Source organism: Trematomus bernacchii, unplaced genomic scaffold (genome assembly GCF_902827165.1).
Source record: "Trematomus bernacchii unplaced genomic scaffold, fTreBer1.1, whole genome shotgun sequence".
In the NCBI taxonomy this organism is placed as follows: Eukaryota; Metazoa; Chordata; class Actinopteri; order Perciformes; family Nototheniidae; genus Trematomus; species Trematomus bernacchii.
Genome location: NW_022987821.1, coordinates 3037445 through 3141019, shown reverse-complemented (window position 1 = coordinate 3141019; position 103575 = coordinate 3037445). Strand labels below are relative to the sequence as shown.

Here is a 103575-nt window from a genome sequence, read left to right as displayed (position 1 = left end):
AAGGGATCTTTGTTCTCTGTGAAGACAAGACAGAGTGTATTTCAATCTCAGCGTTGTTTTATAGGAAGATAAATGAAAGAAGAGATTTTCTCTCTGCTGTATGTCACTGTCCTTCTGCCCTCTCTTTCCTTTCCTTCCTCATTTCCTCCTTTCCTTGTTTCCTTCCCTCTCCTTTGTCTTCTCTTCTTGAAAAAGTCTCATTTCCCCTACTTCTCCTTTTAACTTAAATGTTCTCTCCTTCCTTCTGATCTCTCCTCTCCCCCACCTCAGCCCATAAAGTGTCCCATATAAAGCTCCTCTCCCCAGGGGGTCTGCTGGTGCATTAGGCTTCAGGTGATTTCTCCCTTTAGTCTCTATTCCAGCGGACAACTCCCCCCCCGCCCCTCCCCAGGGACGCTCACTTTAGAGTCTCCGGGAGGCCACAGGAACAGGCTTTTTACTGTCTCAGAGTTTAATGTCTCCTCACGGGAAATACAAAATGTGCTTTAAATCACTTTGAATTCTTATTTCTCATCCGTTCTAGGAGGAGGGTTTCGCCGGTGGTGATCAGGTTTTGTAAAAGGGGAGGTTGGGGGGGCATCAGGAGTTTGGTAACTTCCCAACTGCCTCGTCAGCAAATTTGTTCAAGCGGAGGGCGCACGAGTTATGTGTCTGCAGGCCGGAGAGGAGCACACACACATCATTTAGTCCTCCACGAAGATAAACAGCGGCTCCATTACTTCCTGTGAATATGTTTGATGTCAGGCGGGGGGGGGGCTCCAGCAGGTGGTGGGCGCCAACAACTGGAGGGGCCGCGCAAATATGGGGGATATTTAAGGCCCGAGCACCGAGAAAAGTCAGGTGGAAGGACCCTACTGAACCTGCGTGAATCATTGTTATTATCGCATGTTTGTGAGGGCGTGAACATGCACCAACAGTGGATTATATGTGGCTCTATAAAGAAGGCCCATCATGTGGCGATAAGTCGTCCGCTATGAAACAGGAAGTTACTCTTTAGGGCTTTTTAAACGTTTAAAGCCAAGAAATCCATCACATTAACCTATTTCCCTGTCACTGTATTTAATTGACTTAGTTAATTATTCAGTTATCTCCAAACAACAAACTGAATATTTGATGTTGAGTTTTAGATCATCTGTTCTTCAGGGACTGCATATGCCCCCTTCTAGGGATGATTGAGACACAACATAAATCTTCTCCATTTCCTGAGCCGCCGGAGAAACCAAACGGATCACTGAATATGAAATGTTTGACTGACAGACGGAGATGAACACACTTGGAAGCCTGGTTACACTTCAGGGTGAGACCAGGCCAGCGGAACACATCTGAACTACGAGGCAACCAACCTGTTGTGGCATGAAAAGAAACCAAAGTCAAACCTGTGTGACCTGAAAACAGGACGAGATACAGGAAGATACAAAATATGGAGTGACACCTGAGTAGATGGAAATGGATGTAAAGGAGGCTGTGCGAGAACAAAAAGAGAATAAGGGGAACCTACATAAATAGATTGTTTCACTGTGATTTATTATGAAGGGGCACTTTTCTGACAACAAGCCTTAGAGTATGGCAGAACCAACATCATGGAGCAGACCCTCCTCCCTCTCCACCTCCCTCCGTCACACGCAGAGCCTCATCTCTCCCCCCCGTCTCCCCCTCTCTGCTTCATTTACTCCCCGTGGCTCACCTGAGATTGATGATCCTCTCCTCTGATTGTGCTAATTACCCCAGTCCTGCTGCTGCAATGCATTATGCACAACACACTCACAAAGCAGAGGAAGGAGAGAGGGGGGGGGGGGGGGGGGGGGAAGGCCAGATTGCTGTTCATTGGCCTCTTGATACACGCTGCGAGACGTTTACCTGGAGCCTCGTCAAGGACCGGTGCTGAGAGTTCAGCCCACCAGCAGACGATTGATGTGTCAAGATGGAGATGGAGATGTTGATGACACCCCGTGACGCCTTGTTGTTCTCCGGGTGAAGTCTGATGCAGATGAAGCCCCCCCCGCTTCAATATGAAGAAGTGAGACCTTCGTCGCTGACATGTGTCAAGCTGACGTTTGATCTACAGTCGTGTCAGTTTAGTTAAACATACGTTAGCTTGAGCGAATGCAATGCTTTGAGCAGCTCTTGTCAAACCCGTGATGTCATGATGGAGTCTGCCACCGATTTACACACCCCAGAAACTTTTTAATCTGCATTATATTCCCAAAGAAACTTTTGCAATCCTTCCCAAAATAATTCAGGTGTCAGAAAAATTGTCAATGTACCCATGGGTGTGATTGTGGGAACAACTAAGAGTGGAGTAGACCCGAGGCTCAGAAAATGTCATTTTGAGATTTTGTCTCACATAAAAAGACACAAATCAGTGCTACTAAATAACTGCTTATCCGAAATTGGGTCTTTCCAAATCTTTCCAAATCAAAAGCTGCATTATTATAGTGATTCAGTTTATAATTGACGTGAGAACAACCAGCTGTTATGGCTATAAAAACCCTTGTCACTGGTAAACAACATTTACATGTTTGTATTTGATCAAACTTTAAGCATCGTTATTTAGTACAGCTTGTTTTTAATCGGGAGAGCTGGAATTCCTCATCCCTCCTCTTGAAGTACTGTGCCACAAGAGTACTAATCAATTGAATGTATTTTATTCATTGTAATTTGTTTTTGATGTATTTCCCTTTCTTACGAGACGTCGTGGAGCTAAAGAATGCTCATCGTACCCACAAAGGAACAGATCACAAAGCTAACATAGATGAAGTGACACACAGGTATATGCTCAGAACCAATCAGAGGAACAAGACACAGCCTGGAGAGGGTCGGGAGAAAACACAAGAGCAACAGGGTAAGTGGACACAGGTGGATCTAATCAGAGAGGGGGAAATGCTAACAAAAAAGGCGGGAAAACACAAAGACAGGAAGTAGAAGCAGACAAAGTTTTTACAAAATAAAACAGAAACACGAAAAAGCAGGAGTGAGAGATAGGAAAATGCTTTACAGGTATATCTTTTATTATAATCATCCATAGTTCATTCAACAGTGTAGCTACTGTATGTGTTCTTATGTGTATTTCTTCTGTGTTTGACCCCATCAATAAAGTCCGTTTATAAGGGTAAAGCATATACGATTCAGTCAATTCAACGCCGTACAGGTTAACAATGTCACGGTGACTTCATAGAACTCACTGAAAACTTTTTATTAGGAAATAAAATATCCACGAAGGTCAGACTGCAGCGTCTCCTTTAAATGTAGGGATTGTTTAATAAGGATTTTGAGATGTATATATATGTGATTTTGGTTAAGCCTGAGCAGTGGAAAACACATACATGCACTTTTAGATGTAAAACAGAGAGTTATGATAATACATTCAACATTTGGCCAGTGCTACATAACCGTCTTGAACCTTATGTAAGGACATTAGGAGTCAAACAAACAGATCTGATGGACAGAAGGACAACATGATGATGAAAAACTGAACATCAAAGGAATCTAATTTATTGAAATGGGTTCCTTGAAAATAATCAGGATGCTCTTATCAAGCACTCAAGCAGCTAAGATGATGAGTATACAGTGGGGGGATTAGGAAACGTAAACAGCTTATATTGAACGGACATACAGTAAGAAAGATATTTGTTTCGACAGCGTACAGACGTTATCTCAACATGATGTCCACATTTCCTGCAGCTCCAGACTCATCCACAGCCCTTTCTCTCAGTAAAGCAACAAAGAGTGGAAGTGATGATAATGAGAGGCCTCCAGCTCTCGCCCCAGAGATGAATGCATGCATTCGTTGTTTTAAATGTGCTGATAATGATCTTTGTAAAGTGCAATGCAGCAGAATGTGACCACGGAGGAGCCACAATGAGGGGGCTTCTGCACAAACTGTTCCAGGGTCAGGTCCTACATTATACACGCATGCGCCTCATGTCTCTGATGTGCCTCTCCACAGCAATTTGAAAGGTCTGACATTGAAGTCAAGGACATAAAACATGTTGACCTCCAAACTACATGAAGACATTTTGTGAGTGAGTTAATCCAAAGAGAGACATTCTCTTACTTCATCATACAAACATATTTTACAAGCATGTATATTTATGTCAACCTAAAACAAACCAAAGTGGAACACTTCATTAGAAATGCATTCTCATTGGCATCTCCATAGTTAACGCACTGTTTGGTCCTAACTGAAATAAATGGACACAACAACCGGTAACTTCATTTCCTGCTGATACAGTAACTTGACAGTAATCAACGAATACAAATTACTCATTTGTGCTCCAATTATTCTGGGGACCAGATACTTCCTGGAGTCTCCAATGGTTATGGACTGCCAAGGGCAAAAGGACAACATTTATTATGCTCTATTATGGCTGGTTGCCTGGCAACTGGTCCCGCCCAACAAACAGCCCAGCAAGACCGTCCTCATAAAACAGTGATTTGTTCTTTTCCAGATAAAATAGGTTAATTGATGAGCTCTAGGCGCTGGTGTTGGTGTATTACTTTTGAACAGAGCCATTCTGTTTCTAGTCCTAATGCTAAGCTAAGCTAACAAGCTGCTGGCGTAACATTAGGCACACAGACAAGAGTATCTTCTTCCATAACTTTCATCCATCAAATGATTATGTTTACTTTGCAGAATGTCAGATGTTTAAGGAATGTTTCCTAAAACCCGAATATGAAATAAGTTGGATTTATAGTACTTCCTGTTTCCTTGTTTTTTGGAATAGGCTTTTTCCTAGATGCCTGAAGTCAGATCTTACGAGAAGTTGCATTTTATCAAAGCTTTAACTATTCATAATCATTCAATATTCTATCTATTTATTTCATTTGCTTGTTGTGCTTTTATGAGCTTGGGGGTGGGGGGCTACTTACAGATTCTCCTCCTCCTTTGCTTCCTCATAATTATACAAGCCCACACACTGTCAGCGGCTATATACAGGAGGGGGAAAAGAAAGATCAATCTGTGCAACTAATCCTGCTTTATACAATGGCATTATATCCATAATTAAAAAGAAGATTAATAGCATATTTAGAGGATGACCTACCCAGGTAGCAGAGAGGGGATGTGTTCCCGTAAACACTGCGCCGCTCCAACTGACACTCTGCTTAGCGTATGTTAATGCAGGGATAGTGTAATTAATGGGGAGCGCTGCACCGGCATGTGACCTTGTGGTGGGATCATGATAACTGGGGACATGTTTCTCTGTGAGCGGTAAAATAATGTGCAGACACATCCTCCTACCCACATATATTTATCATAAATACAAGTTAGATTCATCCAGGAGTGATGTACACACAGTGCAGGTACACACAATAGCTTCATACAAACATACATACATAAATCCTTGTGAACACGGTTTCGAGCTTAATGGCTTCATCATATCAGCTGTTTTATTAAATATGTCTGAACTAGATTAATCCTGGACTGATGGGCGTTGAGACAATTCCATAAGAAGGCAACTCATAAACTAAATAACATAATTCATCGCACCGTAGCCAACTTATGCCGCGATGAGAAATTAAACAAAACAAGAACATATATATATAACACACAGTTTAATGCACATGTACTGAAAACACTGTTGTGTTGCTGTTTGGGGTATTAGCTCAGAACACGTGTCGTTTTTGTCTACATCCTCACGTGTCGGAATTTAAATCTGTCTGTAAAACGCTGAGCCTCTGCACGGCTCGCTTGGAAAAAACAGACCTCACACGTCACATTCAGACCCATAAATAATCTCACTGTTGTTGCTTTCACGCAAGCTCGAGAGGCTAAGCTGAATGCCAGAAGAGGAGGAAATGACGGATCCATGACTTCGGTTAAAACCAACACATTCAAGTCTAGTGCGTTGTGAATATATTCATTTCTGGGGAATTTGTAGATATACAAACACACAGTGTCTGCTTGTGTTCCCCGATAATTGTCAACAGTCCAAGAATGTGCTCAAACTGTAGGAGTGTGGAGGATCTGCAGAACATAATGAGGCCATCCGCTGCTGATGCAAATACACGGATCACTGTAGCTAAGGCTGCTGTCTGGGGAAGGGAGTGTAAAGCCTCCTCTGGAAGCTGCTCCTGACCAGTTCTCACCAATAACTCAAAGGAAAAGAGCATCTTCTGCCCAACAAGTCCTCCTCTTTAGACAGAGTGTACTGGTTTGTGGTTGAATTCGCCACAAAAAATCAGCGCCTATGTCTTTTCCTAACCACTATTCCTTTAGGGGAAAACCTCATGGGGTTACAGAACGATGTTAAGGATATTTCATCAGGAAAATACAACTGCGGTGCAAAGACAATCTGACTGCACTTAACACACCCGTGTCCCGTGCAAAAATACTTTTACAAAGCTCAACGGAAGCTAATATTCCTTTAGCAGTGTGAGTAAGACAAATCCACTGTACATGTTCTAGTTATTCTTCTTAGTCCCCAGGCTCCTTCTTTGTGTTCCCACAGACATGTCCCCTTGCTGAGCAGCAACTACAGTATGAAAACAAACTTATATTCTGCTATTTCACTAACATCCCCACTGTCATATTCAATACCCGGCGTTTAACAAAAGAAGAATACGTGAAGTATACATGGACGGAAGATACATTTTGTCATCCAGAGTGAAATTCGTATTTTTGAAGTGGATATTTAAGATCCAGTGGCTGTACTCAGAGATGGGGGACATCTGCTCAGCCACCCTTCTGTTGGGCAGCTGATGGCGGGGGTCCAGCCAGGACCACTGCAGCACCTGTTAGTTCTGTCAGGAACGACTGCTGTAAACAAGCAGCTACAGCCAAATCACAGCAGACTTACGGAGCTCTAATGGGCTCGTGGTCAGGTGGCAATCATGGCCAGTATCACTGCTATCACACACGATTATATCTGCCCTGACTGCAGCATGAGATCAGCTGCAGACGTGGGGGAGGGGTCCCACTGTAAGCAGGAGTCAGACTGACACTGGGGGGTGCAGCTCCTTAACACCCTAATTCACAGCTGTGCAGGAATGACTCCTAAACCCATATTATCCTAAATTAGTAAGCTAAACCCCTTCCTGTTCCTAAGTATGCTTGTGTGTGATTCTGAAGTTTTTACATGTATTCAAAATGGCTGACAAGTGTCTAAATTAACGTCATCCGGCTAACGTTAGCAACCTTTAGCTTAGCAGTAGTGACCTGAAGTTACAGTAGGTTACCATGCTGAGGTTGTGTCTAGCCTAACCTTAGCTATTTACCACTGGAGATGGCATTCAACCATTATAAATATAAATATGTTCTGCAATATTCCAAAATCCAATGGAAAAATCTCACTTTTTGTCGGTGTAGGCCTTCTAAAATACGTCATCCCTTCACCAATCTACAATCCTTTGCCTTAACTTGCGTCACAAGTAGGATAACCATGTCATAATATGTCCTGGCCTTCTGAATACACAACAGGAGCAGCATCCCATAATCGTCTCATTGTCCATCAGCTGCGCTCCACAGTGGGCAGTGCCCTCTGTCTCTGCACCAGCAGAGGCGTCTCCACAGCTCGGCTTTAATGTGAAGGCAGTAAAAACATGATTAAAGTTTTACAGCGAGCCGGGTTAAGGACACGGCGTACTGAAGGACATGCAGAGAGGATTCACAGAGATAACTGGTATTAAATCTTTGCATTTAACAGTCTAAGTTATAGTTGCTTTTATTGTTTAATAACTACTGAAAAGTCAGAGGATCACAGAAGTCTTACAGGTCAGCCTGAGCGGGACAAGGATGGGGATTATCCATCTACTGCCATTACTAAAGGGTCACTGATGGCACTGCTACCAAGAGAGCTACAACCACGACAACAAATCTGTAATAAATATAGATTTATGAGCGTAAAGGTTGCTCCTAACGTTCTTCTACTCTTCGGAGTTTATTGGAAGTTCGCAACCAACGATAAGGTGCCTTACCTCCACCTACTGGAATGGAGTCTGGAGCATTACATTGGCAAAAAAATACCACAAAACAATCTCAATTAAATAAATAAAAAACATAAAATTACAAATTAATAAATAACATAAAATACAAAAATACCAGAAAATGATCTCTATTAAAGAAAAAAAGAAAATTACGAATAAATAAAGAAATACCGCTAAATTATTGCCATTATTTTGGTTGCCATTAAGACTTTTTTTGTAATGTCTTGTGCAGCAAATTCCCCAATGTCAAGCATGTGCATGTCATGGCCACGCCTCCTAGTCAAAGCTTCACTGTAACTCCATATACTGAACATATGATGTGTTTAACCCGCGTGCTGTGACAGATACGATCCGTGAAAGCGTTCATGGCCAAATGTCTCCCTCTCATGAAGACACTATCCTTATCTCAGGTTCGCCCCGGTCGTAATGACACCATTTCATGGCCCTTTCCCTGCACACACGTGCTCCCAGCGGGTCATTAGAGCAGACTTCTGCGATGAGGCACAATCGAGTTATCCTCAGGGAGCACATTACACCTCCGACAGAGCAGAGTGGCACGATGCTGAGGTAATGGCAGCCGCCAGCAGCACGGCCGCTGAGAAACATAATATCACATACAGATTGTGATGTGGAAACACAAGATGGGGACTATTATTTATTTATTTGGATGGGCATGGCCACTTTCTCAACCTAGTTCTCGGTGCAGAAGACCCTGTAGAAGAAGCCAGCGGTCAGCACATTGTGCATGATAGATGAGGAGCACAGGGACCAAGTATTCCCTTTATTCTGCATTTATTGTGAAAAGCTAGTTCAAGCAGTTGTGGAGCTGGATACCTAACTAGTTCACATAGTAAGCTTGCAGGGAAATACATTACCATAACATTTGCATCTTAAATATCAGCCATGCGTGCTGCAGCTTGGATTCGGGGCTTTTTGTCCCCATGTTAACAATCTGCTGAGCATTTATAAGCATTTACAAATAGAGCCATTGCCAACATATATTTTGATGGTGAATTCATGGCAAGGTAAACCAGAACTCTCCAATGAACGACACACAAGGATCTAAACAGGAGGAACGGAACCTAAATGCAAGCAGAGCTAATCACCAGGACGAGACACAGCTGGAGAGGGCAGGTGGAAACACAGGTGAAGAGAATCAGCCAATCAACAGGAAACACAATGACAGGTCATGACCGGAAGCATTTTTGGCTACAACTTGACTGTGAAATAATGTATAAATACACCTGCTGTCTGTAACATCTCAGAAAAAGAAAGCAAAACAGTTTATTCACAAACATTTACAAAAAGCTTCCCCATGCTAAGTGTTATATGTATGACTTCTCTAGGTCCAGAGAAGTCAGAATGGCTTTGATTGCACTCAGTGCTATAAATATGCAAATGTTTATTTGGTGTGATTAATCTTTCTCTATTTTATAATCACAATTAGACTCAATCAGAGCTCCATTTGAGGGATGCATACACACTTAACGTTCAATTATGGGACTGTTGTTGTACACCAGTGCTGTGACATTTAAGTAATGTACAAATTCATAAAATATAAATATATTGACCATAAATAATGACAACAAAAAGAACAGTAATTAATCACATGGAAAAATATTCAGCGATGTTGATTATTTTGATAGTTTAAGGAGGTTTATTTTAAGCATATTTTAATTTGTATTAATTTCCAATTTTAAAAGCTCTCTGTATATTATATATTTATTTGGCATTTTTGATAGACCTTTCTTCTTATTGGTGTTTAGATGTCATGTTTCAGGGCAGTGGCTTCAATGTAGTTGATAGACAATGAGTATTATCAATATTAAAATACAAGACAGATAATTAAAGCGTCCTTCTCTATCCTGCACCAGGGTCCTGACCTCTCAGTCTCGTTGAGCCGACAGTAAATGACTCGGCGTGGCTCACTCCTGATTGTGTTTCCCTTCCCTCCTGACGTCCGTTTGATGGTCTCCATTCAGTGCACAGAGTGCCGCTCACAGAGGCTGCCGCGTGAACGATGTAGCCATTTAGGAGATTGCAGCAATAAATGGCCGAGCACAATTTTCAATCCTCACTCCGGCAGCACAGAATGAATCCATTATTTTCATTGTGGGCCCTTTTGTCCAGAGTCTAAAGGACGCCGTGGGCTGAAAGTGATTGTTACATCTTCTGCGCTTTTTCACATGACCTAACTTCATTTAAGACTCAATAACTCCAAATTGAACGTGTGAGTTCTTACAGTGGCACAGTCATGTGAGTGGGGAGGCAGATACGAGCTGTACAAAATGAAGTTGGCCAACTCAAGGCTTCAAAACACAATTCCAGAAACCAATTTGTGACATCAGGGCGGTTAAGTAAACTTCCTGTTTACAGGCTATGCTCAAATCATGATTATTCTCTTCTTAGAAATAATCCAAATTGATGGCAAACCTCCAGAGGACAGTCACGACTCAACACAAAAGTCACATTCTAAGTTTCTCCTCAAGGTCTCTCTGCGGTTTGAGCTTTTTGTGTCGTTTGTGTAGAGGTGGCTGCAGAGATCAAGCTTTACAATGAAAAGCATTTGTGTGCTCCACATTTTCGCTGATGATGATTCACTGCTTTCAGCCTTTCATCACCGGCATCACTTTGATGCTTTGCGAAGCAGAGGGGAGGGAAATAGAGGAGAGGAAAGTAGCACATCCTGATTTATCATCGGGCTTCACTCAGATAATAACATGCTGTACCTCTTCTTCTCTTGCTCTTTCATTCATCCATTGCCTATAAAAACAGCATGTTTGTGTATCTTTCCTAAAACTTAAACTGATTTATATAGTTCAAACATGTCGGTCGACACGCAACAAATACATTCAGTTAGACTCATGGTAAAGCTAATTATGTTTGTAATATTTATGTTTATTTGGATATACAAACTGCATTATAAATCACTGTGATAAACCTCCCTCAGCTCTGTAATGGCTTTATTTCCTATAATGTGTTAAATAGATTTTTGTGCAATACCCTTTTTAATAAATAAAGAATAAAAATGTGCAATCAATTTGTCATTAACCAATATTGACAGACCAATTTTAGATATAACATTTACACACTGACTGTACAGTATTTCAGTAGTCTGTGTGCACTTCCTCACAGGGACAGAGGTGTGAAATGAACAGCCCCATTAAATTAAATGAGAGGGGGGGGGGGGGGGGAGCATTACTCTGAGGGGGGGACATGTGTGGCTGTTTAGAAGACGTGCCCTTGGTGTGTGTGTGTGTGTGTCCTGATGGCCATGTCTGTATTTACTGAGCGCTGAACCCATGTTAACTCACACAGCACCCGCACCCCATTACTGCTGCTGACCAATGACCCGCAGCACTCTCTGTCCACAACACATTAACACTGAAGTACTGGTCGGTCTCACACACACACACACACACACACACACACACACACACACACACACACACACACACACACACACACACACACACACACACACACACACACACACACACACACACACACACACACACACACACACACACACACACACACACACAATCTTTTACAAACACACCACTTGAAAGGAGTGACAACTACTGAGATAAACTTAGTGTGGCGTGAAAGGGAAACACTTTAGCAGTCATTGATGTTATGATCCTCAGCTATTTCAACACATTATCATATTTCTATGAAACAAACAACACCATTATGCAGCAATCAAAACATCCAAGGACGTCTGGGATTGTAGGGCAATTACGGAGTCTTTTTTATGACAATTAAAGAATAGAGAAAAGATAAGTAGGCTTCCTTTTGAAACAGAGGAATTGGGATAGTAACACCAACTTGAGCTAGCTGCAGAATAATCAAAAACATGGATCCAAAGATACTACAAATCAACCAGGTGAACTAAGATCTTATTTCTTTGAACTTAAACCGCTGGAAAGAGATTTTATTGCAGGGATTAATCCTGCATTTCATGGCAGGGCCTTTCAGTCTTACAATGGAATTGTCCTTAGGCAAGCACAACTTATGACTCGGTTTGTCCTAATCATGCATGAGCGTTTGGGGAGAATTCAGGCAAAAAGAACTAAGTGATACTTATTGGAGCAAGCATATTGAAATTGAACCTAATTCCCTCATGGCAAAGTGTATGACTGATTCAATTGTAGATAGAATAGAGAAAATATTAAGCGGCGATATTTGGGCTTCTCTCCAGACACCCGTCACTGTGAACAGATATCATAATGCCAGACTTTAAAAGGGTTCTCAATCCATGAACACTTTGTTGGCTTTCTTCCCGACACAGCAGGAAAAGGCTAAGTTGAGTAATTTTCAGGGCAAGTTTGAATAAGTCAATAAAAGTTTCATATTCCAAAAGCAAAGACTACCAAAACCCCAAAGTGGCCCAACAGCTTTGGACATAAATCTACGTTTAACTCGGTTAATCTGTTTCCAACCCAAAAAAAACCCTGTTAAATTGATGATATCTTGACAGTATATTGACATGATTCAAGCATTGTTACTACACTTTCAATTTCTATAGTGTCAAGGACATACAATAAATATAAACACTCCTAATCTCAGCACTTCCTGTTGCCCTTTTGACGTTTCTGTAAACCCAATTCCTTCATTTATCACATTTGACACATTTGTGAAGGACAGTGACAGCCTCACAAATGAATAGAGCCTTGAAAAACAAAGTGGATGTGTGGAGCGAGGGCTGGCGGTAAAGCAGAGACGCAGCCTGTCATTTACCATAGCGCTCATTATCAGCGTCTGAATGATGACTTGACGTGTCATTAGCGCTGCGTGCTGTAGCCCCGCGGAGTGCTTCCTGTCCCGCCAAGCTCTGACATCCAACAAATGATCAGCGCCCATGAGTGGCAGGAAGTGTGAACCCTGCGATGACGACGGGGATTGTCTCTGTGTCATGTGGTCGTCATGGCCGCACGTCCTCCTCCTCATTTGGAGTTAGCGGACGGAGGAATCATCCCGATCACTCATCAGGCTGTCCGGAGGAATCAGACTCAAAGGCACCAGCACAGCTTTCTGTTGCCCTCCAGGACTCGAGACTTGACTTCATGAGACGTGAGATATGTTTAGTTTCTCTGCATTGACGCAACACTTCACTTGGACGTCTACAGGGAATGTTAACGAGTAAATATACAACTAATACAGAACTCGTTGTCTATATGTTCCGTCTCTTAGCCTTTGCAGACCATTTACATGCACCTACATAACACATTAGAGGAAAGGGAAAACCCCAGGAAGCATAAAAAGGCCCCTTTAAATGTAAGCAGTCAACATCCCATACATAAACTACTCACACAGTGTCGTCCTGCACCGTCATCACTACATGGACCCACAGAGGGAAATCTAATTGTGCTGACTGACAACAGGCCATGCTGACTTCACTGAACCTGGTGTAATTATGTATGTTCTCTAGTGGCACTGAGAAATCACTAATTATGAGAGTTATTAGTCCAGATTGTAACTGAACCTCGTCTTATATATCTCACTGTCTTCATTAGAGCCTATTAAGAGGGTACTGAGGCTTTGAAATTACTAATGTGAGGTCACGAGCCAACAAATCATTTTGAATCAATAATCTTAGATCTCACGTCTGGCTTTTCAGCATCACTGGTGCAGCGTCCTCTCATCTTAAGGTGCTATATAAACACACTAAGCCTATGAAGCAAATATTTGACAGATTCCACCTGTCTTGCAATCTCAACAGAAACATAATTGTAATATCTTTTAATAACAAAACCTCTAATTCTCCAGGTAGGACCTGCCTGGACGTATCCTTCTCTCTGTTGAAACTGATCCATTCTGACTCTAAGCTGACAAGGTCACAATGCACGCTGAATATACCTCTCTTTAATTTTAGAATAATGGTGAAAGGCCTCCTGTGTATCAGAGGAGCTGCAACCTCCAACAACCTTGCTTCTGGACGCTGGCACTCCATTAATGAAGGTACACAAGCCGACAGAATCCAAATGTCCGGCTGTAGCGATCTGTTAGCATCCCCACACCGATAACACTGTTTACATAATTAATCATGTTGCTGAATTAATCTCTGGATACACAACCCAACATCTCCGTATCTGGACCGAATGTCTCTGGAGCTCTTTGTTCTGTGAAAGACATTTTCCGTGTTTGATTTCAGGCTCCGCTGGGTCCGCCATTCATTCATCTTTATTTCTGTACTTTGGGATTTGTTGTGACTCCTCATCCTCTGTTGGAAATGCAGCCACAGCCGGTAAATGGCGGGAAAGAACATGTGCAAAGACGGTGTAAAAGAGATGAGAGGTGGGAATTCAAAGGAGGCCCGATGACTCTTTTGAATTAGAAAATGGATGCTACAAATATTCACAACACTTATAAGCCTATATTGCACGGAGGCTGTTCTCCCTGCAGAATAATTACATGCCCACTGGAGATGTAAAAAGCTTATATGAGGCGGAATGTAATGAAGTAAGATATGAAATAAGTCATCAAAAGGAATACTTAAAACGGGACCTGCAGGAATCAAGAGATTTGCCGGGTAGAATCCACCAAACTCTTTTTCTTACTCAATCAGCTTTATGAGCTCGACAGGTGGGCGAGGATGTTTGTAATGTGACCTCAAGGGCCACACATATATCATACTGACAGTAAATGTGTTCTTTGTGAAGCCTCAAATGTTCTTTGTTTGTTGAGAGTGTGTCAGAGAGGAAGTGATTCAGCTTTGAGGCCAGGAGTGCGTGTTGGATAACAGTGCAAGCTGCTACATCTGTTCAGTATTAGGTTCAGATTTGTGAGCTTGGAAGTAACACATACTACTAAGATTCTTTGACATTTCCAGTGTGATTTGGAAGTTGGAGTATTATTGCTAAAGGGGCACACATATCAGTTTGAAGTTTGGGAGTAATACAAGTATTTCTCTAGGGATGTCATCAAACATCTTTGGACTTCTTCATTATTAATCACACTGACTTGTGAAGACTTAAAGGAGGGCATTTAGCAAAACTAGCATTAGCTGACACCAGTTTTCAAATGTATTCAGTTACAGGAACAATACAACCTGTAGAAAACCCCAGTTACTTTTGGATTACTAAATGCAATGCAATCCTGACAATTTGCTAATTTATGGTGATTTTGGAAAATGGCTTATCACGATGCATTCTATCAAAATGGAAATTGCCACTCACCATTTGATTGGATGTATCCGTAAGGTTTCTTTGACATGTTCTTCTTCAGCACTATTCTTTCGTCAAGATAGTTCAATTGGTAGGCTGAGGGTTTAAAAAGTGGTCTGCAGCTACAGTATACAGCACTGAAGTAGGGCAAATCACTTCATAATGAGCCTCTCATTCCACCATCACACCCTGATGGCGGCAGAGCGGCAGTGGTCTGGCCACCGAGAACAATCTTAGGTTCCTCGTCTTCCTTAAGGAAACTTCGACATGTGCAGCCAGGCATTGAACCTCCGAAACCAGCAATTAATGGACAATCTAAGAGCTGCCAATCTTTCCGTTCAGGGTTGACCTTGGAAAGAGCGGTGAAGAAAAACAATCCGTCCCATTGGTCCATTTAGCCGCTGCTGTGGACTTTCTGATCGTGTTTATTAGCAAATGGACCATAAATGTCTTAATTTTGTCCTGACCTAAATCGTGGTTGGATTATTTTCTTGGCAGTAACAAATCTTTGGAGAACCCATTTCAAGAGGAAGCTGAGGTGAAGAATTAGGCCAATCAGACGGCTACATTGATACATTTGATTTCTTATACTGTAATGAATGTGTTGCCTTACATTTTGATGAAGAATCCATTATTCCTTCTTTAAAATAAGCAGGTCAGTTATTCCCACCTCATCACGATGTAATGCATATTTAAAGCAGGATATGTTCTCAGCCAATTTAAATGATCAAACCGTTTCTCAGCGTATGGTTTTGCTTTTCATTCAATTTACATGAAATGTGCCCCTGTTCTGAAAAAGGAGCACGTTTAATGACATGTAGTTAAGCCTATAGGCTCTACTGTGAATTATAGTGAGAAAAGTAATCATACAGTCCTTCATTAATATTGAGCCTTAGCAGTCTTCGCCATACATCATGCATTAAGTCATACATTAAATTATGAGTCACTTATTTAAAGATGAGCATACTGCTAATGCTATAGATGTAGTCTAAGTAAATGATAATATAATCAGAGTAGGCATGTTTCATTGCTAACCCACAATGTATTCATGTGAGTTGATGTAAGTCAAGGAAAGGTGTGTGTGTGTGTGTGTGCGTGTGTGTGTGTGTGTGTGTGTGTGTGTGTGTGTGTGTGTGTGTGTGTGTGTGTGTGTGTGTGTGTGTGTGTGTGTGTGTGTGTGTGTGTGTGTGTGTGTGTGTGTGTGTGTGTGTGTGTGTGTTTTCTATTCACGTGGCATTCAGGCCAGTCTGTGGTATCGACATATTGAGCCGTGTGCCTTGACCTGTGCCGGGTCACCAAATTGAGTCATCATCAGTTTAAAGTATCTCTGAGGCAGACCCTGCGCTGACGTCGATAATTTATGTGGATGGCACAATGATTTTAGGAACAAGTGGTGTATTGATCAACACGCCTCTAGAGCGGCGGGAAATGCCAAATCGTGTAACTGCAGGCTTTTCTGCCGGGGTTTGACTGGTGGAGGAAACAGGAGATCATACTGTTTGCAACGGCTACAAATGTTGATTTATAAAACAGAGTAAAATGGTTATGAGTCGTGTTCCAAGATGGCAGCACGTTGATTTGTTTCTGTCTCTGTTAGTCTCATTCTCGTTGTTTTTTTTGGCATTAACTACCTCTTGTGCATACTGACATTTAAAAAAAATTATTTAGCTTTTTAGACCCGTTTTTAAATTGGTCTGCTGCGCTTTTAAAAGTTTTTTGGCTGTTTTGCGTCGTTTTGTGCCGGTGCCTCGCTGTGACTGGATTGTTTGCTCTCTGCCTGAGCTGTCGCTCTTTCGGACTGTGGATTGCTGTCTGTCCTGCCGTGCTGTCGGGGGCTGGTCGACCTGAGCTGCTGATCGACCTGAGCTGCTGGGACCTGAGCTGCGGATCCTGAATTGGGTGTGTTGCAGCTCAATGTTGCCTAAAGCTACCCTTGTGTTCGCTTTTTTCCTGGGATTAATTGTCAGCCCGCATGTTGGCAAAACTGACGGATTGCCTCCCAGCGATGCCTCTGTTCACTTCGGACATTCGGATGGTGGAACCTCTGGAGCGCTGACTCCATCGGATAGTTTTTACCAAAAGCTGACGTTTCATGGCACGAAATGCGCTCTCCCGTATGCCCTTTTGACTCTGGACTCGCTAATATCGAAGGATCGGAGCAGCCCTGCCCCTCTGAGGAGTGACGCGTCCAGAGCACATGTAAAAAAATCATCTTCCAGACTGTTAATATTGTTACTGCTATTACTCTCTGGTAACGTTAACATTAACCCTGGTCCTGAGTGTTTCTCTGCTTCCTTGCATCATTTGCCAACTCCGAATGAGTTTAGCTGTAGGCAAGGATTGGGTTTTCTGCATGTTAATGCTAGAAGCCTAGTGCCCAAATTAGATGTTTTCAAGACCTGGTTTTTAGTTGCTAAGCCTGATATTGTTGTAGTTTCTGAAACCTGGTTAAAACCCTCTGTCACTGACACTGTTATTCAGATTGATGGATATAATGTATTCAGAGCTGATCGTAAAGGCAGAGCTGGTGGTGTTGCAATATACACTGCTGAGAAACTACAGTGCTCTGTCCTTCACTCAATTTCAATTCCAAGGCAATTTGAGTTGCTAGCAGTCCAAATAACTATAGCAAATGCTCCTCTCACTGTTATTGGCTGTTATAGGCCTCCATCGGCCATCATGGATGCAACTACTAGCCTTACTGAATTGTTGTCTAAGTTTTCTTCTGAAATCATTTTATTGGGTGATTTAAATTGGGACTGGTTAAGTGATAAATCCTCACAGTTTAAGCAGGTTTGTGATTCTTTGAACTTAACTCAGCTTATTGTTAGTCCCACTAGAATAAACCCTGCCAAACCCAATAACGATACCCTTATAGATGTCATTCTAACAAATGCAGCTCATAAGTATGTGTCTGTTGGTGTTTTTCCTAATGATATCAGTGACCATTGCACTATCGCTTGCGTTAGGTGCACTAAGTTGCCCAAAGCCAAGGGCCTTATTGTGCTCAGGCGCTGCTTCAAACACTTCTCTGAGCAGGCTTTCCTACACGATCTGGCGGAGGTTAAATGGCACTTCATAGCGTTAATTCCATCTGTTGATGTTGCCGTCCAATTTTTTATTGATCACTTTTTATCGATTATTAATAGACATGCCCCCCTTAGAAAATTCAGAGTTAAGAATAGGAACACTCCATGGTTTACTAGAGAACTATCTGATCTCATTCATGATCGAAATAAGCAATGGTCCTTAGCTAGAAAGTCTAACACTAGTGATGACTGGCTTCTTTTTCGTGTCCTCAGAAATAAATGTTCTGCCCTTATTAAAAAAGCTAAAGCTGATTACTATCTGAGCTTAACCACTGATTGTTTTAATGACCATTCCAAATTCTGGAAAACAATTAAATCACTTCAGAACAAGAAGGTTTCTAGTTTCCCACAAAAACTGAAGGTCAGTGATTCTTTTATTTCAGATTCAGATGGTATGTCTAATGCCTTGAATGCTCACTTCAAAAAGGCTGGTCACATTTTTGATGAGCAAAGTCATGACTCTCTAAATGGTCGTACTCACAGCCCTAGTCAAGAGTTGAACTCCCCTGTTTTTGATTTAGCTTATTTCTCGGTCTCTGAAGTCTTACAGGGTTTGCACTCCATTGATCCTAAAAAGTCTGCCGGGCCTGACGGCCTTGACCCGTTCTTTTTAAAAATTGCAGCTCAGATGATAGCACAACCAGTAACTGATATTTTTAATCTCTCCCTGTCCACTCACACACTGCCAGCTGTGTGGAAGCAAGCTCTGGTATCGCCCCTCTTGAAAGCTGGTGATCCCACGGAGTTGAATAACTATCGTCCTATCTCAAATCTTTCTGTGTTATCAAAGATTCTTGAGTCCCTTGTTTCTACTCAGCTAAAACTTTTTTTAAATTCACACAACATCCTTAACCCTATGCAATCTGGATTCAGATCAAAGCACAGTACTGTGACTGCCAGTCTGAAAGTCTTAGACGATATTAAGGCTGCTTTGGATAAGAAATCAGTTTGTGTTGCATTGTTTATTGACAAAGCATTTGACACTGTAGATCACCACATTATGTCTAATGTTATGTTGGTGTCTCGTTTCGGTCACAATGCCATTTGCTGGTTTCAGAGTTATCTAACCGACCGTACTCAATGCGTCAGGTTGGGTAGTACTGTCTCTGACCCTGTCACCTTAGAGAAGGGAGTTCCACAGGGCTCTATCTTGGGGCCCTTGCTCTTTTTATTATATGTAAACAATATTTGTAATCAGATGCAATTTTCTACCTATCATATGTATGCTGATGACACTATTGTATACTCGTGTGCTACTTCTCTGGATATGGCCGTTTCCAATTTAAAATCAGATTTTATCACGCTGCAGCATGCGCTTCTTGATTCCAAACTGCTATTGAACAGTAAGAAAACCAAAGCAATGCTTTTTGCTCCCAAGTCAGCGTCCTCCTCTTGCCTCTCCATTGACACCCTTGATGGCGTTTCTGTTGAGTTTGTTGATACCTACAAATATCTGAACTTTAAACACCATATTGAAGTTTTAACAAAGAAATTGAAATTCACTCTTGGCTTCCTTTTCAGATTTAAATGTTGTTTTTCAATTTCATCCCGTAAAAGGTTGGTCTCTGGCTTATTCCTGTCCCAGCTGGACTACGGTGATACGATTTATAGATTTGCCTGTCCCACTGTTTTGGTCAAACTTGACCCACTTTACCATGCTGCACTGCGTTATATATCAAATGCACCCTATAGGACTCATCATTGCACATTGTATAGCCTAACTGGATGGTCCTCACTTACTATGCGTAGGATGCAGCACTGGTTTTTATTAATGTATAAAGCCATTTTAGGTAAGCTTCCACTCTACATATGTGTCAGATTTGCCCCAGTTTGTGACTCTTACAACCTCAGATCCAGTGCCTGGATACGGTTCCAGGTTCCTACTGTACGGACTGAGGCTGGAAAAAGGAGTCTTTCTTATTATGGTCCTTGGTCTTGGAATGACCTTCAATCACGCCTTAAACTGAGGGCACTTGTCTCTATATCATGTTTTAAATTGAAGTTGTCTGAAGTCCTCACCACCAGCTGCTCTTGCAGTAACAAGTAGTGTACTTTTTTTATTGTCCTAATGTGCACAATGTAGTGACTGCTTTTTCGTCTTTTGTTTTCTTTGTTATGTTCTCTGTATTTTATATGTTTGTGTTATGTGTTATGTGTGACGTTGCTGCCTTCTTGGCCAGGTCAGCATTGAAAATGAGATTTTATCTCAATGTTTTTATCTGGTTAAATAAAGGTTAAATAAAATAAAAAGTTTGAAAAACCTTAAGTTCCTCTCAAGACAGAAAACTGGTGAACAGAGTGGAGTATTAAGAAGCTGAAGAGGAAGAAGATTGGGAGAAAAGTGAGTTCAGAGAAATTCAGAGAGCGAAGTCAATACTGTACAAATTCAGAATTCTGAGAAATAAGACAGAATTGTGGGACTAAATTCGAACTTAAATCCAATCTTACATTTTCTCAGAATTCTGAATTTATTCTCACAAAAACAAACACCCATCCTAATCATCTTCCATTCAAACCAAGGCTTATCGAACCTAAAAACATCAGGTGGACATGAACACGAGATGAATCATCATGTTGCTCTGAACCATCATGTTGCTCTGAATCTGTTGAAGCCTGTTTTGAAACATTACTCACATTTAAAAAGCAAGACTGTTGTTCCTTTTCTTCCACCTCTCAGTGAAATATGTGAAGCAGGTACAAGAAAAAGAAAGCACAGAATGGGAACCATTTGGAAAAATAATGCTGATCGCAAGTTCATCTCCTTGATACTCACAACAAACTCTAAACTGATCAATGGCAGAACCGTCATCATTCTGCTTTTTCTTTTCCCTATTTTCTCTTCTTATAAAATCTGATAAAAGATATGAGTCTATTCAACAAACTCAAATGATCCAAGGTGCTAATGTGGGTTGTTCCTCTGTGAGAATGTAAAGGTGACCTCTGTGTTTTGGGATGCTCATGATTCACATGCACTCAGTCCTGGAGCACCATTAGCAGAGAAATGTGGAGAAATGCACAAGGATGCTCATATTGGCAGACCCTGAAGAATTACCCAAGAATCCTGTGAACTGTTGCTTGTTGAATAACGGCGATAATAATTATAATTCTTGATATAACAGGTGAGTTAAGAAAAAAAAGCCTAATTATTACGTTTTTGATTGTCAGAATCCTTGGGAATCATTGTTCTGTGGATCTTTTAGAGATGCAATCTTACCATGAACGTTTGCTCATGCCTTAAAAAAAGAAAACTCTTAAATGTATCTCAGTGTTCCTCACAATATGGATCATACATATCAAGAGATTTTCCGCAGTACAGAGCCTTTAATGTATGGCATCATCCTCCGAGTGTCGGGATGAGAATATCATTTGAAGTTTTAGTGTCACATGCATTGAAGGTGTGCTCTAAAAAAAAAAGACCCAAGCTTTGTCTTTCCAAGAGAGGACGTCTTATGACGAAAGATCTGAGGGCTCAAAATGACGTTAAGGTCAGTTGGAGGTTCATAATATCAGTTTTGGTGCTTTTCACTTGATTGCTTAGCCCCATTTGACTTCCTGTCTGAGACTGGTGGGGCTGTTGTAAAAGATATACAACATTAATGTAGCAGAATGGGATGCCCTTTCTTTGGATCACAGCTCAATGATTTAGGCTGATAAGGGTGTATTTTAATAGTCTAGTATTAACAGTATGAGAAAAATTAATGATGTACTTAAATGGTATTTGCTGCTGACAAAACTCTCCATGTGGATCTTCTCCTCCTCACAGCCTCACCCACAGCCCCCCCCCCCCCCAAACCCACTGCACAGTCTATAGACAATCACAGTGGCGTTTTAATTTGTCCCCTCGATATCTTATTTGCCAAGAAAGGACCCTGGAGAGGACTCAGCCTAAAAGAGCACACGGCATTATCGAACCAGCCTAGGATCACATAAAGGGCTCAGTATTGATGCAGACGGGCGGACGGGTGACAGGGGAGGGAAAGCGGGGGGGGGGGGAGAAGGATCTGAAGTACACGATGTGCCAGTGGCAAGATGAGAGAGACTGCAGAGAACATGGTGGTGATGTTCTGGTAAAAACATGACTTCAAAAGTACCAAAAGCTGCCAGATAGGACCAGAAAGAAGATTAATGACGTTACCTATGCATCATTGCCTTTTGAATATCAGGAGTGGTTAACATTAGCTTAACACCAACATTAGCTTAACATCAATATATTGTATTATTGTTATCATGTATTTAAATACACTACCTTGTAACACCAGCATGCATTAGGCATTTCATATCTACATTTTTAGCTGCACATTGAGATGTTTTTTTAAAGATCCTACTTCGATGAGCTTAGAAAACTGCCTGTGCTCATTTGAAAATAAGTGTATTGGATTTTCTAATTCAAAGGCGGAGCAAAGTCAGGCTGTAATTCCTCAGGTTAAGCCATTCACTACAGCAGGAAGCCATTAGGATGGACAGGGTGCTGACTCAGCGCCTGCCTAAATCACCCAGGTAAGGCCTCAGCCATCTGCTCCGTTTCATAGGACAGATACATCAGTTTGGGAAGGGACAGACCAATCAGAGCGCTGACAGACAGCCGAGCGCTGGCTGCAGTTTGACTGGAGGAGATACCTGATCAGGAGCCCAGCATTCAATATTCATCGCCTCACATTATTTATCCCCAAAGTTTGTCTGCTGAACTCAGTCACACGGATCAGCGGGCACAGCAGAGGAGGCACATAACTGAGCATGATTCATCTCCTATACACAATGTACCCCCCCCCCCCCCCTCCAAATGATCTGTTATTAGCATTGTACACAACATCAAACTACAATGAGTTTATTGCAATCCATCTTATCCCATACTTCTTTAAGAAGAAATCAATGATCGATTAAGAATTAAACATCTAATCTTAAGGCACTGGAGGCTGAACGGTAAAGACAGCTTTAAAAGCTAAGAAAACATTTGTGGTTGGTAAGGCATTTGGATCTCCCCAGGACCCTGAGAGTATTACCTCCCTGCAACCAAATGACCAGTTGCTCTTTATTTCCATTAGAGCTAAGTAATTATTCACTTGGCCCTGTAGCAATCTCACACCTGTATGAAGATATTACATTTGAGTCCTAACAAGATGCATTCAGACTTTCGTGAATCCCCTTCTCTTTGGAGGGAGGACACTGGTCTGAAATAGTCGTTGACAAAGCAAATCAATATCTAATTACAAGCCGCACATTACGGTGCTTCGGCGGGGGAATGGGGAGAGGCCTTCCCTTCCTCCTTAAACCAAGGGCTCAATAACACCTTGTAGATTATTTCTTCACCCATCATTTGCATGCTGGCCCAGTAATGGCCCCCTCACTTTGAAAAGTGCTGACTTTAAGGCAAAAAATGGTAATAGATTCTCAAAGGACGAAGATGTGTCTTGCCGCGGTCCATCACTCAGCCTAAGCTGCATTCGATTTACACCACAGAAAGGTAATAACGTTGCCACTGGAGGTATGTTTGTCTTGCAGAAACTTAAGCGCCATTCTCTGGCTCCAATTGTTTAACAGAGGCAGGATTCTGTATGGATGGAGTGAATCATAGCGACCTTTCTGTACTTAGACGAAATGTAAAGAATCCATATATAACACGGCTTCAGGAAGTCCTGAAGAGCAATAAAAGGAGAGGAATGCAGCACAATTATTGCATTTAACACCATTTATTTCCTGTCAGGCGATGTGTGAAAATGTGATTGTGTGAGTCTCCCATGTTAAACTGAGCCTGAGGTGATGAGCTGGATGGAAATTGCCTCTGGATAGGCCTGAGCAGACGGAGGTCAGCGTACCTCCACAGGGGAGAGCTGTCAGTCCATGGGGCTTCACTATCACATCTGCTATTCTAATTAAACAGTTGGGAAGGCAGGGACACCGGATCTGACAGAGTTCACTTAGCACTTCTGAGCACATGGAGCATCTGTGCAGAGCATGATTCTCTTTAGCAGCACTGCACAGGTAAAGAACATGTGAACTGGAATTTGGATTATTGCTGGAAATGATGTACGTTTTATAATAGTTCAAGCATAAACTCAATCGCCAGAAGTCAAAAGTAAGGATATAAACGAAAATAAATCACGGCTGCATAACATTCACTAGTGGGGTATTTATTGACATATTTTATGTTGTAGAAAACTTATGATAACCAAAGATTGAATTGGTGACCAAAGGTAACAGGAAGTGGGGTTTAAATTTAAAAAGGGGGCCTTAGAAAGTGCAACAGGTCCCAGGAAGTCATGTCCCAGCAATCACAGCTAATATTACATCCTTCGATCAAATACATGATACTCAAATGTGATATATATATATGTATCTTGACAATGTGAATGATATCCAGCCTCTTAAATCCTTCACATCTGATCGAGCTACAGCCAAAGGTCATTGTAAACCTCGGCTAATCAACGGCGACAGAGACATTTTTCGACATTTCCAATAAGTCACCGCTGTCAATAGCGACGGTATATAAAGTTCACACAGCCTTTTGCGGGAGGATTAAGCTGGGTACAGTCATGTTTGGACGGCTCCATCTATCAAGCACTAAAAGTGAAGCAGATATGCATTGGGTCATCCTTCTCCTTGTCACGCCATAAGAGTACGCCAGCGTGCACATAAATCTTCCCCCGGTTTGCCACAGAGAATTAGCTCGACGCTTTGCAATGATCCCAAAGCTACAGACATTTCTCTTGATGCTAATAGATTGATGATTATACGTGCTACATCATCTGATTATGCATGTCGGCTGTTGCTTTCTCACGCTAGCATAGCCGAGGGCGAGGCTAGGACATCTCTGCAGGTACAGTACTATATGATGTGCTTTACAAATGATTCATGTGCTAAGACTCCATGTAACTAGATAGAGCAACATGTCAAGTGATAACTCGCCTGCAATGAATTATGTAGGGATGATATTCAGCAAAACCATAACAGTGTATTAAATGCTATTTATTCTTTAAGAAATATGGAGACAGGAAAGTACTTTTAAGGTATGCAATCCATATTGTGAGCAGGTACTGTATATTTCTGTGTATTCAATTAAAAACAATTCAGCAATACGCCTTGTATTAATAAATACAGTAACAATTTAATTTAGTAAATAAAAAGTATATAAAATATTATGAATTCATAATTACCGTATGTGTAATTATATATTTTTTTTCTGATTTAGAAAACTAAATCATTGTTTAAATAACAATACATAATTATTCATATAAAATTGAATATTATGTTTTTTTTTTTCTTAACTCAGTTATTGATGGTTGTTTTAGATATGTTATTTATTCCCATTTTTACTGATTTTGTAGTCGTTTTTTGTTATACTTTGGTTTTCCAGAGAGCAAGCAGCTGCAGTCCACTATCTCTAGATGCCAAAAAAAAAGCTAAATCAATAAAATAAGTGCTCGCCTCCAGTTTTGCCAAGTTTGTTCCTTTTTTTTAATCTTGAAAACATTCAGTGACATGTCTCCTGTTAGTGAGATCCAGCCCCGGGTCCTAGCTCACTGCTTAGTGTTACACCTAATAAAACCACTAAATAATGACATTATTGGGCAAAAAGGGGCGCTGACAGCCAGTCCGGGGTTGCTCTGACGTGATTTAGCTTTACTGAGTGCAGCAAACACAACATTAGCACTTTCACAGCCGCTGCCCTCGGCGTGATGCTGACCTTGTTATCGCCGCCTCTCCTTGGGTTTTCAACTCTTAAAGAGATTTTCTAGTCAGCATTTCTCACTTTGCACACCAGCTCCTCCTCACAGTGGGACCGTTTTTTAATTTAATTTGAATAAGCCACCAAACGTAAACACATGCAGAGTTCTCTTTCTGCATTCAAAGCAAGATAAAAAGCAGATTTCATACGCATTATTCACAATGCCTTGGGTGTGCATTTGTTAATTTGAAGCAATTAGGTCCAACTCTTTAAAACATGTGCAGAACTCCATAGTTAATTCTTAAACAGAGGCTGTTACAATCTTTAAAGGACCATGAGTTTGTCTGCATAGATTAGGCTCTTACCGTTAGAAGAATACTGCTTAGCCACGCTCGCTAACGTGCTAACTTTGCTGTTACTCTCTTATTTGTTTACATAGGGCGTGCTCTATTTTTCTAAACCACTTCTTTAAAAATACATTGCAACTGAATTATTCATAGCTTATTACATTTTGTTAAGGTGCAACAGACTTTGAAGGAGAATTGAGTTGCATCTCTGCATATGTACAGCTCCACTTTCATTTCAGATGCAAAGACGGTCATAGCGAGCGGTGCAGAAATGATTAATGTGCATCCGTGGAAGGTGTTACCATGGGTGTTGATCACAGGCAGGATGATTAGCATGATGGGAATGCACGTAGAAAATGACTTTTCAAATCAAAAAATGGTGTCTTTGGTTATGGAAACCTGATCTAGCCTAGCAAACGGGTATAGCGCTAACAAAAAAGGTCTTGCTGTGAGGTAAATAGTTGTTAGGCTTTTTTCTGTATTCTGTTCTTGCTTCTAAATGTATTTTGTAGCCAGGATAAAGATGCTGCTGCGGCTCCGGGAGGAATCCACACTCCCTATGCAGAGGGGGTCAGTCCCAATCTGAGCGAGAGAGAGAAAAAAAAAACTCTGTTCAATCTTTCCCACTAAATTACCTTGGCAGATATCAAACAGAGTCCTTCACTGCTGCTGAATGATAATTGTAGCCGGCTGCCTGGACCAATACTCGGGGGTCATCCATGGCAGGGAGCCTGGGCGCCGTGAAGGAATTACTGTTGCCTTTCTCCCCCTCCCTACTCCGTCCTTGCTATGCGTTTCAAACAGAAAAACTTCTCAATGACAACCTACAGTAGAAGAAATTACACTTAGAGGTGTAAAGTGGCATCTCAGAGTAGGAAGCGAGGCTTTGCTGATCCTAAGTTGTCAAGGTTAGAGTTATTTAGTTTAATTAATTTAAGGCAACATTAGTAACTACTTATAATTATGCACGAAAACACCACAGAAACCATGTTGAACCAGACCGTAAAGGTGTTCATTTATTCGGTTGTTGGGCGTTTTGCCATCGGGGTCTTTTGGTGTTTTTCTGTAACAGTTCGCACGGACTCATTTGTATTCCTTTTATGCTGATATCATGCATTCTCATCTTTAAACCTGTCCTTGCTCAAAGAGAACTTCTGAAGCTGTATCACTAGCTTTCACATCTGAGTGTGAGGAGTGTTTTCTTAGTTCCTGTCAGCTGCGTTCTTCAGAGGGATCCTGAGTGGACATAAGTGGATGAAGGTAAAAAGCCAAAGGAATCTTGAGCTTTTACAACGGAGACAAGAGAAGAGTTTTCATTAGCACCAGCTCTCATATAAAGTACTTCCGACTCTAAAATAGGTCACCTGTGCAGAGAATCTTGTCACAGAAAAGTCCAACATGTAATCCGTCTTAAAGTGTATGCCACTCACGCGGTCACCTTTTAGACTCTCTCCCATATTTAGCCAGCTTTAAGTTGAGCGGACAGAATGAAAAGGGACTCATTTCAACGACATAATAGGAAGAGACCCTTTTCTAAATGGCAAAATGAATCCGCGATCGACCGGCCGCACATTAGTGCTCACATATTCAGTGCCGTAACCAAGCCTGAAACCAAATGTCCATACCTGTTACAGATGCAATTTATACACATCAGTGGCTCGGGCCGGCCGCTCAATAGAGAGCTCAGGATCACCTTGTGACATGTAAATGAGGGTCCTTTAGTGTCAGCAGACCAGCAGGGCTAAATGAGCCTTATGATTTTCCATCACCATCCACCTGATTGTGACAGTCCCTATAGAAACCTCAGGGCCTCTGCTGCTGAAAACTCATTACGCCTCCACTGAGACCAATACACTATCGACGTGACATCTCAAGGGCTGCACTGTTTCTCACTGATATTGCGTTGATCCTTTATTCCTCGAGCTTGCTCATAACTTTGATTAATTCATATAATCAATGCACCTTGGTTTGTTTGTTTTGAATGTGTAATTTAAAGCAGAAGTTTGTCAGACTTTCTGGTGCAGTTTCTGACTATACAAACACATCCGTTCTGCTAATGGACTCTTTCTCTATACTGACTTCAACACTTTACATTTCCCACAATGCCTGAGTCTCTATACATCATAATCATTAACTGGAAACAGATGTACATTATAATCAGCATGGCTCTCATGTATTTTATGCATTGCAAAATAGATGACTTTTCAAGTGCTTTTACGCAGGCTGTCCGAACCCATCTGGCACAAGAGCCGCGTAATGACGACTTTCTCTCGCTGTGTAATTCTGCGCGTGGATCAACTCAACATGATAGTTCATACTCATCATTCTAGAGACTGTTTTGCATTTATTATACAAGTAAAATGTATGGTCATTAACACCCTGGAGTGTATGTCCTTGACTTAATTCATTATGTTGATTGATTCTCAGCTAAATTATGAGCTTTCTGCTGTACTCCTGGGGTCGTATTCATGAAACTTCCTAGTACAAAGAGATGCTCCGAGTGAAATCCCTAGAGTTATGATATTTTCTAGGAATGTCCCCTTCACAGTCAAGACTGGATCCTGGTAGATATAAAAGGTATTCATAAAGCATCTTATCTATGCCTTTAAGATAGCTCCTGAGTGAAAAACAGTAGTAGGGAGAGGGCATTAGAGAAAACGCAACGAGGAAAATGACTATAAAATGCACATTTATATACATTTATATATCATGTGTTCATATAATGTGTGTGTAAACCATGACTCCACCAAGGTGTGCTTCTGTGGGCATGCAAGTGTTTAACGGCAGCTCAACAGTAACTTAAACACATCGAACCCGCTCCACCTCCAAATAAATAATCCCCAAATAAACACCCTTACGCAAACAAACAGTCCTAAACACTGCACGCCTCACCATGACAAATTAAAAAAGGGGAAGTGGATTAAGGGTTCTGCGACAGAGAGTGGAAAAACTGAACAAATAACCCGTCAAATACTGTGTCCGCGCTCGGATTACCTCCAGCCCCAGAACTACATCTGCTCTTGATCCAATCAATTTGCTTTCTAATTAAGTCTGAAGGTGAGGCTCTGCACGACAAATCTCCAAACACCTGGCCAATATCAAGTGACACAAAACCAGACGACGCCAAACACGGCGCGGGAACGCTTTATCCCTCCTCTCAGTCTCTGCTGCAGAGGTTAGGGATATTCACCCTCACACCTCAGTTTCATTAGGTTGCTTTGAAAAGACTACCGAATCATTAATAATGCATGGAGGTAATGCTTCCTTTTGAGAGGCGGGAGAAGACTCAATCCATCCTGCTTTCTCTTAAACTTTAAAGACATTCTTTAATTCAGAAGCACAACATGCCCCATCCAGAGCTACAGAACACATTATACAGTGAAGCTGATTCGCCTCCAAGTCACTATTTACCTTTCATCCGTTCCCCCAGGGCCTCTACCATATCTCTCACTTCCATAAAATATTGATCTTTAAATATTTATCCAGCAAACATCCACTGGACCTGACCCGTATTCCCAAGTATATGTGAAATATTCACCTTTAGCTAAATAATTTATAGGGGCATTCATGTTTCAGCAGTTTTGCAATCGCCCAGCCGAGCCGTTTAGACGCGTTTTACTGGAAGGATCGAGCCACTGGGCGATGGCAATTTCTTGACAGCGACAAAGCAGAGCAAGTTTTTTTAATTGGACCTTTGGCTGGGGGACTGGTTGGAGTAGTTGAAATGTCAGAGATACCCTGTACAGAGCTTGGCCAGGTGACCTCCAAGATGTTGACGGGGTAGTTTTTAGTAAGACAGTGTGGTAAAAGGTTGAGGCTGTGTGGGGGGTTTGTTTTGCACTTGTGACCCCTCTCCTCCTCGGTGGAAGTCACATTGATCCACTATCTGCTCCAGTGGCTAGTTAAGACATGGTAATCCCCCCGCCCCCCCCCCAGATCTGCAGCCTCGGCAAAGGTTGCAGTGGCAGCAAATCCTTGTTAAAGCCAAAGGACTCTCAGGATATGGTGTCTGTTGACTTCCTCGTGTAGCCGAGTGCAACAACACTGTAGCCTGTCAATTATTCACGATTGACTCAGAGGTGGAAAAGAATGTAAAAAAGATACAACTCAAGAACATCTGCTGCTTTAACATTTAGCAAAGGTGACACAGAGGGGGGTTAAACAACAATCACATCTGAAACCAGTTTTCAATCAGTTATCAGATCATTGTTTTTTTAAATATCTTATCCAAACCTAACCCTAGGATGGCTTAGCTTCCAACAGCAATACACCAAAGGTACATATATATATATACCTTAATCTTGCCTTAATCTTTTGCCCTTTACAGTTTCTTATTAACTAACAGAGAAGGGAATAAATGAACAAATAGTGGCAAATGAACGCATCTTATCTTTGTTCTTGTAAATATGCAAATGATATACCGTTCTTCTTGCTTCCTGCTGCATTCTTAACTCATGGGAGTGATGCAGATCATGCAAATTGATGATGTGATGGAATTGACATGGTAACACATGGGCTTCAACATATTCCTAGAGATCTCCACGTTGATAACTCAGCTTATTACCACGTTTTCCCATGTGCAATATTTGATTTCTCATTCTTGTGCTTCTATTTCTGTTCTTTCATTCATTCATTTTCAAGTTAATTACTTCTCACACAGAGACCTCCTCCCTCCACCTCTCTCTTCCCCCCCTCTCTGTTTCATCACTCCTTCATTTCCATACTCATTTAGTTATCAGGATCAATTCACTTTCTACGCTGTGCATTAAGGGGGAATCACTAGCCATATTACAGTCTATACAGCCCTATACAGAGTGCATATGCCTCTGTATGAGATTAATCACATAGCCATTTACTGCATTAGAACAAAAGAACATTGTCGCTAAATGCAACGTTCAAAATTCAGATCTATAAGGACCATTCTTTTGCTTCTGCCCATTACTAAAATAGATAGGTTTTTCTGGGAACACCAATCACTCCATACAAATAACCAGGCAAATGTTGCTCATTCATAAGGCCTATCTAGGAATACATGTATAGTCCCTTGTAACAAAATGACACTGGAAAGGACTGAAGGAGTGATTACTGTACATCAGGCCGGTTCATGAATAATTTCCATGAAATGAGTTGTCAGAGGGACAGAAGATAGAGAACTGTCTCTCTCCTGGACCTCAACGGGCATGAAGGAGGAGGTATTACAGACACCCCATGTGTGGAGAGTCAAACGTGTGCGGGAGAATTCAGTGTAAGGTAATTGAAGTGGACACAAGGGCGCTGTCATTAAAGCACGTCATTACACTCCTGCCTGCATCGCCTGATGAGATCACACTGTGGGGCGATGTTGGACTTAATGAAATGCTTATAAAAAAGAGTTATTTTTATATAAATTGTTCTCGATATAAGGGATTGCAAGGCTGGTTAATTAAATGTAGCTCACAAGCTAACCACTAGCATGCTAGTTCGCTTGGTAGCAAGCCCAGATGACTATCAGAATTTGAGGCAACATGTCCAATCAAATGTGAAAGTCTTAGTTGGCTAGCTTAAAAAAATAACATTACATTAATAGGTAGATATTTAAATTGGTCGTTCCAGAAATGTAACCTGTGTCATACATCGCCTGGTTACCAACATACATTGGACATAATGTAATATTTTTGTTAGTGGGTAATGCACCAAAAGTCCCCAAGATGCGAATCCCATTTAAATGTGTCTACTTAACAACCTTAAGGTGTAACCTAAGAGCGAGACTGTCTGTGTCTGACCAGTCCAGATACGGAGCTGCAGCTACACAGCTGAAAACCATTTCAGTCATTTACATTAATGAGTGGAAGACACAGAGAGGGCTGGCTGCCTGTGACAGTTACAACATCTGACACTTCAGTGGAGGATAGGGGGGTTAGTTGGAGCCAGGGTTGGCAGCGATCTCGGGGAACAAGGCGATGCGGAGCTGAGGGAGGCCACCCAACAGAAAGGTCAAGGGAGATGATGAAAAAGACGAAATGAGGAATGGCTCGTCGCCAGGAACTGACAAGACATGAAGACAAGGTGGAGGAGGAGAAGGTCGGGATCTTCCCCTCCGTTTTATCTATCCTTTCATCACAAACACACACACACACACCCTTCTCCCCTTCGACAATTGCCAATTATCAGATATATGCTGACTTGATTCTGTTCACTTAACGCTGTCAGTCACTGCAGACGGGTGGTTAGCTCGTCCATTTATCCAACCGTTTGAGTTGGGGAGGTGGGAGAGAAAGCCCTTCCCACTTTTTCTATCGCCAGGCACATCTTGAGGCCTACCAACTTATAAGCCAACATCAGGGTTGCCAGTTCTTCTGAGGCCAGATCAATCGTCCAAAAGGAGATTTATTTACAGTAAGTGTACATTCAAACACAGACAGCAAACATGTAACCTTACTGAACATGTAAGTTGCTTATAAGTGAATTGTGTTCCGTTGCTTAATACGAGTACCAGAGCCATATAATAGAAGAGTTACGACATCTCCGTTCACTCCAATGGACCAGTTTTTTTACAGCAATGGCGGATCGTGGAGCCGTCAATAGTTCCCCGGAAGTTAGCTTGCCGCTGACTTCCGGGGGACTATTGACTCGAGAGGCTCCACGATCTGCGGCTAGCAGCGCAGTAGAGTTGCAGCGTTCGTGATGGACTTTTAAAGGTAAGAAGACGTTTAAAGATTTATATTGCGGATATTATCAGCACATCTGAGTCAAATTAACATGTGTATTAAAGGATGTTAGTTATCCCATAATCTACTGATTTAGGGAACGTTTACAGATAACAGATTAGGCTAGGATACCGGAACACATCTTGTTAGTGTATATTAGTAACCTACTGTATGGCAGCTGGAGGGGCAGGGATGTTACAGGTGGAGGAGCAGGGATGTTGGCTGGGTGCTGGCAGGTGGAGGGGCAGTGATGTTACAGGTGGAGGAGCAGGGATGTTGGCTGGGTGCTTACAGGTGGAGGGGCAGTGATGTTACAGGTGGAGGAGCAGGGATGTTGGCTGGGTGCTGGCAGGTGGAGGGGCAGTGATGTTACAGGTGGAGGGGCAGATTTAAATTCATATCACATCCATTACTGATGCCATTTGTCATACTTTGTTAAACTCACAAATAATAAAGTTCCATAACTTCAGTTGGAAACAAAGACCACACCTTATCTCCCAAGGCAATTTCCCATCCAATAGGTGTGCTATATAGGTGTGTATAACCCTTTCTCCTGTCTGTTTCTCCCTCGTTCAGCACAAGAACCAGAGGGGGATTCAATAGAGCCTGAATACCTGCACTGAGACCCTCACCCTGCACCCTGAGTCTCAACTCTCAGAGTTTTTCAAGCCTTTCCCTGTTATTTGTATTAAACCAAACATTAAGCTTCCCAATGGTGTGGTCTTCGTTTTGTGAAAAAGTGCAAATGCAGTGTTTGAATATGATTACCTCACATATTTTGTTGCGGCTGTCTGTTTTGATTGTTAAATTGCTCCTGCTGACTTGAGCTAGCCATTTTTTCCTCCTCTCTGTGTCAGTGGGGAAGCCGTACATTCTCATTCTTCTTTTTCGGAACGATTGGAGCATCCCCAGGCAGCACAGCAAACCATGGTGGAGACTATATGCCAGGACAACACGGAGGAAAAGGCACATACAAACTGCATGACATGCTATTCAATGTTTATTGAATTCCATGTATTTACAATGGATGTTCCTAAAACAACACATTTAACGTCATAATCATGTTGCTGCTTGTCCATTGATAGTCACCTGTTGGTCTCCTGTCCTTTCTGAAAGTCATAAAGATTACATTAGTCATTTAGATTACTTATGTCCTCAAGTACCATGGGATTACTGAAACCACCATGAATTAAAAAAATGGTAGAAATGAATCTAATCTAAATGTTGAAGCATTCCTTGCCATCCCCTCCCTCTAAATATATCAATAAACATTAGGAAGTGATGCTCCTGACTACCATACCTGTTTAAGAAGATAATATTTGTTTTAAATCATTCAAAGCAATACACAACAGCAACAGGCTCTTTAACCAAGGCAACGTTAGCCTAACATGTACAGTATATGTTAACAAGTAAGCTAGCTGTTCACACTATTCCTAATATTATCCATAAATATTAGCAGATTCTATTTTATTTTTAAAACATATTGATGTAAATACATACACATATCGGTATGTTGTATAAATATTGCAAATCAAGACCTTTATTCACTACTTATTACCAAAAATCGTAGTTCCATCTCCGGTAATCATGCATTCAAATGTCCCGCCACGAACTTCCGGGGAACTATTGACTCTCCCTGAACCACGTGACGATCAAGCATTTTGGACTTCCGCTGTAGTAACTCTTCTATCTATATGGCCAGCTAATGATATGACTACCTGCTTATTAAAAGACACCTAAACAATAAGCGTCGCTATGCAACCGGGTGAGGCCACAAAGCAGCATTATGCATTTGTTTACATGCCCACCGGAACCCCGAGGCATTACCAACAGATCAACGCACAATCAACCCATACAGGACATCTCTTTCTCCACATTAAGTGTTAGACATTAGAATTGACTATTTTTGTCTGTCACATACTCTTCTTGTCTGTCACATAAGTGGCGCAAATGATGCGGTGGAAAATTATTTTGACCGGAGAGATTTAGATTTGCCGGTCTTCAGCATGTTTTACCGGTCATAGTCCGTTAATTACCGGCTAACGGGAACTCTGACGAGTACAAAGAGACACTTCAAAGATGGCTTTTTATCAGTGTTCTCTAAATTTGCCAGACTTTAGATGAAGAATTAACAGAAAGTTCAAACTGGATTCAGCAGAGCCACAGATTCTTCATTTCTATTCCTTGCATTTCCCTCCCTTGCCCTGAAGAAGCCTGCAGCGTGTAGCCTGGAGCAGAGATGAGCAGCGGGCTTCAGAGGTCTGCTACTCACTTCTTTCTCACTTTTTGACATAGTAGTCTTCTGACCCAACTGACATCACTTTAAACACAACTGCTTTTGAATTCTTCACCTATGAAGTAGTCCTTCCCACTTATGCAGTGGTGATGCACAACAACTGTAAACAAAATTGTTAGAGTGGAAAATTGAATCCAGGTAAACCAAAAAGCAAAGTAAATCATGAATATCAATATATATCCCCCAGCTCCAGCCTAGTTTCAATGACATGAAATTAGGTTTTCTGGATACCTACATCTCCAAATGAATTTAGGAAATGTGTATCAAGTAATAAGACTAAGAGTCTACAGACATGTGAGTGTAAGGACATGAACATCTTGACAAATGTCATGGCAATAGCTGTCAAGACACTTAAATAATACATTAAATGAAACATAAATGTCAATATGATAGTGGCACTGGAATGAATCCTAGAAGTCCTTCATCATCAGGGAACCATTAACGTCTCAACCAACAGATCCCAATCCATCAAGGAGGTGTAGAGATATCCAAACTTTGAGCTGCTTGGTTAGGGTTAAAGTAATAATCAGGGGTTTTATGAATACCACAAATACTGTACATACATGCTGCTACACTGTGAATGATTGCACCTTATCTTTGAATACACAGTCAGAATAACAGTGTACAGTGACCTGTCTCCCCCAGCGTTTAGCTATCCTATCTCTGCCATCAACCTGCCATCTAGATCCAGCCCGTTGGAAGCACTGCAGAATGATAATCAATCATTGGAGCTGATGTTGCTCAAAAACCATTTTTGTTGATTAATGTTTGTCCACGGCTGGCGGAGAGAGGTGTGTAATTCACAGAAACTCAGATGCCATTAAAATGTGCTCCTGCACTGTTTGCCTCATTGTGGATTAGGTTGTTGCCATGGTCACGCGGAGAGCCATAATGACAAGTTTAAAAGGTTGACCGTCATCAACTCAGACAGCCGTGTGCATGTTCAGCAGAGCAGCAGCTCTGCTCTCTGCTTCCACTAACACCCGCTTTAGAGACAATGCTACTATTATGTTGCTTGTGTTAAATGTCCCTTTGTAGATTGACAAACTCGGCTTTAAGTCACTTCATCGCATCTGTCAACATCATTTTGATCCATCTCAAATTCAAAGTTGTACTCCATTTTTGTGCCTTGGGATCTAGTGTATAATTAAGAGTCAAACTCCACTCCCTTATCATAGAACATTGCTGCGTCTGAAACTCTATTAGATATCAATATGATGGATGTCTTTGTAAATTCAGAAGCATAATCCATCACGGGGCACTGCAGGTGTCTCGACAAACAGCTTCCCGTTGCTTTGAAGCAATCCCTTTGCTATTCCGCAGCAGGTCTCAGGTCAAGCAGTGTTTGGATTGCAAATAGCTGAGAACTAACAATAAAGTCTGTGCCGAGACTGTCTGATGAAGACGTTTTAACTTTTCTTCCCTTTTATCAATTCTCCTCCAGGCGCCTGACAAATGGTCCGTGACATTACTGCTCCCCGGACAGAAAACAGTAAATGGAAATGACCCAAAAGGTAAACACATATTTTATTTTCAGTCCTGTTAATAGCTTCTCAAATGTCTGACACATTCCAGGACTTAATATATGGCCATTTGTTTGCAACAGTGTCCATTTTTGAGCCCATATCACCCTAGACAACATATTTGCATTAGCAAAACAGATAAGAGGAGATGCATTTGGACATTACAAGGGGTGAGTTTCTCATAAGAGCCATTGCTCAGTTTCCATACTGCCACATCAACACAAGAAACATATTGATTGTACAAAAAGCATAATACAAAACATAAAACTATTAAAATCAAACAAGTATTTGATTTGTTTTCCATACAATATCTGCTCCTAGAAAGTATTTAAATGCTAAACTCAAAGTCTATTTGTACAAAGACTGTACCAATATTTGTTTTGATCTTCTTTCCTCTGTGTCATTTTGTCTGTGCCATCCAATATATAGATATATTCCAAGCACTACACTGTTGTCAAGGCAACGAGTAAAGCAATCATTTGCATTCAAAGCACTGCACGTGTTTGTACAAGTAGTCCGGGACAATAAGGCAATAATAGACAGAGATGGACTCTTGACATGCCGGCACACAAACACTCCTCTCATATATCGCTTGCTGTCGACTCGATTATATTAGCCACCTGTTGCTGCCTGGCACTTTGACAGCGGCTCCCCATGAAACGACTACTCATATAAACCACGTGTCACCTGGCCCGGCGGAGAGAAACGGGAATTACGGAGATTATTTCTGAAGATCAATCACGCAGTCTGTTGCTGTTTTTCTTCACAGCCTCCTCTCCTTGTCACTCTGAGCTGCTTTATTGTATTTGTGATTCAAAAATGATCAACCACCAAATGTCACTGAATGTTAATTTGGGCTCACGGTGACACCAGGCTGTGATAATCATCATCCAGGCGACATATAAGCAAAACAGTCATCGCCATACGTGACGAGACCACCCAGATCACGCGCCCTGTAATTATCTATGCACATAGGTCGGAGTATTCTGCATAGAAGATGTCAGGTGGAGTAATTGTGGCGACTGCTTCAGATCTTCCTGGCGGTGCAGAGGGACGAGTATACTCCGACTGTAGGCTTATTATTCCTGCTGGTGAACGCAGAGCCCACTCCTCGGCATCCCAGTGGGACTAATTTACCGCTGCGTCATTTACACTGCGGCTCCCCCCCCTAGACAGCAGGCTCTAACCAGCTTATGGCGGGGGCGTCTGTGCACTCCGCCACTGAGCCGGCCCGATCAATGATTGATTGGCGGATTGATTGATTATGATTCATGTGTTTGCCCACTGCGTTTCAGGCCCAGTGTGTCTGTGATAGCTGGCAGCTCATTTGTTAACATTAGAGCCTGCGTCAGGGTAAAGCTACTTTGCATTTTAAGCGGATAGCTGTTGCCAGCTCATATCAACAGTGACTGCTTGGTGCTTCCATGTTATGTCCCCAAATTCACTCTTGGTGGGCCACTGCTGAGTGGAAGTGTTCTAATATGATTTTGTTTAAATCATGACAAATATCAAACAGCTGTACCAAAGCCTATGAGGAAATCTCAGCTTACATTTTGGTTTCAAATTCAGGGTAGAATATTCACTATCCTTCTAAAATTGCATATATTCCAACAACGTTTTGTGGATTTGAGTTTTGTCTGTACACACAACATGAGTTTATACAGTAGATATGAAGCAACCACTTCTTTCTGCAGATAGATGCTGACTATTTTAGCCACAGAATGGGAGCATGTTGGAGTGCCTTCACCTGTCCCATGCACCTGTCCATGCACTTTGTTTAACACAGACAGTTTTATCTCAGAGCTTGTATGGATGAAAATGAAAATTGAAAATTCTCTGAATTGTTGGACTATTTTTACAAACATAACTTGTTTTCAGGGCAAGGATAAATCTATCAAAGGAAGTGCAATTCCAGAGTTCTGTCAACCCATCAAAATGAGTTCAGATCCAGAGTGTTTGTCTAAGACCTTTGGGTTTTTGGTAACATCTTGTCGAAGATCTTGACTATTCTCAACCCTGGATAGACAAATCCTATCAAATAGAGAGCAAGGGGCAACGAAAGGAAAACGGAGACTAACTGGAATCCGACCCATCATTGATTGAGGTTAAAGGATGTGAGCTATGGACATACATCAGTGGTCTTTGATAGGATGGCTGCAGACCATGCTAAGGTCAGGTCTATAGGTCATCAACTCTGACAGCCTCAGTGCCCTGATATCTGACCTTTCAAGTCCTCTGCATAGCCTTCTCTTTAATTGTTGGAGTGAACTTTGAGCAGATTCATTACTCCAGCGCCTCGGCCCTGTGGAGCATCACACGGCCAGATTATGCTCAGCTCACAAAACTCAAACCATGCATTGTTAATGTGGAAATTCTGAGAAACACGTCCCCACTGCAGGTACTTTCATGTCTTTTGCCCTTGCAGAACTTCTGAGTACATGTCAAACCATGACTGATCATGTAATCAGGACTTAAATAGAAGCCGATCTGAAGAGGGGATGGAGTTCAGGTGTGGCAGGGCTGATGGGGAACAGGTGGAACTAATAAGGCCAGGATAGTGAATCAAAAAAGGCCGGAAAACCCACAGACAAGAAGTAAAAACAAGCATTTGTTGTTTGTTGTTAGGAGAACACCAACCCTTCATCTTACTTGGAGCAAAATCCAACAAACAAACCCTGCTCCTGACTCAGTGCTGGGGGAGTGTTGGGGATGACATGTGAATTGTGTGTGTGACATTCCCTGTGCGTGAGTAGGATGTGTCGCTCTGACAGGCGAGGTGTTGATGAGGACATGACAGTGCGGCAATTAGCACATGACCCGAGCCTTTAATGACTCTGCCATGTGTCTGTGTGCAGGGTATGGAGGCTTTTAATGAACATCGTTTGGAAATGCAGGCTATAAAAAACATTTGGAGCTTTTCCAAAATAGCCTACAGAATGTGAAAGTTGGAAACACACCGTCTTGACAGGTGACCTTTACTTGACTTTCTTAGTTTTCATATTAAGGTTTCTGCCTTTGGAAGCTTTGCCTCACTCTCATTTAATTTAAAAGAATGAAAGGAACAACAGTACCTGGTGCTGCTAGTACTAATTCCCCTTGTCTCCCAAAATGTCTTCCCTCTGGAGTCGTGTTTTGTAGCAGCTCCAACAGTCTCCCGCAGGTGCCTCCAATTCACGCTAATGAGTCAGTCAACACCAATCAAAAGGTGACATCAGTTCTGACCCTGCCTGCTCCTACCTGCTTAGACCACGCCCCTGTCTGCTCAAACAGTGAGTGACATCAGGTGTGCTTGATTAGCTCCTATCACAGTGGTATCAAGTAAAAAATCTCCAAAATACAATTACACTAAACATAAAATGAGATACATTTCGGGTTTGAATGTCATTGGTTCTACCTCTTTTAGGAGCTAAGAAGGAACATTTAGCTTGTCAGTAGAATGTGTCAAACATTTGTTATTTCCCTCAAGGTTTTCCAGTTTGTCGTGTTACATGGCCCCATGACCAGCTTCTATCATAACCCATACATGCTCCTATAACTCTAAGTCATGCCATGTATTCCCCCCTGCAGCTTACCCCAATAAAACCCTAAATAGGAGTCAACATTTGTACTTTCTTCAGCTATTCTCTGCTTGTTTCTGTGGCATTAAAGTCAATGCAAGACTTTGAAATTGGATTATCATGGTATTTGCTTGACTATAACCAGAGCCAGCTTAACAGTGGCATAAACCAAGTCGACTTATAGGATCAACAACTTAGTGAATTTCGCAACAAATAGGAAAATAATACAACCCACACGGTTTGTATATGATAAGACTTCTTAACAGCAGTGAGGAAAAATAAAAGCTCAGTGTACTGTAGTGTCGTTGATGAAGCTTAAACCCATGTAGGGTGTCATTTAAATCACTTTCCAAGAGCAATGCTATTCATTTCTTTGCAAAAGTATATCTTGTTCCAAATTCCATGGTAGGAGGTTAGATTGAGACTTACGGGAAAAACAGATATTGTTCTCTTTTCACAGCCTTTAGGAGTACTCATTACAGAATTGTCTAAACTCCGCCTACAGAACTCTTTGGTTGTGTCTCAAAACTTGTGATTTATGTTCCAAGCTGGCAAAAACAACTCACGGTCTGCTGTGTTTGTGCCGCAGACACGTTGACAGGACTACATCTGTGTCTGCCGTAAAGAGGCATGGAAGGATGAGAGACCTCTGTCATCCCACGGTATTAAAACAACCTGCAGGGGAGGAAGGCCATGATTACATTTGTTAGTCTGAGACAGACCCTTTGCGTTTTGCGAGTAACCCAATTTGGTGTGTGTCTGCCGGGGTCGGAGGAAGCACTGCTCCCTGAGCCGCTGCCGTCCAGCCGCCCGCCATAAATCATCTGAGCTGTTTCATCTGGAGACGCAGCGGCAGGGCAAAATATCATCTAGCACTGACCTCCCTGTCCTCCAGGCTGTGGCTCCATCAGAGGGAGACACACTGCCTCCTGGTTACCACAGGCTGCACAATAGAGAGCTGGAGCTGTGATATTCCTTACTGGTCCCCATCTAGCATATGATGAACAGCAATGTTAAGGGAGTAGAACTGAACATAACAAGGACCTAATGTGCACATGTTACATTGCTGTTAATGTCCAATCAATGTGAGTATAATTTTCATGGATCAGCTGATAAGTAGTATGGGTTTTTAGTCTGTTAAACACATGTAATTAATTCTAAATCAAATCAAACTTTGTTCTTAGAGCACTTTTCATACACAAAAGCCAACACAAGACATAAATAAAAACAATGCTACGCCCCCTTTCCAGGTAATTAATCACAAGCCTAATTCCTTTTTCCCAAAGTTTTTCATTTGTTTTCTATGATTTTGTGCTATAAATTAAATTAGTAAGCCTTTTTGTTTGGTTACTGTAATTGTAAATATGCAAATCACGCGTTATTGGCAAGCAAGCTGTTGGGAAATGAAATGAAACTGTTCAAAGTGAACATTTTTACAGAACATGTTAATTCTCCTGCAACATTTCCTCATTATGTTTAAAGCCACTTAATCTGTTTGACATACATTTAATCCAAAAGACATGAGCCGATGCACATTTGCTGCATCTGACTGTGATTCATAAATAAACATGGATTCCTTTTGAGACTGTTAAATGATTGGTATGTTAATGTGCTATGCAGTATTATTTAACACTGTCAGTGTGTGTAAAACTTTAATCAGGATAGAGGGTATTTACCTTTCATCTGAGATGGAATCATTTCTCAGTATTGTTTTGGTATTTCTGTATAGTATCACAGAGGGGGCGTAAATATGTAATTTCAATAATCCAACTCCAAGGAAGGTAATGAAATATGGACCCTCTGAAGGTTTAATTAAATGTAGTTTAGATGGTTGACAGGTAAACATTTAAAATATTGAGCCCGAGCGTTTTTACATCCTCCTCCAGAGGCTTCACTGCTGAATGCCGTGTGCGTTAGTTGGCACTACCAACATGAATCTCTGCTGGTACCTCAAAAACACACTTAGACTGAGAATGCTTTACAATAAAACATTCTGAAACCCACTTGTGAGTTTGGATGGGATCCACTGTGCAACAAGTTAGCACACAAGATGGCTGCACATCTGCTCAGCACTCCCACAGCCAGCAGTGTAATTACAGTGTATCAACCATCCAACCCAAAGCAGACTTTCTGAAATCTTCCCTCTCCCATTGTCTATTTAAAACATTTTAATTGAATGGGATCCGTGTGATGTTGTGATGAGACAAAGTGCAGAGAAATGAGGACATTGGAGCAGGCCAGCTGCTTCCCCAGCCTACAGCACGAGTCCATCCAGGATCACCAGTGAAGCAAACTGCATATTTTACAATTGAATTCAGCACAAAGGAATTGATGGAACAGGCCATTAGCTATCATGTAACCTCAGAATCTCAGGAACCTGTAGTACGGATCATGAAACCCCTACTCAAAATTACTACACCGCCGCCTCCTAAAAAATATGTTCACGTAATTTCAATTAGAGGAAATGTAACGTATAACTGGATTCAGCTAAGTGCTAAAGTTGTTATACACTGCAGGAAGAGTGTACTGAATGGTTTAGCATGCTTCCAAAAAGCTACTTAGTACAAATGCCGTTCTACCCTGAAAGGAAAGTGCTCATATCAGTTCTGAATGACCTTTCAGTCTTCCCTTTAAGACATAACTGCAGAAGCATTGGTTGCAAAACATTGATGGATAATGGTTGAATGTAATATAAAGTGATTTGTAGTTAAAAAAAAAAGGCTAAAAACGAAAGTGACAACCCAAGAAAAATGAAAGCATCGGTCGTTTCAGCAAATGCCCGGTAACAAGATACAGTTATGTTTTAGTGACAAAGCCCTTAAGCTATAGTACGAGTTATGAGTCTTTGCAGCAGTTTCTGAAAAGCAAATGACCGATTGTTGGGTCAAGTAAGACAATAGTTCAACAGACAATGTTTTATCCTCTAATTTGGGAGACAATCTGAAATCTTTTTTTTCGGCTAAATATAATACAGCTGCTACTGTTGGTCTGCTCTGCATGTGCGCTTCACTTGAAAGCATGCACCATATTGGGCAAAATGCAATGAGAGTGTTGGCATTGGTGGATCAATAGGGGAGCATGGCTCAATTTGACTCTGGGACCACCTGCTGTGTTAATGCAGCCCTGAATAAATGGCAATAACCTGCTGTCAATGTCCCCCTGTTGGCTTGATGGTCCCCTGCTGGGGAGTGTACCAACACCGAAAATGCAAAAGACTAGCTGGCAAAATTCCCATAATCCTTTGCTATCATACCAGACTCATTAACATGGACAACAAGTAATGTCTAGAATTCCCCTGGTCAGGAAAACTATAGAGGAGGCTGAACGTGAACATTTTCCAAATAAACTGTTAGGGGATTTCTGGAGGCCATTACTGCAACACAGGCTTTTCACCACTTAACTGCATATATATTGACTCTGAAGATTTCATATGCATCTATCAAGGCTCCAGCTACCCAGGGAGGGGAATGTAATCAACTGGCTTCGCCGCTGAGGTATTTACCTGCATTTTAATTCCTGTTTGCAGGTTCTGACTGAGAAACACATAGAAACACCTCACAACTCTTACAGCAAAGCACACCCACATACACGAAAAACCCCTCACCCCTGCCCACTCCCATTTGGTGCACTACCTTGTCACCGTGGCGATCGATACGCCTCGGTAATGGCTGCCTGGAGAGCGGTGCGCTTGAATGACAGCTCCGGTACCGGTGCTGAGTGATGGAGCACTGTTGCCAGCTTAATTAACTTCCAGTCGAGTCTCCAGTATTCACATTCCCCCCCCCACCTCCCTGCCATTCTCCCTGCATCACCCCTCACTCAGCCCACTACCTCCACCTCCACCTCCGCCTCCACCCCATTACCCTAAGCATAAACAACATGCCAATTAAAAGGGAGCCTGCACAATCACGCCGCTTTGTTTGCACCACAAGTCTGAAAATAAATATTCATCCCACTACGTATAAGGCTTGTTTGCTGGATCATATATTATGGATCAAACTATTTCTGCCAACGAAAGAAAGTTTTCCACGTCACGTCATTTCACTTTACTTATCGGGGGGCTTTGCAAATGTCACAGTGGATGGTATGGAGACATCCACCGCGCCTCAGTAACTGCAGATTACTATTAAAGATTTCAATTTTCCCCCTGTCACTTCAGTTTTAAGTCAAAAGCTAATTTGCTTGGCTTGTTGCAAAGGGGATCGATAGATTGAATAGTGAGAAGAGGGGAGGGGGGGGGGGAGTTCAAGACAGTTTTACTGAATCCAGGAGGCTTGGAGTATCAGGGGAGGCTCGGCAAAACTCTTTGCTATTCAGCTCAGAAGTCGTGTTTTCCCTTACGGAGCAAAACAGCAAATCACAAAAGCCCAAATAGTCAGGAAATGTAGCTTAGCTGGCAGAGTCCAAACTGTTTGCAGATGCAATTCAATGTTTCAAAAAGTTTCAAGCGCTAGATTGCCGGTATTGATCGAGTCAAACTCAATAAGAACCACACAGCTGCAACGGGAGTAAGTCGACCTGCTTTGAAAGGAGGATTACCACTGAATCATGGGAAAGAAAACATTGCACCTGAACAATCTTCCACACATTCTTCATATTTTCCTTTTCTATGATTTCCCATTGTGTTATAATGTGAAACCTCTCATGTTTGTTTGAGATATTTTTTTTGGTCTTTTCCTTTTCTCTGTACTGTATCCCTAGATACCTACATTTCTGTTTCTTCCAAAAAAAATTGTTTAATTAGAAAAAAAGTATTGTGTTGGGAATCACTCTATTTCATGAATCCAAAGTATCTCCCTAGAGACATGAGAAGAACACAAGACATACCCATGCCGCTTGGCTAGGGTTAGGGTTAGGGTTAGGGTTGATGTATCCTGCATTATCGACTGACAGGCGGATATTAAATCACATTTTCAAACACAATGCACACAACCAACCAATCCATGTTTTTTTTTCTCTTTTTTTAGAAAATACTGTGATATTTTATTAAAAATGTTGCAGAAAAAGTTTATACAGGTGTCCAGCCAGAAATATCTCTATTATCACTTAAGGCAAAAACCGCAAACAGAAATTAGACAAACTAAGAATGTTTAAACTCTACATTAAAACCATTGTTATCTTGACTGGTTTAGGGACCAAATGGCAAGAATATATCTTTTATAGAATTTACAAATGTAGCTTAAAATCTTCTGGATGTACTTCCATTTTTTTGTAGTAGGATGCAAAAACGGAAAGAGATTTAATGGTTACTTTTGTTGTAATTTCATGATAATAATATCTTTAATATTTACACTCATTCACTTGCTTTTGTAACCCAAAAAAATCACAAGCCTGGCACAATACTTTACATATTGCTAGCATATGACATTTTGAAATATCTAACATATATTTCTTTACAAACATATCCAACTAATATTGATACAAAAAAACACTGCCTTTTTTAGTTCTAAATAATACATTGCTGGTCACATCGTAAGCTCAGGCAGTGCTGAGATTGCAAGACAGAAAAAAAGCCCACAAAGAAAACTATTGGAAACATAACAGGATGACAGCAGGTGATGGGATTAAGTCAGTCCTCTTTCTCAGACGGGGAACGTGTCTGAAAATGGAGAGTAAAGCTCTTCCTGGACATGCAATGTGTAAAGAATGGAAACGAAGCGAAAGCAGGAAACAGTATTGCATGTGATGACCGGCACACGGTGCAACTCTCCGAGGATGGGATTGTGTTCGCATTTTGGTCGTTCTGTGGAAAAAAAAAACAATGGGTTGTGATCGAAAAAAGAATGATGAATGTTCCAATATATTTACACGCACCGTAACAGAAAGCACAAGCTTGAAAAACCCAAAAGATCTCAGCCAAAATAAATAATTAAGAAGCTCTTAACATATTTTTTTGCGTTTTTTAGATTTTTAAATTTCAACGCACAACTATATACCTTTTTCTGTCTTTCTTTCTTTCTTTTTTTTACAAAGTTTTCATAAATACATTTCAGGCTGGGGTGTAGAATTCTGTGCCCAAGTCAGGTGTCATGAAAAGATGATGTCTCAATTGATGCTTTTCAACAGCGGTCTTCCTGTTGTGTATTTATGGCACAAAAGCCCCTGTCAAACTGAAACTGTTCACTTTTTCCTGTAAGAATATTAATAGTCATCCCCTGGTTGCCTTTTCTTTTGGTAAAATTCCTCGAAAACCTTCCATGAAGCTGAGCTCCAAGTAGTTATTACTGTCGTAACATTCACTTTATGAGTTCATGATCAATTAATACTGTATATGCTTTTCGAGAAGGCATGGTAGCAAAATAACATCTGCTAAGTCTGTGCTTCACACTGGCAGCCACTCATATTAGCCTGGCGAGGTCAGTGGCCGATCCACAGGGTCTCCAACACCCTCCGTCTGGTGGAGCTATACCCGCGTGGTGGAGTGGCCGTGGGGCAGGTTGGTACTGTTCTGGCTGCCACCAAAAGGATTGAAGTTGTGCAGAGGCTGCATGCCAGCCAGCGAGTTTGGGATCATGGTGATGGTGCTGGGCGTCATCAGGGGTATGTCGTCGGGGGAGCGGCGCAGGGTGAGGGTGTAGTCGGGGGGGCAGTTGAGGTGCTCGTGGGTCTGCATCGACTCGCACTCGTGGTGGTGCTCGAGCTCCAGCTGCTGCTGCTTCATCTGCAGGGACATGAGCTCCTCGCTCTGCAGGTGGGCCACGTCGTTGGTGGTGGAGGGCGTGTTGGTGGGGGCGGAGTTTCGCTGCGGGGTGGGGACGCGCCGGTTGGAGTCGTGTCGCCGCTTGTCTTTCTTGTAGTAGAGCGCAGCGAAGGCGAGGATGTTGAGGAAGAGCAGCGAGGCTCCGACCGCGATGGTGACGCTGAGCTCGGTGGAGTAGTCCCTCTTGGTCTCGATCACCACCGCCGACTCGTCCGTCAGGTCGCCACTCTTGCGCTGGTCTGTGGTCTGTTTGGTGTTGGCGGACGGGTCCCCCGGATGGCGGGTGGTGGACGGCCAGTTGTTTTTGCCAGGGAATCGTTTGGTGTAAGGGTAAGGGGTGGTGTCCTGCGGAGGTATTTTGGTGGTGGTGGATACGTATTGAAAGAATTCATTGATGTTGTGGAGATGCGGGACTAGTTCCAACCAGAAAGCCACCTTGGTGGCACGGTAGTGGTCACGGACTCGAGGTTTGAGACCAATGTGAAGGTAGAGCTGGTCTTTGGGGTTGTACTTGGTCCAGGCTACCTCTTCAAAACGGTTGGGTTTTGTGTGGATGAACTTTGTATCCTGTGGAACTGGTTGGTTTGGATCCCTGAAAGAGGAGAAGAGATGATAATCAACGAGATGTAACCAAATAATTCTTCAAATGTATCGTGGTGGAAAATGAATGTCGTTCCTCACAGCTAAATACTTCATTCACCTTCATCACAATTTAAAACACAATTACCATATTTATGTGACTTTTTTTTCAGTTTCAAGCAGCATGATGATATCCTTAAATAATGCAACATTAGATTCACTTAGCACTAATTTGTGACACTTTCAGATGAGTCATTACTCGAAAAGTCAAAGCCTTTCCTTTTTTTCTGCTCCCGCTGTCAAAGCTAATGCGTTTTGAGGTGAATTTGAATGCACAAAGATGTTTTCTATGTCCTTCATTCACCGATGACACATTTTGAGGTCTGTTGTGACATTTTTTTAATATTCATTCTCACCCTGGCTGTTATATTCTGTTGTTTGGAATAGGGCCGCCTCTCTTGTGACTTTGTGGGAGCGGTTTCATTAACTTTGAAGATGTGAGGGGGAGTGAAGGCTAGACAAAAACCTTAGATCCAACACACTGGAGTGTTTGTGTATCTTTGTGTGTGTGTGTTTGAGGTTTATATCTAAAAAAGAGGATGAACTCATCATGAGTCATGCATTGCATTATGGGGGCCACCAAAGAACACTGATGAACTCAGTAAGAGCAACACACAGTGTGGGTGTGTTTGTGTTGACTGGAAGGAATGGAAAACATCTTGACCTCGGAAACGGGGACACTAAAAAGTGTTGCACACAGCTGTGCCTGGAGCACTTGAATGTATATTTGTATGATCAAATGAAAATGTCTCTCAAAAGTGACAAGTACAGTGAGTAATACAAAGCTCACATTATTACTCTCAGCTTTCACACAATGTTTGTCCAGCTGTACATCCTGTACTTTTTAATAATGTGGAACTGCTCGGCTCAAACATCTCTTTAAGCCTTACGTTTGAAAAGGATTTTATGTGAGGCCGGAACATATATCAGGCAAAGTTCAAATCCAACCATGGATTATTTTTTAGTAAAACAATATCAGAGGAATCAGCCAATCACAGGTAAGACTCGTGCATCACAGCTGATGCCTGTAGTCTGTTTGTGATTATGCAATATATATATATTTTTTCACTTTTTTTCTACAGGCCCACTGCTTGCCTTAGTGGATGATTATGCTCAGCCTCTTCTATATTCCACCATTTATGCCAATTTGTCAGTATGTCAGCTAGCTTCAATGAGCCTGAGACCCAATCACAGGCCAACGTCCGACTAACATTTAGGCCAAATCAGGCCAGCATCTAGCCATACATCCAACATCCTGCCAACATCCTGCCAACATCCACCCAGGTTTCTGAGTCTATGCTACCTCATCTTCATTACTCTCCCCACTCCCTGCTGTGCTGAGCTTGCTGTTTCCCTGTGGGGAGTAACAAAGTCGGAGCCAATGATCTGCCTAATTAATGTCAGTTAACAGCTAATGCACTGAGCAACAGTGTGTTTTACAACAAGATGCTTGTATTATTTCTTCCTTCAAGACCCTCAGGAAGAAAGTAAGTGAGCTTCTTGAACTTCCTGTTTAAATCTGCCTTACCTATCAAGCCTGCCGGTTATCAATTACGTAACCAGGAATTCACCCTTATTGAATCTTTTACTCAATTGCAACTACCAGTACCAAACAGTAAAATATGTAATTTTGTAGATAAGTACAGTATTTGAGTAAAAGTACTCAACTACTGTAGATAGATACATTGCACAAAGGAAAAAAAGAGGCAACATTGTCACTCACATTCTGTTGTGATAGTCTATTTTGGGAGTATAGACCCCAGGAAGAACAGTTGTTGCCAAGGTAACAACATTAGGGGATCTTTTACACACAGCTCCACCTGTGCCTTAGCCTGATTTGCTTTTCTCATTAAAAAGGCTGGACTCAGCCATAAGGCGAGGTCTGCCCTCCAACTGGTGTCTGCATATGGAACTATACATAAGGCCCTGCTAACATGTGTCATCTCAGCGCTCACATATGCTGGAACAATATGCCACTACTCTACCACTGAATTTGCTCGGAAAACGCCCGGGGCCTTCCATGCTCATTGAACGGCAAATTGCATATTTCGCTCGCATATGTTTCCATAAAGCAATCTGTGGTTAATGATAGTTACTGCTTGCCATAGGTTGCGTTACTCAATATGCACTCCTCTCAGTCTGACAGGTGTATGAAAACAGAACATTCACAGTTGCACTATGTGTCAGCAGAGTGCCAGAGCAGATGCTTTCATGTACTTTGGAGGAGCTGTAATGGATTCATTGATACGCTGTACTGTCTGACACCAGTGAGAAAATCAGCGTGTATGAAGTGTTGATTAAACATACATGAAATGGCAGTGCTTTTCAATCTATGGGCTTTTATTTTCCTTGCATTATCAATCATTTTAATTTACATTATTGTCTATAAATGACATACCGTGTCTGACAGCCATAGCGAGTTTTCAGATCCTAAAAGGAATATCCTTTAATGGCTAACCAAGAATCCAAAAACCTTTTATGTATTTACCATAACCCTTAAAACACAATCATATGAGGAAAAGATGAGTGCAAACATCTCACTTTTGTGAGGATTTTGTACATAAGAAATTATTTAATGAATAAAACCATTAATTAGATGCCAAAAATCAAAACAGCCGATTTTTTAGACTAATAGTCCCTAGAAGGTATGTCACAAAATCAGAAATGTAGTAGTCCACATTAATACCATGTTCAATTCCAAGATTTGAAATCCCTGTGTTTTATCTTATAGTTTAGCAGATACAAGAGGCTCTCCCAGTGTGTTTGCATGTGTGTGTGTGTGTGTGTGTGTGCGTGCGTGTGTGTGGTGTGTGTGAGTAGTGACATCACATAATCGTAGTCATGCTTTTATTGTTGTTAATCCCACTGTTCATGAGCCTTTAACATCCTCTTAAGCTCTACATATAGCACGGTTATCGGTGGGACCATTTGTTGTATTTACTGCTATAGAAGAGACATACATCTGTTTACTGCAGATGTGTGTGTTGTACTGTATGTGCGTATGAAGAGCCAGAGAAGTCAACTTTCACATCCACGAGACATATACAAGCTATACTGTGACTGTTTAAGCTGCAGGCTTGTATTATTTATCTGCAGAGTACATGTGCAGGGTTTCAGTTGCTATTGTTATAATTCTCCCTTTAAAACTAAACTCAAATATCCCACCATTGCAACCTCCATGCCCCCAACTGTCCCTATAAAATCAGGGCAGGATCAATGCGTTTCAACCATCGATCAATTGGAATAGATTAGAAAAGTTTGAAAAGATTTATGAACTGTATTTATTTCAAAGTTGGCCAAACTACAAAATGGAAAAGTTGGCTGATGCCTGGTAAACATCAATAACACAGCAGGGTCAGTGTTCACTCTGCCAAATATGTTGTTGGAGAGGTAGGATTATTTTTATATTTCAATTTATTGTATAACTAAATGTGAGTCAGAGCAAATGTGTCTGGAGGGGTATGTCTGACACCTTTTGGAAAATAAGTTTGGAGTGCTAAAGAGTTCTCCTTTGGCCTAAAGCTGTATTCAGCTTTTTTGGATGTCAAGGGACATGGGACCAAACATATCACCTTATTGGTGGAGGTAAACATGCAACACAGCTACTTTGTTAGGTTTCGGCAACAAAACTGCAATGATATGGATTAAAATATGTGATCATGTGCTGCCAATGACTTCATCAATAAATGTTGCCCTGCCACTGTGCTGCTGTGGGAAGCTGTGATAATTAAGCCAATGAAACATGACGCAAACGTATATTTTCCAATTACAACTAAACACCAACAACAACACACAAAACAATAATGTGACCCTAACCCTAATCCATATGGGGGTTTAGGGACTGATGACCAAAAGTTGTTCTCGATGACTTGCTATCTCTGTGTTCAGACCTATCTTGTGATTCCTATAATAATGTGAGCCGAGCATAATTTGTACTATTTCTTTGATCTGTCTCAGTAGTCTTTCATGTCCCCACAAGGCGCAACATGCTTTAGGATAGAAATATTTCACTTCTACACCCAACCGATACAAATTCACACTCATATTCAATTTGCATTGTGTGTACATCCAAACAGACCGATTCTGTTTGCTTGACATTAGTTAAAGTGGCATCAACCAGCCATGATGCACAACGGGAGACTTCTCCAAGAGTTGGGCAGATTTGTTGTGAATTGGCCACTTTCAAATACTGCTTTATCGGCAGAGCACTTAAAAAAGGAACAGGAGAAAAGAGGCTTCCTGGATTTTCTATAAGGCAGCCAATCCCCCGCTGATCAGGCATCAGCGGGATGGGAGCCAAACAGAGAGCGATGGAGGGAACGCTGCAGCCTATGAAGCTGATCAAGACTTTATTTATTCAACTTAAAGTGAATTTTCAGTATGACTGGGCTGCAAACACCTACCTACCTAATCTCAAGGTGTGTGAAAGAAAAACGTGATCCAAATTTAAACAGCGAGCAAATCCTCTCCTTTTTGTTTAAATGGTTACTTTCAATACAGTCGGAATGCATGATCAACAAATGATGGTACAACATGAATAAAAGTGCAAAAAACGAGGGGGCACTCACCCTGTTTTGGCAAAGTTAGTCCAGTAGGTCATGACGACGGCGCTCAGCATCACGTCGTTTTTCGAGAAGTTGCAGTTGAAGAGATCCGTGGGTCCGATCATGGGGATTCCAAACACGTACGGTACCTCGTCACCGTGCGCCGAGTCGGCCCAGCTGGGCTTCATGTCGCTCTGACAGTGGTGGTAGAAAGCGTAGAAGTAGGTGGGCGAGCCGTACTGGGCGTGGAGGTCGGCCGTGGCCACTGCTGGGGCCACCCACTGGTGGTCCGTGAACAGGGCCACCAGGGTCTTGCGCCGGGTCTCCGGGTTCTCCTTGTCCGCCCAGTCCGTGTACATGAACTTGATGGTCTCGCGCAGAGTGTCCTTCCCCTCCGGATAGCCGTAGAGATGGTCAACAAAGTCCGACACGGCAAAGTCAAAATCATTGGCAGACACCCCGTCCTCGCTGTCCACGATACCGTCTACAAACTTAAACCCCTCCCCTTGATTGACCCCTAGCATGATGTCGTAGTTCAGGAACTCCCCTTGCTCCATCAGGATCTGGGGATCATCCGGGATGACGTCGCCATCGATCACAGGCCCGAAGGCGATGTGGTACTTCGCGGGCGTGATGTACTGCTCGATCAGCTCCTTGTAGTTCTTGTTCTGCAGGCACTCCACCAGGTCGATGGTGTCCAGCATGTTGCAGCCCACCTTCTCAGCCAGGGCCCGGGTGTACTTGGCCGGCTGGTAGTTGACCGCCCAGCTGGACAGCGCTGTGCCGCTCTGGATGATAGCTTTCTGGAACAGATCTGAGAGTGGAGCTGGTATTAGTAACACACTCACACATGGACAAAAGCATGGATGTGTATTTTTAAAAGGACGTAAAAGTAGCTAGCAATGGGCAGACATTGTTTTGTTAGCAGTGGTTTTCAAGACTGTGGGCCAAACCAGAATCTAAAAGGGACAAAGTAATGTTTGCAGGTACGTTTTTGAGATATTCAATGTGCCATGGCTGACTTTCTAATTAGTGATGTAGCCTGCAGACTGTGTCAGCAGTGCCCTTTTCCCTGCTGGGTGTCTCAGGCTCCTGCATGTCTCATCTCCCGCCTCGCTGTTTGTTAGTGTGATCGCCCGCCTAGCAACATGACTGCTTCATGCTAAATTAAATGATTATTTATTCATTTCCACATTAATATTATGGCCGATTTAGATCAGGGCATTCCAAATCACTGAGAGAAACAAACAAAGCCTTCTCAAACTCTATCTCTTGTCATTACAGCATAAACTAATCGCAAGACAAATGCAACGATAATTCAGATTATTGAAATGACGTCTTTGTGTCTCTCATGAACAAACAGGAATATAAAAGATGTTCTGTTTTTAGACCTCAGGCCGTTTTCACATCCTGGTTATATTGGAGGCTTCATGGTATGCCAATCAGCAAGTAGGCCACGATACACTAGGAACACTGGAGTTATGTGTATTTTTTTGTTTCAGAGAGTGCTATTAATACTCATGCAAACACACAGTGGTGGTGACTCAACCAGGCCGACTTGAGAGGTATGTTTTGCACACAGCAGACATTTCCCACAAGGCCTGGTTAGCAGTGTGCTTTTACTGCTGCCATTGTTATTCAAATGTGAAGTATCTGTTCAAGTCTGAACGGTAACTTCAAAACTACAGAATGAGTTGCGTTTTTTGTGATATCCGTGTGTTTGCTGATGATGGTACTCTCGTCTTTATGGCAACTTTACAAGAAGCTCCAATCCTCTGAAACTTCTGATGTTTTTCCTCACTTGTTATATCATTTGCACAAAACCATTCATTCATGAGATTGTGGATGGCCATTAATAATACATATAGATGAGGATGTAAATACAGTATGATAATCCAGAATCCATTCCAATTTCTCCTCTAATGCTTTCATACTGAGGCAGAATACACACTCGAATGGACACATACTGGTTGTCTCTGCATGTGTGGATCAAATATGATGTTGTGAATAATCTGAACATTTGCAGAATGGGATATTTGAATAACTGATGCTACTGAAAGTATTCAGTGCACTCTACAAAGTTTGTTTTGCTTGTGGTTATACAGTGTTTAATGAAGCTTCGGGAACTATTTATGCTTTTCATTCAATCTCTCCGTCTTGGCTTCCAATTAAATCAGCTAACCGTGGGCGTTCTTCAGTGAAACCACATTTTGCCTCGAGTTTCGTAATAAAATCATATAGTTGTGTTTCCATGTGAAATCAATATACACGCCTTCGTTACATTCACCTCCACTCCTCCTCCCCTGGTTCCTCGCACCATCAGAAGCTCTACATTTCATCTATCCACACCTTCAGGCATTCCCCTTCATCCCCGCACCACCACCAGTCTCCATCGGGGATATTCCTACTACTCATGTCATCTCCCCTCTTTTTAAAAATGTATGAAGATGGATGGTGCCCAATCCCCCAAAGACTCCGTTGTGCACCATCACAAGACATTTACTCAGTAATGTTTCATTCACTGCCTGTCAACACTGAATGCACCGAGGCGATACTGGGCAAACAAAAATCTGGAAATATGCAGCTAAAAAATCTGAATACAAATCTGCAGTAAATGGTCCCATGATGCTAGAGAACTGACTATGCCCAACAAGTGCTTTAAAGGTCAGTAATTCCCAGTGGTTTGAAAGATAAAAAAAATTGAATATTTAGAATTTGTACATGAATATGTAATAGTGCTGTCAATCGAATGTAATCCTGTTAATTGATTAATCATAATAGGTTTCAAAAAACTGCATTTACTTGTATTTTGGGGGGAAATTAAACCAATGCCATATGAACTCCATTCTTAGGCCTTGCAATGCAAACCAAATAATAAAGCAGTCTCCAGTTATAGTAAGTTCTTTGTTCTTGGTTATAGTTATCTTTTTACAGTAAGACACATCAACAATCCAGACACAATCACTTTCAGGACTTTTGGAGTCACTGGAGTTAGTAACCCTAACCCTATCAATTTGGATTGTAGCCCAAGTCTACTATAGTGTATAAAGAGTTAGGGTTAGGGTTAGGCATACCTCAGTTTTATTTAAGAAGGTAACACAGGGTGAGTGTTCCTTCAAATTAACAAAACCAAGGCACGCTCTGGATATGCCCATGTATCAAAGCATGATGCACATCCACAATGACAACATGATGAAGTTGCCCTTTGTGTGCGAGCGTATCTCTGTGTGGTTCTGCATGCCTGTGAGTTCGTAGACGCACCTTCTGAGTAATGTGAGAGGGTGAGCAGGCTGACGCACGAGGCCCCGGCCCCAGAGCCAAAAATGGTCACTCTCTTCGGATCTCCTTTGAAGGCCTGGATGTTTTCTTTGATCCACCTGAGAGCCTGGATCTGATCCAGCAGGCCGTAGTTGCCTTTGGCCGCCTGGTCTCCTGTGCTTAGGAAACCTGGATTGATGAAAACAGAAAAGGGAAAAGAGATATAAACTTTATAACTGAAAGGTATTTCACATTAATCCAAACTGAGAGCTCATTCCAAAGGAGATTAAACAGGTGCTATCTTCACTTTGGATCACGCACTTCACAAACTTGGTATACCAGATGATAATATGACAGATGGGAATGTGCTTTTCTCACTCTCTGCTTGTATTTGAAATAAAAAAAGATAACAGTTGAAGTTGCAGCCCCCCAACATAATGCAATGGAAAGACAGGGTCCAAAATAACAGTGGAAAACAAGCAAATGTTTAAGAAGATGGTCACCATTTTCTTCTTCTCCATTATTTCATTTATGTAGTATTTTATTTATTCAATTCATGAAGTGCCAAATGTGAGTCTCCAGGCCAGCATCTCTGTAAAATGCGTCCTTCACAGTTAAATTCATGAATTAAAGAAGCGTTCATCTCAGTAAATGAGACTCACCTTCTCATTGTATGAAAATAGCAGGTTGTACTTTGTGTATAATAGCTCTTTTGTTGCATTTGAGTTGTACTTATCTCCTTTAAACAGCTATGTCCATGTGACCAGAAAAACTGTGTGTGTGTGTAGCCAACTCTTTTCAACAGGTAACGCCTGCTTGAGAAGTTAACAAGTACCACAGCTTTATATACAGTATATCTTCTCCTCTATGCGACACAACTCCATTGTAGTTGAAAAGTATTATAAAGTTATCAGGAATCCAGCTACTAGAACTCTAAGGTGGATTCATCCGCCGCTGAAAATAGCCCCCAACAAATGGACCTTAATTGGAGAAATGTTCCTTGATCAGCTGTTTAAGGTAATTACTGAGCCTTCTGCAAATTAAACGTAACAAATGGGCCACAGACAGAATTTAAACACGATCATCTTCAATGCTAAATATGCCAAGACGTAATTATTATATATTGTCTTTGCTCGTGCGTTGGTAATCCGTCTACATTAGGACAATAGAATAATGGGTTAGCACTCGGCCTGTTTGTAAGCCTTTCAGCGTGGAGATCTGCTGCCTTAGGTGCCAACATGCAAATAGTGGACGATGTGCAAGCCTTTGAATTTCATTTCACCCATGGCTCAGGAATCGAAAGGTCCCTTGCAGTCAAGTGCCAGAGCGACCGGCCTGGCAGCGGCTCCGAATCGCACATTTGTTGACAAATTAGCAAACGCGCCCAAACCCATTAAGTGGCTTTCTGAGCACTGCCACTGGGGGGGGGGAGAGTCGGGGCTCCGCCATGCCAGGCCTGTGAGCTCAGCGGCCAAGCCTGACAGAGACAGCCTGTCCCCGCGAGCAGAGCGAGACCCAGGCAGTGTGGATGACAAATGAGTAAGAAGAGGAGGAAGAAGAGAGAGGCAGCCTGTGGCTCTTTGATAGAGAGCCGATCTGGTTTGTCATGGTGAGGTGGAGGGGATGATAGAGAGGAAGGGGTGGAGGAGTACTCGGCCTCTGGCAGCCTCTCACACCCTGTAGGATGACCACAGGCTGCTCTCTCCCCCAGTCATTTCTCTCCCGTTCCCCTTTTTGACTCCTCCTCACCTCAAAGGAGCCGAGCGAAGGAGCATGCCCACCAGGCGCTCCCCAGGATGTGTGCAGATTAGTCAAAGCTTCTTTTCAGAAGCCCCGAAAATAGACTGCATACACAACTAAACCCAGACAGAGATACATTATGAACAACGTCTGAAAAAACGGATCAGAAACCTACCAGACGTAAATAAAAATGGCGTTTATATGATATGATATAAAAAAATACATACCTACTCAGCTAGCAAGTGTACACAGTAATACCATGGATGGCAGCAGTTTATAGTATTTCTATGCTCACTGACAAGCATCACAAATCCTATCAAGCAGCCTCTGATATTAGAAAGTCCTTGTTTAAATCCTGAGAAATGGAGAGAAGGTCATGTATTCCACTCATGATTTTAAAAAGACTGACAGTGATTTAAATGTTAGGAGGTAAAAATATCTCTTGAAATGGAAATATCACCCCCGCTGTGTCTATCAGAGAGTCAACAGTGAAATTAGACCCAGAGGAGAGCTGTCAATATGACACTGAAAACCACTCTGAAGGTACGTGGAACAAACCTTCTGCATGTTTATATGAAGAAACATAAATGGGCACTTGACAAGTGCGGTTAATTGTATGTAATAATAGTACTTGGAGTATGAGGAATAGTTAACTGTCTACATTTAAATGGTCCCATAGTTTCTCAATGATTGGGAATTCCCAATTGGGACAGACTGGCACATTTCAGTTCTTAAAATTGCCAAAAGATTATGCAGTTTGTACCATTTATTCCTCAGCCAAAAAGCATACAATTAGACAAATGTATACTATAGCAGTTTCAAAGCAATTCCTCCTGGAAATCAACAACTGCGTACTATTTCTAATCAAAAACAGTAACAATTACACTGCTAAAAAAGTGGTTCTTAGTTTTTTTTTGCTAGGTTGTAAAGAACTGTATCGTCGGCATACTGATAATGTACCATGCAGTGTAAACATGGAGGGGTTACTCATAGTTTAAGAATGTGCAATATTTCATACTTTGGTGCAATGGTTGTGTTTCATTTCTAAATAGTGGGTTGGTATAAAATGGAAAAGCAGCAATGAATCTAGCCAAATGTGATATATTGAAAAGTCAGTATTCAAACAGAGCACAATTCTACTATCCATGTCATTAAATATGGTTTTTTTGCCATTTTTGGGGACAAGCTATTTCCACCTGACAGCAGGAATGTGCTTGCAGAGCCAAAAAACGAGCACGGACACTTAATCTGCACAAATCATCTCAGCTGGAATTTGAAATGATTTTTCCTGGAAATACCATCAGCGTGTTATCTAAATGCCACAGCATGTTTTCGCAGACAGTTTAACGTTAAAAAGCAGCGGCGTCAGATGCCAGCAGAGCAGCGTGAGTGACACGGAGTGAAATGGCCCCGCGGCTCTGTGGAGGGACGGTGACCCGGCAGAATGCCAGGAGCTCCGGCTTTGAGCACAAAATATTCACGGGCCAGAGAGCCATGAGAGTTATTCATTTCATTAAATGACATCACTCACGCTGGACATAGAGGAACGTCTGTAACAAGATGGATTAGATGGACTTTTCTGGAACAGCCTATGGGCATAAAAGACCAAACCAACACCGGGTGGGTCCACAAACACGTTTATTATTAACGTAGCAGCCAAAACTGTTGCTTTTTTAGTGTCTGAATATGGGAATTCTCTCTATGGGGATTCTTAGATTAAAAACTGAATTCTTCTCATAAATTCTGACTTTAGTCTAATCTTAAATCTTATTTGGCCATATCACAAATATTGTTTGTTTAGTTTTTGCATTCCATATCCCTCAAATATAGCAGCAGGAGAAAGTGGAGGTCCTTTACACAGAGCGATGCCGAGCACTGCCAACATGACAGTAATAGTGCTTAATTGTGCTCCCTGTCCAGAAGATAATCTCTCCTGCAGCTCCCACATGAAATGTTAATTATCAAAGGGAATGATGGGAAGGGAAAGGCTCAGCAAGGTCAGCGCAGCTCCGTGCAGAGTCTGTCGGAGTGAAGTCGCCCACCAGGCCGGCGAGGGGAGGTGGAGAGAAGACGATCAGCTGAGGCTTGTAATTAGGCGGCGGTGTTACAGCCACATGGGGCCCGCCTGGTGTTACACATAACTTGCCCTGACTGAAACAAACACAGCGTGCCTGTCGCAGGGCGGCAGCTGCATCTGAGGGTCACGTCATGTGGCAGATTTTGGATGACAGCCGAGCTATGACTCACTTAGTTATGATAATGACTGAAAAAGACAAATGTGGACGTTCCTCTTCTCTTTTTTCTCTTAAGCTGCAGATTAGCTGCATGGCCAGGCTGCGTCCTGTCTCCCCAGACTACGCAACATTTCTCCAGGGTGACACCAGTGTCATTTATTTCCTATCATCATTAACGCCTGTGGAGAAGAGTAAATGTATTTATCACTAGAGCAGGTTCTCTTTACCTCCCAAAGTCCAAAAAGGCACTCTTAAATCTTGTTCAACAACACGTGCTCTGCAGTGTTGTCCTGCTGTGACTTTATCACGCAGCTAATGAGCAGTTTAATGAGGCTATTTTAACTTTTCACATTACTGTGCACTTTAGGCTGGAGGCAGAGTGAGGCACACACTGATCTCTGCACACTGACTAGAGGCAGAAAGCAAGTCATAAAGAAAGAATACAAGTCCCTGATGTACTACTGCTTATGAAAAATGAAATGTTTTCCTGGGGTTTGCTGACAGATACATATTTTTCTACTACATAGCTTGATAGAATTCAAATACTGTGTGATTTGAAAGTTAGATTTTGACAGCGTAGCAGAAGGGAACGTTGTATCCCTTACTAACCATTTAGACCACAATAGGCCAGATCAGGTGAAGGACTAAAGTCTAAGGGCTTGTTGGAAATTGTTATCGTTCTGGTCCTTGATTTTGATTGGCTTAAAGCTGTTGTAAAACTGTGTAATGCTAATATATATATATATATATATATATATATATATATATATATATATATATATATATATATATATATATATATATATATATATATATATATATATATATATATATATATATATATATATAGTAAACACACACCGGTTGCCACATTACATCAGTATTACTTCTCCTAACAAATACTTTGAAAGTATGTACAAAAAAGACTTGTCTTAATGAACAAAAATACTTTCAAACATCTCAAAAATTGACTATTTTATGTAAATATATCTGCCACAGAACAGCGAAAAAAAGTGTAAAGTAAGGCTCTTTTCCATTGAACATTCCTTTATATTTTAAACAGGACATAGAATAATGAGCTAATTACCTGCTTCAACTACCCAAATGTGTTTTCAAATGATAAATTATATTTTTTCTCTTAATCATACATCGTTATACTATTATTTGGTGACTGTTTCAAAGCAGGATCGTCCTATAGAACCGAGCATGGGTAATTATAACTGTACGTGGGTTAATCTCAACCCACACAACAGCAGAAACAACACAGAGGATGTGACCCGTGTGTTTAATTAGAACTACAGCCATGCTTTGGCTTTCTATGAGCAAAAACAAAAAGGAGTGTGTGTGTCTCTGAGCTGAGTATTAAGAGAACCACACTCTTAAAGGTCACTTCGGCAAGTTTGATAAGCTTATTAAACACACATCTAAGTAGAAACCGAAGCCAAATGATAGCGTTAATACCAGATTGCATGAACTCGATCAAGACATCAGCGACAGTCACACAGATGGCGCTCAGTTTAATCATTTTCGGAGCAGGTAAATAATATAAATCTGATGTCTGGGTTTTCCGCATTTTCCGTGAGAAGCTCTTTGATGAGATGTGACTCCTCTCCCGATAACAAGTCTCCTCCTTGTTTCATTTGACAATGACAGATGTTTGTTCTCGGCTTCAAAGGAAAACAACATTTGCTGATCTGGGACGAGCGAGCTTTGGGAGCAGAAACAAATCCATGTATGTATTCTGTGTGTGTGTGTGTGTGCTGTGTGTGTGACAGGGCTGCGTTTATATATCTCTGGCAGCTACATGCAAGTGTCCGTAGAAACTCAGCAAACGTAGGTTAAAAGTGTGTTGCTTCTATATGAACAGCAGCAGCAGTTGTTAACACCGACTGTCAGTGGCAGCGGTAGGAAAGACAGAGCAGGCGTCTGACAGCTGGAGAAGTGTCGCTGTGATCAAAAGGCAGCGCTGGGTATATGTTGCAGAGAGAGGAGGATGTCGTGAGGATGTCGTGTGTGTGTGTGTGTGTGTGTGTGTGTGTGTGTGTGTGTGTGTGTGTGTGTGTGTGTGTGTGCGTGCGCGCGCAGAGGACTGCCTTAACTGTTTCAACTCAGTCGAGCAGCGATTCAAAAGCTGCTCAAGGTACTGTATACAGGCGCACAGAGACGTTATTATCGGCGTCTGTGCAACCAACAAAATGAAAAAAAGACAGGAAGTGGGCGTGGTTTACACCTGATTTTCTAATATTCAATAGTATTCTCCCTTCAAATTGGTGCAAAATCTAAATTGCGTGTGACTGGTAATGACTGAAATAGTAAGTAAAAACAAGGTTTTTCAACAGTTCCAGGATATAAAAACATACAGCTAAGGTGCAGCTCTGAAAACACAGCACTACATTACCCATAATAAATAGCTTTGGAGTTGTTGGAAAGTGTATGTAATCTGTTGTGGAGATCCTTGGCTAAGACAGTTAGGAAACATCCTGTATCTCAGCACTAAAAAAAGATAGCAATGGACTTGATATTGATCTCTACATAAAACTTGGCAAGATGGCGTATTTCCCAAAATGTCAGTGTTCCCTTCAAATTGAAAGTTGTACCACCGCTGCATTTTTATTGCAGGTGCGAGTATACCGCAGGTCTCTGGAGCGTCACCCTTTGTACACAAGCTAATGCCGTTTGAGGAATAGCGTCTCTGCTCTGTGACATTTGATTTAGTTCAAGAACTGTGTCTGATTGAAGGAAATCAATGTGGCCATCAAGGAAAGAGAAACAGAAAATGTATTCAAACTAAAACTCATCGACCTTAGTGAAATACTTTCTTGGGGAAGACGTAAAGGGAATGTTCCGGAGAGGCATTGTGCCCCTCTCAACTGTGGAGAAGTGCGAATGGTTACACATGCATTCAGCCGGGCTGCTACCCCGGTGATGACCCGGTGTATGTTCATTAAAATCTGCCGAGCTAATTAGAATCTATTTGACATCCTTGGGGAGACATTTGCACAGCATGCAGAAGTGCAGAAACAATTCACGGACACAAGCAGCCGTGCACACTGCAGGCGTCTTGAATGGGAGAAGATGCCGTTACAGCAAGGTATTGTGGGCTATGTAAATAAACCAACTGCTCGACTAGAAACGTCTCATTAGCCAGAGCCGTGCGTGTAGTCAAAGCACTTTGGGCTGTAAGTCCTGCTTTAACAATATAAGTCGTCCTGACAGCCCATATTTATCATTGTTCATTTGTGAGTGCTGACTCACAGAAAGACCCTCCCGATGTAATGTAGACTGGCTTTATTTCCGAGGCTTGTTCCCTCTGATACTCGAGGTAAATGTGGACGGACACAGGTGGTAATGCAGGACAAAGGCTCTTAGCATTAGTGGTGCATATTCCAGAGTTAATCAAATGATCAAAAAGCAGCTGACACACAGGGTTAGCGGCCCTGGGGGAGACGCCCACTCCTGTCTGCCACTTTATATGTATTATATGTTGATTAGGCTCTTTCCCAGTCAATGTTTTGTTGCTCACAATCAGTTTAGTGCTTAAAAAAAGAACATTAGCCTTAAAAAAAACAATGAATTAGGGTGACAACAAGCCACATGTGGGACAATAAGTATGTTTGTGGATGAGAATGTGGGACATGTTACTGTGATGCTGTTTAGATTTCAACATCTAACCCTTAAAAACAAAAAATCCTATTGTAGCTGTTCAATAGGTCTACAGCAGGGGTTGGCAACAGGCGGACCGCGGTCCGGATCCGGACCCAGACGCCGACCTATACGGACCCGGACCTATAATCAATACATTAATAGGGGATTTCAATTTTGACGGGGCGATTCTATTTTAACCGCCGCCGACAGGGGGCGAAAGAGACGAGTGAGCGATACAGGGAGAGAAACACAGAAGAAGAGACGAGAGAGTGGCAGAGAGAAGTGGAGAGGAAAGTGAGTGAAGAGAATAATTAGCGATACAGGGAGAGAAGCGGTGAATGTGAATACATTTTGGAATACTTTTTGGAATTATTGGTGGAAAAGTTTCCTCATAAAATGTAATATTCATTACCAGCAGAACTGTGTGCACACTGCACAGCGCTGCAGCATGTCTGTGAGGCCCCGCCCCCGCACGCAGATCAGAGAGAGAGATCTCTTTTAAAATATATAGAAACGGAGATGGTTCGATACAAATGTGCAAGATAACGTTTATGTAGCATTTCTTTATTGTCGAAATGATGACATTTCATAACGGGATCAAATCAAAGTGAATGGCCTGCTGCTGCTGAATGCATGGGGCAAGTGACTGGAAACAGTTTTAAAAGTTATTACGTCGTTTCAGATAATAAATAATAATGGTAATTCATTCTATTTAGGGGCGCCTTTCAAAGCACCCAAGGACACCTGACAATTCATAACATATTCTAAGGAAAGGTTTAAGAGAGTACAAATAATGCAGTCCGGGTGATGTTTTTTATGTGGGGTGCAGATGAGAGGGAGCTGTCCAGAATGACACCAAGATGTTGTGTTTGAGTTGTGCTCTTGATAAGCCATTAAAACAGTAAAATAAGTGTCTCCTGTTCACCAAAACATACCCATCTGTTATGGAAAAATAAAGTATTCCAAAAGTATTCTAAAAGTAATCTGAATACGTTACTTTTTTAAGACACGTAACTCTAACTGTATTCTGATTACTTTCAGAGCCATGTATTCAGTAACCGATTACATTTACAAAGTAACCCTCCCAACCCTGATTAAAAGTGCCAAAACGCCACTATGAGACAAAACACAAAGTGTTTGACCAAACATTCCCTCTCAAGTCAGAACTGAGGTCACAAACAATAAGCAGTCTCAGAGCCCAATATGATCAGTCCACCAGGATCAAAATTAAAAACTAAATATCGTTCCAGGGCAGGCTAACCGAGGCTAACCAATGAGCACCTGCATGTGTGTATGAGAATGGCCCTGACACCATTTCAGCCCAGATTTAAACTCCTGGCAGGACAAGCTCCAGCTCAATTCTCGCACTGAATACAAAAAAGTGAGTGAGGGACTGCAATATAAGAGGGAAAGAAAGAGAAACTTTAAAACTGTTCAATTGTTATGATGTGTAAAGACTGATATGTTCTATAATCGTCTGAAACTGTTAAGTCATGATGTGAAACGGTTAACAAAGCTATTTTATTTATTTCTCTATTTTATTTTTAAATGCAGCCCGAGAGGAACATTACACATATCCACAGTATTTACTGTATATCTGTATAGTTCAATGTTCATTGACAATAAATATTGTTGTTTTTGAATTGTACTTTCTTTATTTGATTGGCAGTCAGTTGTTGATTAAATGCAGATGTTGATAAAGCTACAGGCTACTTCAATATATATCACACTAATTCATAAAGCAAGTTAGACATTTTGATGTTCCGGACCTTTGCATGGGGAGATTTTCTCTAACTGGACCTCGTTGAATTTTAGTTGAATACCCCTGGTCTACAGTATGTACCCATAGATCACATTTTTCTTTATGAGCCAGGCATTTCTTGTGAGTCTCCCAAAAAACTCTGGCAAATGTCGCCAAAAACTCTCTGGGAATCGATTTCCACCGGCTAGACCCATAAGTCAATTCATTTCCGGTTATTGTTGATTGATTGAAAACTGACACAGCTAATGGCCTCTCTTGCTTCCAAATAGCCATTGGATAAAAACCACGTTTTATTAGTGGGAATGTCGATGAAATGACTGACATCGTCTCGATTTGTGGCACAAAGCAGGACACCTGGTAATGTATATACAGATATATAACACATAAAAAAGGGTTGTATGGATGGAACCATTGTTATCATTGAAGTAACATATCTGTATATCATTGTTATAGGAACATGCCTATACAGTTACAGTAAAACAGTAAAGACTATTCAAATGAACACATAGTTATTTTAGGTGCACATGGCAGCAGGAAGCAGGAGTGTCACCATGGGAACAGTTGGTGACACCCTGTTCAAATCGTGTTGGTTGAACACTCATCAGTATGCGCCGTTGAGCGACAGCAGGGACGGGGTATGAATTCCACACTTCAGCGTCAGTGCTAACGAGCACAAACCCAGACAAAATACCTTGAGAATCGAGCCGCTCACTCGGCGGTGTGATGGAGGGATCCCGGGGCGTGTGACTGAGTGTTTTGTCACTTCATAAATGTCAGCGTCAAACTCAGACCATGTGTCATTCCGAGTCAGGGCCACTTCCTCTTTGCTCGTTTCCATAACTTCTATCCGTGACGGCGGGCCTGGGGGAGGCTGCTACACCCCCATCATTAAAGAATCATCACTGCTGGGCCAGGCCCCGATATAGAATCACTGACAAAGCTCCTGATAAACGAGTCAAATGGGTGTCTGCCTGGTACAGGGGGGAGAGGGCCAACAGGGAGAGTTCCCCACCAAATACTCTCTGCCTTTGCCTCCTATAAAAAAACTCCCCCACCCGTCAGGCGCCTGAGTTGAGTGGGGATGTCAGCCTCCTCTTAGGTTTCCAAATTGCTCCCGAAAACCAGCCAGCCGAGGCAGATCTGCATCGGGCAGAGGACGGAATGAGGGCACACGGAGAGAAATACGTTTCCCAAATGCAACAAGCAGACGTTCCCTCTGCGTGACGGCCCCACTGGAAGCAGCTCTCTAAACAGGGTGAAGGAGTCACTTAGTCATCCCGCCGGATAAAAGCCCACCTTCGGGATACTCGTGCAAGGACGAGGACGCGATATCCAATTATTAGATTTTTACCGCACCAAAGTACAGAATGAATAATGTGGCCTCTTTGATGAGGATGCTCATGGTTTAGGGCGAAAAAAGCTAGACTTCCAACCAAAGTCAGAACTGCCCTCGCATCCTCAGAGGTGGGAAGTACATGTACTCGAGTACTTTATATTTACAGTACAGTTTTGGGCTATTACATCATATGTCAGTAGGGGCTTGGACTGGGAGCCGTAGGGTCGCTGGTTCAAGTCCCCGACCAGACCTAAATATGGAGTGTGGACTTCTACTTGGAGAGGTCCCAGTTCACCTCCTGCCCTGCCGTGGTGCCCTTGAGCAAGGCACCGGACACCCCCCTTCCCCCCCACTCCCATTGCTCCCCGGGCGCTGTACAATAGCTGCCCACTGCTCCTAGTACTAGACTCCTTGTACTAGGATGGGTTAAAAGCAGAGGCCAAATTTCACTGTGTGTGCTGTGTGCTCTGCATGTGTGACCATTAAAGAGGGTTTCATCCCTCCCTATTCTATTCTATTCTATCTCCTATGTTATTCCCACTTCCTTCCTAATCCCCATCTTTCGTCCCCATTGCTTCCTAGTTTTGTTCCCTTTTCTTTCCTTCGACCCTTGCCTTGAGCTTTTAATCTATTTCCCTGTTTCCCTTTTCATCTTCCTTCCTTTCTGTCTCTGCCCTTGCTATTCCTTTCCCTCCTACCTTCCATTTGTCCTTCCTCATTTGCTTTCTTTCTTTGTTTTTGCCATTATTTCTTTCAATATCTCCTTTTTCGTGTACAGAATTTGGCACAGACTGCGAGGCATAAAAGACTGCGAGGCTTTCACTAGTGAAGTATTGTTCCACTGTACTGATACCTACTAAGGATCTGAATATGTCTTGCAGCAGTTTTCTTCATAGACATTGAGGTGTACACTCGCTGTCACGTCCACACTGTACACTTGGGAAATTGGAGATTTGAGGCGGCAGCGACAGTGGTCCGCAGCTTAACAAGCTTTCTGCTCCGACCCCAGCTGTGCCGCCCTCCCCCCCACCCCCTGGTCTCCTCTGCCTGTCTACATATTGCAGGGTGTATGATGTGTGACAGAGCTGTCACAGGTATCAAGTCTGTGTGCGGCAAACCCAGTGAGTGTGGCGAGCGGCGCAGGGTGGACAGGCGGGACGAGGGGAAATAATGGGGGGCTGGAGGAGGGGAGGGGGGATCTCCAGTCGGAGTGACAGCTCGTCCAGGTGGGGGACAGCTGTCTGACAGTGACGGAGTGGGAGTCGCTCAAACACTGCCATCAGCTCCCTGCTATTCTCAGAGTTTCTATAGTGCAGTAACCCGGGGGTGTTAGCAGGTTTGTGCAGTACAAGCAGATCATAAAGTGTGTGTACAGACTGTAGTGCAGCATGTGGAGCTGTGCACACTGGACACACACCACTGCTCAGGCTGGATCTGGGTCACAAGTCATTAAATCCCCTTGTTCATCAGCTGCCCTCGCACACACACACACACACACACACACACACACACACACACACACACACACACACACACACACACACACACACACACACACACACACACACACACACACACACACACACACACACACACACACACACACACACACACACACACACACACACACACACACACACACACACCACACACACACACACACACACACACACACACACACACACACACACACACACACACACACACACACACACACACACACACACACACACACACACACACACACACACTACATTCACCTCACTACATACCATCTGTCCTCCTAAAGCTGGCTATCAAATCCAGCGGGGGGGAGCAGGTCAGCCTCCCAGAGCACGTGAAGCCACCAGCTGACAATAGCCACGTCTCGCTTACATCACACACACCAGGGAGGACGAACACACTGCATTACAAACCTGTGCAGAAACCCTGCAAGCTACAGAGACCCAGACCACCTTTCCCAAAGCCATACACACTGTGAACAAAACACACACAGGGACTCTCAACCCACATCATGGACTCAAAAACATCTTTTTTCCACCAGTATTTTATTTTACTTTATCCTATCATATCATACAACTGCTTTATTTATTTATCAAAAGCACTTTAATTGTCTTTATTCTTGTTTTCGTCTTGCAATGCCTGTCTTTTGTTGCAAATACTTGTGTATATGTGTGTATTGTGTATGTATTTTAAGCACCGCTAGTACCGGCATTCGGAATTTCATTGTATTTTATATATAATGACAATAAAGGCGATTGATTCATAAAAGCTTATATTGCAGAGTGAGAAATACTTTACATTTCCCGGGGGAAATTAAGTTTTGGGACAGTTGTAGAATTAAATTAAATATAACAGATAAATAAAAGTATTATTCAAACATAAGAAGTACAGATGTGCAGTAAAAAGATAAAATAAGAAAATTGAAATAGTCTGGCAACCTTACTAGCCATTGTTGTTAAAGGAACGTATCCGATCTCCTGTTACCTCCTATGCATGTCCAAAAATATTCTTGTTCTTTTTTTGCGCACATCTCATAAAAAATATATGTTAATTAAACAATAATATTCAAAAGGATTCAATAGGACAGAGCAGTTTTTAGTTTTAGCATTTTGGTGTGGAAAGAAAGCTCCTTAAGTATTTTTCTCTGGCCCTAATGACCTTCCATAGAGGATCGCTCCATATTATACCATTCTTGGTCAGGCTGCTGTAGACTGATGGACGTGACCATAAAAAGGAGAAGAAGCAAAGAGACAGAGACAGGGGGAGACGTGCAGAGTAATAATATAAATACTGTCTGGTGTGCAGAGGAACACCAGCAGAGATCAGCGGGGAACAGAAGAAAAACCACGGCGGCTGAGTTTTCAGATCTAACCTCGGCACAGCTGGTGTTTTTCCAGCCGCTATCTTTACTGTCAAACCCGGTCGTAAAATGCTCCAGTTGTTCTGATGTTCATTCTAACTTCAGAAAATCAATCAGGGGAGATGAGAAAACTGACCTCCACCGCTAAACAAAGGGGGAACGGAGCGGCAGCCGACATTCTGTTCAACCGAGCATTAGCACGCGTTTGAACACTTCTGGAGGAGCCAAATCAAATTGCAGCCGTGTCGTGTTGGAGCGCTGATAGCTTTATGTGCGGGACAAGGGGGAGAAATTCTATATAATAAACAATCAATACGCGCGATTACACGTCAAGCTGACTCCTGGGGGCCACTGGTGACGGAGCGTTGTCTTGTTTTGATTTTATCGGGCTGCTTTCCATCACCTCAGTGCCAAGTCTTAGAAGTGGGTCATGTTGCAGAGGCAAACAAAATGACATAAGTAATCAATAGTGAGCAAACAAACAAGCATGTTGAAGCAGCGGCTAATCCTCTTTGTCAAGAGCAGCGGGCTCTTCAGACAGCGGCTCCTATAGGGAGGCTGACAGGGACGTAAACAGCACCCCCCCCCCCACCCCCAAATGTGAAATCAATGCTCTATTATTGAAATGTAATACATGCAGGAATGATTGCCGGCCTTACTTTTAGTCTTTGCCTCCAGAAACCTGCTCCGAGTGATTCACTGCTCCTCAATAATGGATCTTAATTGTCAAAGTGGCGAGCTCTGTTCTGTTTAAAGCACTGAGGTTGTCATAGTTACCATGTGAGAGGGAATAAGTAGCCTTGCTCCAACCGTACATGAGTTGCTGCTTTTGTCATTATCACACGGGACAGCAAAGTCTCCTGTAAAGTTACTGAATAGCCTATCTCATAACACTAACATCCTTTTTCTAACTGGGTTTCTTGTGGCGGAGCTGAGCCTTGACATTCTTGCCTTCAAATCTTTAGAGATTCTCAACCAACACTTGTAAGCAATTCAGTTTTGTTATGTCTATTGATTTCAAAGGCAGTCATTTTGGAGAGTGTCAGATATAGTTGAGGCCACACTAATATTATTAGTATGAAACCATTTTGATGAGTTTCTAGTGATGGATACACAAGCAAAATGTAATTGTTAGGGTAACTATATCATCGAATATGCTTCATGCTCAATAATACACCTTTGACTACTTACAAAAAATAAGTCAATCTGTTTCGAAGACAGGAGAAACTTCTGAAAGTGAACTACAAGTTATAAATGCATCTCATATGAGCCGATCCCCTGCTCTAAGTGACTGATGTCCCATTATATGGTGAAGCCCAGAGGAGCGCACCTGTCACAGCCGGCAGTCCAACGCGCTCAGCTGTGATAATTACAACGGCAGCCAGTAGGACTTTGAGAGGAACGCATATCAATTAGCTTGGTTAAAAAGCTGTAAAGGATAAAGTGAAGTACCCTACGTGCAGACATTTACCAAATGTCAATTCAAAACACCCTCATTTATTGTAGTGTTGGCAATCATGCCTCTGGAAAAGATGCTTGATGTTGTTGTTTTTAAGAAGGGGATTGGTTGGATGGCTTGATGGCATTTCACTTTACTTTATTACACGCCAAACGTCCTTATCTTTTACTACACAAGCACTTTCAGTTTCTGAAACATATCCAAACTCTAAACGTAGGGGTGGAAGATCAGAAAACACTGTTATTGAGGAGTATCATTTATGATGTATGGCATTGCTGCAGGGATGTGTATTATGCCATCCACGTGCACTTGAGAATAGAAACAATAGAAGAACCGCTCCATAGAACCATTACTTTAAGTAAAACTGCAGGTTGTGTTGAAACTGTGGATATTCTGACACTACGTTAGTATTTATTTTTGTCGTAGATAACTATATTAGTCACCTAATTATGCCATTGATTGATTGTGGTCCCATTCTTCAGTATTCGTTGTAACAGCATTTTCACAGAGATAATTGATTCTGTTCTCTAGACTTGCCGCTTTGATCTGTACTTTATTGCTGCTATATACATATTAAGATATAATGTAAAATATGTTGCTTATTACTGCTGGAATATGCACAAAAATGCTGATGCATACAGGTCAAATGTTATGTATTAAAATGTGGCTATTTCAGACTGGAAAACCTGAGTTGTATGCGTGGAGGAGCTCTGATTCATGCAAATTCATTAGGATGTATATGGGTTAATTAGGTAGAGAAGCAGCAGCTGCCACCTCCATGCTGGTGCCTTCAGAACATCAAAGCAGCGTTGGCCCGCTTTGTGGTCGGCCATCTTTCTCTTCTCTTTCTTTGCCCTCGAGTTGTTGAGCGACATCACTCTTTCATCAGTTTTGCATCTGGGGAGCACTCTGCCCCAACGATATCATGCAAATGAGCCTTTTGTGGAGCGCTGTGTGTCGAGGCATCGTGCGTTCTGGTGGTCTGCCCCGCTGCAGTCAGTGCCAGAATACTCCATCATTATGGGAGACTGGATCAAGGGCAGCGTTGCGTTTCCTCTAGAGAATACAAAGTTAACCTTCAATACAGCTCTGCAGTGGCGTCGCCTGGCCTGGGCATCCGGGGCTTTAGCCCCGAATGTTTTTTCTGTAGCCCCGGACAATTCTCCCTCAATAATATAATACATTAACCGTGCTTTACGTGAACCTCATCATGACACAAGAGAGGACGGCAGCACTGTAATTTCCCGTGTTCAGTGAATGCAACAGAGGCATGACACCAGACCAATCAGAGAGTTGCATGGAAATAAACGTGTGTCATTCAAGCTCGGCTCTGTGTGTGTGTGTGGCAATAGCGCATGTGAGAGAGAGAGAGAGAGAGAGGGAGAGGGAGAGACCGGTGTCAGCATGGACCGTGTTGTTAGCATCTGGTTAGCTAGCTGCACTAACGGACATAAGGAGCTGTTTGTTCCACAAGAAGCTGGAGGAGAGTCCTCTCCTCTCAGACTGAGAGACTCAGGTGAGCTAAAGGACTCTCTGAGTGTTTAGATAGTTAACTTTAGTCTAAGTTATCTCAGTGGGTCTCAAACTGTTTGGTCACAAATTATTCAAAAGATTATTTCCGCGGCACACCTTCATATGATCATTATAGTTATTAAAAAAAAGAGAATAAAGGAAAAACAGTTATGAAATACTATATGGCAGTAAAACAAGAATAGAGTTTAAAAGGGGAGTGATTAGTAAAATATCCATAAAGAAAAAGTACATCTGTTTACAGTTCTGCTTCATATGGGTGTTGAGAGAGGTATCCATAGATCTCTTCATTTTGCTCTCAAAGTGCACCAGATTGATGCATTTAACTTCAATATTTAAAAAAAATATATTCCCGGGGGAGCATCCCCCCGGACCCCCACGAGGAGGTGAGCCCCCCACTCATAAAAAATACCACTTTACCCCTGCCTATATGCCGTGAGCTGATTATCGAGCCTTCATTGTAACAGTCGCGGGTGTACTGTGTGTGTGTGGGGAGTGTTGCAGTAAAAAATGCCACTGTAGTGCCGCCGCCACTGTGGGCTAAGCCCCGAATGTTTTCAGGTCCAGGCGGCGCCCCTGCAGCTCTGGCAAGAAAGTTCTTGTTTGTGGGTCTTTTTCTGTTGACTCATGGGGTATCTTCCTTAACTTAACTTGAATGACCGAATCCCCAATGTCCAGCCAATTGGAAAGATCAAATCGGACTCAAGTGTCTTCTTGTAGTATTAACAATTTCGTCCTTTACATCTTGCAGGAAGTACTTGTTAACTACCTTACCTGTGCTAGCCCCTGCAGTGCATGCTTCTAGACTTACTGTACACACAGGTATATTCGCAAAATACTTATATTTCCCTATTAAGAACAAACCCCATACCCATAAGCGACAAATATGTGTGCAGAAAGACTCTGGAGCCCGTCATGTTTTAAACAGTTCCAGCAAATTGCTTCATGTAATTGGCCCCAGATTGTGTGCATTCTGTTTCTGAATCCGTTCAACGCACACTGCTATACCCCCCTTTTAAAGACCCATGGCGCACATCTCGAACAGCTGTCCAAAGATTGTGGGATAAGAACACTCTCACTGCTACCATGAGCAGGTCCAAATGCCTTCTTCTACCCAGGAAACAAAGTCCTAGAATCCCAAATGTCACAAGCCAGCAGCAGTGTTATGTTCACGGATGGACAGATTGCCAATAGAGGTGGGGTAAACAGGCTGGCTACTCGCCCTGTAGAGCATACTGTGCATTATGGGTAATAACCATCAGGAGCACATGGGTGGCTGCTCAAAGAGCCTCAAGACTGGGATAGACGTCTGGTTAACACCCCAAGTTAGGAATGATATCAGGGCAACCTAGGGTTAGGGTTATAGAAGATAATGGAAGCCATTTGGGTTTAGAGAGGATAATGCAATTCCTCCCCTTCATTGGCATATCATTTGTGTCTTTCCAGTATATCATGTCATGTGACTGCAGTGCATTATACTCCATTAAGTCTACCGTGGTGGATGATTGGCATCTCTTCCCCTACAGTGGTTTCTCCCTGTGATCGCTAAATGTCAGTGCCGAGCAGCAGCTTTGTTTCTGACACCAAAACCTGACATTTACTGTTGAGGATTTAGATCTATGAAACATTTTCAGCTATCAAACTCTATGACAGTGTAGAGCACAGCTGTCTCACTTCTGACACCCAATCATCAACAACTGGCAAAGTATCCACAGGAAGACATGGCCAGGAAACCAGAACATGGATGTCACCACAAGTATGTTTCGGTCCCTTGCGTCTGCCATTGTATGCCAAGAATATGCACAGTTCAATGGTTGATTGTATAATCCCTAAACTATGAGACTGAAGACTGAATGCCCATTTTCATCTCTTTTCTTTCCATTCTCCTCATTTCCATACTTCTTAAATTCAAGATATGACAGTCTGCAGATAAGAGAATCTCAGTAATATCCTCTGACGGAAGCTTTTGCCTTTCTGCCAGTGTAAGGAAGCGCTGCCTTTGATGTACTAACTGTCTGCAGGAGCTGAAGAAAGGTATACTGAGCCTTTGTGCACACAACCTGCTCTTCAGCCAGCAAGTGTGATTTTGAAACTTCACATTGACAGTTGTATATTCACCTTTGAGTCGTCTGGAACAAAGCTGTCAAAGCAGTCATCTCTCTTCAATGCTGTTCAGTGTTTCATATTACGGCTGTTACCTCAGTTGTCAGATTCAGGGCCGGGCTCTGTAACATCTTAAACTGTGCAGATGAACGTGCTTTGAAAATAAAATGCTAATGTGACATGTCAGCTGGTATGTCTGAATCCTGGCTGAATGGGGACAAAAAGATAAAAACTGAATAGAAAGGTTGACCACAGGATAAATATATATTTAACGCCAGACGGAGTAAAGTGTTTTTAGAGCCACAAATAGAATAGTGGTTACAAAGTCCTCTAAATGATACGAGAAGTTAAACGTTGTTTGACCCTATAGAACAGGGGTATTCAACATGGTGCCCGCGGGCACTTAGTTCCCCGCAGGGGCAACGTGAGTCGCCCGCGGGGCATGTTCTAAAAATAGCTCGCCAAGCAAATCCAAAATGTAAAAAATACACAAAACAAAAGGAAATGTAATTAAAAGAATCTACCCTATGCATAAACAAAACCTCAATCATAGCGAACTCTATCTACTTACTACAACTCTATATCTATCTTAAACCCCTAGATAGAGTGTGACCGTGATTTTCCTTCTGGCAGAATCTACACAACACATCAGCCCCATTGAACAGCCTAGTCGTGCCAGCCTATACAACACATGAGAGGCAGAGTTTTAGTTTTGTGTGTGTTGCAACTTGCATATATATTTATTGCACTTGACGCACACACACGCATGGCGTAATTTCCACTGGGGACAGGGGGAATCCTGTTTGTGTCCCCCCCACTTTACAAATATGTTTATTATTATTTTTTAACGCAAGCCGTCATCGTCACGGAGGAGCACACAGCCTCTGTGAGCGAGCGAGACAGAGAGCGAGAGCGAGAGAGAGAGAGAGAGCACACCTATTTAATATAAATAAAGTAAGAAATCATTCCAATGTGTACTCTCGGACAGTAAAAAAAACAGTTTAATAGGGGAGTGATTAGTAAAATATGCATAAATAGAAAGAAAGAATGCTAACTAGGTAACATAAGATAAGAATAAACCAGTTTAAATGATTTGTTATTGGTTGTGATAATATTCTAAAGATGTTTGGATTATTGAAAAGTATACAGCTCCCTTTCATCTGAGAGTTGAGAGCTGTATCCATCAATTCATGTTGTGCTCAAAGTGCACCAGATTGATGCATTTAACTTCAACATTAAAAAATAATCTTCCCGGGGTTGCATGCCCCCGGACCCCCCTGGATGTGAGGTCCACCCCCAAAATAAAGCAGGTTAAAATAATTAAATTGCATACATGTTCTTTTAGTAAACACAGAAAACGGGTCCCACAGACCCAAACAGCACACAAAGGTTAAAGGTAAGCATATAATTATGTTAAAATGTGCTAAATATATACACTGCAAAAAACAAAAAAAAGAGGAGTAAAAGTAGCCCCCGACTTGTTTTATTTTTTGAAAGTAGCTCTCATCCTAAAAAGGTTGATGACCCCTGCTCTAGAACTACACACATCGATGCACGTGTGTTCTATGTGGTGTACAGCACATACAATGTAAGTGGCAATTTTCTTCAAAAAAACATATTGACAAAATGACATATGGGCATGCTAATGAAATGTCCCTTTCTATTTGAAGGGAAATGTTGCGAGGGGTCACTTGTACACTCCCAAGAGGCATTGTGGGAAATGGACTGGAGGATACAGCTCTATACACTGCAGAATAACAAATCAACCCCCTGACACACTGCTGTCAGAGATTAAAAGCCGCCGCGACTCTTTGCTGTCATTCTGCTCCACTTAGCCGTCTCTGATTTAGATGTTCCGGAGATATTTTGTTATGTTTTGTTTTGTCAAAGCATCAATTTGAGCTATTTGCGGTTCCCTTTCATTATCCTCTAGACCTGCTGCGCTGCTTTTCAATTGCAGCAGGCAGAAACTGTAATGGCTGAAAGTTAATATGCGGCGGGCAATAATGTTGACTATCATTTGCTTAGAACGGCATTTACTCAAAGGGAAGGGCATACAACTTCTCTGAGATAATGTAAGCGACAGGGTATCAACAAGACCGCTGTGAATCATGTAGATTAACTCAGACGCTGACCGGAACACAGCCATACTTTTTGTCTTTTATCCCACCCGTGTCCATGTGCAGGTTCAAGCCGATGGGGACGTCCATGTCCTCCGAGGGAAAAACCATCTGCCCCTCAAATCCCTGCAGTGCATCTGTTGCATTCTTTAATTCTTTAAAGCTGCTCCAAAAGCTAATAAATGCTCCGGATTAAATTGTTTGCGCAGCCGGTACTCATTCCATAGTGTTTTGAAGCCATATTTTTCCATCCCTCCAATTTGTTTTCACTTGGCAAAGAAAACGTGAATACGCAGACGTTTTAAAGGGACAAGCTTTCCAACAAGTTCTAATAAAAATGGAGGTAAGGGACGTGATAGCTCCACACATTCTGCAGCCAAATTAGGCTTAGTGGCTTTTAACCATGGATGTATTAAGAGAACTGGAACTCTCACTGGAGCATGGAGCCAAAAGTGGAGCAACTGTGGACTCCGAAAGTACCTGTATGTGGACCCATAGAGAGTGCACACTTGAGTTTTACTGAAGCTCCGCCTCTGATCACTCGCTCTCAACTCAGTCAAATGAAAATAACAGTTTGGCCACTTTGGAGTAAGAACCCTGAAACCACACCCAGTTGACAATTGTCCGAAGTGATGATATATCTCAGTACAATCAATGGATTCTAAACAAAAAATTACAATAATGAAATATTAAACACAGGATAAATAAGCATTTAGGCTCCTACATTAACCATGTCCCGACTCCAGCCCCGTACATACTTAACACACAGACGTGAGAATGACCTCATCTCTCTGCAGTCATATTGAACCATTTCTGTAGTCAATGTGAGACGTGCGGTCACATGCAGGCGGAGGAGAGGCTCATTGTGATTGGACGGGGCAGTGGCACACACAGAGCACCATTTGTCGTGTTGTTTTGCCAAAGCGACAGATGACTCCCCTCTCCCTCCTCCCCCATCCTCACTCATCTCGTGTGGCGGCCACGACCAAAAGCATGTTTTGCAGGTTCACGAGCTGCAGCTGCACACTTCTGCCTTCCTGTGTCATGTCAGAAGGCATCACCTCAGAGTCTGACTCACCACGGAGCGGATACGATCGTCGCGAGGCCGCTTTGGCGACGGCACATTTCCCTCCTGCTCTCCACCGCCAGGGGGGAGGAATTTGGGAGTGGTAATAATGACCCCCTCCCAGCCATGACTGTCCTTGCAGAGACGCAGGAGTCATGAAGAAGAAGGAAGAGGAGGCTGCTGGGAAATGAGTGCCTGCCCTCGGGCGACAACAGAGGCCACTAACAGACTAGAATAGAATGATGCAGAATGAAATGAAGGAAACATAAAAGGGCAACAACAACACGGATAATGAAGGGCAGGGGGGATGAATGTGTCACTCCAACGTGCGTAGGGAAAAGGAATTAATAAAGGATGTCAATCACAAGTTTATAATACTAGCGTTTACTTGTATTTTAGTTATATATATATATCAGTTGTGGGAAGGAACTCAGAACGCTAAAAGGCTCAGATTTTTTTCAATTCTTATTACACATACAGTATACCGTATAATTATTGAAGGACTTATAGAAGGTTGTCATCATTCATACTTTCTTGGCTGTGGAGCAAATCTTTTATAATGTGAACCCACAATGAGAAATGGAGGAAAACAACAAGAAACGTTCTTACAATAGTAATCTACTGTTCAGCCGAGGCTAAATTCAAGTGTTTTCTTTGTGCTTTTGTACTCAGAACACATACTTGATCTGAAGGTTAAGACACATGTACTGTTTAAACACACGCACATGTCCATGGATCATTGATGTGTTCACAGAAAGAAGAACTGTGGATGTGTATCCAAACTCTCTTTGAAAGCCAGATGGGTTGCAGAGATTTGTTTGTTCTGGGTTGCAACAAATAGAGGGCAACACCATTATCAGGCACCCATCGTGGGGGGGGGGTTAGAAGGAGGGAAAATAGAGAGTACCATCTGACAGATCGGGGCGCAGCATAATGAAGCTCACCGTCACTCTGGCTCATGTGACAGCTTCCTGGAGCCAGATGGCACTCAGTATAATCCGAGGCCTCATCCTGGTTCCTCTAATGCTGGAACCAAAATCTGTACGCACTGATGCCCCGCCGCATGGTGGAGGCTGCAACCAGTGGGCCGGTCTGCTCAAAGAGGGGGGATCGTATTGGCTCTGTGGATTTCCACGCCACTGCCTCTGTGTCTTACGTCGGCCTTGAAAGGTCATGCTAATGTTTGTGCCCTGGGATTTGCGCGCTCCTATACACACTGGCAGGGAGGCACCTCTGGTGATGGATCTGTGTGCACGGACAATATTTTCTTAGTTGTGGAGAGAAAAGCAAACACCGTGAGAGAGCACCTTGGCCAGCAGCAGCCTCCTCGTGTCCTAGAAGGAAGGATCAGCATGGTTTCAAAATCCAGCTAAAGGTGCTGCGGATCATTGAAATACAAAGAAAACTAGACGTGCCACAGTGAGATGAAGTTACCCTCACTGTTGTCCCCTCTGTGTGTACAGTGGTGCCTTTGAAAGTGAGCTGAGGGAAACAGTGGAAGTGATACAGCCACTGACAGCTGTCCGACAGGGTGTCTGAGGGTACTGTCTGAGGGTGATGAGTGTCTGATGACTTCTCTCACTCCGCTCACACTCCTCTACATGTATCTGCCTGCAGACACACACTCAGGGAGCTGCTTGCCTGCAGAGCTCACAAGATGTCTGCGTCACACTCTCAGACCTCAGCACCTTCCCAACAGACAAAGAACTCAGCAACAGATACAACCTGAGAGGCTCCACAATGCGAGCAGGTAATACATTGGAGTATTTAGTATAAATTATTTAGCTTTTATCCACTCAATAACAAAACAGAATCTAGGGACAGACTCTTCTAGTTGAAAGTAGTGCTTTATGCAGAATGGTACCAAAGGAAGCGACCAGCAGCCGTGAGTCCGGTTCAGTTTGCTCGGCGCTGTGTTGGCTCACAGGCTTAAGTGTTGTCACTTCTCCGCGCACAGATGGCTTCCCTCCAGTGACTGCAACAATTTATTACGAGCACACAGGATGAATCTTCTGTATGTCAATTAGTGGAGATGGAACACTCTTCTTCTGTCACTTTGTTGGGTGGACGGACGCGATTTGACATCAAAATCTGCAGCCTGACAAGATCGCCATTTTTTACGTTGTCACTCCGCTGTTCTCTCTGTTCCTATCTGAGTCCTCATCTGCATTCTTTCTCTCCGTCCCTCTGTCTCCCGCTTCATCTCCTTTCTCCTCTCTGCGGTGCACACTTTTCCAGAACACCTTTCCCCCCCCTGGCTCTCAGGCAACTAAATATAGCCCATGGTGCAGACAGCCTGGCCTTATAACAAATGGTAAGCAGAGCAGAGTGCAGTAAAGGTAGCAGCAATAAGGATGTAGAGTAGCTTCACTTCAACAATGGACCACATCAGGATTGTGACATGTAGGCTGATAAATAACATGTGCTTTATAAGGGTTAATATCCTCAGAAGCAGCACCATTTTTAGACATTAACAACAGGCCTTTTCCATATTGTCTATGGAGTCGTGCTCCAGCAATATGGCAGCAGTGCTTAAATTGAGACAAATGGTAGCATGAGATGTTCCAGCCAATGGTCCAAAAATGGCATCTGTTTATGTTCATGTGGCAAAGCACTTTAGTGGCTGTGAGATTTATGACTCAGAATGGAGTCCTGTGACTTTGTTATAAAAGAACAGAGTTCACAGAGGGACAAGCGGATGAGAACTACTTCAAATCACACCCTCACAGTGCTCTGTCTCCTGTTTCCTTCTGACAATCAATGCACTTTCTCTGACCATCACCTATCCTTTGTTAACTGTAAGCGTTTTGTATGATCACACACATTTTTTCAACATGATATGTAATAGTTTTGGTATTAACTCAGGAAATGCTTGTTTGAGTCATTCTAGATGTAACAATTTGGAGGTTGTAAAAGCTTAATGTTTGGTATCGATATTCAATATGTGATTAAATAATCTGGTCTAACATCTGTGCTGCAAGAGCCTGTTTACATTCCTAGGAGGCCTGTGGGCCTAGAGGATATTTGAGAAAGGTTTCCACATCACACAAAACTATTCATTATACCAGAAGAGAACAGTCAACAAGGCCCAAGCTCATGGCAAACTCCAGGATTGAGAAGGAGTTTTGATGTGTGATAGTGCTCACATGGACTGGAAATCCGTTTTAAGTGTTCTGCATTTTCAGAAACCAGAATAAACTATTTTGTGTATAGTCAATTTATAGAGCCTACACAGGGAATATCAATAGCTAGTTTCTCTAAACAGCATGTCCTGAATATATTCCTGAACAAGATAAGCCTCATGTAAACACACTACAGTTCTAAAAGTGTTTCAAGCAACATTTCAAGCTCTTAGTTGATAATTCACACTGTCTTTACCCTTCATATACAAGCTAGTCTCAAACAGCACAACAAAAGACTTCAATGTACAGCAGGGAGTTCCAATAGACCACCAAAGATGAGACTGTATACATAGTAACACAGGTTTTGTTTTCTGCCTGGTTACACTTAGAATTAGCAAAACATATACTGCCTTAGATTTGTAAATGTCTTCAGCTGGTGGCTCCGCTGTGTCAGGAGATAGCAACGCTCCCAAACTCTTTCCTTCAAAATGTGAGATGTTATCCGCCTCCTTCCCGACTCTGTCTCGGGCAACAGACATTCAGAACCCAAACCTTCATGTAAAAGGCAAGATAAAGTGTCCCTGTGTGAGCCAGAAAGCACTTTCATCTTACAGAGGGAGCTAAATAAGATGCACAGCGCTGCGCCGCAGATACCGGCTCCATCGCTACAGATCCATTTTCCCAGCGTGGAATTTGCGAGGCTGTTTGATGCTGCACAATGATTAAAGTAATTGGAAAGTCTAAAAGTGTAAGTCTAAACCTAATTTGCATGTGATTAGTTTATGCTTTAGGGGTCATTTGAGGCTACATTTGAATACAAGCATTTGAAATAAAGCGAAGAATGCAGAGAAATACAAAGTATCTCGCAAAATGCCAGGAGCAGCTGATTGGCACCGCGAGAAAGAAAACCCATATAGCTGGAGGCAGAAAACCCAACAACCCACAGACGCAATCAAGAGCAAGAATAGCGTGTGTGTGTGTGTGTGTGTGTGTGTGTGTGTGTGTGTGTGTGTGTGTGTGTGTGTGTGTGTGTGTGTGTGTGTGTGTGTGTGTGTGTGTGTGTGTGTGTGTGTGTGTGTGTGTGTGTGTGTGTGTGTGTGTGTGTGGTGTGTGTGTGTGTTGTGTGTGTGTGTGTGTGTGTGTGTGTGGTGTGTGTGTGTGTGTGTGTGTGTGTGTGTGTGTGTGTGGTGTGTGTGTGTGTGTGTGTGTGTGTGTGTGTGTGTGTGTGTGTGTGTGTGTGTGTGTGTGTGTGTGTGTGTGTGTGTGTGTGTGTGTGTGCGCGCGTGTGCTCCTCCCCCTCGGTGGACTCACCCAGCACTCCCAGCCGGTAGTTGATGGTGATGACGATGACGTTCCCGTAGCTGGCCAGGATGCTGCCGTCAATCATGTTGCCCGTCCCCTCCATGTAGGAGCCCCCGTGGATGTAAACCATGACGGGCTTCAAGCCGTTCTCATCGTGGATATCTGCAAAGACGAGGAGAAAATGAAGAAATATAGGTATCTTTTGTGCTGTGGATGAATAAACGCACAGTAAAGCAGTACAATAGCCTACAATGAAATACATCAACAACAATGACATATCCGCAGATAAACACAATACATACAGGATCCCTAAATACTTTTGTGTGGGAGATTTTTCGTTGTATTTTATATAGACTTAGTCAGCACATCAGCAACAGGCACTGCACTAGTCAATAACTGAAGGCTGGACTACTGTGTATAAGTCTGGCTGATTTATTGGGGATTTTGTCTCGACAATGTTTTGCAACACAGCCATGCATTGAAGCAAAACATCCACAATGGGGAAATGAACAAAGACCCGATGCACAGATACAACAGGGGAACTGAAAGACACACATAGGCGACCATTTAATCCATATGTACAAAGTGGGCATGTGGTGGCTTTTATTAAAAGATCAAATATATCTTCCACGGCTAAAGTGTTTTAAACGAAGCACAGGAGGCATATATTTGCGTAGGAAACATTGACGACGTTAATAATTGATGATGCTATCAACAAGCAAACACAGCCTCAGTGTCTACACGACGAGGAAAATAGCTTGACCTTTCTTAATTTCACAGGGATCATATTTAAGAGGGATAGATGGTGTTGGAGATATTATTTTCTGGCAGATTGATAAGACTTTCTAAGGCTGCTCTCTACTTATTCCTCCCCTCCTGCCTGCTCCATTTGTTCTCGTTGTAATTTGCAGGGAACGCTGCAATTAGGCCAGATGAATACCTTGTTGATGATGCTCTCCAGTTGTGATTAGGCCGGGTGATTAGTACATGTGTAGGTGGTGATTATGCATTAAGAGTGGGTCCTTTGCATGACAGAAGATTGAAGGAGAAGATATAAATCCTGGGGTTGACAATACATCAGCATCAGGAACTCATTTCAGCATCAATTGACATTTATTTGAACTTAAGGAAATCCAAAGTCTCCCTGCTGCTGTCCTCACATGGCCCAGAGTCTCTCATGCACTACAGTAAGCTTGGGTTGCCTGGGAGCAACAGCTGAGAGAAGCCATTATCCCGGCCCTGCCCATCAGGCTGTTGGACGTCCCCTAAATGTCATCCGGGACGAGGGCATCTGCTGACCACCATTGAGAGGGGAGCTGGCCAGCCAGAGCGATATTCAGTTTACTGTCCAGTCTTGTGTTGTAGTGGGATATTTCCATGTGATAGTATGTATTATGAATATCAAATGTGTTGTAAGTAATGTTTAAAGTAGACAGTGCGTGTAAACCAGGTGGAAACATTTAATTGAAATTAAGTCACACGTTGACAACATTTGAAAACATGCCCTTTTGCAATTATTCCCTCCCAATTTCATGTAGGGTAAGGCGATTGGATAACCCTAACCAATGAGCTTGGGGAATGATCGACAATCTCTAACCCTGCCAGTATTTGACTGGATTTGTCATTATGGTAAACATTAGAACAGGAAGTAGCTTAACCATGCTCAAATCAAGCAAAAAGGGCCCAGTATGAATATATATGAATAACTGCTGTGTAAATGTACAGAATTGAGTGAGCAGTTACAGTGCAGGTAATCCCATCTCTCCTTAATGGCTCTTATTCTTCCTTTATCAGTACCGGCTTTTATTTGTTCATGCTGACCTGCAAAACCATGCATCGCAGCCCGCCAGAGGGAAGAAGTCATGAAGTAAAACAGAAAGATTTGACAACCATCTCATGCTTTTCTGATCTGCATGGGTATATGGGTCTTCCTGTTACTAAAACTCAATAGATTTCCGGTGGTCATTTCTATGAGTTGTGCTCCACGTAGGCCAGGTGCACTGCAGGATGTTGGTTAAGTATCATTGCTGCTTTCATACTGTACATTCAGAGGGCCAGGGAGGCGAAGGGCGGGAGGAGTGTATCATTCTCCTCCTCCACAAAAGAAAACAGTGAGGCAAGGAGTGGAAAACAACCCACAGTGACAGGTTATTAATCTCCGCTGTTCTCTGAGTGGGTTGCTAATCCTTCAACCAAGCAGGAGGGGGGGGGTGGCGGGTGTAAGGAAGAGCTGGGGTCTGCGTCCTGGACTGACCCGGACACATTGACGCTGGTTAAACACCAGCCAGCTGATTACAGAGGCCGGACGCCCAGCTGGTTCTTGTTTGTCATTCAGCTCAACATTACCCTGTTGGAGCAGAGTGGGCGGGCGGGAACAACCTTGAAGAGGCACATAAAACAAGCGCGCCGCCATTAAGTTGTCATAGTCTCTAACTGATACGCATCTGATCGCCGCAGGCCTCTGTGGGCGCAGACACAACTATTGCGCCGGCTCTCCATCAAGCAAACAGGCAAATAGACTGTTACTACCCGTCTCTTTGGGAGGGAGGGGGGGGGGGGGGGCACTTTGAGCAAACGGAGAGTTGGCCTCCAGATTTAGAGCCGCGTGTTGTCGCTGGGGAAGGAGAGGCTGGCCTTGGGGCACTGTGTCCAGATCCTGTCAGTGTGGAGTGCACTTAGAACTAAAGAAACCAAACTGCTTTAAGTAACCCCCCCCCTCTCTCACTATCCAAGGGTCTACGGGGCTGTGACTGTGCAGCGAGTCGGCCCGGGACATTCATCACTGCCACCCGGGCCGGGGGGATAAAATATTCCTCCACTGGCTGCACACATTACTCATCTTTATATGGGCAGGGGGGAAGGTGTTTGCGGCGGAGCTTGTTCCAGGGGGTCTATCTGCATTTTCCATCGCTTCCGACTGTAAGCCAGACGAATACAAATGGCAGTTAACACGGGCGATGTAAAATGTGTCCCCTGTCGCCTCACCGCCATCAGCTCCGTCTGTCCCCGCCTGCCCTCCACACATCCACCTCTCTGCAGTTCTGCTGAAACGCTGACTACTCTCCACCGTCACAAAATGGCAAAACAAACCTGTGGCCATAGATTAAATAATACACAACCTCCAGTATTGGACGTATCGTCACGTTGCCAAAGTGTGTACACAAGCACAAATATGACACACACCCTGCATATGACTGACATTGATATTTCTTCTGAGACAAACAATGGTATATACATGCATGGGAAGTATAAGAACTCCTGTATAAGAGTTCATTAGCTTTGAAACTTAATTGTGATTCCCTTAGCACTACTTGTTCCAGGGACATAATTGGTTAAATATAGACACAATTCTTGAGACAAAAGCTCGAGTGTGAGGTGGTCTGCAGTGCTGCGGTGTGTGTGTGTGTGTGTGGGGGGGGGGCAGGCACAGGGGATCCTCAGCAGTAATTCATTGCCACTGCAGATGTTCAAACAGTGAGGGAGCATCGATCCTGCGTGCTCTCCTGGAACAAAGTAGTGCCTGAACTTGCTGTTTATTCAGACTTCTCTCTTTTTCCCTGTTGCGGTCTGACAGAAACTGCTTCTTATATTTCTATTACACACAACCTGTGCTCAACACATCTGCCTGAAATTAAATATTGCTTTTCCTTGCTATCCCAACGGGCATATTGGCTTTTTCCGCACCAGCTGTGGGCAGATGCTGCGCTTTTATTCATTTTTAACAACACATCACCGTCTCTTAAAGATCTGGCCCTTCTAATTTCAGGTGCTGTGCTTCATCTGCTGGTGCAAATCAAATATATTATGGTGTTGCCAAACCAGCGTAATTCCATCAGAGGATATTCTAGCTTTTAAATATCCTGCATGCACAAGATGTTTTCAAACCGGACAGAAACTGCAAGACTTCCAACATAGTGGACCGTTTATAAGCTTAAATCAAGATATCTTAGTCGTCGTAATACATCTAGCACAGATTCTTGCTGAGCCTCTTAAAAATTATACGTGTGAGCTGTTTATAAAATATTATTGTTTCAGTAGGAAAGGGTTAAGGGACAAGAGTCAGAAAGTCTTTTAATGAGATTCAATTGTATGGAATAACACCAGACTGATCCTCTATTAGCAACAATTGTCTCTGGAACCGGCCAACAAACCACCAAGGGCCAGATTTATAAAGTGCACTGCGCCTTTCATTCAATTTGTGTTCACATTTGCATGTAATTAGCACCTGATCCTCAGCAGCGGAGGATACATGTGAGATCACTAAGCACAGACATATTAAAGTGGTGCTGCAGAGTCATAAAGCAACACAGCTGAGTAACACACATAAAATCATAATTTATACTGCATTTACCTTGTATCACTGTATCTGTATCTCTCATCTTTGCTTCAAGCATGAAGATAAATTAAATATGAGCCCCCATCGAATCACTCAGAAAGCCAAAAGAAATCCCATTTCCCCCCCTCAATATTTTGATGTAGATGTCGAATCAGTGTGCACATGATAATCATAAACCAGTGTGTCGGATATTAATAGAAGCTCGTTTCCTCATAGCCTCGTTTTCCAGATCAGCAACATTATCCATTAATATTTTATACCAATGCTATAAAACCTGCGTTAATGCCGGTTGATCCCAGTGAATATATCGAATGAGCGATCCAGTCTATGTGTCCTTTGCAGGTCATTAACATGCACATGTATATTACAGGAAAGGGAAACCCCAAAGAGCATAGCAGGGCCCCTTTAAAAGCTCTACACTCAGCCCACAGAGCTAGCTGGCTAATGCTAACTGTAGAAGAACACTCGCTGAGGATTGTGTCAAACATCTATGGCCAGAGCAACATCCGTGAACAACTGCCCATGTTACTCCGAAATGTCACCGCTTGCATGTCTCTCCCCGCAAGACAAACGGTGGCCTTTAACTGAAACGTCTCCAGTGTCTTTTCCACCTGCAGTCATCTGCCAGTCCCCACAGGTCAGCCAGCACAGGGAGTGCTTCATCGTGCAGAGGAGCGAGGTGTTCATAGGAGAAAGGAACAAATACAGTATGTGGCGTTTTTCCTTTCGATGGACAAAATCCCACTTGGGTTAGTGCTCATGCTTCACAGAGCAACGCAAGACAAAAGGAAATGTCAAAGTGACTTTTAAAAGTTTATAAAAATATCATGCGGAGCTGAAACGAGATTTGAATTGGGCCCTCTTCCTGTTTAGAGGGGCCCTCTCACCTCCAAAAAGGAAAGAGGTAGTTTCAAAACTGAGTGGTGCACTTACTGTAGAAGCACTTCAGGGTGAGTTAAAAAGAAGAGGGGTCTGCAGGTGCATTTAAAAAGAAAGAGAAGAGAAGCTTTTTTGGACAAAAAAAAACACCAAAAAGTTAAATTCAAAATGGACTCACATGTTGATAATCACACCGAGTGGCCTTTTATTTGAAAAAGAACAACAACAAAAAGGGACATGACTGCATGTCGCTAACCCTAACCCTAACCCAGCACTAATACAAGATTTCTCACAGTGTAGTGTTTCTGTCTTCAAATTCTATGTTGCGTTACCAACGGTGAACTCAAAGACAATGGAACGGTTGTACGGCTTGTTATTCCACCTGCTGCTTCACTGTGATGAAATGAAGCGGACATGATATAAATGAGGCTTTCTGCTACAACAACAAAAAAAGATGGCGCTCATTAGCCATGCCGCCCAACAGTCCTTGAGCTGTACTGGATGTAGCATGGTCGCCCCCGCCCCCCACCTCCATGTGTGCTGCAGCAGTCACTGATCAACAAATGGTGGAGAATGGGTCCCAACAGGCGCATGATGTGGCAGAGTGGTGTGTTTGCACAATATAGCTACTCACTGAGGGCAAGCTGCACAAACAAGGGTTAGTGCCATGTCGGGGTAACTAGGCCGAGCGTGAACATGCACATCTGCTCAGGCTGCACACACACACACACACACACACACACACACGACACACGCAGCAGCCGTGGCTCGTAGTAAATGGTCGTCTACCAATGAGAGGGTCAGTGGGTTCGAGCCATTACATTCCATTTAAAACATTTATTAAAAGCCACTCACAATAACTGTATTCAACCGTATATACACACACACTCAAAAGCAAGGTGAATTAGCTATCAATAAGCCAAACCATGGAATGGAAATGCTAGTGCATTGGCTTCTAATGAGCCCAAACTAGCAGAAATGTTACAAACTAGAATAAATCATTATGGAATATTTCAAATGCTTTAATTAAAAACATTTTTTTTAAAGGATGTGGATTAAAATACACTTTTAAAAGTTTTCTTTTTATGTTAAAATGTAAAAAAAATAATCTGGTAAAAGGTTATTTATCAAACTTTTTATACCTAGAGGAGCATACAGTAATAAATGTGCATTGTATTTAATGATATGTATTTACATTGTAAATGTACCATACATGTGTTGTGGAGTTATGCAAGTTGTCGAATGAATATTATTGTTATATCACTGCAGTTTGCAAAAATATGCAAAAAAGAATAGCTTTCTTCTGCAAGTGATTAGCATTTTAATATCTGTAAAACCTTGAGAAATCCCAGAAAAATAGGCTTTTCCTCACATTACTGCAGGCAGAGTGTGAGTCGTGCTCAGACTCGGGCTGCGGGCTCGCACACATAAAGTGGAAGTGCTGACTTTACACCCTGCGAATTACATAATCACTTGATGTGTTTGGCATCAAGATGCAAGTAAATAAAACCGAGCTGCAGTGGAAAATGTAGTCCTGGAGCCGTTTCCCGCTCTCTGTTTACCTCGGCTTACCTCGTTTTATCTCTGCCCTGTAAAGTGCTGCAAAGAGTGTTTTAATTTAACAGCTCGCTCCGACGCGGCACAGGAAGCTGAAAAATGAATTTTGGTTCTTGGAATAAATCACGGCTGCTGCTGCAACATTAAGCTGTTGGAAGTGAAGGGAAATGCGGTTTTAACACGGCGCTGGTTTTACATTAGAGCCGAGTGTTGAGCAGTAAAACACAGCTAATGTGGGAGTGGCTGACAATTACAAATATACTCCAGGATTTGGTATTGTTCCACACACACACACACACACACAGCACACTCCTCACTGGTGGATTTCTCCTTTCAGCTTCAAATCAGATGACAAAGAATAGGCATCGCTTAATCTGTCATCCCACTTGAGGTGCAGTAAAAACTATAAATCCCTCCCTGATCCTCGGCTGCCAGGATATTTTGACATTACACCGGATTTCTGAAAAGGCCAACTCTGGGATATAAAGATGATGGGCAGCGCGGCGAGCTCTAACTGGGATAGATGTGTCACTCCCACTGAGCTCACATTGCACACACACTTCTTAGAGGCCTTTTCTTCCACGCTGCTTAGAAATAACGGGAAATAATGTACATTATCTGTATCTACAAAGTGCTGTTTGGCCGCGTCACATTTTGTGTTATATATCTGAACTTTGGGTGATTTATACACACAGTCTGGAGCCACTGAGGTGTGCTTCCCTGCATGTCCACCTCACCCCCCTCACACACTTGCCGCCCATTGCTTTCAAGAATCCATTAAACATCGCTCAGAGACACGCTGCTGTCTGGACTAATGTAGTGTTTCACAATCCTGCTCTGATGAAAACCTTTCAAAACCCTGTTGGGTAAATGGAGGAAGTTATAGTGCAGTATATTTGGGAAATTGAGGCATTTTGGACAAAGGCAATAAATCAGACAGGGGCGTATTTTAGATGTGTATTAAATACCTTCTCCCTTATGGCAGGTCCAATCAAAAACATGGTACAATATACTGGCAGACATCTGCAAACAACAAAGGAAGTCAGGTGACATCACATCCAGGGGCTTCAAACTAGGGAATAGTGACCTAGCCATATGGTGAGGACACCTAGACGCTAGGATACATCAACCTCATTGTGAGGAAACAAGTCGGAGCTGAACCACATTGTCCACAAACAATAAGTCCCGGATCTTCAAAGACATCTAGGCAAAAAAGAGTGCCTGCAGGACAGGAAACAGGAAGGGACTCAACAAATTCAGAGAGCGCTTAGTAGCAAGACATTTAGAAAATAGGGAGACCAGAATACAGCAGAACAACTAAGGGAGTGTGGAGTATCACTGTACTCTACCTCCAGTTAATGGAGACCCTAAAGAGACTCTGCCATATTGACCGATCCCAAGAATATGTTAATATTAAAGATTACAAATTGTTTTATTGAAATGCCAATGACACCCTGTTCTCTTGAGGATAGACATGCTACTTTTACCCTTGTTCACAATAAAAGCACTTGCAGTAACCACTCTTATATTGGACAAATCACAGTTTGGACAAGTGGGACAAACCCAAAGCAAAGCAAGTAAATGGCAGGAAGCACCCCTGAACGCACCATGAAGTAAAATAAGGCTGATTTATGACAGTACAGACCCTATTTACTTATTTATAGTTTCAACTACATTGGTCACTGTAGAAGATAAATCAAAACAAAACAAGTACAATTTGTAATGTACATAAAGGAGTGCTGTTTACTGATTAATGCTCTGGCTCGAGTACAATGACTTATTTTTTGGAGGAACTGAATCATTGGAGAAAAGCCACTATGTGCACCGACACAGGATTGTGAGATTATCCCTCTCCTACACTTTTTAATCTACCCCGTACTCCAGAGCTCAGACTAAATTTAGCACGGAGCTGTCAAAGATCTCAGACACACGCCTTAATGTGTCCCACTGTCCTCATACTGTCCTAAAACAGCCCGACACTTCCCCCCCAGGTGATGTTCAACATTGTGCTTTTCACATGACACACATAAAGTCTTGTTCGTGCAACCGCTGCAGGACGTAGGTGGGCAAAGTGCTCCCCACACCCACTCCAAGTCACAAGTACTCTTTGGAACAGGTGAGTGCAGAAAACAAGCCATTACGGAGGAGCCTTCAGCTGATAGCAATACAGGACTAGGCTGTGCTTCTTTTTAGTGCTATCCTTCATCACTCTTGTTTAACAGCACTCTCATCAGTGATAGTACGAAGCAGACCCTGTGTGTCCTCTCCTTCTGACAGCCCAGTGATTACCCCACAGGCTAAATCAGCGACTTATCTGAAGGGCGCCCATGTAGTGCACAGGGAAACAAGTTTAATTTCAGCATTATGTTAATCTCAAAGGGTTATGACTAGGGGTGTCACATTTCTCCAAAAACATGATTCTGATGACTTTTCATTTAAAGGGCACGGTCTGACTCAGCTTACACCTTTTGTGTTTTTAGCACTGGCCATAATTAGACAGTGGAGTGTTGATTCCTGAATATCAGAAACAATTTCCAAGCCCTGAAATATTATCTCTTCAAGAAAAGGGTCTTATTGTATCACTCAATTGGGTCGAACTGTTGTATCGGCTGCACAATCTTTCAACATTTGACACATATTATCTTCAAAGAACAACTTATAATTCTCAAAACAGAAGAATTGCTAATCAAGCATTCTCAGCAACACCACTGTGAATAGTTTCAAATATTTAACTACCAATCAGTGTTAAGAGGCTGTAGCAGAAGGGCCGGAACAACTGGCAGACTGAGGGGCAAAACTGTTGACCCCCCTGGTTCTTGTCAGTGCCCATCTGCTATGGAAAACATAGCAGACTTAGCATTGAATCTCCATATATTTTGCCCCACGAACCAGACAAGGTTTATATGGAACAATCCTGCTCCATGTTTACCAAGAACTACTCAACTCTCAAAAAGTTGCCCGGCAAGAGCAAGTATAGAACACAATAGGAAGCCACACAAAGACATACATGAAGAGGCAACAGATATAAGAAGACTCCGTTGGCTTACCGTCTTCCGTAGGGACGTAGATGTTCATGTAGAGGCAGTCCTCGCTCTGATCCTGCACGTAGGTCACCACTGTATCCAAGTTGGCGGTGAACCACACTGGGAGCATATCATTGAGCAAAAAGCGGTCCTCCAAGAACTGAGGACAAACCGGAGCAAACTGAGTAGCATTCCTGATGCCCGGCCAGGACATTGGCGGCTCGGGCGGCTGGAACCTCCGCTCCCCCGTCGGGGCCAGCGCGTACGGGATCCCCAAATACTGTTCCACTGGTCCCAGGATCTCATTGGGTAATGTAACCTTCACTCCCCGCAATTTCCCGTAATTTGTAGTGACCACGGGGGGCTGCTGGGCCTGAGCGGCGGCCCCACAGATGGACACCAGCCCCACCCACAGCAGGAAGTTGGCCCTGGCCGTGGAGCAACACATCCATGAAGGGCCTCCTGGCGGTGACATGCTCCTGCGGTGCTGAGCCGGAGCCTGGCAGGTCGTGGTTAAAGTCCACCGGAGGGTCCTCGTGCCCCCCCTACCCCTCCACCGAGATGAACTCCTGATGCTCCTCAGGCTGCGAGCTGAGCAAAGGAGCCGCAGCCAATCAAAGCAGCTTCAGAGCTCCCCATCCTGAGAGCCTGCATGGAGACGGGCGGCTGCTGAACGACTCACCTGTCCGGGTCAGGAGAGGGCCTACGACGCTCTGTGGTCACCTTGGCTCCAGCTTGATGGGATATCCTGAAAAACACACAAAGAAAAGATAAAACCTACTGTATATTTTTTATCATGGTTGCCTATTTTTAATTTCCTGTTAATGTCATGATCAGCCACAGAGCTTCTATATTCTCTGTTACCTCTTAGTCTTGTTAAAAGTTTTTTTTTTAATTCATTTTGTCTTGTGAGTTAAATGCCTTAAAAGTTCATTCTATCTTAATTCTCAAAATTAACTTATAAACTGAAAATTCATTTGGTGGGTTTTAGAGAAATTAATTCATAAGTGGAGGCCTGCTGAGGTCTAGACGGGTTGACATAATTTGATGACTGTTATTTATTTTTCTCTCTGTGAGGGAGTTTTGGAAAGCCCCCAGAATTAGAAATCCGCTCTGTGGCCTTTGGCCGTCTCATGGTCTAATGGTGAAAACTAGATGGCAACCCATCCATTAAATCAATTTCCTGAACGAGCTCTGGACTCAGGTCTGGAGACATCCTTCAAATATATATCTTTTTACATTTGAAGTGGTTTGGTTGAAGAAAGTCTCACACCTGACTGCTCCAATCAAAAGATGTTGACTAATTACCCTTTCAGTCAAATAACACAGGATGCCACTCAAAGTCAAATCAATTATTAAATATCATGCTGACCAGCACTGACTCCTTTCTGATATCAAATATATATGAAAAAGCAGCATGAATAAATGAGCGCAATTCTGCTAATAGAGCCAAAGTGCATGCCAATCTTTGCAAAGCAAACTGAACAGTTCTCCAGCTTGGATTAGTAATAGAGAACAGAGAGGATTTAAGTGGTTACTGACTACAGCTGCAGGGATCTGTCATGTAGGCCTGCCTGCCTGCGAACACATTAGCTCGAACAGGAAAATGGCTGTACAGACACCACTGAGAATCCACATTAACACAGGTGGCAGCATGAGATGGAGCCGGTAGAGATTATCACCGAATGAAGCAGAAAAAGGTTTATTATGTGTCAGGGGTGTATTGGAAAGACGCCATCACAGACGGGCACTGATCATCCTGTGCAGGTGCATGGATGCCAGTTAAGTTGATATACACATGATAATAAAACAGAAGGGATATGCACATCTTGTGTTGTATCGCCCCTAAAAGCTTCATTCCCTGTGTGAATGTCTTTCACTTCCCAACACCATTTCAACGTTTGGACATGCGCAGTAGAATCTGCTTTCCAGATCAATCTCTGTCTGTTAACAATAATAAACAAAAACCTCAGAATAGCCCAAAAACATCAATACATAGGCTACACAAAAACGGGATAATTATAAATAATGATGAATACATTCATTGAAATGAAATTCAAAGATTATACTAACTGTCTTGCCAACAATAATGTTGAATTGAATCACCCCTCAGGTTACCTACAATGTTTTTTTGTTAATTGGTTTAACCAAGCCTTTAAAACTAAATAGTTTTGTTTCTCTACCCTAAGGTGAGAGTCAGCAGCTGTGTTGCCATGGTAACAATCAATGAGACCTGCTGACAAGTGGCACCGGCCCAAAAAGTTGTTCTTTCAATACTAACAAGCCCTTAAAAATATTTTTGGAGGAAAGTAGTTTCTTAAATGCATGTCTGCTACTGTTGTTTTCATGTCTCATTTCTGAATATCCCCTGAAAATGTGCTAGTAGCAGTCTTGAGAAGCCGGCTGCACTGTAAATTATACGGAAAGCAGCACAGGGCAACTCTGGGTTATCGCTCTATACACATGGGTGACATCTTATTCACCTTAACAACCATAATAGCATTTTCGATATTTGGCTTTCGCACATATGTTTGACTACCGATGACTCAACTTTCACTGAGACGCCAGAGGCTTTCACTGTTGGGGCAGGTCATCATACAGAAATCCATACTTTAGCTGATGTTTGCCGGGCTGGATTTACACTCGCACAAAGACAGACACATATTTTTCTAAATTTGTAGACCGATACAATGTTGGTTTTACTTTTAGGACTAACAGTAAGACCATATTGGATTGTTTGCAATGGCCTAATCATGACTAACTTGATAAGGTGTTATAAGTGTGAGGGACATTTCCAACATACAGATCATACATGTCCAGATTCTAGGGCTGATGATTTGTAGAATCTGAATCAAACATTGTGTTAGTCCACCACACATTCCATGGACACGCACATTTTAGAGGTTATTCAGGGGGCCAAAGCTACAGTTAATGAACCCTTCTCCAATGGTCTATATTGACATATGGATACAGATTAATTCAAAGCATAACAATGCATTGTTTTTTAAATGTAACAATAGTGCTGGGGTCAACACTGGAGTCACATCTGTAGAGGACCTAGGACTGATCCCTGAGGTTCTCCACCGATGATTTACAGTCCATTGCAGCTAGATTATGCACACAAATAATTAATTAGTTCAATGCAGCATGTAAGCACAGTCCTGTATATACTTAAGACATAAAGGCCTTTTCTTTAATGCCTATAGCATTTCAGTTTACAATGTGCTTTAGTGGTGCACAGGGGACATTAAAAGAAACACTTGACAATCAATTTAATTAGCACAAAGTGATTGCATAGTGGACCTGGAGCCTGTAGAGCCCCTTGAGGGTCAGGGATGAGTTGCCCATGTTGACCAGTGTGTAATCCAGTATCACTTCCAGGAATATAATGATGGAGGAAACACTAAGAGTTAGACTCCTCAATTTTTGATTCTAGAAATACCACTGACATGGGTTTGGAGCTGAAAGCCAAATAATAGGAAAGAAAAAGAGACAAAATAATACATTGCTTGTTTTGGTCTTTTCATGGTATTTGTTTCCAGTAAGAAAATAGTAGAATGATACCATATTTATCCTTCAGATGCACAAAAGACCCCTAGGTTTTCCTAAATTCTATCATCAAACTAAAGGACACTCACAGAGTCCAACTTAGAGTTATTAAGGCCATGGGTTACTGAACACAGGAACCCAAGAATAGAACATAATTGATCTTCATTTTCACCCCTCAGCTTCTCCTCCATGCACCCATTACATTTCACACATTTGCATATTAATAAGGACAATCTTTCTTTAACTCTCTGAGCTCACAAGTGACAAAAAAAGACACACAGTATGTGCTTATGTGTTCATTAAACAACCCCATTTATGGCAACTGTTTTGAAATGAAACTATATTTTCAATTATCCACATATCACTGCATATACGTAGATATCCTAGCAACAGGAGACAAACTGCCTTGAAGAGATCATTTTTGTGGTGTTAGTACAACCACAGGCTGTTCATCCTTGGCTGTTTGCCTCCAAGAGCAGTTACATAATGATGCAATTTGCAACTATATGAGGAATATCAGGATATGTGTTTGCACATGGCAGCACGGGAACTGTAAAAGCAGTGAATGGGGCGACACTTTGCAAAATTGTTGCTCATTGTTCACTGAGGTGACACAGTAGGCTTGTAAATGTTTCTGTGATAAATGGACCCTGTGTACAGTATGTGTAATAACGTGTGGTTTTATGACAACCTGTCCTTCAGAAGGCTCCGGATGCAGAGCGAGCTCTCCTTGGAGGAGGCACACAGGAGATTGCGAACATTGTTCTCACTCTTAATGATTATATGAGATAAATCCTATGAATAGCAATGAAGGCGCTCTCTGTCATTTGCATTTCAATCATTATAAAATGATCCTTTCAGAGGCCCTCTGTCTTCCTGACTATGAAATGTCACAGACCTACACGACCCCATCAGCTTATAATTACTGCATTTACATACTTGATATAAATACAGTACTTTATATACATTTACAGTATGTTGTGACTGTACGATCACGACGGGGGGCAGATTTAATAAGACCTACTGCACATTACTGCCACTTTGTAGAATATACTGTAGATCAGGGCTATTAAATGACACATTCAACCAGACATGTTGAGTAGCCTGTTTAGAACATGTTTTTAGCTGGTGTTGACATCAATTAAACAAATGCAAATTAGTACAGAATAAATGCAAAGATCCTTCACCAAAAACACACTTTCTCCAATATAATATCCATCTCCAACACGCACACACATACAAACTTTTCAGACAGTTCATGCAACTTTACACATATCCATCATCTGCCGCTGTCTTATTGTTGTTGTTGTTGTTGGGGTATAAAACTAACAATCTGTTGATCCTGATCAATCAAGAATCCATAGTCTAAAAATGGCAAAGCCGTCAGCGCCGAAAAAACAACCGCACATCCGCTTTTGTACCTTTTCATCTTAACAACAATGAACGTCTTCAAGGACATACTTTCGGAAAATATATGCCGGAATCCTTGGATGCCTCTCTTTATGATTGCCATTCAGCACAGATACAAATACTTGTCCTTTAGACAAATATCAATAAACATGCATACTTCAGAAACATCAATCTATCCGTCCATTATCTCTAACTGCTCATCGGCTGTGGCTCAGGAGGTAAAGCGGGTCACCCACCAATCAGAATCCAGTCTACTCCAGAGAACATGTGGAAGTGTCCTTGGATAAGATACTGAACCCTGAATTGCTCCCGAAGGCACCGCCATTGTGTTCGAGTGCGAGTGAAAGAGCATTAGATTGAATGATGAGCAGTTTAGAACCTGTATGGTAGCCCTGCCAACTGAGTGTTAACGTGTGTGTGAATGGGTAAATGCTGGCATGTATAATAAAAGCCTTTTCAGGTGCTGGGAGATTGGAGAGCGTTGTATAAATGCATGTTCTTTTATCATTTATATTTGACAAGGTTGCTTCACACGCCAATATACAGCTTGTCTTTGGACAATGGAAGGTGTAGGAAGCGCAATAGACACAGGGTTAAGTTTAGGGTTATGGAATTTAGCATTTTGTGCTTTTCCTTTGGAATTTTCTTCACCAGCTTTATGATGCATCTCACAAATAAATAAGGCATGTATGCTTTCACATTCTTACAAATGGTTACTTGGTTCCAAAAGCCAATAGAATGCATTTCTAACTAAGAAGAAGAAGAAAATGAAGCTATTGTTCCCTTCCCCACCTCGGCAATACCATACTGTAGACATGCCTATGAAGCAATTTGGGGTTAGGTATCTTGCCGAAAGACATGTTAAATGTAGGGGAATGAAGCGCCAACCATCTGATTGGTAGACGCCAATTTACCAAACCCACATCCCTTGAGAAATAAGCGACTTCGTCATGAGCCATTAAAGTGGCAACGGAAGAAAATGACTGCCCAATCATAGTTAAGTGTGTGAATGCTGTGGTTAACACTCCCCACACTGCTTTAGCTAAGTGCTATTCTGTGTAAATGTTATAGTAATGTGACATGCTTGCTTCATGCTTACACTCAAGAGGCCCGATGCTAGCTCTGCTCCTGAGGTTTGACCACACTGCAAAACAGGGAATTGACCACAGGAACGAGAGTGTGATGAACAAAGGCTCTTTAAGTATGCGAAAAAATGTTTGCAAAACCACTTTTTATCCCAACATAGTTTCTTGTTTTAAACCCTGCAGGAAGAGGTGCTGCTTTTAGCATCCAAACAAACATAGGTCTGCAGTGAGGACTCACACTAACAAAGCCCTTAGCTATACTCTCTTCACTGTTCCAAATACAGCATGCATGGTTAAATATTAAAGTCAACAGATCTATTATTCTACATTAGCACAGAGGAATAAATGTGAGTGGGATTGACATACAACCGGACGTCCAGCTGTGCGCTAATTCTCCCTCAGAGCTCCATTAGATCTCACAACACAATAAATTGCTTTAATAGCATTAAATCCATTAGATCCTGCTGCAGCTTCCACAATGCCTGTTGTTTCTATCCGTCAGTCACATGAGCACAGATCACAAAGGCCTGCAGTGGAAATGACAACAATATGGAAGTGATAACAATGGGAAATGATTACTATTTATGATGCAATGAATCTGCAATGTGATGGTTAAGCTCCAGTTTGTCATGTTTACCTTAAATGGTCAGAGAAAATAAAAAAGATTGACGGTAAAACAGTCTAGATTATTCTCTGTCAAACCAATTTCCTGCACTTGTCCCCTGACATGTTCCAGGAATCCTTGATACTATTTGGGAACATGTCGGAGGAGATTAAGGAGTGCTGTTTGCCTTTCAATTTTAAATGACATGACTTTCATCCTGGATGAACTGAGCAGTTTGTTGAGAGTGGACAGAAGCCAAATCCGAGGAAAGGGGAAAATGATTGATTGTGGTACATGAACAAATGTTTCTTACATTAACATGTGAAGCTGGGCTCGCTCAGTCACTGTCAAACTGGTAATTAGCATAATGTTCAAATGTCATTTCGGTGTGAATCGTACACCTGGAAGAGCATCTCTGTTTAAGATGGCGAAGGAATGCAGCATCAGCTTCAGAACGAGTCAAAGATAAACTGCACTGGAGGAAGATGTCACACTTTATAGAAATATATATGCATTAGAGGTGGATTTACGATCACCCCAGCTGGTACAAAAGCAGTGGAAACCTGAGCAAACGGCCGAATTAATCTGTCTAATCTTATATTTTCCACTATGACACTTTTATTCTTCCATCCCCATGGGCTTAAACTCACTGTGGACATGATTTAATCTCAGAGCATGTCCGTGCATGACAACACACACAAGGTCATCCCGTGTGGAGCTGCAGAACATAGACAGAGCCCTGCCGTCTACATGCCACCCAGTGTGAGCACCGGCTGGAAATCACAGCATTAGCAGCAGTGTGGCTGTGAAAAAAAATCATGCATGCCACAAACCTTATTCAACCCCCCCCCCCCCCTTTTTTTTTTTTTCTCGTTTCCCTGAAAAACCCACACTTCCAGATATCTACACCCCCATCTTGTGGCTGCTTGTATAGCGATGCGCGCACAGAGCCTCTGCAGAAAAAGAGTTGGAAACGCAGGTGTGAAACCGGTTTCAATGCTTTACCATGTAAAGGGGCGCTCTTTGTGTCGCCACAACACCACCACCAGCCCCACCAGCTCCACCACCAGCAGCTGCACTGCCTCTCCTGCAGCACAAAGTTAACCGAGCTGTTGCACCCAGTCTGCACTGATTTACACTCTTCATAAAACGCGTCATCAACATTTACAAGTGAAAGTGCGCAAGAATGAGCCTCTGCAGACAAAACAACTCTCCATTATTGCTAATATTTCCTAATAAGTCAGAATACATGACATCCATGTAAGGTGGATATATTCCCTGTGCTCCTTTTTTATGACACTGACGCGCGTCCGGACATGGAAAGGAGGAGCGCCTGAAAACGCACAAAGATCCAGCCAGTGTTTTCCGGCTTGAAGGGGAAAGCTCAGCATCTCAGCCCCCCTTGGCAGCACTCACCTCAGCCCGGGTCTCCACCGGCTCCCCCTCCTCCGTCAGTCCCGACTCGAGTCCAAACACACGGCTAAAAAACCCAGTAAAGTCCAGCCTCCTGCTCCGCAAATCCAAAGTAAGAAGTCCCGACGTGCTGAAGGCAGCGCAGCTATGCCTCCTGCCTGCGCCCGTTATTGTGCGTGCGCGCGCGTGTGTGTGTGTGTGTATGTGCGCGTGTGTGTGAGGAGAGAGGGGGGGGGTAGATGCGGCTTTATCAGCACAGAAGATGTTTCAATGAGTCATTGCAGAGGCTGTGGAAACGCAGCTGAATCTAATTGCTCTCATAGAGCGAGTGTGTTGCGAGGACAAGATTAGTGTTAGAGAAACCAGGTCTCACTCCCCCCTCCTCCCTCTGTCTCTCTCACTCTCTCTCCCCCCTTGCCTGTCTGTTTCTCTCACTCCCCTATCTATTTCTCTTTCTCACTTTTTCCCCTCTTTCTCCATCTCTTTCCTTCTCTCTCTATTTATCGTTCTCTTTCTCTCACCCCCCCCCATCCCCTCCCCTCTCCAGCTTGCCATTGGACTACACCTCCTGAAATGTACTCCGCCTGCAGCCAATAGATTGCCGCATTCTCTCCATCACCTCTAACCAGCCGCGGTGTTGTGGCAGCTCTGGCATGAAGCATGGAGCATGGCAGGGAGAGGGAATGGGGGGTAAAGGGGGGCTGAGTCTCCCTGTTCCTCCCTCTTCCTCCCAGGAGCTCTGAGAGCAACAGCACGCACCCATGAAGATAAACAGAAGAGTTCAGTGTTGGTTAATATGCCATGTGATGGAAGACATGCGGACACAATTGTCTCCAGAGCTTATAAAAGTAACTAAGTGCATTTACTTGAGAACTAAGTACGGTACTTCACATGAGTGTTGCCATTTATATTTCTACTCCATTAATTTTGGAGGTGAATATTGTGCGTTTACTTCAATATGAATTGTGATGCACTGTTACGGATTGACATACCTACTATTAAAAAGTGTCATTAAAGTTAGCACCACCTTTGCAAGATGCAACAAAATGATTAATGATTCATTATAATCCAATATTATAATGTATATTATTCAGAAAAGCCAGTCTCATAACGAGTTTTTGTAAAGGTAGCCTACCTCTTCCACCTCTGGATAAAGGTATCCAAATAGTGTTATTGTTGATCTGTGTTGTCTTAAATGTAGCAAATAATAATAATGATGTGTGAAAATTGCTTACATTTTTATCCAACATTGGTAAATCGCCACAAAACTGGGCTCGGGCATGTGACAAAAAATCAGTTTGTTTAGAACGGTGTGCTTCTGCAGGGTTTCTGTTTAAGACAAAGCATTGTTAGTAAAAACACCAATTACAGACACAGAGCAGGCAGAAAATCTATTGTTTCTTACAGCCGAGTCTCTTACAAACAACACAGAATTAACGTGTCATCTCGGACAGACTTCTGGCACCTTAATAGCGCCTGCTGCTTCCTGCTGTGACCCCGCGTCATTATCTGCACGACCACAAGAGGTCACCTTACAGGAAATAATAATTACAGGTCGCTTTGAACAAACAATCAATACTGCGGTCTTTCTGTAAAGGACAGATGTTGTGATGGTGTATTCACCAATTAAACAACATGGACTATCCTCTGATCATCCTGGGACGTCACAGATTGACACTGAAGTTGCACATTTAACAACTTTAAGACCCTGGTTTAAATAAGGGCTATTCAAGTGATGCTGATTTACTGACGTCAATATCCCGATGTAAGTCAATGGGAAAAATTACAAAAATGATGCCAACATTTGGCCATTACGTACATTTGCTACTCAATCCTGAAGGCTTTGGCTCCAGGACAACGTGATGCTCAACCTTAAAAAAGGGCAAGGCAGCATTTTTTCCACATGCTTAAAGTCTTCGTGATGTTCCCCTACCCCTTTTTTGCTTTTCTTATAGAAGATGTAAATCTTAAGGCGTATGCAATTCACATATTTTTGATCTCAAGAAAGCAACGACCAGCAGATTCACAATCCGCAGAATTCATCCTTTCCCCTCAACAGTCTGCATTTCAATTGAGATAATGATAAAAAGCTGGAAATGGATGCTTCCAAAGTTGAAATGGGATTGCCTGAGATATCAAGGTCATATCGAATCTACACAAATAAAATCATGGATGTTCATTGTGGGGGAAACTTCTGAAGCAATTGGAGTCATGACTCAGAGAGACACGATGGAGAGCTGGAGCTTTGATGGCAAACACTGACGGTTTATTTGGAGCTTCGGCCGGAGAATTCACAAGACATGTCACTGGCCACGGTTTGACCACACGGTTGAGATGCCACAATCAATTCTGAAGAACTCTACCCCAAACCCTTGTATTTAGCTAGTTCAGAGAGAATAATCAACATTGTGCATAACAAGATAGAAGCATAACACCTCTATCAGCTGACGCCAACAGGCAGGAACAGGGAGACAAAACACTGAGAGCACAGCAGCCAAGGTTACAGGTGCGTGTGCTCAGTCAGGACAGTATGAACTGATGGGTCAAAGTTATGGGCCTTGGTAATTATTTCCCCTACATTCCTCATGGTGTGAGTGACGGCGGCCTGCAGCAGGACTGAAGAGGAGAGGAGCCTGAGGACGAGGCAGAGCGCTGCAGCCAGCCTTTGATATGACCATCATTTATTCCCTCTCCCCACATCAGAACCCTCAGCGGTGGGGGGTATCCTCCTCCCTCTGAAGTATCTATCAGCCTCAGTCAGCAGCTCGGCCCACATTGACTCTGTGACTTTCATGAGAGCGATGAGGGGACGTCACTGCTGCCAGGCTGAAGCCAAATCAAATGTTGAGCAGGATTACACATCCACCTGCAACCTGTGGCAGCGCGCCTCTGAACACGACACGTGACCTTTCTCCCCCCGCTGCGGGATGGAACTGCCACGGACGATTTCATCCCCCAAAATACAGCCAGGTTTGAAATCAGAGAAAATTACAATATAAAACCTGATATAAATAAAGTATTCTGGTTTTTACTAGACCATCACTGCCATTTAAACGTCTACACCTGTCAAACACAACTCTTTCAGCGTGTACCTGAGATTTATCTTCTACATTTGAACTCAAACTGATGACATCACTATCAGAATTAGTTAGCATTAGCAATTTACAGACTGCTCAATTAACCGAAAAGTTAACAATGGCTTCTCTCAAAGACCAGTATAGTGATACGGTACTCAAATAGTTACAAAATATCACGTGAATAACTATTGTAGTGCTGTGTTTATAGAAGCCAACACAAACGCGGCTAGTCGAAGTGTATTTTGCCATACTTCGCATTGGGATGCACTTTTGCACTTAAATCAGAATAAGTAGCTACAGAAGCATTTGAGACAGTATATGGAGTGTGTATATCTGGAAGGAGTGTGTGGCCATGTGCACTCCTGCAGAACGATGAGGCTGTCAGACCTGCAGACGTTCAGCAGCTCCACAAGTTGGGGGCAAGAAGTGTGCCGTTTAATGCTTCACAGAGGACAAGACGCCTCTGATGATTTTAGACAAACAGTGGCAGTCACCACATGCAGAGAGACAGATACAGGGGGAGTGGGGGGGGGGGATCAGAGATGGCAAGGACTCCTCTCTTCCTCTGTGTTTAAGCACAGACAATCCCTGTCGCCTCGGGGTAGCACACAGATACTTAAAGGCAGTATAGGGACCGCCGAGACATGACGGTGGAGCTCTTCAGGAGCAGATAGCTCTCTGCTGTTGGCGTCTGAAGACGTGGACAAGTCGGAAAAGATTTTTCTTCCAGTCTTTAACCATGATCTTTAACAGTCTGCTCCACAAAATAAGCATACTCTGCCAGTCAATGCGGGTCACTCATCTGCTGCTTCCCTCAAAATACTCTCTCCAGCCTTCCAATGAGACCATGTTGGACTCTGTAAATTCCACCAATTTACGAGAAAGAAAACTCTGGCCCCATGCAGTTCATTCTGGTTTTATGTGCGGGAATATCTTTCCTCCCCTTGGTAAATTAACATTCTCCGT

At 42.5% G+C, this 103575-nt stretch overlaps 1 protein-coding gene across 3 annotated transcripts; it reads right to left on the bottom strand.

The window, feature by feature from the left end:
* Positions 1–45232: 45232 nt before the first annotated feature.
* nlgn4xa (neuroligin 4 X-linked a) lies at positions 45233–99675 on the bottom strand. 3 transcript variants are annotated; one of them, XR_004557683.1, is made up of 7 exons: positions 99536–99675; positions 91496–92219; positions 81686–81838; positions 55398–55583; positions 52161–52950; positions 46190–47545; positions 45233–45996 (listed from the first exon to the last, which is right to left on the bottom strand). XR_004557683.1 is itself a non-coding variant. In XM_034151640.1 (6 exons), exons 2-6 carry the CDS (start codon positions 91944–91946, stop codon positions 46657–46659), a joined length of 2469 nt encoding a protein of 822 aa, XP_034007531.1. In that variant the 5' UTR covers positions 91947–92219; positions 99536–99675; the 3' UTR covers positions 45233–46656. The 3 variants fall into 3 exon arrangements, 2 of the variants coding, with proteins under 2 accessions (XP_034007531.1, XP_034007532.1); XM_034151640.1 differs by having other exon boundaries at positions 45233–47545; XM_034151641.1 differs by having other exon boundaries at positions 45233–47545; positions 92154–92219; positions 99536–99666.
* Between the last annotated feature and the right edge of the window lie 3900 nt (positions 99676–103575).

Excerpts from the sequence above, each read along its gene's own strand:
- nlgn4xa (XM_034151640.1), bottom strand. The coding sequence starts at position 91,946 with ATGTCACCGCCAGGAGGCCCTTCATGGATGTGTTGCTCCACGGCCAGG. Across the intron at positions 55,584-81,685 it reads CTACCGGCTGGGAGTGCTGG|GTTTCCTAAGCACAGGAGAC; the intron begins GTGAGTCCACCG and ends TCATCAATCCAG. Across the intron at positions 47,546-52,160 it reads ACTAACTTTGCCAAAACAGG|GGATCCAAACCAACCAGTTC; the intron begins GTGAGTGCCCCC and ends CTCCTCTTTCAG.